General features: G+C 46.7%; 1 protein-coding gene across 3 annotated transcripts; it reads right to left on the minus strand.

The window, feature by feature from the left end:
* Positions 1 to 18,365: 18,365 nt before the first annotated feature.
* On the minus strand, positions 18,366 to 118,051 carry TMEM154 (transmembrane protein 154). Of its 3 annotated transcripts, none has more exons than XM_073576364.1 (6): positions 117,898 to 118,051; positions 92,582 to 92,849; positions 88,421 to 88,448; positions 72,238 to 72,320; positions 50,403 to 50,448; positions 18,366 to 21,786 (listed from the first exon to the last, which is right to left on the minus strand). In XM_073576364.1, the coding sequence occupies exons 2-6, from the start codon at positions 92,847 to 92,849 to the stop codon at positions 21,774 to 21,776; spliced, it is 438 nt and encodes a 145-aa protein (XP_073432465.1). In that variant the 5' UTR covers positions 117,898 to 118,051; the 3' UTR covers positions 18,366 to 21,773. The 3 variants fall into 3 exon arrangements, with proteins under 3 accessions (XP_073432465.1, XP_073432469.1, XP_073432472.1); XM_073576368.1 differs by lacking the exon at positions 117,898 to 118,051 and adding an exon at positions 92,956 to 93,104; XM_073576371.1 differs by lacking the exon at positions 72,238 to 72,320.
* Between the last annotated feature and the right edge of the window lie 26,128 nt (positions 118,052 to 144,179).

Consider the following 144,179-nt stretch of genomic DNA (forward strand, 5'->3'; position numbering starts at 1 on the left):
CAGAATATAATGTGCCCCCCATAGTATAAAACACAGCCTCCTCCATAGAATATAATGTGCCCCCCATATTATACAACACAGCCTCCTCCATAGAATATAATGTGCCTCCATAGTATATAACACAGCCTCCTCCGTAAAATATAATGTAGTGCCCCCAATAGCGCCACAGTCCAGTACTCAAGGATATATTAAAAAAAAACAACACACAATCCTCAACTCTCCTCATGCCCCGCGCTGCTCCCTGCTCCGGTCTCAGTGGCTGCACTGGCTGGGCCAGCACACAGTGGGTGCACAATGGCATAATTTCATCGCGCACCCACAGTGCCAGAGGTAGAGGGGAATGATGGGAGAGGGAGCATCATCTGACACTCTCTCCTCCATCATTGCTTTGAACTGTACCGTCGTCTATGATGGCAGCAGCGGGGGAGTCAGTGCTGGTGGCAGATGGGCCCCATAGCGGCTGTGTGACCCCGGGGGGAGCGGGGGGTCCTAGGTAGCTGCCTGGTCTGCCTGCCGCTAATGCCAGCCCTGCCCAAATGTCAAAGAAATTGTTACACACCTGTCATGAGTATCCTTCACCTGGGTCCTCTGTCCTCTGTTGTGCTCTACATTGAGTTTTGAAAATTTCCCAGGGTGAATCAATGACATCATCTGCCTAGAGTAGACCAACTTAAAGGAAGCCTATCGTGTAAAATAATGCTATTGACAATAGATATGGGGATAATTTGCAGGTTAATAGCTTTCTGACACTGTGCAGTGTCAGCACTGAGAGCCCCGGTACCGGGAGGAAATAAACTTAATTTTCCCCAGCACCATTGGATTGGTCATAGGGGTGGCGCCAGCACAGATTCCGTTACAACTCTGTGTATAGGGAGGGACAACTGGAACCAGGCACCTGACACTGACTGAAAGCTGGTCCTAATGATGAGCCTGCTGTCAGTCAGTGCTAGGAGCGTGGTAACAGTCTCCGCTCTCTATACACAGAGCAGTGACTGAAACCGTGCTGGCACCTCCCCTATGACAGAAAGCCGGATCTCTCTGACCTTTCCCGGTGCCTGCGCACTGCAGTACTCTTCTCTGCCTTCAACAGGGCAGAGCAGTATGCCTGCGCCTGCGTCGCGACGGGAAGCAAAGAAGAGGACATGATCGCATGAAGATGGGAGGCGCCGGACCCAGACCGTGACACCCACCAGACTCGGACCGCCCCCCCCCGGTAAGTATAATATAACTTGTTTTTCTTATCTTTCAGGTTACAGCAGGACCTGAGCACATGACTCCCAATTTCCAATGGGAGATCGTCCCATGAGCATGCTCAGTAAGAGGACAGAAGGACTTAGCCTCAGGAGAGATTTGCTGCAAGGCAATCTCCTCTGCAGTCTCTTCTGCAGTGGATAAAGAGCAAGAGACTGCAGAATGTGAGGGTCTGGATTCCTGCATAGCGACCGCAGAAACCTGACTCCTAACATTACCCCCCCTCCTAGGGCCCCCCTCCTTGAGACTTCCGACCCGCCAACTTGTGCCTATTAGTGGCGTAGGCCTCAGACTCGTCCGAAGGCAAGTCTGATGTCCGTGTAGGTGACAAGTAAACCTGGGACACGCGGAAGGCATCAGGGATGGCAAGATCGCCAGGTTTGAGAAGGGACACATGGGAGACAACGGGAGCGGAAGTTAAAGTGGGACGCCGCTGTGTGTCAGCGGGCGTCGTCACTCTCCGTTTGGAGAGGCTATCCCGTGAACAAAAGGCACAGGCCCGAATATATTTTTTTACATCCCGAGCCCTGTGCGGCCACCAATAAGACCTCGCCAGGAGTTTAGTGGTCTGCATATAGCCGCAGTGACCACCCCTCCTGGAAGCGTGTGCCCACGCGAGAACCCTCGGCCGAAGGTAATGAGGGACAACGGTCTTACCCGGCGGCACATAGTTTGGCAATTGCGGGGTACTGTTGTCAGGAGCAACAGCATGTTGAAAACGGTAACCGCAAATGGAGTCTTGTGCCGGGCACGCCTCGAGAAGGCCACGAGACACCTCCATGGGCTCAGGGGGTGGCATCTCTGGCTCGGGTGGTTCCAGAGGCTCAAAAAAGTTGGGATCAGAGGTAACCTTCCGCTTGGATTAAGCACGCTCCATACTGCGCTCCGAAAAATGGAGGTCAATGCGGGTGGAGATGGCAATCAGCTCCTCCAAAGTTGCGGGTACCTCTCTGGTAGAGAAAGCATCTTTGACGTGCTCCACCAAACCTCTCCAAAACACAGGGATAAGGGCTTTGTCGGACCACTCCAGCTCGGAAGCCACTGTCCGAAAACGAACGTCATACTGACTAACCGAGAGGGATCCCCGGGTCAAAGCCAGAAGCTGAAGAGAAGTGTCGTGCATGACCCATGGACCAAGGAAGACCTGCTTAATAGCTGTTAAAAACTGAGCAGCAGTCCAAACCTCTGGGTCACCACGCTCCCATAGTGGCGTAGCCCACTCCAACGCCTTGCCCGACAGAAGAGAGACAATAAACCCCACCTTGGCCCACTCCGTAGGGAATCGCGCAGCCAGTAGCTCCAGCTGGATAGAGCACTGGCTGATGAAACCCCTACAGGAGGCGCCATCGCCAGAAAATTTATCGGGCAACGGGAGGCGGGTAACTGTCGGCGCGTGGGAGTGTTATGGACGGCGGAACGCACCAAATATAAATAATAGAAAAAAGGGAAGAAAGTTCCAGCGCAAGGAATGGAAAATTAAAAATCCATTTTATTGTGCCAATGCATATTAAAATTCCAGCAGGTACAGGTACAGGTACAACGCGTTTCGACGCCTCAGGTCTTAATCATGTTCATGTTCAGAACATGATTAAGACCTGAGGCGTCGAAACGCGTTGTTCTGCAGTCATCCGACTGATATGCTGTACCTGCTGGAATTTTAATATGCATTGGCACAATAAAATGGATTTTTAATTTTCCATTCCTTGCGCTGGAACTTTCTTCCCTTTTTTCTACTATTGATTGACTGCCTAGTCAAATCCGTGCGCAGGATTTGGATCCTACCAGCAAGGCAGTGCGGTGAGCTGGATTATTCTGTTCTTTTACTTCAAATATAAATAATAGTAGGTGCGTTCGCCGCCCAGGGTCCACCGTGCGGTTGGTGACAAGACCGCTGCTGGACAATGGCAGATGCACCTAGTAGGTGCGGTACTGCGCTCGGGTTAACGTCACCCGAACGCTAAGAGCGGCTCCGTAAAAACACAGAGTCGCTTGGCGAACCCTAAAGCAAAGGCGCGGGCCCTGTTAGCGTCACAGAGGCCTGCGTGTGGCGTCACAGCCGCGAACACCAATAGCTGCTGTTACTACAGCGCAGCGGCAGAGAAAGCCGCAAGCATCGGCGCCGAGGACCGGGCGCCGACGGACGCTAGTGTAGGCGTGGAGCAAGTGGCTTGTAGCTTGCCACAACCCTGGAGCTGACTATACACACTCAGTCACCATTCGTAATATCAGAGGGTAGGGGTTTCATAATGAGTCAGACACCAGTCCATGCATCCATCACCATACACACACAGAATAATATGCTACACTAGCGCATGGCCGAGCCGCCATGCGGGCTTTTTATAGCCATGCGCTTCCGGGACCTTCCAGTACTTTGGGAAGGACCAATCAGATCCGACATAGGACCTGCACATGTGACCCCTGCTCTCCACCGAGAGGACAAGTTGCGGGCATGCCCAGTAGCACGGCACGAGGACTTAGCCTCTGGAGCAGTTCCCTGCAAAGCAGGTTGCGCTACCATTGCTGCACCAGAGGTGGCAACAACATCCAGGCTCACAGAACGATTCTGAGGGAAATGCCTGGCTCGCTGTGATTGCTGAGCAGGAGTCTGAGCGGTCAGAGGAGAATGAGAGACCGCAGGATGTCTGGCTCTGGATTCCCGCTGTGAAGTGCCAGGAATCCGACGCCTAACATTACCCCCCCCTCCTAGGGCCCTCCCCCTCTAAGCCTCACTGCGCTCAATGGCCGCGATCAGGAGTGGTGCATGAATGTTTTCCACCGGCTCCCAGGTCCGAGCCTCGGGCCCATGACCCTTCCAGTCCACCAAATAAAATTTTTTGCCACGGACAAACCTGCGCCCCACGATGGCGTTAACCTCAAACTCATCAGACAATAAGTCTGATGACCCGGCAGATGACTCAGAAAACCGGACCATGTGAACTGGTTTGAGGAGGGACACATGGAACACGTCCGAAATGGCCAAATGTGGAGGAAGAGCCAGGCGGTAGACCACCGAGCTAAGTCGCTCGAGGACCTTGAATGGTCCAATGTATCGCGGTGCGAACTTGGGAGACTCGACCCGCAGTTTAATGTTTCGGGTGGAGAGCCATACCATGTCGCCAGGGGAGAAGCTTGGCGCGGGCCGCCGATGCGTGTCGGCGGACGCCCTCATCCTTTCTTTAGATGCTCGGATAGCATCCTGAGTGCGATCCCAAATGTCCCGGGCCTCCACTGCCCAGTCTGCCACCCTGGAGTCGGTGGAGGACACTGGCATCGGGACAGGGACGCGTGGATGTTGACCATAGTTTAGGAGAAAGGGCGTCTGACCAGTGGAATCAACCACCGCATTGTTTAGGGCAAATTCGGCCCAAGGTAGCAAGGATGCCCAGTCATCCTGCCTGGCAGAGACAAAATGCCGTAAATAGGTGACCAAGGTCTGATTGGCTCTTTCGACCAAGCCATTCGTCTCGGGGTGGTAAGCGGAGGATAGATTTAGCTCGATGCTAAGTAAACTGCAGAGCTCCCTCCAAAACCGAGACGCAAACTGGGGACCGCGGTCACTCACTATTTTGTCCGGCATGCCATGTAGATGGAATATGTGCTTAATGAACAAGGTGGCCAGACCTCGAGCGGAAGGCAGGCGTGCGAGTGGCACCAGATGCACCATTTTGGAAAAATGGTCGGTGACCACCCAGATGACCGTACTGCCACCAGACTTGGGCAGGCCAACTATGAAATCCATGCCAACCATCTCCCAAGGTCTATCCGCCACTGGCAGGGGAAACAACAGCCCCGCCGACCTCTGTCTAGAGGGTATGTTCCGAGCACACGAAACACATGCTTGCACGTATTCCTTGACATCTCGAGCCATATGTTGCCACCAATATGACCTTGCCAGGAGTTCGGTGGTCCGTTTAATACCAAAATGGCCACCCACCCTGGAGGCATGTGCCCAGGCGAGGACCTCCGGCCGTAGCTGAGGAGGCACCAAGGTCTTGCCCGGTGGTACCGACTCGAAAGCAACTGGAGCCACGGTCGTAAAACTCTCCGGCGGGAGAATTAACCAAGGCTCAGCTTCTCCTTGCTCCGCTGAGACCACTGAACGTGAGAGAGCATCCGCACGGACGTTCTTTTCTCCAGAGAGGTAGTGGAGGGTGAAGCGGAATCGGGAAAAGAAGAGCGACCACCTGGCCTGACGGGAATTCAGGCGTTGGGCCGTCTGTAGATAGACCAGGTTTTTATGGTCCGTATATACCTGAAAGGGAAACCGGGCTCCCTCCAGGAGATATCTCCACTCAGAAAAAGCCAACTTCATGGCTAGCAGCTCCCTGTCGCCGATGGAGTAATTTTTCTCCGCCGGTGAGAAGGTCTTGGAATAGAAGAAGCAGGGATGCTTCCGACCTTGAGCATCCTTTTGATAAAGGACTGCTCCTGCACCGACGGAAGAAGCGTCTACCTCAAGGATAAACGGCTTATCCACATCGGGACGATGTAATATGGAAGCGCCAGCAAAATGTGATTTTATAGCCGAGAAGGCCTTGGAGACCTGTTCTGACCAAGCATTGGGGTTAGCTGCTTTCTTGGTGAGAGCAACCAAAGGAGCCACCAGTGTGGAAAAGTGTGGTATGAACTGGCGGTAGTAATTCACGAACCCAAAAAGCGCTGCACCGCTTTGAGGGAATGGGGTTCCTGCCAGTCCATTACCGCTTGTAGTTTGGCAGGATCCATGGCCAGTCCCTGGGCCGAGATGATATAGCCCAGGAACGGCAAGGACTCCTGCTCAAACTGGCACTTCTCCAGCTTGGCAAATAGTGAGTTCGCCCGCAGACGGTCGAAGACCCTGCAGACGTCTCTCCGGTGGGTGGTCAAATCTGGCGAAAAGATGAGTATGTCATCCAGATAGACCACCACCGAGGTAGAGAGCATGTCGCGGAAGACGTCGTTGACAAAATCTTGGAAGACAGCTGGCGCATTACAAAGGCCAAAGGGCATAACCAGGTATTCATAATGGCCATCCCTGGTATTAAAAGCTGTCTTCCATTCGTCTCCTTCGCGAATGCGGTTTCAGGTTGTATGCACCCCGCAGATCTAATTTAGTAAAGATCCGGGCCCCCCGCAACCTGTCAAATAACTCCGAGATCAACGGTAGGGGGTATTTGTTTTTAACCGTGATAGCATTGAGACCTCGGTAGTCAATGCAGGGGCGTAACTCTCCGTTCTTCTTCTGTACGAAGAAGAACCCTGCACCAGCCGGTGACACAGATTTTCTGATGAAACCCCTAGCCAGGTTCTCCCGGATATATTGGGACATAGCCTCCGTCTCAGGGAGTGATAACGGGTAAACACAGCCTCGAGGAGGCTCTGTGCCTGGCAGGAGATCAATCGGGCAATCATAGGAACGGTGCGGCGGGAGCGTCTCCGCAGACTTCTTAGAGAAGACGTCCGCGTATTGGTGGTAGGGTTTGGGGAGCGCGGAGAGATCCGCAGGCACTTCAGTGGAAGCAACCTGAACGCTGCCCCTCAGGCACCTTCCCTCACAGTCCTTGCCCCAGCCCAGTATCCTCCCCGAAGCCCAGTCAATATGAGGGGAGTGGCAACGAAGCCAGGGAACTCCGAGGAGCACCTGATCGATGCCATTGGGCATAATAAGCAGGGACAGAGTCTCCTGATGTGAGGGTGAAATAGAGAGTCCGAGTGGGGCTGTCTGATGGGTCACCTGAGACGGTAACGGTGCCCCATTTACTACCCTAATGGTCAGAGGTTGGGAGAGTAACACCAGAGGGATAGCGTGTCTCTGGGCAAAGGTCGAGGATATAAAGTTCCCCTCGGCCCCAAAATCCAGGGTGACCTCTGCCTCCCAGGTGGAGGACCCACTATCTAAAGTACCCCGGATCACCGGTTTGGGTGAAAAGGGTCCCACCTTGGATTGACCACCACCTACGGCCACTGAACGTGGTCGTCTTTTCGGCCGCTGAGGGCATGTGCCAGCCGAGTGGCCAAACTGTCGGCACTGATAACAGCGCACAGAGCTACGCATCGGACGCGACTTAATGCCGGTGCGAGACACCTCCATAGGCTCAGAGGAAGGGAGCTCCTGTGCGGGATATATCAGCGGCTCGGTAAAGGTGGGAGCCAAATTAACCCTACGTCTGGATTGCGCTCGTTCCAACCCGCGCTCCGTGAAGCAGAGATCAATGCGGGTGGAAACGGCAATTAACTCCTCCAGACTTGTGGGAATTTCCCTAGTAGCTAGAGCATCTTTTACATGCTCGGCCAGGCCTCTCCAAAACACCGGGACCAACACTTTGTCCGGCCACTCTAACTCGGAAGCCAGTGTCCGAAACTGGACAGCATGATGGCTAACCGAAAGTGACCCTTGTGTTAAGGATAACAGTTGGAGGGCCGTATCGTGTGTGACCCGTGGTCCCAAGAAGACTTGCTTCAGAGCCGCGAGGAACTGAGCAGCTCCCTGTACCACGGGATCATCACGTTCCCACAATGGCATGGCCCACTGTAATGCCCGGCCAGACAACAGGGAGACAATAAATGCCACCTTAGCCCACTCTGTAGGAAACCGTGCAGCCAGCAACTCCAGCTGAATGGAGCACTGACTAACGAATCCCCTACAGGAGGCACTATCACCCGAAAACTTATCGGGGAGCGGGAGGCGAGACATTGTCGGCAAGGGCAAAAGTGTGGGCACACGTGAGACAGCCTCAGCGACTGTCTGAGCAGCAGCTAGCGCAGCATTCGCAGCTGAGTTGGTGCTCTCAATAGCCGCCAACCTGCTCTCCAGCTGCCGAATGTAGCGCTGCAGCTGCTGCACGTCCGCCATTGCCAGCCAGACCCTGGCGCTAGTGTAATGTTATGGACGGTGGAACGCACCAAATATAAATAATAGTAGGTGCGTTCGCTGCCCGGGGTCCACCGTGCGGTAGGTGACAAGACCGCTGCTGGACAATGGCAGATGCACCTAGTAGGTGCGGTACTGCGCTCGGGTTAACGTCATCCGAACGCTAAGAGCGGCTCCGTAAAAACACAGAGTCGCTTGGCGAACCCTAAAGCAAAGGCGCGGGCCCTGTTAGCGTCACAGAGGCCTGCGTGTGGCGTCACAGCCGCGAACACCAATAGCTGCTGTTACTACAGCGCAGCGGCAGAGAAAGCCGCAAGCGTCGGCGCCGAGGACCGGGCGCCGACGGACGCTAGTGTAGGCGTGGAGCAAGTGGCTTGTAGCTTGCCACAAACCTGGAGCTGACTATACACACTCAGTCACCACTCGTAATATCAGAGGGTAGGGGTTTCATAATGAGTCAGACACCAGTCCATGCATCCATCACCATACACACACAGAATAATATGCTACACTAGCGCATGGCCGAGCCGCCATGCGGGCTTTTTATAGCCATGCGCTTCCGGGACCTTCCAGTACTTTGGGAAGGACCAATCAGAGCCGACATAGGACCTGCACATGTGACCCCTGCTCTCCACCGAGAGGACAAGTTGCGGGCATGCCCAGTAGCACGGCACGAGGACTTAGCCTCTGGAGCAGTTCCCTGCAAAGCAGGTTGCGCTACCATTGCTGCACCAGAGGTGGCAGCAACATCCAGGCTCACAGAACGAGTTTGAGGGAAATCCCTGGCTTGCCGTGATTGCTGAGCAGGAGTCTGAGCGGTCGGAGGAGAATGAGAGACCGCAGGATGTCTGGCTCTGGATTCCCGCTGTGCAGTGCCAGGAATCCGACGCCTAACAGGGAGGACGTGGACATATGCGTAACCGCGTCAGTGATTGTTTGCCCAGCGGCTTCAGTGGATTGCGCAGCTGAGAGAGCCCTCTCAAGAGTGGCCAACCGGTCCTCAAGCTGCTGAATGCACTGCAAGAGTTGCTGCTGTTCGGCCATCACTAGCCAGACCCGGGTGCTAGTATAATGTTAGGAATGGCAGAACGCACTAAAATAAAAAACTAATGAAGTGCGTTTGCCGCTTGGGGTCCACCGTGCAGTAGGTGACATAACCGCTGCTAAGTGGTGGTGGTAGAAGCAATATGGCGGTATTGTGCACAGGGTTAACCGTCACCCAAGTGCACAGAGCAATCTCTGTTAAATCACAGAGATGCCTATGAACATAAACAAAAGAGCTGAGCCTGTTAAGGTCACAAGTACTCAGAGGAGTTACACACACGGTATAAGGTCAAAGGAATAGCCAAAGATGGCGGTACTAAGTACTTCTAGACCTACCGTGTGTGAAGCGTCGCAGCCGCGAACGCTTAAGTGGGCTGCTACTGCAGCGTGGCGTAGGACACTGACGCAAGCGAAATGTCGGACGCCAGCAGCTGTGGACAATGAAGCAGGGGCGTTCTGGTACTGAACTCAATCCCTCACACAAGCGTAATATCAAAGGGTAGGGGTTTTAAATGAGTCATTCAGCAGAATCATGCATTCATCGTCATTCCCACAGCAGCAAGTATGGTCTATACTAGCGCATGGCGAAACAGCCATGCGCGCCTTTTATAGCAGCCGGGACCTTCCGCACGCCTCCAGATCTCTGAGCTGGACAAATGAGATATTGAGCAGGACCTGAGCACACGACTCCCAATCTCCAAAGGGGAGATCGTCCCATGAGCAAGCTCAGTAAGAGGACAGAAGGACTTAGCCTCAGGAGAGATTTGCTGCAAGGCAATCTTCTCTGCAATCTCTTCTGCAGTGGATAAAGAGCAGGAGACTGCAGAATGCGAGGGTCTGGATTCCTGCATAGCGACCGCAGAAACTTGACTCCTAACAGGGGGCACATTATATTCTATGGAGGAGGCTGTTCTATATACTATGGGGGGCACATTATATTCTATGGGGGAGGCTGTGTTATATAACATTGGGGGTACATTATATTCTATGGAGGAGGCTGTGTTACATACTATGGGGCACATTATATTCTATGGGGTAGGCTGTATTATATTCTATGGGGGTGCATTATATTCTATGGGGGGCTGTATTATATTCTATGGGTGAGCTGTATTATATTCTATGGGGGGCTGTATTATATTCTATGGGTGGTGTGAGAATCATGTGGGAATAGTGGATGAGGGCAGGTATATCTCGCCCCGATTCCTTTCCTATGTGGCCTAGTCTGGTCAGTATCGCACCTGCTTGCTAATGAATAATGGGAGGTGGATATAAAAGGATGCCAGGTGGTTGTGTGAGTGTCTCAGCCTGGGAACACAGAGAGCCTGTCTGTGTGAGAGACACACGTGAGTGGAAGCAGTGCCCACTGCAACTGTGGTTTGGCTGGATGGGAGAAGCCCGCCAGTTGGTAGTTAGGTTGTCCATTGTTTAGTTAGTGCCAGACAGGCAAGGATTTGTTTTATGTTTTATTTCCTTTTTGCATTGCTTTCACCGTTAATAAACCTGACTCAGGGTCAGTTACACCCGAATCCCAGCTCTGCGCCTGAGTTTCATACTGAACGCACGTGACCTTTGACCCCAGCAAAGGCGAACCCGGAGTGTTTTATCACATTGTGGTGGAAAACGCGGGCATCACGTTGCAAGCATGAGCATGGAGGACGTGGTGAAAGCGCTGGTACAGTCCACCGCCGTCCAGCAAGAAGCTAATCGGGTGATGATGGCCCAGCTGAAGGAGTTGGTGGACATGACAGCTACCTATCGTTCGCTTCTCCAGCAGGTGGCGCAGCGCCTGGCAAGCCTACATGAGGTTAACCTGGAAGCCGAGTCAAGAGTGATTCACGTGAGTCGGTACTGGCAGAAGATGACGACCGAAGATGACGTCGAGGCATACCTGACCACGTTTGAACGGACGGCGGTGCGAGAAAAATGGCCGAAGGCACGATGGGCCGGCCTGATTGCCCCGTTTCTTTCCGGTGAGGCCCAAAAGGCTTATTATGACTTAGAGCCTGAAGCCGCGCAGGACTTTGACAAACTGAAAGCCGAGATCTTGGCCCGGCTGGGAGTGACGACCGCTGTCCGTGCACAGAGATTGCATCAATGGACTTATCAGCCGGATAAACCACCGCGGTCACAGATGTTCGACCTGATCCACATGACGAAGAAGTGGCTAGAACCCGAGGTGTTGACAGCGCCAGAGATAATCCAGACAGTTGTCATGGACAAGTACTTGAGAGCTCTACCGCCAGCCCTGAGGAAGTGGGTAAGCCATGGAAGTCCTACGACGGCAGATCAACTGGTGGATCTGGTTGAACGTTACTCCGTGGCGGAAGGACTCCGAGACGATGCTACCCCACCTCGTTCTTCATCATCTCCACGTGGAACCGGTAAGACTGTTCCAGGGAGTAGGGGAGATGGAAAAATCCCTAAGACAGTGGGGGATGAAAACGGGACTGCCCGCACTGCGAGGCCGAGAGTAACGAACTATGGTCTAAGCAAGGGGCCCGTTAGGTGTTTCCGCTGCCAAGAGATGGGACATATTGCTACGAACTGTCCGGTCACTACTGAACCCATGCAGTGCGACGTCACAGACTCTAAAAACCGCATGTCTATGGTTGCACGGGTAGTGAGTGTGAATGCCGGTCAAAAGGATGTGGAAAAACACTTGTGTGATTTAACTGTTGATGGCAAAAATGTGGTGGCATTGTTAGACTCGGGAAGTGTGGTGACTATGGTGAAGGCCAGTCTGGTGTCAGCCCCGACTGGACCATCAGACAAATTTTCTGTAACGTGTGGGCATGGAGACACCTGTTCGTACCTCACCACGGTCATATGCATTACTACTTCCTATGGGTCTGTGCAACATAAAGTGGGACTCGTCCCGGCGTTATTGCATGATGTTATCCTGGACCGGGATTTTCCCCACTTCTGGCAATTGTGGGAGAATCAGTTGATGCCCTCGGGTAATAGTGTACATGGTTCTTCTCCCAGGGCGCATGTGGGTCCCGAATCCCTGGGAGAGGTCTCCCCGGAAGACTCAGCGGAAGAGTCTGCGGTGAATGACCTGCAGTTCCCGTTTTCAGTCATGGTGGGTGATACGGAAGAGACCGGGGAAGAGGAGGAGGCTGACAGCCGTCCACCTCCCCGTTTGCCGGATTTACAAGTTCAGAAAGATGACTTCCAAAGCGAGCAAATAAAGGATCCTACCCTTTCTCAGGCTAGGACGAATGTAAAAGTGATAAATGGGGTACCCGTAGAACCTGGCTCTAGGCTGGCATATCCTTACATGGTTCTGGAGAATGATTTACTCTATCAGATAGAGAAAAAGGGGGAAGATACGGTGCAACTATTAGTCGTGCCAAAACCCTACCGGCGGCAGGTGCTGGACCTGGCCCACGGACATGTGATGGGAGGTCACCTGGGAGTCCAGAAAACCACCGAAAGGATATTACACTGTTTTGTTTGGCCAGGCATGCATCACGATATTCGTGTATATTGTGAGTCTTGTCCTGACTGCCAAGCCTCTGCACCTAAGCCCCGGTTCTGTAGCCCTTTGGTACCCCTACCTATTATTGAAGTCCCGTTTGAGAGGATTGGGATGGATTTAGTTGGGCCCCTTCCACGGTCTGCACGTGGACACCAACATATCCTGGTCATCTTGGATTATGCCACTCGTTACCCGGAGGCCATCCCTTTGCGTAACACGGCCACCAAGACGATTGCCAAGGAACTGGTGCATGTGTTTAGTCGGGTCGGTATACCAAAACAGATACCGACCAGGGGACCCCCTTTATGTCCAGGGTAATGAAGGAGCTCTGCCGATTGTTACAAATCGAACCGTTACGCACATCCGTGTATCACCCTCAAACAGACGGGTTGGTCAAACGGTTCAATAAAACTCTGAAGCAGATGCTGAGAAAGGTGATAGACAAGGATGGGAAGAACTGGGACTATTTACTTCCATATTTGCTTTTTGCCGTCAGGGAAGTACCCCAGACTTCCACGGGATTCTCGCCTTTCGAGTTATTATACGCCCGACGTCCTCGCGGACTGTTAGACGTTGCAAAAGAAACCTGGGAGGGTCAGGTCACTCTGTTTAAAACAGTGATAGATCACGTCACACAAATGCAGGACCGTATTGCGGCTGTTATGCCTATCGTCAAAGAACACATGATACAGGCTCAAGGAGCCCAAAAAAGAATCTATGATAGGGGCGCCAAGATCCGTACATTTGCACCCGGAGATAGGGTGTTGATCCTGGTCCCCACGGTGGACAGTAAGTTCCTTGCAAAGTGGCAGGGCCCCTTTGAGATTAAGGAAAGAGTTGGTGAAGTAAACTACAAAGTATATCAGGCAGGTAAACGGAAACCTGAACAGATTTATCATGTAAATCTGATAAAACCCTGGAAAGATCGGTCTGTCTTGTCAGCGGAGCTGGCCCGTCCCGTCTGCTCGCATACAGTACCGGAGGTACGGGTGGCAGAGACTCTCTCGGAGCGGCAAAAGACTGAGGTCAGGCAGTGTCTACTTCACAACCAAAAGTTTTTCTCAGAAAAACCTGGGCAGACTACGCTCATGGAACATGACATCGTAACGGAACCTGGTGTCACAGTTCACGTAAAGCCCTACAGAATCCCGGAAGCGCGCCGTGAAGCCGTTTCCCGAGAAGTGAAGGCAATGTTAGAGTTAGGCGTCATTGAGGAATCGCACAGTGCTTGGTCCAGCCCGATTGTGCTAATTCCTAAACTGGACGGCACCATTCCGTTCTGCAATGACTTCAGGAAACTGAATGCGGTCTCAAAATTTGATGCCTACCCTATGCCCCGGGTCGACGAGTTAATAGATCGGTTAGGAAAAGCCCGGTATATTACGACTCTAGACCTAACAAAGGGGTATTGGCAGATCCCTCTGGCGGAGGCTGCCAGAGAGAAGACGGCATTTGCTACCCCAGAAGGTCTATTTCAGTATGTGTATATGCCGTTTGGACTGCACGGAGCACCGGCGACCTTCCAGAGACTGATGGATCGAGGCAGTACGCTTCGGCCTATTTGGACGACATTGTCATTTACAGTTTGGACTGGGAGACTCATCTCCAGAAAGTACAAGCTGTGATTGACGACCTGTGGGAGGCAGGTCTAACCGCGAACCCCAAGAAATGTCACATCGGGCTAGAAGAAGCCCGGTATTTGGGGTATGTAATTGGGAGGGGTGTTGTTAAACCCCAGGTTGATAAGATTCAGGTGGTTCAGGACTGGCCACAACCTGTCAACAAGGAGCAGGTGCAAGCCTTCCCGAGGATCGCCGGCTATTATCGCCGGTTCATACCCAATTTTGCAGCCATCGCTACCCCCCTGACAGATCTTACAAAAGAGAAAGACTCCGTCATGATTAAATGGAGTTTAGCGGCTGAAGAAGCCTTCCATAGCCTAAAACAGGCACTTTGCTCTCAGCCCGTACTGGTGACTCCGGACTTCTGCAGCGAGTTTGTGGTACAAACAGATGCCTCTGATACCGGTATCGGGGCCGTACTTTCACAAGTGAGGGACGGAGTGGAACACCCAGTCCTCTATCTCAGCAGGAAGCTGAATAAACACGAGCAAAGGTATGCAGTCGTAGAAAAAGAGTGCCTCGCCATTAAGTGGGCTCTAGAGGCCCTCAAATATTACCTGGTGGGCCGAAAGTTCAGGCTGATCACTGACCATGCCCATCTCAAGTGGATGCACTTGAACAAGGAACGGAATAGCTGGGTGACCCGGTGGTTCCTTGCCCTGCAGGCCTACACTTTTACGGTGGAGCACCGCCCAGGGGTACAGATGGGAAATGCAGATGCCCTGTCCCGAGTGCACTGTTTGGCGGGTGTCATTGCTCGACCGGAGTGGTCTGAGCAGAGGGGGGGATATGTGAGAATCATGTGGGAATAGTGGATGAGGGCAGGTATATCTCGCCCAGATTCCTTTCCTATGTGGCCTAGTCTGGTCAGTATCGCACCTGCTTGCTAATGAATAATGGGAGGTGGATATAAAAGGATGCCAGGTGGTTGTGTGAGTGTCTCAGCCTGGGAACACAGAGAGCCTGTCTGTGTGAGAGACACACGTGAGTGGAAGCAGTGCCCACTGCAACTGTGGTTTGGCTGGACGGGAGAAGCCCGCCAGTTGGTAGTTAGGTTGTCCATTGTTTAGTTAGTGCCGGACAGGCAAGGATTTGTTTTATGTTTTATTTCCTTTTTGCATTTGCTTTCACCGTTAATAAACCTGACTCAGGGTCAGTTACACCCGAATCCCAGCTCTGCGCCTGAGTTTCATACTGAACGCACGTGACCTTTGACCCCAGCAAAGGCGAACCCGGAGTGTTTTATCACAGTGGGCTGTATTATATTCCATGGGGGGTACATTATATTCTATGGGTGGCTGTATTATATTGTATGGGTGGCTGTATTATATTCTGTGGGTGGGCTGTATTATATTCTATGGGGGGCTGTATTATATTCTATGGGTGGGCTGAATTATATTCCATGGGGGGTACATTATATTCTTTGGGGGGCTGTATTATATTCTATGGGGGGCTGTATTATATTCTATGGGTGGGCTGTATTATATTCCATGGGGGGGTACATTATATTCTATGGGGGGGCTGTATTATATTCTACTATGGGGCACATTATATTCTATGGGGTAGGCTGTATTATATTCTATGGGGGGTGCATTATATTCTATGGGGGGCTGTATTATATTCTATGGGTGAGCTGTATTATATTCTATGGGTGAGCTGTATTATATTCTATGGGCGGCTGTATTATATTCTATGGGTGGGCTGTATTATATTCTATGGGTGGGCTGTATTATATTCCATGGGGGGTACATTATATTCAATGGGTGGCTGTATTATATTCAATGGGGGGCTGTAATATTTTCTATGGGTGGGCTGAATTATATTCCATGGGGGGTACATTATATTCTTTGGGGGGCTGTATTATATTCTATGGGGGGCTGTATTATATTCTATGGGTGGGCTGTATTATATTCCATGGGGGGTACATTATATTCTTTGGGGGGCTGTATTATATTCTATGGGGGCTGTATTATATTCTATGGGTGGGCTGTATTATTTTCTATGGGGGGTACATTATATTCTATGGGGGGCTGTATTATATTCTATGGGGGGCTGTATTAATGTAATGAACACCAGGGAGAATATGGAGGGTGGCAGCAATCTCGAGTTAGAGCGTGCGGCCACTGCCGAGTGCGAGCTGCACGAGAGCAGGACCTGAGACAAGTAACCACCAGGGGAGTGGCCGGAGGGGGAGCTAACTCCCGTATGGGAGAGAAAATGAAAGCAGGAGCCAGCGGCGCTGGGAGCAAGGTCAGACTAGCTGAGTTCAGTAACCAGAGAGTAGCGCAGTGTCCTAGGGATCAGGCAGAAGAATGGTGCGATATAAGCCAAAGTCAGAAACCAAACAGGAATGCAGTAACCAGGGGCGCAGACAGGAGGGAAGTCAGAGAACTTGGCCAAAGGTCAGAACCGGAGATATATCAGAAGTACAGAATCACATAGCAGACACAAAGCGAGGGACAAGCCGAATCATATACAGTACAAGCACACAGAGGAACAAGCGGTATACACTAGAGTCACTTAGTTCAGCTGCTCAGCCGAGACCGGAAGTATCACTGACAAAGAGCCCAGCACCAGAGCGGGTTAAAATAGTCCTCCCCAAACCAAAGGGAGGCCATGCAGAGTTAACCCCAACAGGCCCAGGACGGAGAAGGAAATCCTGTCCTGAGCCATGACAATTATATTCTATGGGGGGTACATTATATTCTAAGGGGGGCTGTATTATATTCTATGGGGGTACATTATATTCTATGGGGGGCTGTATTATAGTCTATGGGTGGACTGTATTATATTCTATGGGGGCTACATTATATTCTATGGAGCGGCTGCATTATATTCTATGGGGGGCTAGATTATATTGTATGGGGGTTTCATTATATTCTATGGGGGTGGCATTATACTCTATGAGGAGGGCTACATTATATTCTATGGAAGGGCTACATTATGCTATATAAGGGGGCTGCATTATATTCTATGGAGTGGCTGCATTATATTCTGTGGGGGGTGCATTATACTCTATGAGGGAGCTACCATATATTCTATGGAGGGGTTTCATTATACTATCTGATGGGGTCTGCATTATGTTCTATGGGGGGTTACATTATATTGTTTGTCGGGGCTGCATTATACTCTGGGGTGGCTGCATTATACTCTGGGGTGGCTGCATTATGCTATATGTGGGCTGCATTATACTGTATCGAGGACTATGGGGAATACATTGTACTATATGAAGAACTATGGGGTGCATTATACTGTGGGAAGTGAATTGTACTACATGGATGACTACGGCGGTGCATTATACTATATGGAGCACTACGAGGAGTGTATTATACTAAATGGAGGACTGAGTGCATTTTAATATATGGAGGGTTATGAGGAATGTATTATACTATATGGAGGACTGAGTGTATTTTAATATATGGAGAGTTATGAGGAGTGTATTATACTATATGGAGGACTGAGGAGTGTATTATACTATATGGACGATGAAGGAGTGTATTATACTTTATGGAGGACTGAGGAGTGTATTATACTATATGGAGGACGGAGGAGTGTATTATACTATATGGAGGACTGAGTAGTGTATTATACTATATGAAGGACTATGGGAAGTGTATAATACTATATGGCGGAATGATGAGTGTATTTTAATGTATGGAGGACTATAGGGAGTGTATTATGCTATATGAAGGACTATATGGAGTATATTATACTATATGGAGGACCATGGGGAGTGTACTATACTATATGAAGGACCATGGGGAGTGTATTATGCTATATGGAGGACCATGGGGAGTGTATTATACTATATGGAGGACTATGGGAAGTGTATTATACTATATGGAGGACTATGGGGCACATTATATTACATTGAGGCCTATGGGGTGTGCATTTTACAATATGGAGGACTATGGGGCACATTATAATATATGGAGGACTATGAGGTGTATTATGCTAAACATGCAAAATGCAAAAACATGCAAAAAACATGGGCAATTGTTTTTTTTTCTTCTCATTTGATGCTACTGTTAAAGCTTATATTATAGTTGATTAACCTATTGCACAGCAATTTATATTGCTACATTAACTTATATAGAAAAAATTATATATAGAATGGTTTCTTTTTTAGTTGAATCAACATTTATTACTTTGTTTTGTTGGATTGTACACTTTACATGTTTTTGTAGTCCTAAAAATGTTAATATAAACATTCTTTAAAAAAATAATTCTTTGATAGTTAACATTTTTTACAGACACACTTCCCAACTTTAAGGAACAATAAAGATTATAAGTGATGCATATCTAGAGCTCACACAAGTCATATTAATATATTCTTAGAATTTGCTGTAAACTGTATGATAATAAATACAATCCCAATAACCTGTACACGTTTCTCTATCTTCCAAAATATCACACACGTTTTCAATTTGTTTTATGGATACCGGAAAAAGGTGACCTATTTTTACAGATTGCTCAGGAATTTGCAGACGGCTGGCAAGCTGGGGTTGTTCTTTCAGAACAGGATAAGTCGCCCAAATTCCTCAATAGGGAAAATGAAATTGGGTTTTCTAACATGCCAATTAACCATAATGAAGCTATGACCAACTCTCATCCACCAAATAAACTGTTTCCATTACAATTATTTGTTGGTAAATCCATTGATGGAGAAAATAATTTTGTTGGGCCCTCAGTAGTTGACTTCAAGTTCTCCATCATACTTAACCTAATACGGTGATTAGGGTCTTTTCTTATCAAATGTATCTTATAACCCCTTGCCTAACCCTTTCTGTTATCAGAAGCTCCATTTAGGACCTAAGCACCATCAAAACCTGATAAAATAGATCTAGTTTATCACATCGCCATTTATTATAATATTGTTCTCATTCTATGTGCGACGAGACGAAATGTTTTGTGGAAGACATTGTGACATCTTCATGATGACTCGAATGGAAGCATGGCGGTGAATCTGACAAAGACATTTATCAGATAATACTTTTTTTTCCCTGTTATAAACAAGCACATTATCAACATCCGGGAACAGGGAAATTCATGTACTGCATCAAAGGAGCAATGGATCATACCATAAGTGGATGACGTGTGTAGGCCTGTAGCATATGGGATGTCATTTATCTCTGCCAGCCTGGAAGGAATGAGCCAAACAAATTTTCGACCTAATTTGTCAACCCATAATTCTGTAATGAGATAGATCCTTGTTGCAGTGTCAGCTCAAGCTTCAGAACAGCAGCTTTCAGATTTTCTTTTTGTGTCACATCATATAGTTTTTCTCTCTCTTGTTGAAAGGTCTACATTTTTTTTAGCTAGTATTAATTGCAAATGAAAACTATATAATAATATGTTAAAATAAACATCACTGTACACTATAAAAGGTAAAAATGATAAAACTTTTCCATCAATTTTCCAACACTTACAAACTGGGCTGTTTTTTTTTACAGAACTAAAAAAAAAAAAAACTTTGTCCCACAGGTTTATTAAAGCTGCATACAATAATCATAAGTTATGTAAAAAGTTTATCAATTACTTTTCGCTGGTTGTAATCAAATATCTTTATTTTTATTTATTACTCTTATTATGTCGCAAAAACTTTTTGGCTATATGTCACAACTCGCCATACACATTAACTTTCAGCTTGGCAGAGAAAGACGCTGCCAAGGGACTCTAGCTGCAGCTTATGTCATGACAAAAGGATCAAGCATTAATATTCAAAATGAACATCCCTTTTCTCTCTTGACATCATGTGTCGGATGAGATTTGGGAGGCTGCTATAAACATTAGGCCATCTAACCCTGCCAATATAGGCTTGTTTGTCTAACTTTAGTTTAATGTGTAGGGGGATGGTTTCAGTTACCATTCTGTGTATAGGGAGCGGCTGTAACCGCACCACCAGCATTGACTGACAGCCAGGCCTAATGATGAGCTGCTGTCACTCAGTGCTGGGAGCACGGTTACAGCTGGCGCTCCCTATGAACAGAATGGTGACTGAAACCGTGCCGGCAAAATCACTATGACAGAAAGAGCGAGCCTGCCGGGAGGAATAATGTTATTTCCTCCTGGCAGTGGGGCTCTCAGTGCCGGCGCCGCACAGTGTCAGAACGCTTTTAACATGCAGATTAGCCCTATATCTGTAGATGAATCAAATTATTTTACAAGACAAGATCCCTTTAAGCTCAGTGTTTTTCAGTAATTTTAATCCTACTTTAATATTTTACACTATAATGGCAGTGTCCATGATCAGCTATTGAAGAACCTATATATATTGTCTTTGCATGGGGGTCCTCTGACTATCCCATGTGCCAGTCACCTCCTGTTCTACCCTCGCAGCTTTGGTGGCAGCAAACAGGGGGGATCAAAACGGTAATCGTAGAATTTAGGTGCATGAGGGTGGGGAAGGTATAAAAGGACATGTTGTAGTTGCTTCACAGGAAATAATGATAGTCCTAACAAATAATGTTCTATTAAATATTCCTGGTTGACAATGACATTGTAAGTATAAGCATGTCATCACTTCACCAGGATATGCAGCGGTGAACATTGGCATAAGACTACAGAGTAGATTATATGGGTAGTACTTGGCACTGGAATGTCGGTGACCACGTACATGACTACTGAAGTGTGTTGTCTTGTAAGTACATTGGTTTGACATATTACAGAATGGATAGATATACTGGTAGGTGAGACTGGAAGTCAGTGAATGATAGCTTTACCAAATGTGCACATGGAATGTTCTCCAGACATGTAGAAGCTTTCCTTTACCTGGGGAAAAGATTCAGTTTGCTGCCCTAACATCTAAATTATCTTCACATTGGCTCGTTTGTAGCCCCTTGGCACTGGGCACTTCGGACAACTAATACATCTTTACAGCTCCATAACTTCATTGTAAAGTTTGTGAGAGTCCAGAGTGGGTTGAAAGATAAGTAAATTGTGACAGAGAACGCTGTACAGTCTAGAAAATCATTGTACAGTATTTATATACAGGGGACAAGAGACTCAATTATTATTGTATGTGGCCTGTGGTCAGAGTAGACAACTCCAAGCAGAAGTCGTCACCCGCTGAGAAATGGATTTATGATCTGTAGGCTGTAGCTGAAAGTAAAGGTATAGCTCTGACTATTAAACACTATTTATCATTTCCTGTCACTCATATAATTCCTACAAGATTATTGTCCACAGTGATTACTTAGCTCTTTCCCCTTTTATACTTTCTTGTTCATTTTTCATAAAGTGATGATGTACGACAGCTCATGATATATGAATTGTTTCTAGAGACATTCCTTGATAGTTCTAGCTGGAGCGGAGTCAGGTTTCCATGAAGAACTGTATTTTTCTTTTCTTTCATACATCTGTTTTGGAAATTATCAGTCTTTTCTCTGAATTGTTGCAATTCATGTGGCATGATTTGTAAAAAAAAAATCTAAAACGTTTTACTGATATTTTCTGAGTTTTCATATTGTGAGATAATATCCACTTGCAGGATGGAGAGATGAAGGATAGGTTCTATAAATAAGCATCATGTATCTGTTCTGCAAAACAAATAGACATACATTGATTGGTAATGGTAATGCAAATGTTTGCTAGATGTGGTCAGATCTATTGCAAAGGCACAACACAGGTATATGAAAACTAGTAAATTGTCGGTCCAAACTATGTAACATGGAACTGCAATATTTACATCAATCCTAAATGTTACAAACAGTTGTGTGAAAAAGTGTTTGCCCCCTTCCTGATTTTCTATTCTTTTGCATGTTTGTCACACTTTCAGATCACATTCAGATCCCATGGCTACAGATTCCAGTTAAAAACCCTGCAGTAAAGGGTTTGGGTGTGTCAGGGTCAGTGTCAGTTTTGTTTTTTGCAAGAGTGCAGAGTAGAAGGTGCTGCAGACATCCACCTGTGTGAGGCAACATAGGAAAGTGGAGCCAAATAGCCAAGGGAATGGAAGGGCCTGGCACCCACAGCGTACACGGCGGTGCAGTCACCGATGGCAGTGGTCTCGGAGGTGGATTGGCGTGTTTATTGGCTGCAATCTGGAAGATATGTTTCCCGGCTGCGATCCGGAGGTTATCGTGTGCCGTGTATTTTATGTGAGTTGCACATTAAAACAAGTTTTGTATTGGAATTGTCCTGGGTCACGCCTCATCACTGCACAGCATGGATACCGCTGCACTACATATGGTTGGAGAATGCGGGCAGTATTAATTGATACATACCCCAAAGCATGAGGCATGTCAGTGAGCAAGACTGCAATGCAACAGATCAAGCCTGCTGGAAAAATGGAGGAACTTTTGAAACAGGTGATCTTCATTCAACAGCAGCAGGAGCTACTGGGCCAGCAGCAGCAAGAGGCATTGCAGTTGCAGCAGCAAGAGGCACTGCAGATCCAGCAGGAGCAGCAAGAGGTGCTGCAGTTCCAGTGGCAGCAGCAGGAGCATCAGCGGTGTAAAGAAGAGAACCCTAAGGTGAGGGACTATCAGCAGGTGTACCAGTGGTCCTTTGCAGAGTCTCGTCCCACCAGGTCTCAGGCATATGGAATCATAGTATCAGAGGGTAAATTGGCAAGAGACCAATTCAAAGAGCTCACAGTTATCTCTTGTAACACTACTAAAATTATCAAACTTTATTAAAAAAAAAATGCAAAAAACAATGTTGAACTATAAAACCACACTGCATCATACCTTAAAGAAATGAACACCGTAGGGAGGTGCCTATCCCTACGCTGGCCTGTGTATCCCTACCTGACAGCAGAGGTTGGTACCCTATAACCTGCGCAGTGGCGCCCCCGCTCCACGACCGCTCTCCCTGCTTACCCTACAGGGCCATATAGTGGCAGGAGTGTGATAAGGTGTTAAACAAATAGATGAGAAAGAAGAGAGGTGTTTCTCACACTATATGTTATTACAATATATTTTTGCACCATCTATTAAGTGCCTCCAACCTTGTTGGTCCCAGGGGGGCTTTCTAAATACATACCTGTTATGGGATTAAGAAAAGATTTAGATTAGATTATCAAGACATGGTAGTGATTAGTAAGAAGAAGATCCAATAGAAGAATTATTCCGATAGAAAGATTAGATAATGGGTCGCCGTCTCTCGCCCAGGTCAGCGGGGTACTAGGTACCGGGCCGGTGTCAGTGGGGTACTAGGTACCGGGCCGGTGTCAGTGGGGAAAGCTTCATGGCAGCTGTGACCCGGTCCGTGGCCCTGGGCGCCCAATATCAATGGCGGTGATGTTAATGGTGCTAAAGTTTATATGAATAGTTCGTGACGCCACCCGTGGTGTTTGGCAAGGGAGATGGTAAGCCAACGCTGCATACAGATCCGGTGGGACTGATGGTGTGGTGCAGCAGAGATGGTATAGCTCCGCACAGGTGGAGCTGTAGTCAAAGGGCAGTGTAGGTGCAATGGATGAGGAGAGGCGCAGAATGGTATGGATGCTGGTACCCAGGTGTAGTGGTGCGGGAATAACTGGAGGACACCAGAGTATGCGGTTCCAAAGCTTTACTCACTGTTTGCAGTTCACACAACTGCCTGCCTCCGTACTGTGTTCTCCAGGTCAGGGCTCCAGCCAACCTCCAGGCAGGATAGGATTCTCCCTTCCACACTCCGCCAACATGTACCTTACTGAACGACTCCTCCAATGGGCCTTTAGGTGCGAAGCACTCCAATACTTAGTTACCCTGGAATGCCTCTCTCTAGGTGTTTCTAGTCTTTACTTGTATGACAGACAGCTGTAGCCTGCTTCGGGGACTCCACTCTGCGTCCCGGCTCTCTATTCAGTTGCTGTTGTGTCCCAAGTCTATGATGGGAGCAAGGCGTTAGTGGCTCACTACTCCTCCGGTGTCTGTTGCCGGACATAAAGATCCAATTAACTTCGGGGACCGGGCCCCGGTCTTTGCGCTCTCTAGACTGGAAGGGTTCTCTATCTTTCTTCAACCAGCTTCCCACCGTCCTTCTATTCTCCTTCGTTCCGATCTGTTCTCTCTCTCTTATGGAAGGTTAGGTTATCAATCTTATCAGTCTCTTTCTCTGTCTTTCTCGTGCCAGCAGCCCAGATTACTGGGACCTGCTGCAGCATGTCCCTCAGACATCCATCATCTCTCTTCTCTCTCCTCTAACCAACTAACTAACTCACTCTCACTCTTCCCACTCTTTTGTATCATCTCACTCCACCCGCCTCCCAGCACATCTCGTGTTACGAAGCGGGGTTTCACGAGGGGTGCTCTGCTATCCCCCAGCCTGAAGCTGTTAGGTGGCCCCACTGAACTATTCTGTGTGTGGAATGCAGGTGTGGAGCGTGGTCAGGAGTTCCCACCTTACCTGGATGGTGGGGCACTACACCTTAGGAGAAGGTGCAGTACCTCTGTGGCGACTGAAGCCTCAGGGGCGCCACAATAATCTAGATTTAGATAGCCCATTGTAGGTTATCACAAGAAGAAATTTTGTCAAAAGAAGCAGCTATTTTTCATTAACAAGCCAAGAAGATCCTATTTAAACACCTCTCTTCTTTCTCACCTACCTGTTTAACACCTTATCACACCCTGCCACTATAGGGCCCTATAGGGTGAGCAGGGAGAGCCATCGTGGAGCGGGGGTGTTACTGCGCAGGTTATAGGGTGCCAACCTCCGTTGTCAGGAAGGGATACACAGGCCAGCGTAGTGATAGGAACCTCCCTATGGTGTTCATTTCTTTAAGGTATGATGCAGTGTGGTTTTATAGTTTAACATTGTTTTTCATATTTTTTGTAATAAAGTTTGATAATTTTAGTAGTGTTACAAGAGATAACTGTGAGCTCTCAAGCATATGAGATATTGCAGTTAGTAAAGGAATGGTTCCAGCCTGAGACCTTGACCCCGGCCCAGATGGTAGAGAGGATGTTAGTCGACCAGTTGGTGAGAGCCCTGCCAGCAGCCATACAGCTTGGGTGGGACAAGGGGACCCAGGCACTCTGGACCAACTGGTGAGATTGATTGAGCGGTATACAGCCACTCAGGACTTTGTACCGGAGCATGGGAAAAGTCCACAAACCTCTGTTGAGGCAAACCAGGACCGAGCCCGTGATGAGGAGGTAACCTGAAGTGAGGGTGACAAAGGTCCCTTTTCCCCTAAAGCAGCCCCAAGGTCTAGTCGTGCTGCAGTTATTAAGTGTGGGCGGTGTCAAAGGTCCGGACATGTGTCTGTCAACTGCCCTCTTATGTCTGAACCCATGGACTGCAGGGTTACTTACCGTGTGCCTATGTATGGCCAACCAGTCTGTACCGCCACTACGGGCACTGCCAGTGCTGAACCACAGCAGTGCCGGGTTCTCGTCAAGGGGTGTCAAACAGAAACCCTCCTGGACTCTGGAAGCATAGTGACTTTGGTCCATTAGTCCCTTGTTGCCAGAGACAATCCCAAAGGATGGAGAGTGGAGTTGATGGGTATCCATGGGGAAATCCGGGATTACAAGAACGTGGAGGTTAATTTTTCCACACCATGTGGGGACATTAAACATGTGGTGGGAGTGGTAAAGACCCTTCCATATGGGACTGTGTTGGGAAGAGACTTGCCCCTGTTCTGGTCCCTGTGGAAGACCAGGGTTAACCCTCCCAAGGTAATTGTTGTTCCAGGCACAGAACCCGAAGATCCTGAGTCAGGGATATCTGCAATAGGGGTTGCCAACCTAGGGACAGAGTGTAACCCCGATACACTACCCCTAGAAGTATTGGCAGGAAAGGTCGTGGAGACCCCACCGAACTCCGAGCTGGAAATGTCCCCTGGTAAGTTCGGGACAGTCCAGTTCCAGGGACCCATGCAAAAACACGCAAATAAAAAGAAAGCCTGGATGAACTGTGAATATGTGGTCGCAAAGTCGACTAGGGATGTACACACGAAGAACCCTCTGGCACCGGCCAAGAATGTGGCTGGGGTAAAATGGATAGAGCTCTTGCTAGACAGCAGCGTCGGGAGGTTTGGGTGCGACGTGGTACGGATGTATGCCTGGAGTTGCCGGGGCAGACCTCGGCGTTTCAGCAGGACGTAGTCCCCGAGTCACGGGTAAGGGTACTTAGGTTACAGGATGAGCTGCGGATTTAGTGAACCCCAAATAAACAAGGTCGAGACCACCCAAAACTGGCCCAAATCTACTGTTAGTCAGGAAAGTGGGCTTGTCTTCTGCAACAGACAACGGTGAGGTGAGTGGTCACGTAGCGAAGTATGGAGGAGAAACACGAAGGGGATGGATGCTTGCGTCAGCACCGTGGTGGTTACATGGTGGTTCTCTTGGTTACACAGCTTAGCAATCTGATATGCAGCTCACTGTCTATAGACATTGTATATAGGGAGCCATATGTGGGCAGCTTTCTCAGCTCTGCTACATGTTACATCTAAGAACTCTGTGTCAGAACGGCTGCACCCAGTAAACTAAGTGATAACATTGTGGGATTCAGGGTCTCTTTGTCTACATCATACTGTTCTCAGATGAGGTAATAAGAACCTGCAGACAGATTTCCCTTCCCTTTCTTGTAATATTCATGCCAATATGTTTTTTTATTTAAAGACAATCTTTAAATCCATGGTCTGCTATGCACCACTATAATTTATCTTGCCTTTGCTCAAACTCCAATACTGTAGAAAATACATCTGTGCTATTCTAATCTGTTCCTTGGCTTTCTTGAAAGCTAATCTATTTCCATCAGCACAATGACCTTGCGGCTAGACAACAAGGTTATATATGTATATCCTTTTAATGGGCAAGTTTGAAGTTGATGTTCCTGCCTGTGTTTGCATCCTGTGTAATACATGTGTCGATCACTCTGGAGAGAGAAGCAAGTACATCAGAATTGCTGAACTAATAGTGCAAGTAAAACAAATTGTGTTACTGACTCATGTTTGAGACTGAGACTTGCTGTTTACGGTTACTTTTTTACAACAGAGTATTTTTATACGTTTGTTATACTGTGTTTCAGTCTTTTGGTGGTGTGAACACTGTCCTACAGACTTGTTCACTGTGTGCATGGCCCATATATTTATATTTGTTTCTTGTTTCTGCAAGATTAGGGACATCTCCACCCTTCCCTTGTGGGCCGTGCACATATAAGCCGCTTCCGTATCGTGTCCACATCGGACATTACCTTTCTGAATCCTGCTCATATAGGTACCATACACATGGTCAGGTTTTTAAATCCATCGGTTAGGTACTGCTTTGAGATGGGTATACCTTGACGTTTGGTAGAGCGTCTTAGTATACATTTTTTGCAAAAAACGTATCAACAAGATATCCTGTTTTATTATCATCTTTTTACTAGCACTTGCGGTTTACTGTTACTTTTTTACAACAGAGTATTTTTATACATTTTTATACTGTGTTTTTCTGTGTTTCAGTCTTTTGGTGGTGTGAACACTGTTCTACAGACTTGTTCATTGTGTCACTGTGTGCAATCAGTATTATGGGGAGGTAGACTCAATGCTCACCTAGTGCACCATTGAGGGAAGGCATAATTTAGGATTTTATTCAGCCACTTTTTGTCAATGTGGCATCGGGTCATACTGCAGATAAATAGAGTTAAAATTATGCTGCATGACTACCTTACTGAAAGTGTGGTTACTAGGAGAAAATGAGCCGGCTTTCAGTCATGTAGCGGTGCAGGAGTGATTACAGTAATGTCTTACAGCACTGATCACTATACTGTGAGCTGCAGATGTAAGTTGGTCTGGTTGGTCTGCTCCTGTAATCAAAATGTACCTTTCAGGTTATCCTTCAAGTACCCTCACTTGTCTTTCCTACTTTTGAGGTCCATGCCGTCAGACTCTACATCCCCTTCTCCATGCGAGTGGCAGTGGTATATCGTTCTCCCGGCCCCTCCCATCAGTTCCTGGATCATTTTGCCACTTGGCTTCCACATTTTCTCTCCTGTGACATCCCTACCATCATCATGGGCGATTTCAACATCCCCATCGCTCTTCCCTTTCCCCATCTGCTACTCACCTTTTATCTCTAACCTCCTCATTTGGCCTTTTGCAGCTTACTAATTCTCCAACGCATGAAGACGGAAACTCCCTCGACTTGGTCTTCTCTTGGCTTTGTGCAGTGGATGATTTTGCAAACTCCCCTCTCCCGCTCTCTGACCACAACCTTCTTTCATTCTCTATCAAGAACTGCCAGGCTGCTCAGGTCACTCCCACTGTCCATATTTATAGAAACATACAGGCCATTAACACCCAGAAACTTATGAAGAACTTGCAGTCTACATTGGCCCCTATCTCCTCCCTTTCATGTTCTGATTCTGCATTGAAGCATTACAATGAAACACTTCAAAGTGCCCTGGATGTATTTGCTCCTCCTATACATAGAACACCACAACACAGACTGCGACAACCCTGGCACACCCTGCAAACACGTTTCCTGCAGCGGTGCGCCAGGTGCACCGAACGTCTGTGGAGAAAATCCAACCTACCCGAAGATTTCATCCATTATAAGTCTATGCTTTGAACATACAATACTGCCCTTTACCTCTCAAAACAAACCTATTTCAACACCCTCATCATTTCATTGTCCAATAACCCTAAACGTCTCTTTGACACTTTTCATTCTCTACTCAACCCAAGAGTACAGGCCCCAACCACAGAGCTTCGAGCTGACGATCTGGCCAATTACTTCAAAGAAAAAATTGACCAGATCCGACAGGAAATTATCTCCCAATCACCTCATACCATGCACTGTCCTCCCTCCCCCACTGCATCTAGCTCACTCTCTGATTTTGAACCAGTCACAGAAGAAGAAGTAAGCAGGCTCCTTGCATCTTCTCGCCCAACCACTTGCACCAGTGACCCATTTCTGTCACATCTACTCCAGCCCCTTTCCCCTGCTGTCACCCCTCACCTAACTAAAATATTTAACCTCTCTCTCTCTTCTGGTATCTTTCCCTCCTCATTTAAGCATGCCATCATACATCCACTACTTGAAAAACCATCCCTCGACCAAAACTGTGCCACTAACTATAGACGTGTCTCTAATCTTCCCTTCATCTCTAAATTCCTGGAACGCCTGGTCCACTCCCGTCTTATCCGCTATCTCTCTGATAACTCTCTTCTCGACCCTCTCCAATCCAGTTTCCGCTCTTTACACTCTACTGAAACTGCCCTCACTAAAGTCTCTAATGATCTACTAACAGCTAAATCAAATGGTCATTACTCCATGCTAATTCTCTTGGATCTCTCTGCAGCATTCGACACTGTGGATCATCAGCTCCTCCTCACTATGCTCCGTTCCATTGGCCTCAAGGACACCGTTCTCTCCTGGTTCTCCTCCTATCTCTCTGACCGCTCCTTTACTGTATCTTTTGCTGGCTCCTCCTCCTCTCATCTTCCCCTTACTGTTGGGGTTCCTCAAGGATCAGTCCTAGGCCCCCTCCTCTTCTCTTTGTATACTGCCCCTATTGGTCAAACAATCAGTAGATTTGGCTTCCAGCCTTTCTAGAAAACACCGGCAATTGTCTAAACGCTGTGTCTAACATCATGTCATCACTATATCTGAAACTTAACCTGTCAAAGACTGAACTACTTGTGTCTCCTCCCGCTACTAATGTACCTATACCCGACATTGCCATTTCCGTGTGTGGTTCTACTATTACTCCCCAGCAAAATGCCCGCTGTCTTGGGGTCATACTTGACTCCGAGCTTTCTTTTGTCCCCCACATCCAATCACTGGCTCGCTCTTGTTATCTGCACCTCAAAAACATTTCTAGAATTCGATCTTTTCTTACTTTTGACTCTGCAAAAACTCTTACTGTTTCTCTTATTCATTCTCGTCTCGACTATTGTAACTCTCTTCTAATTGGTCTCCCTCTTACCAAACTCTCCCCTCTCCAATCTGTCTTGAATGCTGCAGCCAGGATCATATTCCTCACCAATCGTTATACCGATGCCTCTACCTTGTGCCAGTCATTAAACTAGCTACCCATCCACTCCAGAATTCAGCATAAACTAACTTATTACCCTCACCCACAAAGCCCTCCATGGCTCAGCACCACCCTACATCTCCTCCCTTGTTTCAGTATACCACCCTACCCGCGCCCTCCGTTCTGCTGACGACCTGAGGTTAGCATCCTCAATAATCAGAATCTCCCACTCCCATCTCAAAGACTTTACACGTGCTGCGCCAATTCTTTGGAATGCACTTCCAGGTCAATACGATTAGTCCCCAATCCCCACAATTTTAAGTGTGCCCTGAAAATGCATTTATTCAGACTGGCCTATCGCCTCAACACATTATTAACCTAATCAATCCCTGTGTGGCACAGCCAAAAGTTTTGACATAACCAGGTTCCCCGCATCATTTTCCCACATGCTTTATGCATCCATTAGCCCTCTGTGTCTGTACTGTTACACACTTAACATTATGGCTGGTCCATACAATCAGGGCAACAGTTACCACCCACCTTTCGTGTCTACCTCTTTCCTCATAGACTGTAAGCTTGCGAGCAGGGCCCTCATTCCTCTTGGTATTTGTTATAATCTCTGTGATTATTGCTATGCTGTAATGTCTATTGTCTGTACAAATCCCCTCCGAAATGTAAAGTGCTGCGGAATATGTCGGCGCTATAGGAATAAAATTTATTTTTATTATGACATCGAATCGGATGGAGTTCCGTGCACCTGATGGTCTGGTTGGTGAGCTGGCTTTGGTTTTATACCATTTTTTTTTTATAAGTTTGAGGGCAGACATGGAGTTGTCGGGTATGCAGTGTTAAAAGTTGAAAGACCTCTGTAAAGTCCTTAATTTTTTTGCGGAATGCACACGGCTGGTAAGCGCAGACGACGCCATCATAAGCATGAGCATACCACTTATGCATCTGCTCATGCAAACTTTGATGCACATTAAGGATCAGGCATCTGCAGCGGAGAAGGAAGAGGAGGAGCGAAGCCTTGATGACAGTCAGCCATTGTTTGCTCAGGGAACTGTCGTAGATGAGGTGGAGGAAGAGGAGGATGAGGGGGATGATTATTTTGGGGAAGAGGATGCTTCTCGGGGGGGCGTGAGAAAATGTTGGCTTGCCAAGGTCAGGTACAGGGTTTGTGCGTGACTGGAGGGATGTGGATTTGGCAGAAAGTGCTCCTCCACCCACCACTGTCAGTGCATCATTGACACCTGGAACATTGGCCCACATGTGTGATTATCTCTTGCGGATCCAAAAAGGGACCCCCGCATTGTCAAAATTATGAAGGCTGATGACTACTGGTTGGCCAGCATCCTCGATCCATGCTATAAAGGCAAATTACAGAACTTCATGCCACAGGAGAACCTAGAGCTAATATTAGCGAACAAACAAGCAACTCTGGTAAACCGTTTGTTAGAGGCATTCCCAGCACACAGCAGCGGTGCTGGTTCTACCACGAGCAGTACTGGGCCAAATAGAAGAGGTGTTCGTGGTGCACACAGCCAAACTGGTGTTGGAGACAGGGGTTTCATGACCATGTTGTGGACTGATTTCTCGAGGACCGCTCACACGACTGTTAATACTAAATCGATTACAACAGACAGGAGACAGCATTTGTCAACTATGGTTCAAAATTACCTCTCTTCCCCTATCGATGTTCTCCCTCACAGTTCATTCTCCTTTGGCTACTGGGCCTGTAAACTGGACACCTGGACTGAATTGGCACAATATGCCTTACAGGAGCTCGCTTGCCCTGCTGGTAGTGTGCTATCAGAAAGAGACTTCAGTGCTGCTGGATCAATCTTGACAGAAAGAAGGACCTGGCTGTCTACTCACCTCACCTTCATTAAAATGAACCATGCCTGGGTTTCAAAGGATTTTGTACAACCTTCCCCTGATGACACATAGGTTGCGAGCAAAATGGCTCACTTTGTCCTCCTCTTCCTCCGACTTCTCCAATTCCTCCATTTGCAGCTGCTGAATGTCCAGCCTACACCTCAACATATGCCAGTTTTTCCACCTCCCTAACTGGGCTGTCCCCCCAGGGCCGTCGTCAGCACCTGGCGTTCCGGGGCAAGTGGCGGTGCCCTGAACAGGTCGGGGGGCCCACTCCTGGGCAACGGCACTGGCACAGGGCCCCTCACAGTACGCCGGTGTCTCGGACGGTGGGGGGGCCCACTCGCCGTCTCAGCCACCATCATACTATGAGGGGCCCTGTGCCAGTGCCGTCACCCACGAGTTGGCCCCCCTGCTTGCTCAGGGCACCAGCACTTGCAATACTTACCTCTCCCTGCTCCACCGTTGTGACTTCTTCCGCGTTTCCTGACAGTGACATTCAGGTCAGAGAGCACGATGATGTCACGTCTGTACGCCCTCTGCCTGAAAAGTCTAAGTGCAGAGAGCTGGAAGATGGCAACGCTGAGGAGTCTAGAGTAGAGCAGTGCCCAGCGAGGAGAGGCATTTCTTTTTTTAATGTTTGGAGCAATATATGGGGAGCATTATACACTGGAGAATTATATATGGGGCCCATCATACACTTGAGCATCATAGAAAGGGCCCATCATACACTGGAGCGTCATATGGGGCCCATTATACACTCGAGCATTATAAATGGGGCCCATTATATATGGAGCATTATACACTGTTTGCATAATTATTATTAGGCAAGTTGTGTTTGAGAGGATTCTTTTTATTACTGAACAACAATCATGTTCTCAATCAACCGAAAAGACTCATAAATATCAAAGCTTAATATTTTTGGAAGTTGGAGTGGGTTTTTTTTAGATTTGCCTATCTTAGGAGGATATCTGTTTGTGCAGGTAACTGTTACTGTGCAGAATTATTAGGCAACTTAATAAAAACCAAATATTTACCCATCTCATTTATTTACTTTCACCAGGTAAACCAATATAACAACAAAAAATTTATAAATAAACATTTCTGACATTCAAAACAAAAAAAAAAAAAAAGGGATCAACATAGCCACCTTTCTTTACGATGACACTCAAGAACCTTCCATCCATAGATTCTGTCAGTTGCTTGATCTGTTTACGATCAACATTGCATGCAGCAGCCATCACAGCCTCCCTGACACTGTTTCGAGAGGTGTAATGTTTGCACTCCCTGTAGAACTCACATTTTATGAGGGACCACAGGTTCTCTATGGGGTTCAGATCAGCTGAACAAGGGGGCCATGTCATTATTTTTTCTTCTTTTAGACCTTTACTGGGCAGCCACACTGTGGAGTATTTGGATGCATGTGATGGAGCATTGTCCTGCATGAAAATCATGTTTTTCTTGAACGATACCGACTTCTTCCTGTACCACTGCTTGAAGAAGGTGTCTTCCAGAAACTGGCAGTAGGTCTGGGAGCTGAGCTTCACTCCTTCCTCAACCCAAAAAGGTCCCACAAGTTCATCTTTGATGATACCAGCCCATACAAGTACCTCACCTCCACCTTGCTGGCGTCTGAGTCAGAGTGGAGCTCTCTGGCCTTTACTGATCCAGCCTCGGGCCCATCTATCTGGCCCATCAAGAGTCACTCTCATTTCATCAGTCCATAAAACCTTACAAAAATCTGTCTTAACATATTTCTTGGCCCAGTCTTGATGTTTTATCTTATGTTTCTTGTTCAAAGGTGGTCGTTTTCCAGCCCTCCTTACCTTGCCCATGTCCCTGAATATGGCACAGCTTGTGCTTTTTGATACTCCAGTAACGTTGCAGCTCTGAAATATGGCAAAACTGGTGTCAAATGGCATCTTGCCAGCTTCACGCTTGATTTTCCTCAATTCATGGGCAGTTATTTTGAGCCTTTTTTTATCAACACGCTTCTTGCGACCCTGTTGGCTATTTTCCATGAAAAGCTTGATTGTTCAGTGATCACGCTTCCAAAGTTTGGCAATTTTAAGACTGCTGCATCCCTCTGCAAGACATCTCATAATTTTTGACTTTTCAGAGTCCGTTAAATCTTTCTTCTGACCCATTTTGCCAAAGGAAAGGAAGTTACCTAATATTTAAGCTCACCTTATATAGGGTGTTGATGTCATTAGACCACACCCCTCCTCATTACAGAGATGCAAATCACCAGATTTACATAATTGGCAGTTGGCTTTCAAGCCTATACAGCTTGGAGTAGGACAATATGCATAAAAAGGATGATGTAATCAAAATACTCATTTGCCTTATAATTCTGCACACAGTGTATAGGCCCATCATACACTGGAGCATCATCCATGGGGCCCATCATATACTGCAGCATCATATGGGGCCCATTATATATGGAGCATTATATAGGACCATCATACAATGGAGCATCATCCATGGGGCCCATCATATACTGGAGAATCATATGGGGTTCATTATTTATGGGGCATCATATAGGGTATGGAGCATTATATGGAGCACATATGGGGCCTATTCTGTATGGAGCATTATATGGAGCCCATTCTGTATGGGAGTGTGGTACAGTAAAGGGTGTTTTACTGGATGGGAGATATAATTCTCCCAGCAGGTTAATGTTTGGCCGGGTTTTTCCCTAAAGACAGGACCTGCGATGATGTCATAGTCATGTGATCAGCCCATGTGATGTTTACCTCACTTGTAGGAGGGGTTATGGGCTATGTAATGGAGGTTGGTGTTTGGCACAGGGTGAGTGTGTGTCTGGAAGTTACAGGAATTGGCTGGATGTAGTCTGAACTTGTATACAGGATCCCCGTGCTGCAGGACTATAGCAACAAGACTCTCAACAACCCTGGGAAGGACAGCTGGCGGATGCCGCGGACCTGGCAGCCGCTTAGTTAAGCCTGTCCCGTGCAAGGGGTGAGTCTGGGACCAGTGGTTCTCCTAGCTGGAGTATATTTATGTTTTTCCTTACTTTCTGTTAATCTGCTGTTTGCAACGTGACATTAAACCACTGAAATTGGACTTTGCGAATGTGTGCTGCCTCGTTACTGCAGCCCTGCCATTACCTACCAGAGTGAATCCCTACAATAGCAATATATGGGGCCCATCATATACTGTATGGAGCTTTATATGCGACTCATTATACTGTATGGAGCAATACGTGGGGCTCATTCTACTCTGTGGGGACCGTCCTATACTGTATGGCACATTATATGGGGACCATCATATACTGTAGCATTATGTGGAGCTTATTATATACTGTATGAACATTATATGGGACCAATTATTCTGTATGGAGCAATATATGGGGCTCATTATTCTGTATGGTGCACTATGTGATGGCCATAATACTGTATGGAGGAATATACTGTCCGGTTTTTGAGCTATTGTAAAATTTAAAATAGATATCAGTCATGTTATGTAAGCAGTGAAGTATTTTTCATTGTACTATACCTATATTTCTCTGCCGTATTGGAGCATCATAAATTGTATGTGTTAAAGGGGCCCATGGACACTCTTTGGCCCGGGGTACACGAAAACCTGGAGCCAGCCCTACCCCCCCCCCCCACAACTTTAGCAAAATAACCCCCAGTTTTCAATACGTAACTATTATTATAAAGTAAATTAAGGTTGACAAGCTTAAGTAATAAGAATTGATGTCGTTGGCATTGAAATGGGCACTGTAGGTGTGTTTACAGTCCTCCACTCCCTGACGACTTTGCTTCCCCATTGACTTGCATTGGGTTTCGTGTTTCAGTCGGACCTTCGACTTCTCCCGATAGTCGGACGATTTCGTTCGACTCGACTTTTGAGAAAGTCGGATTTCATGAAACCTGACTCGACCCTAAAAAAGGCAAAGTCGCTCATCTCTATGCATTAGTATATATTAATATATTTCACTTATGACATTAATTTTAGATATTATATTTTTTTTATATATATGAAATTGCATCTTTGCTGATTTGTCTGCCGTTCAATGCCCCTTACATCACACGCACAGTACAGTATATGAGATTTGGTTTTACATATTATTTTATTAATACAATTTTTTAAATTATAAACATATATCTTATGTACATCATGTTTTGGTATATTTTTGTGTAATCATGTTTTAATCTAATATATAAAGCTCAAGTATGTGCATGTATGTATGTACGTACGTATGCATGTATGTATGTGTATGTCCGGGATTGTCATCCGCACTGTCGCAGCTACAGCCACAAAATTTGGCACAGTCACACGTCTGGACCCCAAGAGTGTCCTAGGCTATGTTGTGAGGTGAAATTTTAACCCCGTGCGTTCCAATTCACCAAACAATTTTGCCCCTATCTACATAATGGGGAAAAAGTGTGTGTGTGTATCAAGCCCCGCCCCTCATTATGATGTCATAATGGTTGCCATGGCGACGCTGATATCATCATAGGTTGCAAGCCCCGACGCTCATTATGATGTCATAATGGTTGACTATGGGATGGAGGATGTGTGATGGGCATATGAGCACTGGACTATGGGATGGAGGATATGTATGATGGGTATATGGGCACGGGACTATGGGATGGAGGATGTGTGATGGGTATATGGGCACTGGACTATGGGATGGAGGATATGTATGACAGGTATATGGGCACTCGACTATGGGATGGCGAATATGTATGATGGGTATATGGGCATGGGACTATGGGATGGAGGATGTGTGATGGGTATATGGGCACTCGACTATGGGATGGAGGATATGAATGATGGGTATATGGGCACAGGCCTATGGTATCGTGGATATGTATGATGGGTATATGTGCACGGGACTATGGGATGGAGGATAATTATAATTTGCTATAACTAACCACAGTTAGTTACTATGCCCGGGCAGCGTCGGGCTCTTCAGCTAGTTATTAATAAAGCTATATCCTGTGTTCTTAATATAGTAGGACTTTGAATATCTTTTTTGGGGGGTTACTATTTGCTTTGGTATTCTTAGTTTGTTATTATCAATATATTTATGGTATTTCTTTTCAATGTAGGTGGGGTTTTTTAATAGTGCTATTAACCTGTTCGGTGCCTGTATTTAGCCGATCGTTCTGGAGAGCATTCTGGTTTCAGTCACAGGGGCGGTGCCAGCGCTGGTTAAGTCAGCACTCTGAATATGAAGAGCCGCAGTTGAGTATAAAGAGCCCTGAGTGACAGCCGGCCGCAATGCAGAGCCAGTGTCAGTCAAGGCCGAGGGTGCAGTTATAGCCGGCCGCAATGCACAGCCAGTGTCATTCATGGCTGGGGTGCAGTTATAGCCGGCCGCATTGCACAGCCAGTGTCAGTCATGGCCAGGGGTGTGGTTATAGCCGGCCACAATGCAGAGCCAGTGTCAGCCAGGGCTGGGGGTGCGGTTATAGCCAGCAACAATACAGAGCCAGTGTCAGTAAGGGCTGGGGGTGCGGTTATAGCCGGCTGCAATGCATAGCCAGTGTCAGTCACGGCCGGGGGTGCGGTTATAGCCAGCCGCAATGCAGAGCCAGTGTCAGTCAGGGCTGGGGGGGGTGCGGTTATAGCCGCCGCTAGGTATACTAAGAGCTTTGACTGAACCAATGCCTCCACAGTGACTGAAACTGGAATGCTGCCTGGTGAAGTAAAGTTTATTTTCTCCCCACAGTGTTTGGCTAAGTGCAAATGCCGGTCCGGTTAATAACTCTATTATCCTGCAGATTAACCCCATAGTTCATAGAATCATAGAATCGTAGAGTTGGAAGGGACCTCCTGGGCCATCTGGTCCAACCCCCTGCTCAAAGCAGGATTCGCTAAATCATCCCAGTCAGATGTCTGTCCAGCCTCTGTTTGAAGACTTCCATTGAAGGAGAACTCACCAATTCTCGTGGCAGCCTGTTCCACTCATTGATCACTCTATCTGTCAAAAAGTTTTTCTAATATCTAATCTGTGTCTCCTCCCATTCTGTTTCATCCCATTGCTTCTGGTCTTTCCTTGTGCAAATGAGAATAAAGAGGATCCTTCTACAATGTGACAGCCCTTTAGATATTTGTAGACAGCTATTAAGTCTCCTCTCAGTCTTCTCTTTTGCAAACTAAACATTCCCAAATCCTGCAACCTTTCCTCATAAGACAGGGTTTGCAGACCAGTCACCATTCTGGTCGCTCTTTTCTGAACTTGCTCCAGTTTGTTGATGTCTTTTTTAAAATGTGGTGCCCAAAACTGGACACAATATTCCAGATGAGGTCTGACCAAAGAGGAGTAGAGGGAAATAATGACTTCACGTGATCTAGACTGTATGCTTCTGTTAATACATCCTAGAATTGCATTTGCCTTTTTTGCTGCTGCATCACACTGTTGACTCATATTCAGTCTGTGATCTATTAGTATACCCAAGTCTTTTTCACATGTGCTGTTGCTTAGCCCTATTCCTCCCATTCTGTATATGCTTTTTTCATTTTTATTGCCCAGATGTAGTACTTTGCATTTTTCCCTGTTAAAAACCATTCTGTCAGTTGCTGCCCACTGCTCCAGTTTATTTATATCTTTTTGAATCCTCTCTCTCTCTTCTCTAGCATTAGCTATCCCTCCTAGCTTTGTGTCATCAGCAAATTTAATCAGTTTACCCTCAATTCCTTCATCTAAATCGTTGATAAAGATGTTGAACAATACAGGGCCCAGGACAGAGCCCTGTGGTACCCCACTTGAGACATTCTTCCAACTGGATGTGCAGCCATTTACGACCACTCTTTGGGTCCGATCACTAAGCCAGTTAATGAATCCACCTTACAGTTGCCTTGTCCATTCCATACTTAGTCATTTTTTCAATAAGGATTGTATGAGATACTTTGTCAAATGCTTTGCTGAAGTCAAGATATACTATATCTACAGCATTTCCTTGATCCACCCAATCAGTGATTCCGTCATAGAAGGAAATTAAGTTAGTCTGACATGACTTATTAGTTACAAACCCATGCTGACTCTGTTTAATCACTTCATTCTTATCCAGGTATTGACATACATGTTGTTTAATTTGTTCAAAGATCTTTCCTGGTATAGTTGCAAGTTAATAGCGGTTTTCCTGATGACAGTTTCCCTTAAAAAGAAACCCATCACTTGCCATAACTATGACATGAACCCTCTTTCTGTTTGCATATTGTATGTAAATGACATTTTTTTTAAGTAGGTGTGGTCATCAACTCTTCACCATGAAAATCGTTTTAGCCAACACCCATTTGGCAAAAAAATACATGGATTTTTTTTATACAGGGAAGAATATGTCACATCTTAGGAACAAATAATAATGTCATATTCAGGAGAACAGTGACAATTACTGTAGATTTTAAATATGGCAAGTGATAGCCAAGCTTGCTACTAAGGTGTAATGACCTTCTTTAGTTATTAATCTGTAAGATGACTTTAATTCACCATATCACATGAGAGATGAGCACATTTTTGTGGAGGTTTCACCAATTTGCGAGTTGCCAGGATGTGCTGGATAAATCAGATTGCCAGGCGTGGGATTCAAATGGGTGAACACATCTGCTTACTAAGCCTTTTTGGTGGGAGGAATCGGCTAAAATTCTGCCAAGCCGATGTGCAAGATTAATCAACAATGACCAGAAATGTTTAGATGCAATTATTGCTGCACAATGGGGTCACACCAGATACTGGAAGCAAAGGTTCACATATTTTTGCTATTCACAGATGTGTGATTTTTTTTTGTTTAGTATAATGATCCAATATAATAAAGTGTAACATTTTTGACTCGTTTGTGACATTTTGTTCTCTTTCAACTTTTAGGACTTCTGTGAAAGTCTGATCTAATTTTAGGTCAGATTTATATAGAATTGTGAAAAATGGTGACAGTTTCACATACTTCAAAGCACTATTGTATGTTTGCACAATTGTTTTGCAATAACTTTTAATGATTTAGTTTATTTTATTTTTTTCCATACTTCTCTTATTATAAATGAGCATGAAGGTTCTAGATAAAAATGGAAATTTAAGGACACCGACATGCAGGTAGGGCAGCATTCGTGACAGATGACCTTCATGCCCTAGATGGATCATGTACAATATTCCCTATGTAACACATCAATCAGGAGTTCCTATTAATGTATTGATTTGAGAGAACCAAACCGTAGAATAGACTAGAGATCTATTTGGGCCATTAAACTGTCCTAACAAAACTGCCGAGTGTGGATTGCATCTCCTGCGTAAGATATATCGCCGAGGAGGCTGCCAGGACGGGAGATTTTACTATAGAAATATTCTGTGTCTGCAGCCTGTTGTGACTTACGTGGAAAACAAACCTAAACGCTGCATGTATGGGGGACGCTGTGCTCTTATTGGCATCTCTGGCCGGACCAGAGACAGCCGCACAATGCTAATGGAAGGATGCTATACAGGATGCAATTGACTCTGCGCCAGCAATCTTTATAAAATAATTGCCTAGCAACAGGGGTGCGCACTAGATGGAAGGATTGATTTTGCCTTTAATGAATCCCATGGAGGAGGCAGGAGGTTTGAAAATTGGCTGGAAATACATTGTGGGTGCCAGTCTCTGGCTACTGTCTTTCACACACATAATAAGGCCTTTTAACGGCACTTTCGAAAGCGGCTTTAAAAATATTGGCCGAGACATTGCTTTCCTTCACACTTTACTGGGAGATTAAACATTTGGAAGGATACTAAAGATATTATCATCCGTCCTCACTTTTTGCTCACACCAGAGATAATAAAGGACATTCATGAGCAGAAAGAATACGGGTTCAAGCGGGCAAACGTGCATGCATGCAGAAATGTCGAAGAGATCAGCAGTGCTGAAGCAATTAGCTTATCTATAGCCGGGAGTGGATTGATGGTGTGGCCATAAGGAGCCCAGAAGAAATCCATAGTCTATAATCATCCTTTTTTACTTAGGCAGTAAGACTGGAAGGGTGTAAATACATTGATATATTTTAGACACATGTTCCAGGCAAAAAGAATGAGTTTTTCCAATCGGAGAAGTCATGATGTGATAAAGGGGGCATTAAAAGTTTTCTGCTAATAACACTTCCATCTGAAGATTGTTATTGCTCTGGATTATAATATAGAGTTAATAAAGTTACCAGTTTGTCACTTTATTTTGCAATATAACAGGAATTAGAGCGGATCTGTCACTTGTCATAAATATGTCATTTTTGTTTACTTTGATTAAATGCCTGAAAGGGGCATTGATTACTTTTTTGTTCCTGCACCTCTCTGTTCCTCACATATGGACCCCTCTTCCCTGTACTGTATGTGTAACCTGGCACTGTAGATGTGTAACACTATGGCCAGCGACACTGCATGGTTCCCCTTCACCCTACATGCAGGGATGTCGGCATACTCACCACGCTAGCCATGTAGCGTGGTCCACTACGTGCTTCCTCTCTCCTGGTGTAGTGCATTCTGCACTTCCTGGCAGCTCCCCTGCAAGTCCCCCTGCTCTTAAAAGTTACAGCGTGCACACATAGTTAAATGCCACCAGCCAGTGGTTGGAAGGCATTTAGCATAGCGTACACCTGCAAGATGGCTCCCAGGCAATTGCTGGGCGGTATCTTGTTTAAAATGCACCCTCCCCAAAAGGCAGATGCTAATCATCACATTAAAGCGAAGCTGTTACCAGAATTTTGCTAAGTAAACTACAGTCATTGTCTGGTTGGCGCTGTTACACTGATTAAAATGATATCTTGGATGAAGAAATCCGTCTTGTGGTTCTTGAGCAATCAGTGTTAGACATTTTCAGTTAATGAGATGCCCATGCTCCGAGGCAGGACTGTACGCAGTCTTATCTTGGTGCTCTAGGCCGGAGAAACCAAGAAGAGACCTGCCCACAGGTCGCCCCAAAGCACAATCAGTCTGTCCCTCTCGCTCTCTGTCTCTATGATGAGGAAGATGTTTGTGCTTCGGGACAGGCCTGTAGGTAGGTCTCTTCTTGGTTTCTCAAACTTAGCTACGCCCCTCCTAGGTTAGTCCAACACTGTGGTACTACTGTGGGTCCACAAACAACGTTCCCCACCTGCGTGCGTAACAAGATGGTAGCATGGATAGGCTTTGCACAAGACACTCAGCTTAGCAGGTCCTCCAAAGAGTGGCTGTAGGACGGTGGAGATGGCTGGCAAAGAATTGTCCTGATGCCATTTCTAAACCAGGAGGTCAAAGTTAAGGGCACAATAGTAAGAGAGTTAGGTTGTCAGAGACTAAGAAGGTCAGAAACTAAACAACAGGAAATTTGTGACTATAACTGAAGTGTAAAACAGGATCGTGCCTACGTCAATGTCATCTGCAGTGCAAGTGCGGCACCACTCAGCAGCAGAAGCAGTTCTTGTCTTATTAGCCAACTGGGTGTGCTCCTCAAGAAGATGTCTGCAGAGACAAGTCGAGTACCATGCCCATTTGGCTAAAAAGATTAGATTTACTTAGAGGGAAGAAGGGTGCACATCTCAGGAATCAGAAAGGTGCAGTAAAAAAACAAAAATAACTAGATTTTGAAAAACAGCAGCATTTACACTAGGTAAAAAATGATATGTTTATGGAACATGATAGGCCTTCTTTAAAGGGAATCTGTCCCCCCTTTTTTCGAATATGAGCTGCCGGCACCGACATTAGGGGCTTATCTACAGCATTCTGTAATGCTGTAGATAAGCCCCCGATGTAACCTGAAAGATAAGAAAAAAGAGTTAGATTATACTCACCCCGGCGTCTGGTCCAGTCTGATGGGTGTCGCCATCCGGTCCGGCGCCTCCCATCTTCATATGATGCCGTCCTCTTCTTTCCTTCCTGTTGTGGCTCCTGTGCAGACGCACTGCTCTGCCCTATTGAGGGCAGAGCAGAGTCCTGCAGTGCGCAGGCGCCAGGAGAGGTCCGGCGCCTGCGCACTCCAGTATTCTGTCCTGCCCTCAACAGGGCAGAGCAGTGCGCCTGTGCTGGAGCCATGACAGGAAGGAAAGAAGAGGACGGCATCGTATGAAGATGGGAGGCGCCGGACCGCAACACCCATCGGACCAAGACCGGACTGCCCCCCGGGTGAGTATAATATAACTCTTTTTTCTTATCTTTCAGGTTACATCGGGGGCTTATCTACAGCTTTACAGAATGCTGTAGATAAGCCCCTGATGTCGGTGCCGGCAGCTCATATTCGAAAAAAGGGGTGACAGATTCCCTTTAACTACTTGTGGGCTGCCCATAGAATTTAACTCTCCAGGCAGTCTGCATTTTACTGTGCAATGCATTCTAAAACATTATTGCACAACAAGCAGCGATTAGGCTTTAGCGGGGTGCCAGAAAGGAGCAAGAACTGCTAGGATCTAGCAAACCCAGTGTCATGATCCAGACCGGGTTTTTCCTGGTCTGGTCATGTCAGGGGTTAACTTTTTTCTGCATTGTTCTGGTGTCAGGTCAGCTATTTCTCTGCGCTGCATCCTGCAGGCAGTGTCAGTTATATTTTCTGCCTACGGCGTGAGTAGCTGATTCTGGTTATACCCTGATTTGTCCTGCTGTGTTTTGCTGACTGTGCCCGTGTCTGTTCATTCCCCTCTTCCCGTCCCGACTCAGTGTTTCCCTTCGTATTTGGACTCCCCAGTACCCGACTCTGCTTTGACTCTGACCTGCTCTTGTCTCTTACTTCGGGATTTCTGCTTGTGACCGGTACTGACCTTTTTGGAGCTCGTCTGACTCTGTGTTTGGTATTTCCCTTGGTAATGCGCTACTCTCTGTTATCGACCCGGCTTGTTTGACTATCCTGCTGCCACCTGATGGTAGCCTCGCTGCAGTGCTGCTGGACTGTTCTGAGCAGTATTTCAGGCTTCCTTCCTCTCTGCTGCCATCTTGTGGAGTTTGCATTTACCTGCAGAGCTGCAGCGTGACACCCAGATTAGCTGTTCAAGCAGGAGGTTGAATTTACCCTGTAAGGGGGGCTAATATACCAGCCCAAGTTACACATAAAATCAACAGCGCAAGAATGTATTTCAATATTAAAAGTCCATTCAAAGGCCTTTTACGACTTTATGGGTGGGGGTTAGTGTTGAGTAGTGTTGAGCGATACCATCTGATACCCTAAAATATCGGATCAGATGGTATCGGCCCGATACGAAAAAAGTATCGGGTATCGCCGATTCTGATACCGGAAGTCCCTTTCAAGTCTATGGGACTTCCGGTATCGGAATAAGAAAAACCCTTTTCTGTCCTTGTACAGCCTCTCGGGGGTGTGTACGGACCTTCCGGGGGTCTGTACCGGCCTGCTGGGGGTCTGTGCCGACTGTCTGGGGGTCTGTGCGGACTGCCGGGGGGTCTGTGCAGGCTGCGGGGGTCTGTACCGGCCTGCCGGGGGGCTGTGCCGGCCTGCCGGTGGTCTGTGCCGACTGTCCGGGGGTCTGTGCAGGCTGCGGGGGTCTGTGCAGGCATCGTCCGATGGGACTACAAGTCCCATCAGGCGATGCCTGCTACCATGACGGTGATTGACACATTAGCCAATGATGGGACAGTAGTAGTCCCATCATCCGGCTAATGTGTTGAATGTAAAAAAAAAAAAAAAAAATACATACTACATAAATACTACATGCTACATACATACTACATACATGCAACATACATACTACATATATACCACATGCATGCAACATGCATACTACATATATACCACATATATACTACATGCATGCAACATACAAATATACTACATATATACTACATGCAACATGCATACTACATATATACTACATGCATGAAACATACATATATACTACATATATACTACATGCATGCAACATGCATACTACATATATACCACATATATACTACATGCATGCAACATACATATATACTACATATATACTGCATATATACTACATGCATGCAACATGCATACTACATATATACTACATGCATGCAACATACATATATACAACATATATACTACATGCATGCAACATACATATATACAACATATATATTACGTGCATACTACATATATACCACATATATACTACATGCATGCAACATACATATATACTACATATATACTACATGCAACATACATACTACATATATACCACATGCATGCAACATGCATACTACATATATACAACATGCATGCAACATACTACATATATACCACATGCATGCAACATGCATACTACATATACACTACATATACATGCATGCAACATACATACATACTACATATATACTACATGCATGCAACATGCATACTACATATATACTACATGCATGCAACATACATACTACATATATACCACATGCATGCAACATGCATACTACATATATACCACATGCATGCAACATGCATACTACATATATACTACATGCATGCAACATACATACAACATATATACTACATGCATGCAATATGCATACTACATATATACTACATGCATGCAACATACATACTACATGCATGCAACATACATACTACATATATACCACATGCATGCATCATGCATACTACATATATACTACATATATACTACATGCATGCAACATACATACATACTACATATATACCACATGCTTGCAACATGCATACTACATATATACTACATATATACTACATGCATGCAACATACATACATACAACATATATACTACATGCATGCAATATGCATACTACAGATATACTACATGCATGCAACATACATACATACTACATATATACCACATGCATGCAACATGCATACTACATATATACTACACGCATGCAACATACATACAATACATACATATAGACATACAGTACATATAACAGAGTACATACTCACCATCACTTGTCACTTTGATCCCCGAAGCCAGTGTCATCTGTGGAATAAATATTAAAATAACAAACCACCAATATATTTACCCCTGATCCGCAGAAGTCCACGAGTGTCCCACGACGATCTTGCATGGAGAACAGCAGCATCAGCTGATGCTACCGTTCTCTACGGGCTCCAGGAATCCAATGATGGGAGGTAGGTATCCTTCCGCACTGTATTCCTCCGCCACTGTAAAAAAAAAAAGTCCCTAGCCTCACTTTATGGCAAAAGCTGCGTGGGAAATTTCTCACACAGCAATGCTATAAAGTGAGACTAGGGACTTTTTTTTTTTACATTCAACACATTAGCCGGATGATGGGACTACTACTGTCCCATTATTGGCTAATGTGTCAATCACCGTCATGGTAGCAGGCATCGCCCAATGGGACTTGTAGTCCCATCGGACGATGCCTGCACAGACCCCCGCAGCCTGCACAGACCCCCGGACAGTCGGCACAGACCACCGGCAGGCCGGCACAGCCCCCGGCAGGCCGGTAGAGACCCCCGCAGCCTGCACAGACCCCCGGACAGTCAGCACAGACCACCGGCAGGCCGGTACAGACCCCCGCAGCCTGCACAGACCCCCGGACAGTCGGCACAGACCACCGGCAGGCCGGCACAGCCCCCCGGCAGGCCGGTACAGATCCCTGCAGCCTGCGCAGACCCCCGGACAGTCGGCACAGACCCCCGGACAGTCGGCACAGACCCCCGGCAGGCCGGTACAGACCCCCGGAAGGTCCGTACACACACCCGAGAGGCTATACAAGGACAGAAAAGGTTTTTTCTTATTCCGATACCGGAAGTCCCATAGACTTGAATGGGACTTCCGGTATCGGAATCGGCGATACCCGATACTTTTTTCGTATCGGGCCGATACCATCCGACCCAATATTTTAGGGTATCGGATGGTATCGCTCAACACTAGTGGGGGTATAACGCGCAAAATAAATAAAAAGAAATAAATAAAACAAAATTGAGAAACCAAAGCCACAGCCAATTCAAATCTCTATTTCTATTTAACTGATTGCATTTTATACAATTAAATCTGCATTTATGAAACAAACAAATCTGAAAATGTGTCCGGTCAGTAAAAGGGAGAAATGGCCAAGTCCTGAACTGGTAAAAAATATATATCTTTATGACAGGAGTAGTAAATTAAAGCAACCTATAATATGACCTATACAAAAATACCCAGACTCATATTCTAAACTTTGCAAAGTGATAAATCACTTAGCTACTAATATATACTCCATAGCAGATACATTCATAAAAAGTAGAACCAAATGAGTTCTTTGCTAAAAAGTACAAACAATTCTATATTGAAACAATACACAAGTTTATGGTTGACCAAAAAGTATACAAGAGTTAAAAGATGTGCTATACAGAACACCAAAAATAGGTCACACTCAGACTAGTACAAGGTTAAATTTAAATTCTAGTACCATATAACATTATTGGGAGAGAAAAAACCCAAAAAGGATCAAACAAGTCCAACCGTGCCAATTACCATCATTCACTAGTAAAGTCTAAACCCCATAGACCTCATGACATCCGTGTGAGAATGGTTAGCTTGAAAGATATTTCCCATATAACAACAAATTTCTAAGTTTGGTCATCATAGGCCTACTAGATATGGAAAGGTAAAGGGGGGAAAAAAATCTCACCCAAATACTGAGGTACACCATGGGGTGTGTTTCTACCATGTACCTCAGTATTTGGGTGAGGTTTTTTTCCCCTCTAGACTTTACTTGTGAATGATGGTAATTGGCACGGTTAGACTTGCTAGATCCTTTGTTTTTTTTTTCTTTCCCAATAATGTTATACGTTACTAGAATTTAAATTTAACCTTGTACTGAGTGTGACCTACTTTTGGTGTCCTGTGTAGCACATCTTTTTACTCCTGTACATCTTTTTGCTAACCATAAACTTGTGTATTGTTTCACTAAGGAATTGTTTGCACTTTTTTTTTAACAAAAAACTCCTTTGGTTATCCTTTGGCTGTGGAGTCGGTAAGCCAAACCTGCGACTCCAACTCCGACTCCGACTCCTCAATTTCCCTTACACCGACTCCGACTCCAACTCCGACTCCACGACTCCGACTCCGACTCCCACACATATTGCTTATATTTAAGTGAAAAATGTATTGTAGTACAATGTGAACCTCAGACATTTAATCATTTTTATGATCCAATAATCAAGATATTTAGATAGAACAGAATATATATTGGTGTACTACCCGGTTTTCATTCTTTTTGGTACAGATACGATATGGATAGACAGATATGGATAAATGGATATATAGATAGAGCAGATTTCTAATCTGCTTTTGCTATTGAAAACATTATCTATGAGCTCAAAAACCTTTCAGGTGATGCAGTTTTTTAAAAAGATGATCAGCTTTTGCAGCTGAAAAACGTATCCTCAAAAAACACAGGAAAAACGCTGTGCGTGAATGTAGCCTTAGATCAGGAATAGAACAGTCATTTATAGGACATTTCATAACTTTCCCAAACTCCTATAAAAAAATATTCAGCACATCCTGCATTGAATTACTGTACCCAATTTATTATATATTTTAGGAGTCGGAGTCGGTCCATTTTATACCGACTCCAACTCCGACTCCGACTCCACCAAAATGAGCTCCGACTCCGACTCCACGACTCCGACTCCGACTCCACAGCCCTGCTTTCTATATTGTGACCCAATAGATTAGTAAGCTGCAGCTTGCAGGTAACCAAAGAGCAAGAAGGTGGAATTCATGTATGAAAAAAGTACCCAAATTAGTTCTCCTGCTTTGCACTGAGGAAAGGCAAATATCCCAAAACAAGTCTGCAAATTGAGCTTCTGATTCGACTTTTTATCATAAGTCACATGGTAAGGCTCATTAAAGGGTCGATATTTAATTTTAGGGTGCTACCTCCAATAGTGGCACAAGAGTTCCAGTTCTCTCCCATTCTGAATTATAGAATCATAGAATCGTAGAGTTGGAAGGGACCTCCTGGGCCATCTGGTTCAACCCCCTGCTCAAAGCAGGATTCGCTAAATCATCCCAGTCAGATGTCTGTCCAGCCTCTGTTTGAAGACTTCCATTGAAGGAGAACTCACCACTTCTCGTGGCAGCTTGTTCCACTCATTGATCACTCTAACCGTCAAAAAGTTTTTTCTAATATCTAATCTGTGTCTCCTCCCATTCAGTTTCATCCCATTGCTTCTAGTCTTTCCTTGTGCAAATGAGAATAAAGATGATCCTTCTACAATGTGACAGCCCTTTAGATATTTGTAGACAGCTATTAAGTCTCCTCTCAGTCTTCTCTTTTGCAAACTAAACAATCCCAAATCCTGCAACCATTCCTCATAAGACAGGGTTTGCAGATCGGTCACCATTCTGGTTGCTCTTTTCTGAACTTGCTCCAGTTTGTTGATGTCTTTTTTAAAATGTGGTGCCCAAAACTGGACACAATATTCCAGATGAGGTCTGACCAAAGAGGAGCAGAAGGCAATAATGACTTCACGTGATCTAGACTGTATGCTTCTGTTAATACATACTAGAATTGCATTTGCCTTTTTTGCTGCTGCATCACACTGTTGACTCATATTCAGTCTGTGATCTATTAGTATACCCAAGTCTTTTTCACATGTGCTGTTGCTTAGGCCTATTCCTCCCATTCTGTATATGCTTTTTTCATTTTTATTGCCCAGATGTAGTACTTTGCATTTTTCCCTGTTAAAAACCATTCTGTTAGTTGCTGCCCACTTCTCCAGTTTATTTATATCTTTTTGAATCCTCTCTCTCTCTTCTCTAGTATTAGCTGAAGAGGCGATTTGCATATTTAAATCCCCAAGGAAGCATTGCACGGCCTGTAATTATGCCAACTTGATCAATATCCATATTTCAATTGCTAGTAAAACAGCAAAAAAATATTTTAGCTCATGTAAAAGAGAGAAGAGGGCATGTTCACATGTTCTCCTGCTATCAGTTAGTTTCATGCATTTGTGAGTCAAACACATAAAAAAAAGTGAGATGAAGGAACAAGAGGAGATGTAGGTGTTAGGTGGACGCCAATGGAAAAACCTGGGGTAAGGTAAAGCCGAAACCGAGAGCAGTCACCGGAATGATTGTCTAGTTGACAGATATCATACTAAGGAGAGGAGTGCATTGTGAAACCCCTGCCCCAAGCAGCAAGAGGTTTAATTCTGTTATTCACAACCACTTAAAAATCAGTGCATTGTCTGACAATATTTGCTTTAATATTAAATGTCAAGAAAAAGAACTATTACAGATTGGATGTGTATTCTTAATTTCCTGTTTCAGCAATAGGAGGCTTAGTAATTATAAAATGTAGCACTATTTGCCCTTCTCCATAGTGTCCACAATCTAACCACACTAATCTCGGAATATGATCGCTGCGGCCAGTAATTATCATCACACTTTATCCTGGCTGGATTGCTTGCTATCTGAATTCTTCTTTCAGTTGGAGCCACCTAGTGGCTACATGATGAAAGTGTCTCTTACCTTGTGTGAAATTTGTTCTCTTCTTCCAGGGTTGACAAGCGACAACCTACAAATGCAGAGCAATGTATAAAGAAATTCAGTAAAGTCTTTATGTGGAAACACAATAAGGAGTATATATTACACATCACAATGCAAGCAGATAGCGGATACATTCATATAACAGTTTCTTCTACAGTTGAAATGCGTGTCTTGTAGGCCTCTTATACACCATGTTTTTGTGGTGTACTAAACAATTCCTTTAGTACGGTGAAAAAAGGTGCTTATATGGAAATGTTTGTATTTGCATAAAATGCAGTAGGAAAAACATATTTCAAATGATTATCAGATTGACATACAATTTTTGCACATATCTATTTCAATTTGCTTTTTTACAGCATACAAAAAATGCAGTGTGCTGCGCTTCTCTATGCTTTAGACGGAATCTGTCACCACATTTCAGTGATCTAAACTATTACTATGGACATACAGGATGTAGATTCCTGAAAAAAGTCAACCCTATATGTCTCATATCAGATGCCTTGTTGTTGAGAAATCCGCTTTTATTCAATTATGTAAATGACCTCTTCCAGGCAATGGGACAGATGTTTCTCCACCTCTGCACTTTATAATGCTATGTATCGCCTCCCACAGAGTCACTCTGCTTCTGTGACGTTGGGCTCTCAGCTGGAAATCTCATACCTACACATTTCCAGTGCTGTCGTTCCTCTTTAGTGTTCCGCCCTCTTATGGGCAAGGATATAACAATCGCAGAGGTTGCGACCAGGCGCATGCGGGTGAGCAGTCCGCAGACCAAAAGAAACTTCAACTGGAATGTGTTCCCAAGCACACATCCAGATGAGGTGTACTGCAACGCAGAGACCGATCGCGTCCTTGGGTGGCAATATATGCTGTCGGCCAATCCAATTCCAACAGCTGACATGTACAGGTAACTGGGGGAGCATGGCAGTAACATCAGACGCTCTCATCACTTACACGCTGAAGTCAGCTGCCAGCTTCAGCGGGGGAGCGAAGGGAAGGTGAGTATAATTGTTTTTTTTTCCATGCATTAATAAACAGCGGCACAATGGGGACAATATTACCAGGATGGAGGTTATACACAGCTCTGGAAAAAAATTATGAGACCACCACTTCAAAACCCTGTCATGGGCAGCCCATTCTCCAGACCTGAACCCCACTGAAAACCTCTGGAATGTAATCAAGAGGATGATGGATAGTCACAAGCCATCAAACAAAGAAGAAATGCTTACATTTTTGAGCCAAAAAGCAGTGTGAAAGACTGGTGGCAAGCATGCCAAGACGCATGAAATCTGTGATTAAAAATCATGGTTATTCCACAAAATATTGATTTCAGAATTCTTCCCGAGTAAAACATTAGTATTGTTGTTTCTAAATGATTACGAACTTGTTTTCTTTGCATTATTTGAGGTCTGAAAGCACTGTTTAGTTTTTTTTATTTTGACCATTCTTCTTTGTCAGGAAAAAAATACAAAATTTATTGTTCGGAAATTCGGAGACATGTTGTCAGAAGTTTATAGACTAAAAGAACAATTTACATTTTACTCAAATATACCCATAAAGAGATAAATCAGACAATTTGCACATTTGAAAGTGGTCTCTTAATTTTTGCCAGAGCTGTATATACCAGGATGGGGCCCAGGATAAGGAACATTTACCAGTAAAAAGGACATATTACCAGCATGGGTGCCAGGGTAAGGGGCATATACCAGGATAAGGGACATTACCAGGATGGGGCCCAGGATAAAGGACATATACCAGTATAAAGGACATATTACCAGCATGGGGGCCAGGATAACGGACATATACCAGGGTTAGGAACATATTACCAGGATAGGCGCTATATATACCAGGATGGGGTCCAGGTAGGATAAGGGCGCCTGCACAGAGTGAACTTGAACCCTTTGCCCATAGGAAGATGGAATATTGAAGAGGACCGCTGGGAGATGGAATGCGTATTCATGAGATTTGTGGCTGAGCACCCAATTTCCCATGGACAGTGTTGCTGTGGGAGGTGATGCATAGCATAATGAACCAAGGAGGCAGCATTATTTTGGCCACTGTCCTCCACAGAGCCTGTAACACGTCATTTACATGAACGGATAAAAGATGAGTTCTCTACAACAAGTCATCTAATATGAGACATACAAGTAAGACTTTTTTCAGCCGTCTATAACCTGTATGCCCATGTTAATAGGATAGATAGCTCAAATGTGGTGACAAATTTCCTTTAATAAAGGAAGAAAAATTGTATCCAATTTTATAACACTGCAGACAATGGATGATGTACTGTTATACATTTGAATGTGTTCCTGAGACTCCTACCTAGACTGTGTGCACAATTATTAGATAAATCAGTATTTGACAAAAACCATAATTTCTTGCAGATTTTCTAAATCCAAGCTGTTTAAATTTGAATCCTTATTGGATGAAGCAGATCAGGTGATGTGTATTTGTCTATTGAGAGATAGTTTTTTAACCTGTGCAGAATTATTAGCCACGTTGTTTCCCTTAGGTAAAATAAGCCAAAAAAGCTATTTATTTGACTCTGAGGCCGTGTACTCACGATCCGGAACTGTCAGCACTCTGGATGCAGTGCCTGTTTGCTGCATCCAAAGCGCTGTCGTCTATTGAACGCAGGTGACTCTACATGTGTTCACTGAACCGTGCTGATTTACCGCGTCCAATACATTCTATTGATGTCATTTCTGTTGTGGAGATTAGCATCTCCACAAGAGAAATTGGCATGCTGCGGTCTGGAAAGACACGCCGCATGTCCTTCTTCACAGATGAGCCGTGGGCATCTTTGGACGTATAGTGGACATGGGATTTCTTGAAATCCCATCCATTATGCTGTAACATCTGGCCGATTCGGGTTTGATGCTGAATAAGTACGCAGTGTCAAACCCACAGCAACTTCGAATCGTGGGCACATATCCTGAAAAGTAAAAAATAGTGTAATGTTTTACAGAGCAATGCAGCACTCTTGAAATTACTAAGATATTGGGGCATGATCACAGAGCCATCAAAAGTTTTGTTGCAAATAGTCTATAGAGTCACAAAAAACATGTTGAGAAAAAAGATGCACATTATCAGTCAAACATTTGAGAAGAATCAAACATGAATCGACCAGGAATACATTATCCTCCAGTGTTGTTGTAATAACCTGCAGGTACGGAAGATGTCGCCACGTATCCGAGACAGATGAAGAGTTTAAGGTTTATTTTACAAGGATTTTTCTCTCCATGCAGGGAGGAGCAGTAGGGGGTTAAATGTGACAGCGCAAAACAGTAAAGCAGAACAATGGAGCTGAAGGAAACAGATAAACGGTTATGCGGCATTAAAATGGTTAATCTAGAATAATTATCACTTATCAGTCTGGGGATAGCTTGATTGAAGGGTCTACTTCTCCCACGTAGGCACCGACAAAAGCGGCGCTTGTAGTCTCTACAGTCTCTGCTCAAGTTGAAGTTAGGACCTCCAGGGGTCAAAACAGGAAGCTAGGAGATGATGAGGAACCTGGGTCTCCTGGCTCTGAGTCTCAGTGCAATACCCCGCCCGTCTCACCGCAGGAGCGATGCTGCGCACGCTGTTAAGTCTCTTCACCACAATCAGGGGCTCTGGCTCGTCACTGCGGTCTCCGGGACTGCGCGCTCGCATCACTGTCTCAATACTGTCAGGGGGAAGTCTCCTCTGGTCACGGAGGCTAACGTATCCACGTACTCACATACGACACTCACAACGCCTTGTCCTTCAGTCTCACTCCTCAGATCGGGAATTCTCTCTGGGTGCGTGGTGTAGCAGCCTGCTCTATGTCCTGCGCGCGCTTCTTTCCCGCCCTGACACTGCACAGTTTCCTGTCCGTCCTCTCTTCTTCCCGTTCACTGCCCCCACCCACAGTCACATGGTACGGTCGATCCAGGTCGGAAAGTCTTCCCCCCGGCAACCCTGCTTTCTGACTAGGTGGTTCCGTACATGGAGCAGGAGAGGTAACCCCTTTTGTGCTCTCCTTCCTCTTCACCCCCTTACATTCACCCACTCTTTTCGCTTGCCATTCCACAGGCGAGATTTTCTGTAGTTCCCGTTGACAGTGTTCCAATCCCTGAACAATTTGTTGCAAAATGAATTAGTTCTGGTTATAGCGAACGGGGGGGTACACCAGCAGTTAAACACTCAGAGCGTCGCAAATCAGAAGGAGCGGTCGTGTCAGCTGTTACGGGAGGAACGGTGACCTGAGTCTCTCCCGCTGGGTTGGCAGTTACAGGCACTAGCCTCCCTTCCGTGTCCCCTGGGGGAAATTGAGTGTTCCTCATCTTCAAAATCAACATCAGTCAATGGAGCTGCCTGTGGGGCAGCAGGTGCTTCTTGTTCTCAGTCAGGATCCTGAGACAAACATGGTCGTAACATATTTCGGTGCAGCATACGAGTGAGGGCACCCTCTCTTGTTTCTGATTGGATCTCATAGACGGGGCCTTTGGCATTGACTTGACGTTTCACCCTGTATGGGTCCTTCTCCCAACGGTACTCCAATTTATTATGAGGGCGCTTTTATCTCACTAAAATTTAGTCTCCAGCCCGTAGGGCTGTCCCCCGTAGGAGTGACTTGAGGATGTTCCAGCTCCTGTAGTCTGGTCCGTACCAGTCGATGGACAGTCTGTAGCCGATGACGGTGTTCTCGAACCCAGGAGTACACTCTCGTCTGTGGGTAGTCCTCCACGGGCTCTAACTCCAATTCTGTCATCTCTTTTCCGGGCCGTCCGAAAAGCAGAGAGTAGAGTGTGAAGCTGATGGTGGTATGCTTATGATTATTATACACCCATACCAATTCAGGGACGTATTCAAGCCATCATGCCTTCTTCTCCTCCTCCAGGGTTCGTAGCATTTGGATCAGGGTGCAGTTAAATCTCTCACAAGCTCCGCTCCCCGTGGATGATAAGGTGTTGTCCGTGATTTCCCGATCTTATACAACTGGTGCAACTCCTCCATTACTCTTCCAAGGAAACAGGCTCCCTGATCGGAGTGGATACGCTTAGGACACCCATACACCTGGATGAAGTACTTGCAGATGGCATGAGCAGCGGACTCAGCAATCTGATCTCGTGTTGGAGTGACGAAGGCAAACTTCGTGACGTGATCCACCATCACCAAGCAGTGTTCGTAGCCCTGATGAGCTGGCCCGATCGTCAGATAATCTATCGCCAGCCGGTCTAATGGGCCAGACGACTTCACCGTCTGTGTGGGAGCCCGATGTTCAGGAGGTTTGGCCAGTTCGCAGCTCTGGCATTGCTGACAGACTTTCTCCACCACACTTCTCAGATTTCGATGGTAAAACAGGCGCTGCAGCCATTGGAAGGTCTTTTCAGGGACAAAGTGGGCTCCTTTCTCATGAGCCTCTGTAGCCACCTGGAACACAAAGGATGAGGGAATCACTGTCAGGTGACACTGAGTTCTGACTGCAGAAACATCTTCCGAAAAAGGATGCCGTCCCGCAGCTGAAGCCTTTCCCATTGCCGTAACATTCGCAGTACTCCTCTCATGATGGCTGGGCATCTGTTTAGACGCAACCCACCGCCTCAACCGGGCTATTTCCTGATCCTCCTGCTGCACCTGGACCCACTCTTCGTGGGGTTGTTCCATTAAACTTGCACGAGTCTCCTCCTGTTCTGTCTCCCACGTAGCTGCCACCGTCCTGGCAGTTCCTCCAATTTCCGGGACTTCCACAATCTCCAGCTCTTCATCCCGATTAGGCGCTGGCCTGCGATAATTTACTCGGGAAAGGGCATCAGCATGGGTATTCTCTGCTCCTCTTTTATAGGTGATCTTGTACCGAAATTTCGCCATCTGAGCTACCCAGCGTTGTTCTAGCACCCTGAGCTTCGCTTTCTCCAGATGAGCTAACGGATTTTTATCCGTGTGCACCTGAACTTCAGAGCCAGCCAGGTACTCCGCAAATTTCTCCCTCATTGCCCACACTAACGCAAACAACTCCAGCTTGAAGTAACTGTAGTTATCTGGGTTCTTCTCGTAGTCATGCAAAGACCGACTAGCGTTCGCTATGACGCCTTCTTTCCCGTCCTGTGTCTGCGACAGTACTGCTCCAAGCCCCTGCAGACTCTCATCGGTGTGCAAGATGAACAGTTGAGTGAAGTCAGCGTAGGCTAGCACACGGGCCTCTGTCAAAGCTTTCTTCAAGGCTAGGAACGCTTCTTCCTGGCTGTCTCCCCACTGTACGTTCTTGTTTTTAGCACAGGAGGCCACCCCTTTCAGTAGCTCGAGAAGAGGATTTGGGATGCGTGTAAAGTCTTTTACGAAGTGTCAGAAGTATCCTGTGAGTCCCAGGAATGCGCACACATCCTTCACGGTTTTTGGGGTAGGCCACTCCTGTACCACGGCAATCTTTTCTCGAGAAGGCCTCACTCCTTCGGTTGAAACAGTGAGTTCCAAATACTCGATCTGAGTATGGAAGAGATGACACTTTTGAGGCTTTACTTTCAGCCCATGCTTTTGTAGCCGACTCAGGACCTGCTCCAGGCTCCGTAGATGTTCTTCGAATGTGAGGGCAAAGATAATGATGTCATCCAGATAGATCAGGGTAGCTTCAAAGTTCAAATCCCCTAAATATCTTTCCATGAGACATTGAAACGTTCCTGGGGCATTGGCCAGACCGAATGGCATGCGGTCGAACTCATATATTCCCATCGGAAGAATGAAAGCTGTCTTGGCTCGGTCTTGCTCGGACATTGGAACCTGCCAATAACCGCTGGCCAGGTCTAGTGTAGAAAGTAAAAAAAGGGAAGAAGCCAGCTCTGCTTGTGGTCAGAACGCAATACATAAAGTGCATATGCACATATTGATTTCTAACTGTATTTCAAATTGAGACTTTTAGCAAAAAATTGATCAATTATTTGAGCCACCCCGCCACACCAAGGCATTCTCATATGGGGCAGTCCTACTCTACGTTTTTTATATTCACTGTGCCATACGGCCTCCTAAATGTATTAAAATCAACACCATATTAAATGCAAACTGTGTTTCTGAATCACTCCCATGGAGCCAGAAAAGGTGAGCGCAGATAAAGGTTGAAAGGTCTGGACACAGACATTTCAGGTTTAACCTCAACACTGCCTGACTACCACCACAGATGAAGGGTGATACAGGCCCAGACACAGGTGCACAATCAAACAGAGCCAGGGGCAGGGCTGCTGTGTGCATACACAGCAGCCTAGATCAATCACAATGAACACAGAAAGAACGGCGAACATAACCCAGCGCGCACGACAACAGTGGTGGTCAGCCACAAACCAATATCAAATAAAAAGTGTAGAAAAGTATCTGGCATTTCCTAACGTGGACAGGGACTCCTCTATTCTCGGCAACCAATACGAATCCTGCACGGTACAGGTGTTGAGCCGACGGTAGTCCACACAGAAGCGTAAAGACCCGTTCTTCTTCCGCACCAGGACAATGGGGTCAGCCCACGGACTCTGGCTCTCATGTATTACCCCCTTCTTCAACATTTGTGACAGCATCTCCTTCACCTCCTAGTGTGGGGTATCTGACGGTATCGTTCTCTGATAGGCGCCGCATCCCCGGTGGGTATCTTGTGTGTTATTGCGGTGGTGCTCCCAAAATCGTCCTCATGTTTTGCACATACATCCTGGTATTTCCCTAGCAGGGACTCCACCCGGGGAACCTGTTGGGGGGTCAGTTCCGAGAGTTCTGCCCGCATGTGTTCCAGTAATCCGTCGCCCCTCCTTCAGCAATCGGGGGTTTGGGGGTCACTTCAGCACCGACAGTCACCATCCATGTATCTTCTGGCTTCACAGTCAGCTGTACTGCTTCAGATGGAACTAATTCATCAGGCATGCCTAGGATATGGGTCACATCACTCCAAGTGAGCAAGGTCACGTCATTCTCTCCCAAATTTACACAGCGCACAAGGACAGTTCCATTCCGCACCGTAGCCAGTGTCCGTGCAACTAATATTCCCATCGGTAGTTGATTGGCCTTGCTAGGTTCAACTTGTACTTCAACCCCCTCCAGAGGGATACCAGACAGGATGGGCAAGGGAAGCATGGTCTGTCCAGGGGGCAACACTCGGTTGACAGAGGCGGGCACGATTATTTTGCCGAGCGGCTTCCAATTACTGTATGTTTCCTGGGCCTGAGCTGTCCGTATCAGTTGCTGGAAGACCCTCCTTTGAGGGGTATGGATGCTCCATTGTCGCAGGAACTGGTCTAGGGACTCATTGATGAGAAGTCTCCCGAGATCTTTAAGCACATTCATGCCCATGGTTACGTATGGTCTTTGACTGCTTCTCCATGCACCAGCACTACTCCTCTTCTCAGTACATCCATACCGCAGACCACTATGTTCATCCATACCACCCCTGCGACTGGGATGGGTAAGTGATTAGCCGCTGTGAGCTTAATCACCAGCCCCCATTCCGGCCGTATCGCCTCCATGAAGTGTTGGCGGAAATATCCTTCAGGCATGGTGGTGACCTGAGAGCCAGTGTCTACTAGGCAACGTACTGCTCGTCCATTCATCTCGCCCCAGACCAAGGGACACGTGGAAACGAGGCTGGTGGGACTTTCGATACTCCTTCTCAAATATTCAGGCTCCGGGCGGCGCCACCCATGCTCGGAGCCGTCTAGTTTAATGGCTGACGCTGGGAAGGTCGTTGGGTGCACCACCAAACAATATGGACAAGTTTTCCGCAGTTATAACATGTGGGTGGTCCTCTTCGCTGAGTGACATTAGTCTCACCGGGGACCTGGACTCTACGACAGGGGTTTTTTTGGATTCAGCCAATTCTTCACAGATCTGTTTAATCTCCTTCCTCAAGTCTTCGACCCATTGGGGGGCAGCGGCCGTGGTGGCGGCTACCTCCCCGCTCCGTACCTTCTCCACCGGCACTATCACCCCTTGCTCCTGCTCACACGTGCGCGCCTCACTCCTGACCTCAGAGAAAGTCATGCTTGGTTTTACCCGCATGCGCTCTCGCAGGGCCTGCTTCATCATCACGTCTCTCAAGCCCGTCACCAGCTGGTCTTGCAGCACGTCAATCGGCCCTACGCCTATGCCATCCTTCCGGACTATGGCAGAATGTAGTTCCTGCAGTGCATTCATAAACTGCATCACGGTCTCCCCCTCTCTTTGAACCCGGTGGAACAGTCACATGCGCAGCTCCCCTACATCAGTGGGGTCCCAATGTGTGTCTTCCAGTATAAGTCAAACTTTATCCAGGGTATCTCTCGCCTGGGGGTCTAAATGTGGTAGGGGGCCGGATTGGAGGGTGGTCCACTGCTTACCGCGACCAGACGATGCAAAGACGAGACGGAGGCAGATTCCAATTGTGACAGGTCCGAGTTTATTGGCCGTCCTCCTGACGACCGTAGCCACACACCGCAGCACCTTTACAGCTCTCCGTATCCAGGCCCGGGTACCTTCACCTTTCCTTCAGTCGTGGTGACGTTCCTCGCGGATCTTTCGCTGGGGCTGTCCTAGACCAATCTACCGCCAGCGCTTCACCTGCCCGAGGTCGTCATCCAATCGGTACCCACGGGGCCTCGTCTGTCCTGCGGTACATCGTGTCAGGGCCACCCCCCTGACTGTCTTCTCCTGTCAGTCCATTGGTTGAGCTCTCCACTGTTGTCAGTCTTCTGTAGTGAGTCTCTCCACCTGAGCTCCTCCCAGAACTAACCTAACCTGGAACCCTGTCCTGTCCTATTTATCCCCTCTCTCACTGGGAATTTCCCTCCTGGGTTCCTATCTCCCTGCCCCCCATGACTAAGCAGTTTCTATAGCCGTAAGCTGATGTCAAGTCCTGAACTACACTCCCCCCTGCCATCTTGTGGTCAAATTTCGGTACTGCACTCCCTTTTCTGTCTTTCCCTGCTGTTACCTTTCTGTCATTGCCAATCTCCGTCTATAGTGCACAAACCGTCCCCTCCTACTTCCAGTCAAGTCTGTCCATCAAGTCTCCTTCCCCACACAAGCATAACAGAATCCCGTGCCTCACTCTCTAGGGCCATCACTGCTATCTCTGCCTACAGGTCGGCGTCATGGGATGCATCCACATCATCTCTCGGATGTGCTCCGTTCAACTCCACAACATAACATTGTTCCCAGAGAATTTTGGCAAATTATTTAACATGGCTCCCAGGGAGATGCTAGACCTGGGGCCTCCCCCAACTGCTTGGTCTGCCGCCTCCGCGTGGTTGTGCGACATCCTGCCGACTACGCCACTTGTAATAACCTGCAGGTACAGAGGATGTCGCCACGGATCCAAGACAGACCAAAAGTTAAAGGTTTATTTTACAAGGATTTTTCTCTCCACGCTGGGAGGAGCAGTAGGGGGTTAAATGTGACAGAGTAAAACCGTAAAGCAGAACAATGGAGCTGAAGGAAACAGATAAACGGTTATGCAGCGTTAAAACAGTTAAACTAGGATAATTATCACTTATCAGTCTGGGGAAAGCTTGATTGAAGGGTCTATTTCTCTCACGTAGGCACCGACAACAGCGGCGCTTGCAGTCTCTACAGTCTCTGCTCAAGTTGAAGTTAGGACCTCCAGGGGTTAAAGCAGGAAGCTGGGAACTGATGAGGAACCTGGGTCTCCCTGCTCTGAGTCTCTGTATGATACCTCGCCTGTCTCACCTCAGGAGTGATGCAGCGCACGCTGTTAAGCCTCTTCACCACAGTCAGGGGCTCCAGCTCATCACTACGGTCCCCAGGACTGCGCGCTCCCGTCACTGTCTCAATACTGTCAGGGGGAAAGTCTCCTCTGGTCACGGAGGCTAACGCATCCACGTACTCACATATGGCACTCACAATGCCTTGTCCTTCAGTCTCAGTCCTCAGACGGGGAACTCTCTCTCTCTGGGTGCGTGGTGTAGCAGCCTGCTCTCTGTCCTGCGCACACTCCTTTACTGCCCTGACACTGCACAGTTTCCTGCCCGTCCTTTCTTCTTCCCGGTCACTGCCCCCCACGGTCACATGGTACGGTCGGTCCAGGTCGGAAAGTCTTCTCCTCCTGGCAACCCTGCTGTCTGACTAGGTGGTTCCGAACATGGAGCAGGAGAGGTAACCTCTTTTGCGCTCTCCTTCCTCTTCACCCCTTACATTGTCAAATTCCAGCCCTACGGCCTCAAAAGTGCAAGGTGTTCAGTGCTGAGAGACATGGCTAAGGTAAGGAGGGCTAAAACCCGACCACCATGGAGCAAAGACACATAAGTTCCTACATCAAGACTGGGCCAAGATATACAGTTGTAGAACCAACATTGTGTATGGGATTTTACAGCAAAAAACAGAAATGTAGAAATTTTTGCAAATTTATTAAAAAAGAAAAACAAATATCACATGGTCATAAGTATTCAGACCTTTTGCTCAGTATTGAGTAGGAGCACCCTTTTGAGCTAGTACTGCCCTGAGTCTTCTTGGGAATGATACAAGTTTTTACACCTGGATTTCTACATTTCTGTTTTTTTTTCAATCAAGATGGGGTGCAGAGTGTACATTAATGAGAAAAAAATTAACTTTTTTGAATTTACCAAATGGCTGCAATGAAACAAAGAGTGAAAAATTTAAAGGGGTCTGAATACTTTCCGTACTGTAAAGCAGCGGTGTCCACGCTGTGCAGTTATGAGGCAGTGACCTAAGCAAGTTCATAAACAAAAAGGCTTTTAATGTCCAACAAAACTCACTCAGTGCACAGCACGCTGTATCTTCCGGATTGCAGCCGGGAAGCAACAAAACAGTCCGTGGCCAGTTGCCGTGAGCGTCCGCGCTGCCCGGGTATGCAAGGGGCGCCAGACCTTGGCTCAGCTTGGCCCTGTGTTGCCTCACACAGGGAGCTCTGCAGACCACTGCTCTGTCTCGGTGCAAGTCAGAACTGACACACCCAAAACCCTTTCTGCAGGGTTTTGTTTCCTCTCTCCAATCAGTGGCCATAGGCCACTTATAAGACCTGGGCTGGAGGAAACCTTCCTGCAGTCCGTTTCAAAAATAAAAGTCCATAATGGGCTTTCCAGAATAAACTCCTTGGTCCAAATAACCTGACCAGGCTCAAACTCACTTTTATTCTGCCCTGTGAGCCACAGGCACACTTGTTGTGATTGGGTCACCGAGGAGGAAAGCAAGACCAAGCTAAGCCACAGAAAACCAGAGAGGTTGGTAACTAAGCGGATTGCAGACCCCTGATCTTATCCACACAACTAGCAGTAGCCATGGAGCGTACCTACGATGATTCTAGATGCCTCGACACAGCCAGAGAACTAAATAAGCCTAAAGCAAGAAAGGGGAAATCTAAATTGCCCCAGAGCAGACCCCAAAGGAATAGATAGCCCCCAAACATATATTGTCGGTGAGACAAGATGAAAACACAAACGCAGGTAGGAAAATAGGCTGAGCAAACGATGGGGCCCAAACTAAGTAGACAGGACAGGAAAGGAAAGACACTGTCTGCAATCACGCAAAAAACCCTGCAAAAAATGCCCAACACGTCTGATAGAAAAAATACTGAAGTCACTAGATTTCGTCCACTATATCAGCACTCTGGTATATTCTGAAAACAGAGCAAAGAGAGGCCAATCTAATAAGGGACAAAAACAAACTGGGACAAACAGTAACATACGGATGGAAATGACCACACAAAACTGAAATAGACAAGACCAAATCAAATGTGAACAATAGCAAAAGCTTGAGCATGCAGGGACTGAGCAGGAAACTAAGATCTCAGGAGGCAGGAAAAAAACACCAGCAGGGATAGAGGGAGTCGGCTGTCTTAAATCCAGTCAGAAACTCCCAATGTCCAATCGTCCTCCTCATTATCAGGTGGCAGGCCTCTGTTAATTGGATCAGCTCCAATACCTCCTGTAACCACCAGAGGGAGCCCGGAAAGAGAACTCGCGACCCCTCTGTCAATACAACCATCTCCACTACCTTCACCAGCAACCAGAGGTAGGCCAGAAAGTGAATTCACAACACACTGCTGCGACAACAGGGCACTCCAGCGGATTTAATTCGCTTCTGAGCGCATTCTGGGGGACACATAGCGACCCTCACATATGACTCCGGTCGCTGCCTCACATACCCCCCCTCTGTTCAAGCTTGTGGGGTTGAACATTTGTCACCATACAGGGGGCCCGTGACAGGGCATCCGCATTTCCCTGTGTCTTCCTCGCCCTATGTTCCACTGAGAAACTGAAGTTTTATAGGGACAGGAACCATCTGGTGACTCGGGCATTCCTCTCTTTTGCGTTTCTCATCCAGACAAGGGGGGAATGGTCTGTTACCAAACGAAACTGACGCCCAAGCAAATAATATCATAGGGACTCCAAGGCCCATTTAATCGCCAAGCACTCCTTCTCCACTACGCTATAATTTTTCTCTGCCGGGGTCAGTTTCCTGCTCAAGTAGGTGACTGGATGCTCATCCCCATTCACCTCTTGTGACAGCACCACTCCTAGACCTACCTCCGAGGCATCGGTTTGTACAATGAAGGTCTTTTTGAAGTAGGGGCTGATGAGGACCAGCTGTCCACACAACGCCGACTTCAGGGACTCAAATGCTTTTTCCGCCTGGGGATTCCATCGGACCATCACTGTCCTTTTACCTTTTAAGAGGTCCATTAGGGGTGCTGATTCCCCCGCAAAATTGGGTATAAACCGGCAGTAGTAACCAATGATGCCAAGGAATGCCCTCACCTGCTTAGTACTTAAGGGCTTGGGCCAGTTTTGGATGGCCTCAAACTTGTTTACTTGGGGTTTGATCACCCGACGACCGATCACGTAACCCAAGTACCGAGCTTCTGTGAGCCCTATCGCACATTTCTTTGGGTTTGCTGTTAACCCCGCAACTCGGAGGGAGTCTAAAACTGCTTGTACCTGGGACAGGTGGGTCTCCCAAATGGTAATAAAGATGACTATGTCATCTAAATAGGCCGATGCGTATTTCCGATGAGGTTCTAATACTATGTCCATCAGCCTCTGGAATGTGGCCGGAGCTCCATGTAACCCAAAGGGTAAGACAACATAGTGAAACAGACCCTCTGGCATGATAAATGCGGTCTTCTCTAGCTGATTCTGTCAGGGGAACCTGCCAGTACCCTTTAGTGAGGTCGAGCATGGTGAAGTACTGGGCCTTTCCCAGTCTTTCAATTAGCTCGTCCACCCGAGGCATTGGGTAGAGGTCAAATTTTGACACCTTATTTAACTTCCTGAAGTCATTACAGAAGCGTAACGACCCGTCCAGTTTCGGTATTAGCACAATGGGGCTAGCCCACTCACTCCGGGACACTTCAATGACTTCCAACTGGAGCATTTGCTTCACCTCGGCTGCGATGGCTTGCCTTCGGGCTTCTGGTACTCAGTACGGTTTCATCCGCACCCTTACCTGGGGCTCAGTGATAATGTCATGTTGTATCACCAAGGTCCGACCTGGCAGCTCTGAGAATACATCCGTATTCCTCTGCACAAGGGCCCGAGCCTCCCGCCGCTGCTGCTTGGTGAGCGAGTCATTTTTTTTAGCCTGTCCCCCGGCTGTGTCCTTGGTCAGTGCCAGAGGACCCTCTGCTGGTACGACCGGAGTCACCTCCGTGACTAAACATTCCCGGTCCTTCCAGGCTTTAAGCAGGTTTACATGTTACAGCTGCTCGGGTGTCCTTTTTCTGAGTTGGTAAACTTTATAGTTCACTTCCCCCACTTTCCCCCGTATCTCATAAGGCCCTTGCCACTTGGCCATGAGTTTACTTTCTGGGGTGGGTACTAGTACCAACACCCGGTCCCCTTCTTTAAAGATCCTGACCATGGACCTTTTATTATACGTGCGGCTCTGAGCGGCCTGGGCATCCAACAGATGCTCCTTTACTATGGGCCGCACGATGGCAATCTGATCCTGCATTTTTGCCACATACTCGATGACACCACTCTTATGGGGAGTGGGCTCCTGTTCCCACATCTCTTTGGCTACATCCAGCAGTCCCCTTGGGTGCCTGCCATACAGTAGCTCAAATGGGAAGAACCCCGTGGACGCCTGCAGTACCTTGCGGATGGCGAACATGAGATAGGGCAGTAACACTGTTACACCCGGTCCCTGCCCTGGCTCTGGGCCTCGGTCTGCCGCTGCTCCCCGTTCAGGGCATTCACCTCGTGCCTTGCACGCTGTGCCTGTGCAGCAGCCGGCTCCGTGTGTGTCCCATCCTGCTTCTCAGCGTTCAGTTCTCTCCCCTTCCCCCACCTCCTGGCGTCCTGTCGGCAGGTCTTCAGCTAGAGCTATTAGGACACGCGCGCATGCCCCCTGGCTTCTTAAAGGGACAGCGTGCATTTTTCAAAATAAGCAATTATCCAATGGCAGCGCATTGGCTGCTCTTTCTGGCCTCTCCTCCATAGGGAGAGCGCCGGATCAACGAGTATCAATCATTGCCAACTCCGGTTCTGTTGCTAACCTGTCTGCGCTGCATAGCAGTCTCTGTGCATTTTCTTATGCTGTCTGTCTCCACAAAAATATCTGAATCCTGATAACCCTGGTTATATCTGCAAGCATCTGGGAAAAAGTCATCCCATTTCACCAACAGCCATCCGAGTCCGAGAACTGAGTCAAGGTTACCGGAGCCAGCTACACACCATCTACCCGGATCCAGGACCCATCTCATTACGAACTCTGCTGTCATTTCTGCTATCCCTTTTGGTCCCGCTGGGACAGCTGCCACGTGTCCGGGGTCTAACTGGAGGTAGCACCTGTGTCCTCCGGGTATTCCTTTCTGGTCCAGTCTGAGGGTCTTTACTACGGGTACCCGGGGCTCACTAGTTACGCCCCCTTCGAAACCCCCGGACCGTGGTCCCGAGGTTCCACTTTAAAAATAAAAAACGAATGTGAACTTCACCATCTCTGCCTCCGCTTCCATTCGTTACAAACATGTCCCAATCCCTTCCTTCCTTGGCGACCACCTTTTTTAGCATGGCTTTGAGGGTCTTATTAAACTTCTCCACCAACCCATCGGTTTGTGGATGATACACCGATGTACGTAGCTGTTTAATTTGGAGCAACTTGCACAGCTCCTTGGTCACCTTAGACATAAAAGGGGTTCCCTCATCTGTCTAGATCTCCTTGGGTAGCCTAAGGCGACAAAACATGGCAAACAGATCGCTAGCTATTAATTTAGCCGAGGTGTGGCAGAGCGGTATCGCCTCTGGATACCGGGTGGCTTAGTCTACGACTACCAATATGTGTTGGTGACCCCGGCCGGATTTTACTACTGGCCCTACCAGATCCATCGCAATCTGCTCAAAAGGTACCTCTATACTGGGCAGAGGCACCAATGGGCTCCGGTAGTTCGTGGTTGGTGAGGTCAGTTGGCACTCCGGACACCGCTCACAATACCTTTGTACCTCACCATAGACACCTGGCCAGAAGAACCACTGCAGTATGCGCTCCTGAGTCTTTTTGGCTCCCAAATGCCCTCCTAGCATGTGAGTGTGAGCCATGTTGAGCACCACCCGGTGGTAGGGCTGGGGCACTACCAGCTGTTCTACCACCTCACCCCTGATTTTCTCCACCCTGTACAGTAGCTCCTGGTTGATTACCATCCATGGGAACTCCATCTCCGCACCCGGTGGCTGAGCCACCCCATTTATCTCAATTACTCTTTCCCGTGCCCGTGCCAAAGTGGGATCCTGGAGCTGAGCTGTCCCAAACTTACCAGAGGACAACTCTAGTTCAGGGATCGGTGGGGAAACCTACCAGGGAAACATCATGTCCCTAGGTTGGAGACCCCTACGGCAGGTATCCCAGACTCGGCATCTTTAGGTTCAGCGCATGGAATACCATTGTCCCTGAGAGGGTTAACTCTGGTCTCCCAAAGGGACCAGAACAGGAGCAAGTCTCTTCCCAATATAGTTCCATATGGAAGAGTCTTTACTACTCCCACCACATGTTTTACTTCCCCACACGGGGTGGAGAACGTGACCTCCGCGGTCAGGTACTCTCGGTGGTCCTCATGTATGCACACCACCCCCACCTTATGCCCATCAGGACTGTCCCCAGCAACCAGGGACCTATGCACCATAGTTACCAAACTCCCCGAGTCCAAGAGAGCGTCCGTCTGGTACCCATTAACGAGCACCTGGCACAGATGACGTTCAGTACCAGCAGGCAGTGCAGACTGGCTGGGCATACATAGATACCCGGCGGGTATACCCGCAATCCATGGGTTCGGTTGTTAGGGGGCAGTTAGCAACCACATGTCCAGGCTCTTGGCATCGCCAACACTTAAGAACTGGGCATGAGGGAACCTTGGGGCCACGTAAGGGGACACGGGGCGGTTGACACACTCCTTCCATGATATCCCCTCAGTTTGGGCACGATCCGTATTGCCCTTGGTGGAGGGTTGTGGACATTTCCCAGGCTCCTGAGCTGATGGGGCCTTATGCGACAGCCGAGGTGGGGCAGTGTCCCGTATAAAGTCTTGTGTGGCTGTATACCTCTCAACCAGTCCTACCACCTGGTCCAGAGTGCCCGGGTCCCCTTGCCCCACCCAATGCTGTATGGCGGCTGGCAGGGCCCTCACCAGCCGGTCGACCACCACCCTCTCTACCATCTGGATCGGGGATAAAGTCTCAGGCTGTAGCCATTTTTTTACCCATTGCAGTAAGTCATAAGCTTGAGACCGAGCCGGGAAAGTCTCAAAAAAGGACCACTGGAAGACCCGTTGGGCCCGCACATATGTATTAACCCCCAGTCGAGCAAGGATCTCACCTTTCAGCTTCCCACAGTTCAGAGTATCGTCCCGACTGAGGTCCAGGTAGGCTGTTTATGCATCTCCCGTCAAGAAGTTGGAGACCACCTCAGCCCACTGAGCCACCGGCAAGTTCGCCCGCTCCGCAGTGCGTTCAAAAATGGTGAGAAAAACCTCCATGTCGTCCTCAGGTGCCATTTTCCTCAGTGCTGAACGGACCTTGTACCGGGCTTCCGATCGGTATGTGGTAGCTGGGGATCCTGCCTCTTGCAGAGCCGCAATCTGCTGCAGAATTAAATTGTTGGTTTGCTGCTGTTCCTCTTGCAGCATTTGCGAGGCGGCCAACTGTCTCAGTATTTCCTCCATCTAATCAGTCGACTTAAGCTGCAGCTTTGCAGGCCTAATATATGACATACCGCATGCTTTGGGTATGCCTCAATTCACACTGCCCGCATTCTCCAACCATATGTAAAGCAGTGGTTTCCACGCTGTGCAGTTATGAGGCAGTGACCTAAGCAAGTTCAAAAACAAAAAGGTTTTTAATGTCCAACAAAACTCACTCAGTGCACAGCATGCTGTATCTTCCGGATCGCAGCCGGGAAGCAACAAAACAGTCCGTGGCCAGTTGCCGTGAGCGACCGCGCTGCCCTTGGCTCAGCTTCGCTTTGTGTTGCCTCACACAGGGAGCTCTGCAGACCACTGCTCTGTCTCTGTGCAAGTCAGAACTGACACACCCAAAACCTTTTCTGCAGGGTTTTTTTTCCTCTCTCCAATCTGTGGCCATAGGCCACTTATAAGACCTGGGCTGGAGGAAACGGACCGGATCCCACTACCTTCCTGCAGTCCGTTTCAAAAATAAAAGCCCATACCAGGTTTTCCTGAATAAACTCCTTGGTCCAAATAACTTGACCAGGCTCAAACTCACTTTTATTCTGCCCTGTGAGCCACAGGCACACTGCTGGGACGACAGGGCACTCCAGCGGATCTAATACGCTTCTGAGCGCATTCTGGGGGACACATAGCGACCCTCACATATGACTTCAGTCGCTGCTTCACAGTACCCACTGTATATTGTAAAAATCACGGTCTCCTTTGAAGTCCGACCACAGGCTACAAGCTTATAGGTCTTCAACAGACGCCCGACTGTCATTGCAGCCATTTGGTAAATTCAAAAAAGTTCATTTTTTTTCTCATTAATGTACAAATACCAAACACTTAAAAACATGAAAAATAACAGGGAATTCATTGATAAAATAAATCATCATGCTATTTCAAACCTACCCACCAGAGAAATTCCTCCAACCAATGGACTATTGTAAATACAGGATTTGGATTTTGGATTTATCAAACATAAAATATGAGTACTAGTCATCATAGACGACCCATAACAACCCACATGCACAGAGATAAACTTCCTCCCGCTACTAATGTAGCTATACCCGACATTGCCATTTCAGTGTGTGGTTCCACTATTACTCCCCAGCAACATGCCCGCTGTCTTGGGGTCATACTTGACTCCGATCTTTCCTTTGTCCCCCACATACCATCACTGGCTCGCTCTTATTATCTGCACCTCAAAAACATTTCTAGAATCCGACCTTTTTTTTACTTTTGACGCTGCAAAAACTCTTACTGTTTCTCTTATTCATTCTCGTCTTGACTATTGTAACGCTCTTCTAATCGGTCTCCCTCTTACCAAACTCTCCCCCCTCCAATCTGTCTTGAATGCTGCAGCTAGTATCACAATCCTCGCCAATCGTTATACGATGCCTCTACCTTGTGCAAGTCATTACACTGGCTACCCATCCACTCCAGAATCCAGTACAAACTTATTACCCTCACCCACAAAGCTCTCCATGGCTCAGCACCACCCTACATCTCCTCCCTTGTTTCAGTATACCATCATACCCGCGCCCTCCGTTCTGCTGATGACCTGAGGTTAGCATCCTCAATAATCAGAACCTCCCACTCCCGTCTCCAAGACTATACATGTGCTGCACCAATTCTTTGGAATGCACTTCCCAGGTCAATACGATTAGTCCCCAATCCCCACAATTTTAAGCGTGCCTTGAAAATGCATTTATTCAGACTGGCCTACCGCCTCAACACATTAACCTAATCTATCCCTGTGTGGCACAGCCAAAAGTTTTACCATAACCAGGTTCCCCGCATCATGTTCCCACATGCTTTATGCATCCATTAGCCCTCTGTGTCTGTACTGTTACACACTTAACATTATAGCTGGTCCATACAATCAGGGCAACTGTTACCATCCACCTTTCGTGTCTCCCTTTTTCCTCATAGATTGTAAGCTTGCGAGCAGGGCCCTCATTCCTCTTGGTATCTGTTATGATCTATGTGATTATTTTTATGCTGTAATGTCTATCATCTGTACATGTCCCCTCTGAAATGTAAAGTGCTGCGGAATATGTCGGCGCTATAGAAATAAAATGTATTATTATTATAATGGCATACTGTCAGGGCTCTGCAGGCTTCCTTAAGAGTGGGTACTTCACAAGGAAGCCTGCAGAAGGTGGATGATAAGTGTGGAGTCCTTCCTGCTAAGCTCCACTTGACCACTTCTACCAGAGTTCTCCTTTGTGATCATACTTCTGGACAACATATGCATTGTTTGGTATAACTTTTTTCTTCCTTTCCTTACTCACCCACTCACAAGACTATATACTATATTTTTCACTTAATTTATTTCTCGTTTATATTTTAGCTGTATATATGGGTTCTTATGGGATATCTCTATTGACTACTAATGTCCATATTTTATGCTTGATATACTCAGTAACCATTTGGGGAGAAATTTCTCTTGTTTTATGTGGGTGGGTTTGACACAGCATGGAAGGTTTAACTTTTTATGGATTTCCCCTTTTTTCATGCTTTCTCGTGTTTTTCATTGTTTGGTATATTGGGGCATTTGGTATAAATAAAAGTATTTATTCACCCCATATATGCTCCCACTGTTTTTTGCTTTTTTTCTACATGTGTATTTCATGCATATATGAGCATGTGGTGGCCTAATCCTTCAACTTTGGTAATGCCCACTCCTCCATTTTTCTTGACACATTCATAGCCACAACGAATAGATTTTAATCTTATATTTTGTACTGAAACATCTAATGGTTATTGTGAAGGGAGCGGGAACAGGGTCAACTGTAACATTGCCTGTTAAACTTGGATCAGTTTTTTTTAGCAGTGTATAGAGCTGTTACCTATCTTTTGTGATCCTGCCTCTGCTGATAAGGAGCCTGCTGAAAACTCTTCCTAAAAGGACAGGCAGTATGAGGCTAAAATAGCCCCAGTGGTCAATGTTGAAATTGTGAGATTACCAATTTAGTTTTTAATAGATATCTTTTTAAATACATGTAACACAAAAACATGATTTAAAATAACAAGTAATTTTCAGATGATAGCTTCCCTTTAACTGTACATTGAATAAACAATCTGCAGCATAAACCTACCTGCAATATGGATATAATATCTGCAGATAGTCAGTTTATGTTGCGGATTCCCTTTGTAGATTCCACCTGTCACAATGCAAGAATGAGAGCCGTAGCGCATCTGCAACCGTTCCACAACAAAATCTGCTAGATATGGTGCGGATAGTGTCATTTTGGATTTTGCTGCAGATTAACCCTGTGTGGTTGTAACTAAAAAGTGACGATATATTGTAAAAAAAAAAAAGGGAAAAGCTTGAGATAATAGATCCTGATAGACTGATCAATATCAGTGTTGGAGGCTTTTGTCTATTTCGTTATTAATATCACATTTGTGTGAATGTGAACTAGTCATTTATATGCTGTCTCCAGTAAGAGGATACATTTATATTTTTAGCTTACAGGGTATGAGTCAGAATTATACTTCAATAAGTGATCATTTGCGAACACAATAAAGCAGAGTACCTTCTCACAGCATAGTAATCTGCTATCTAACAAAAGCAAAATTACCGGCCCCTATAGAGATAAGTGATATAAAAACATGACATAATGTATAAATGGGTATCTGCTGGAGCTGCAGAGATAAACCCTGCAATACCATAGTATTATACAGAAATGTGTATGAAGTGCTTACTGTTCTTCATGTCGTTCATCCATTTGTCAAGATCATCCATCTCAATCTCCATTACTGATGGAGTGTCCTCTTCAAAGATAGGACTGGAAAAGATGGAGAAAACAGCTGCTCATTAATAGTAAAAGATGAACTGAGAATTAGGAAGTCAGATCTTATCGGCTTGTATTCTCTAGGAATGGGAATATGATAGAGAGCCTCATGCACACATCTGTGTTTAAACACGTGTGTGAAAAAAATGGTACCAGTGTCATCAATGTTTTGCATCAGTGTTTGGTCCATGTGTGTCCTGAGGGTGTTAGATCTACGGTTAGACAATCAAATCAGGTGATGAATCGCCGTCTTTTTAGAGATGGTGTGATTTGAGTCCATATTAATTGGATTTAGTTTCCTCTAAAGAGGTTAATGACCCTTTCTAGGCAGCTCCATTTCAGCTGCTTCTGATTTGGTGATTACCATTTTCTATAAAAACTGGTCAGACCTTCTTGTCAATGCCAGTGAAAGATTTGTCTTCCTGTACTGTGTGCTAAAGCGAAGTGGTTGGAATAGAATTGCTGTAGTAGCGTTATGTGGTTTGCTGTAGAACGTGTGGGCTTATCTCCTGGTCCCTGATCCCATTTAGTTTATTCCTCCCTGTCGCTATCCTACTCCTTATTGTTGGTTAGTGCTTTTGTATGATAGAAATTTTCTGTTATCACTGTTTTGTCTTTCTGTCTTGTTTACCTTACATTTCTGTCCCATTCCTCATGTGGTGGGGGAGGGAACAGATCAAGGTCCCCGTTCCAGAGACAGTTTGAGGCCTCCCTTCCTTACCAAATACCGTCAGAGCATGTGTGTCCATTTTTACTGTCAGTGTCATCAGTGTTTTTCACGGATGGATATATTAAAAAATGATAAAGCTTCTTCTATACTATGCAATGTTAAACACGTACAGAACAAGGAAGACTCACAGATGCCATTCATGTGTGGTAACATTTTTCATGGACCTATAGATTTGTATTGACCCTTTACATCCATGATACTGGAAACATATGGACATAACTTTTTTGCACTGACTGTAAAAAAATCCCAGACATATAATCAGCACCATAGACTATAATAGGTACATATTATATCTATTAAAAAAAATGGATACAACGGTTTGTCAAAAAGGGACATGGTCTAACATATCGTACCCTGGCTCTGATTTAGGACTGGATTCTTTCACACCAGTCTTTATGTTGAGGCAGGGTAGAGTGCAAGGCGCCTGATTCACTAATGTGGCACAAACCACTTAATAAATCAGGTCAGGGTTGTCTGGCACCTCCATGTGTGCTTCCCAACAAATCTTACTCCAGTCAGGGACTGAACTAAGATATGTGATGTAGGGAACGTCACTGCTCGTCATGAACTTGACCTAAGGGGGGGGGGTCAATTTGCCCTGTCACACCCCAGATCCTTACACTTTTTAGGAGCTTGGCAAAAATGGCGTGAACACTGTCAATCAAGGCCAATGCTCATTGGAAGCATTCCCACAACAATATGATTGACAACCTGGTGTGTATGTGGCGCCCCTGAGGGTTCAGTTGCCACAGAGGTACAGCACCTCCTCCTGAGGTGTGGTACCCCACCATTCAGGTAAGGTGGAGACACCTGACCACACTCCAACACCTGCATCCCACACAACACAGTAGTGTAGCAAAGCACCCTTTGGTGGCTCCCTGCTTGGAAAACGAAGCATGCTGGGAGGTGGGTGGAGTTTAGTCTGCACTAAAAGAGCGGGAAGGGTTTAGGATTCAGGCAGTTTGTCACAGGAGTCTGACGAGGTCAGTCTGTGAGTGAAGGTCCCCTGAGTGGGATGGATTGAAGGAAGTGCTGCAGCCGACCTCAGTGACCTGGGTCCACTGGCACAGGAAAGGGACTTTGATAGAAAGCCTGACTCTCCATAAGAAGGAAAGGATTAGTACGGAACGTGAGGAGAAGAAGAGATTAGGGTTAGAGCAGAACCCTTCCCAAGTTCTAAGCGCAAGGCCGGGGTCCGGTCCCCGAGGTTGTATTGATACTAATGGTCCTGCAGCAGACACCGGAGGAATAGAAGTTGTCACCACTTTATTCCCACACCAGACTTGGGGGCACAACAGCAACGATAGTGAGCTGGAACTAGGTAGTAAGGAGTCCCCGAAGCAGGCTACAGCTGTCTGCCGTACAAGTAGAGTTCGTAGGAACATCTGACAGGAGGAACTCCAGTGTAACTCAGTACTGTGAGTACTTCACTAAAGGCGCTAAGAGGGAGACATTCAGAAAAGGCACATAAGTTGGCGGAGTGTTGGAAAGGAGTACTTCATCTTGCCTGGAAGTTGGCTGAGCTCCTGACCCGGAGGACACAGCACGGACGCGGGCTCTTGTGCCACAACCGACTGTGAGTAAAGCTTTGGAACTACATGCCCTGGAGTCCTCCACTTATTCCAGCGTCAACCTGCCCAGCACTGCTACCTCCCCTGCGCCCGACACTACACCATCTACGTGTCACTTCATCTCACTGCCCTGGGACTACAGCCCTGCCTGTGAAGGGCTATAACATCATTGCTGCACCACACCATCTGTCCCAGAGGATCTGTCTGCAGCGTCGGCTTAACATCTTCATTGCCCTACACCACAGGTGGCGTCACGACTCATTCATTCATAAACTCTAATCATCATAAGCACACTGAACTTTCCCCCCTTTTTACAATGGGCGCCCAGGGCCACGGGCCGGGTCCCAGCTGCCATGACAACTCCCATTGAAGCTCATTGGGCCCGGTACCGAGTACCCCACGGCCCTGGGAGGGCGACCCAACTTGGCGTCACGAACAGGATGACGAAGCCCGGTGCCACCAGATTCTGTGTGCCTAAGATTTATTGGACTTAAACATTGCTGAAAATGTGCAGAATAACCAAATTAATAGACTGTAAAATGGACTCTAAAAATGGCCGCCGGCGCGGAGAAGAAGGGCGTGACAGTATGGGTGGTCCTAAGAAAAGACCGCGAACTGTCCTGGGCCTCCCCTGCCTGAACTTCTATGCAACTGCAACATGGCCCACCCCCCCCGAGGTGTTCGTATACTGGCCTGGCATGGAGGAGTAGGAAGAAGACGCCGCCCTCAGAAGGAGGAGCGAGGGCCGGTGGCGGGAAAAGAGTCCAGACAGGAAGAAGAAGAGAGAGAGAACGCCATGATGGAAGAAGGAGAGAGGCCCAAAGAGCACAAGGAGGTTGAGCGACTTCCACAATGGACCGCCAGCAGCTGGAGGCCGAGATAGCCCAGCTGACACACCGTGTACGACTGAGGCAGGAGACGCTCTGGATATTGAACTGGCAGCACGCCTGGGAGGGGCCCACACCATCGGTACCTCCATGTCCGGTACCCTCACCATTGGTACCCGCTATCGCTGCTGTCATGCCGGTACCTTCACCCGTGGTACCTGCCGCCGCTGCACAAGACTTCTTGCCGGCAGCACCTGTGAAGCCTGCAGCCGCTGCTGTGCCATTGGCAGCGCCTGTCCCCACCTGCACGCTGCCATCACCGCAGAGCGCGGGCAGTCGGGAGGAGCTCTCAGAGGACCTGGGAGCCAGGGCGGAGGAAGCTGAGCCCCTACCTGGACCTGACACGGCTGCACAGGTCCCACCGGAGACCCCTGCGGACCCGGAGCCGCCATCTGCTCCACCGCCGCCTCCGACAGCCAAATGGACTATTCTGGTGGATGTTCCTGCCAATGATTGCCGTTCTAACCCTGCACCGGAGCCGGAGCAACGCCAGAAGGCCCCAGGTACGTCCACTGTCCCTACACCTGGGAAGGCCTCGGGGTATGTAACTGCTGCAGCGTCCGGACAGGTCGTGCTGGACCTTGTCTGGGACTGGGACTCTGAGCCCTTGGGGGGAAACACCTGAAGCCCCAGCGGTAGTACCCTTGTCCACGGTGGGTAAAAGCAAGATCCCGGGAAGAGGAGACGGAGTCATTTTGTCAGCAGACCCTACGCCAGCTGGAAGCCGAGCAGAGAGAGCGGGAACAGCGGAGGTTGGCTGTGCAGGGCCCTGATCTGGACCGGAAAGAAAAGGTCCATGCCGGTCACTACGGTCCCCGGACTCAGTCGGATGGGAACAGGTCCTCAATGTGAACCATGAGCGGGGGTTTGGTTTTATCGCGGAACCCAAGCGGATCAGTGACCTATTCTTCAGTAGGAGGGATGTGGAGTCACACTTCCGGAAGGGACATCCTGCAAGAGACTTGCAACCGGAGGAATACGTTACTTTTACCCGGCATGAGGGGTTGCGTGGCTGGTACGCCATGAACATACGCTGAATCCCCGAAGATTTTATTGCGGCCTACAAGAAAGAGAAGGCCTATGTCCCACCGGCAGGAATACCTCCCACTGTCATGATCACACCTGCCAAGGTCAGACAGACTACATCCACACTTGTTAGCCACCCTATGGTACAGGTAGTTGCACCCGCTGTACCTAAGGCAGCAATCCACCCAGCTGCCACCACCTCCTATGGGTGTGGAACCCACAATGTGAACCCACAAGCAGGAAGAGGATGCTCACAAGTTCTTCCCTGGAAGCAGCCCAAGTCTTCAACTTCCAGTACCCCAGGAGGGGACCACCAACACTAAAGATAACTAACTAACTTTGTTACCCAGGAGGGTATTTGCACCATTGTGCCTGTTTTTCTATTTTTCTATTTTTGTTATCATGCTGTTTCCCTGTTGATTGCAGTTTTGTTGCCCAGTTTTATTGGCAGCGTTTTTCTTACTGAACTGAGGAGATTATGGACACTGAATGATCCAGAACTTTAATGTATATAGTTGCACCTCCTTAGGTGCCTTCTCTTGGTTTTACGTAGCCCTTTTTGGAATAAGGACTACCTCACCTGGAGCATGGCTCCCACCAAAAGGACAATGCAAGAGATCCCGTCTGGGAGCGGTGTCCAGCACTTACAAGAATTATTGAAGTTTTGATGTGAAGTATTTTATAATGTGCCTTATGAAAGTATTATTAGTTAGAGAACAGCTTTATATAGAATCTAGTAATAGCAATGACTAGTAGGAATGTTTTAATAAAGAGATGAAGGATTTGAATTAAGATAAAGATTTGAAAAAATGCAGGTGACGAACCAGGCATCAGCGGTTGTCACTTAAGGTTAATAATAGGAAGTAGAAAATGTGAAAGAAGAGATGATGAAGAAATATGTTAATGATACTTGAAATAGCACTTTTGAATTAGGAACTGTAGTAAAATATAGATAGTTAGTTAAAATGTTTGTAACGTTCAAGACTCAGTGCCTCCCACATTGAGAAGTTTAGATAAGAACTGTTTATTTAGCATGACAAAATGTTGTATGTTCCTGTATTTGCCCATCTTTGCTTCTTTTACAGCCCGCGGATGTGCTGTGTTTAACGGGGTGTATGTGGCGCCCCTGAGGGTTCAGTCGCCACAGAGGTACTGCACCTCCTCCTGAGGTGTGGTACCCCACCATTCAGGTAAGGTGGAGACACCTGACCACACTCCAACACCTGCATCCCACACAACACAGTAGTGTAGCAAAACACCCTTTGGTGGCTCCCTGCTTGGAACACGAAGCGTGCTGGGAGGCGGGTGGAGTTTAGTCTGCACTAAATGAGCGGGAAGGGTTTAGGATTCAGGCAGTTTGTCAAAGGAGTCTGACGAGGTCAGTCTGTGAGTGAAGATCCCCTGAGTGGGATGGATTGAAGGAAGTGCTGCAGCCGACCTCAGTGACCTGGGTCCGCTGGCACAGGAAAGGGACTTTGATAGAAAGCTTGACTCTCCATAAGAAGGAAAGGATTAGTACGGAACGTGAGGAGAAGAAGAGAACTAAGGATTAGGGTTAGAGTAGAACCCTTCCCAAGTTCTAAGCGCAAGGCCGGGGTCCGGTCCCCGAGGTTGTATTGATACTAATGGTCCTGCAGCAGACACCGGAGGAATAGAAATTGTCACCACTTTATTCCCACACCAGATTTGGGGGCACAACAGCAACGATAGTGAGTTCAAGTCCTCTTATTCTCTGAAGAGGTAATTTGCATATTATTTTCCCAGAGGAGCATTGCACGGCGAATAAGCCTCCTTACCTTGACAAGCCAGAGCTGGCATGTCACTCTCCACAAGGATAAACCTTACCCCTTAGACCTCAGTCCAGAGCCTCTCACCTAGCCAAATCAGTTCTCACACTTTGCATTGACGAGGGGCAAAGTTTCCTGAATACCTTGAGTGCTCTCTCTTGGCCTTCTAGCATCGCCACTTCGGTGGCTTAAGCCGGTCACTGCTTTTGGGAGATAGCCAGGAGGATTCGGGGAGGAGATCCTTGGAGCTGTCGACGATGGGAGTCCAACTTCAGTTCTCTGGGACCGGTGATAGCCGGGTCAAAAATGGATTCAGGATTGACATCGCTGAAGATAAGAAGTTGCATTTTTCACTGGGATATTTGGTCAACATGGTGTTTTATGACATCCTGAAGATTCGGAAGTCTGATATAATATGCCTGCAGGAGTTTAGGAGGGAAGGCAGGTATGTACTGGTGCTATCTTCTATGGCGGCTTGCCAGAATTTGCTTACTGCCCTGAAAAATGGAGTTGCAAATCCTTTGCTGGAGGGTCTTACTTTTACTGTCCTGTACTCTAAGGGAGATATCCCACTTGTAGTTTTCATGCACAACCCTTTTGTTTCCCTGGAGGACATTGCTTTATTTTTGAAAAGACACTGCATTTATGTTCAGTACTCCCACAGTGTCCTGAATGGAGAAGGGCTCTGGACCGGGAAGTACAAATTTTTTGTGAGATTTGGGATGGATCCCCAAGGTCCAGGAGGCATCCATTACCCCCCTCTTAATTTTTCAATTGGGAAAAATAGTGGATTTTTTTTCTTTCCAGATGCCCTGATGTATTGCAGGAGGTGTAAAAATTTTGGGCATACGCAGGATAGTTGCAAGGAGATGCCAACTTGCAGGAATTGCAATGCTTCTGGCCATATGGCAAAAGTTTGCACAAATCCTGTTATGTGTAATGCTTGTGGTGAGGAGGGCCATAAGTATCGGGACTGTAAGGGCCCCGTCACACATAGCGATCTCGCTAGCGAGATCGCTGCTGAGTCACAAGTTTTGTGACACAACAGCAATCTCACCAGCGAGATTGCTGTGTGTGACAGCGATCAGCCCCCCTGCCGGTATTGCTGATCGCTGTAGGAAAGCCCTGGACTTTTCTTTGGTCGCTGGTCTCCCACTGGCCAGCACGCATCGCTGCATGTGACAGGCGGGAGACCAGCGATCAGCTGGTAACTAACGTACACAACGGGTATCCAAGGGACGAACGTTAGTTACCAGCGCGCTGATGCAGGGAGCTGGTAACTAACGTACACATCAGGTATCTAAGGGACGCATGTCTAAGGGATACCCGATGTGTACTTTAGTTACCAGCTCCCTGCATCAGCACGCTGCTTACTAACGAACACAGTGACGCCGCGCGCTCGGCGTTGCTGTGCTGATCACTGGTGAAGCTGTCTGTTTGACAGCTCACCAGCGATCATGTAGTGACTCACCAGTGATCCTGACACGTTGATATCGTTGTCGGGATCGCTGGTGAGTCGTTATGTGTGACGGGGCCTTAAGGCCAGGATCGGTCCTAGGTCTTACGCTGAGGTCTCAGGAGGGGCAGCTGCACCCCCTGCTGCTGTTGTTGACATTCCACAGGTTCTTATTGAGGAACCTGAAATCATGGATGCACATGAGGAGGCCCTGCCCCAAACGGAGTCTCCCAGCCCAGAGGTGGCAGTTTTGGAAGCTGCTGATTTTGAATGTGAGCTCCCTCATCAGACTGATGTCTGTGGGGGGGGGGGAGTTGGAGAGTACTCTTGGCAATACCCCCAGTGTATCTTGGTTTGCTACTGAGGAGGAGTTGGCCAGTTGTGGAGATCAAGGTGACTTCACTCTTGCGAGGTCCTCTGAGGAGCCTGGAACTTTCTGTAAGAAGCCCAGAACGGATTGGGCAGACCCCGGTGAAGTTGATTTAAGTCCGGTGAGTGAACGTAGTTACCCTCAGAATATCTTCTCTCCTGACCCCAATGCTTTTTTAGGCATTCCCGCAGACGTAAACAGTTTCAAGGAGTTGCAGTTCCAGATGGAAGGCGAAAACGGCTGAAGAGGAAGTGGCGTGTTTGTCGTCATGTAAATAACACAGTCATGTTATGACTCCCCAAGCTGGTTGGGGGATTGCGTCCCTGAATGTCAGGCAAATTAGATCCAAGTTCAGGAGGGCAATCGTTCTAGATTATATTAAACAGATGAACGCTCACATCTTTTGTCTTCAGGAATGTGGGATTGTGGATGCTCCACGCGATAAGGACTGGCCTTATGGACAGCATGTATGGTCTGGCTCATGTGTTAATAGGAATGATGGTGTAGGGATATTAATGAGTAACAGGGAGATTAGTTTAGATAGCTACACAGTGGTAGAGGTGGGTAGATGTATAATTGCACATGTTAGCTAGAGGGGGTGGAGGGCTAGAATTATTAATATGTACTGTCCATCAGGACACGACAGGAAAAAGGAGCATTTGGCTCTTTTGGAAAAATTAAGTTTGTTTCTTCCGGGCAAAATGCCTACAGTTTTAGTTGGAGACTTTAATTGGAAATTGTGACATAACTGGTAACCTTATCCAATCTCATTTCTGATTTTTCCCTTCTAGATGCTGCTGCTCTGAAATTTGGCATCCCACCACTGCCAATGTACCATGCTGATAGGGGTGGTATTGCATCCAGGATAGATAAAATGTTGTTTTCCAAAAATATGTTGTGTATGAATTTTGAACAAAATGCTGTACCTTTTTCTGATCATGAGTGTTTGAGAGGTGTGTTTAGTGCCATTGATGACCGTGTGTATGGGGGTGGGGTTTGGAAGCTGAATGTAAGATGTAAGATTATTAGAAGATGAGGATGTGATGAATGAATTAAAAATAAAGTATAAGGAGTGGAGAGTATGTAAGAGGGATTTTGCGTGTGTGCTGGAATGTCGGAACTGGGTTAAGGTGTGCTGCAAAAAATTCTTAAAAAAATGGGGCTATAAAAAAGCTGCTGTTTATCGGAGTAGATTTAATGATTTAAACAGGTGCTTAGACTGGTTATGGAAGTGTGGAGAAAGTGGGATGGATGTGTCTGATCTACTGGCTGAGACAAAGAGTGAATTAAAGCGTGTTATGGATGAAAAAGGGAAAGAAATCATCTATCGCACCAAAATAGAACATCTTGAGAAAGATGAAAAGTGCACGAGGTTCTTTTTTAAGAAAATGAATGGGAGAAAGGTTGATATGGATAAAATCCTGGATAGGAACGGTTTGTGTGTGTCAGGTGAGAATGTGATAAAGGAGGTGAATATGTTCCATAGCAAGTTATATGATAAAAAATGGATTGATTCTGGTCTTGTTTCAGAAGTGCTGAATGGGTTAGAGAACAAGTTGGATAGTGGAGAATGTGATATTTTGAATGAGGATGTGATTATGGATGAAGTGGAAAACGTGATGAAGAGTGCTAAAAAGAATCAGACACCAGGTAAAGACGGATTGCCGGTAGAATTCTATGTGAAGGCGTGGGATTTTCTGGGTGCTGATTTGACTGAGATATGTAAGTATATATGGGAGAATGGTAAGTTGTGTGAATCAATGAAAGAGGGGGTGTTTGTGCTTGTGTATAAGAAAGGTGAGAGAAAGTGTTTAGAGAATTGGAGACCTATAACATTGCTGAACGCAGATTACAAAATCTACAGCAAATTGTTGGCGAATCGTATGCGTGAGGTGATTGGTAGTGTTGTGGATGAGGATCACATGTGTGCTGTGCCTGGAAGAAGTATGAGTGATAACTTATTGTTATTAAGGGATTTGATTGGAGACTGCATGGGAAGGAAACGGAAGTGTATGGCTCTGTCAATTGATTTTGAGAAAGCGTTTGATAGGGTCTCGCATGTGTTTCTGTTTAAAGTTCTGGAGAGAATGGAATTTCCTCAAAAAATTGTGAATGGGATAATGTCTTTGTATGATTGTGTGTCAATTGAGTTCCTTGTTAATGGGTGGTTAAGTGAGAAAGTGAATATTAAGTCTGGTGTAAGGCAGTATGTGTGATTGAACCTTTGTTGTGCTTGGTGAGACGTGATAAAATGATACGAGGTTTGTTGGTACCTGGGAGTGGTGGGAAGCATGTGAAAGTTCTTGGATATATGGATGATGTTGTGGCTGTGAGTGAAAGTGTTGCGTCTATGAGTAGGGTTAAGTTGCTTTTGGAGTTTTTCTGTGGTGCGTCTGGCTTTAGAGTGAATTGGAATAAATGTAGTTTTACATGTTTTGGGGATGACGGGGTTAAAATGGAGGGGGTAAAGTGTGAGGAGGGTGCTATCAAAGTGCTGGGAGTATTATTTAATAAGGCTTGGAAGGTAAGGAGAGCTGGGAGGGGTGTGGATTGCGCATAGAGCGTAAGATAAATTTTTGGCGACTGAGAGACTTGACCTTGAGTGGTAAGATTTTGGTCATAAAAGCGGTGATTCTTCCGATTTTGCTTTTTATTGCAACAGTTTTTCCACCGTCGTGTAAGAAAATAAAAAGAGTGGAAAAGTTAGTTTTTACTTTTTTCTGGAGCAGTAAAATAGAGAAACTTAAGAGAGAGAGTCTTTTCAAGGCGTGTCACCATGGTGGCATGGCCTTTCCAAACATTGAGATTTTTCTGGGGCTTCAGTATATCAAAACTGTTGTTATTTTGCTGAATAAAGGAAATAAGGGAGCGTATATGGCAAGTTATTCTGCTGGTTGAATGTTATATGGCTTATGTTGGAGAAAGAGGGATGCTAGAGTGCCTGTTGCTTTCAAGTGTCTGGTCTGGTATGAGGTGATTGAGAAGTTTGTGAGGAAGCATGATTTACTGAGTGTGCCAATGAATGATTTTAGAATAGCTAAGAATGTGATGAAAATAATACGTAAGAATGATGTGGAATGTAATATTGTGGGGTTGAGAGGGAATGAAGTTTCGGTTGCATGGAAGAGTTTGGGAACGCACGGGATGTCTAATAGACAAAGGGATATTGTATGGATGTCCTTGCACAATATTTTGCCTGTGCGACAGGTTCAGAAGAGACGAGGTCTGACCAGAACTGATGTGTGCCCGAGGGAAGGATGTGGTGGATGTGAGACTGTGTGGCATACTATGTGGGACTGTGATTATGCGTGCAGTGTGTGGAAGTGTGTAGGTGGGTTGTGTAAGGAGTTAGCGGGTGTGAGTTTTATTGACTGGCGTGTTGCAGTGTTTGGAATTGGTGCATCGTGTGAAAAATAGAATCCTATGGTTAATTATGACTTGTGTAATGCAGAGTTTGTGGGATATGAGGAATTTAGGAATTTTCAAAGAGAAGCATGTTTCTGTGAATAAGTGAGTCAGGATGATCCTTTCTAGATTATACTTGATTTATAAATTAGACAGCGAAGGCGGTAGTGGTTCTGATGCAGAGGGTGTCTGGAAATTTAAAAAATGGCAGCACCTGATCAAATATCAGTGAATTTTAGTGATGTTTATTGATGTTCAGGATGTCTTTTGTGTATACCCTTGGTTTGTTATACTAAAATAAATATGAACCATGATGATGAGAGTTGAAACAACGACGTTTAAGTTGATCAGCTTATATTGAGTTGTTTATAACTAACCTGAATGGTTTAAAAAAAAAAAGAAACACCGTGTCTGCAAATTGAGATTCTGATTTGGCTTTTATCCTAAGTCATATCACAAGTCTCGTTAAAGGGTTGATTGTGACTTGTAGGATCGCTACTACCAACAGGTGGCGCTATGAAGTTCAAGTCCTCTTTTACTCTGAAGAGGCAATTTGCATATTATTTTCCCAGAGGAGCATTGCACGGCGAATAATCCTCTTTACCTTGACAAGCCAGAGCTGGTATGTCACTCTCCACAAGGAGAAACCTTACCCCTTAGACCTCAGACAAAAATGTAGTGGTTCTTATTCCTACCATATTATCTAAGGAACAATATGAGGTGCTTTCCAAAGGACTACATTTTGTTCCAAATCAAACTTTTTACTTATTTCAGACATTAATTGATTGTTAACAGATTTTCTAGAAATTTTACTATCAATCGACTTTTTTTTCAGAGAACATTTGTGCTACAAGAATTAGAAGAGGAAAATAATGATGAAGAAAATAAAATCACTAAGCATTTAATTAGTGTCAATTTAAAAAATCCCTATTATTACCCCCCAAAAAAATTGAGGGTTACTGCGATTGATACAATCCAAATGATAGTTGAAAAAGAATGTATTAATTTACACAATAAAGTTAATAAAAAAACAAAACTAGTAGTGATCATCAATAACGAAATGTATGCAACACAGTAAAATTCTTGATAATAACTAGATATACAAGAAATTAATTTAAAATCCTACAGAGATGTGACAAAACAAAACTCTCAACAACCTAATAGAAGGAGTGAAATTAAATATCTTTATTATACAAGATAAAGAATTGATTTCATGGACAATATCTTGCATGGACAACCCACAAAGAAATTTTTCCTCCACCATTATAACAGGGATAGGGTCCATTAATGAAGGGTTAAGCTCGTGGGTAGATGAACACTTGCGTTTGTTGGTACAAAGAACTCTCAATTTCATAAAAGATACAACTGTATTGAGAACTATGAACCACATAAAGTGGGATAAAGAATATCCGCTCCGCTCCATTCAAAGCGCTGCTATTGAACGCAGGTGAATCCTTTGTTTTCATTGAAAAATGTGGAATCACCGCATCCAATACATTGTATGGGTGAAATTTATCTTGCGGAGACAGATAAAGATAAATTGACTTGCTGTGTTCTGGAGAGACACGCCACATGTCCGTCTCCGCGGGTGAGCTGCGGGCGTTGGTGCACGCATAGTGGGCATAGAATTTCTTAAAATCACATCCACTATGCTGTAACATCTGGACGTTGTACAAGTACGCAACGTCCAACCGGCATCATTTACTGACCATGTGCACACACCCTTACTCCAGCTGAGGAAGAATGATTGGTAAAGATAGTCCTCGATACAGTATAATGCAGGTCCCATATAATGCATATAGTAAAATGCACTCCCCATGGTCCTTAATAGTGTATACTGCAGCCCCCCTCATAGAGTATAATGTAGTCCCCTCATAGAGCATAATGCGGCCCCCTAAGAGTATAATGCAGCCCCACACACAGTATAATGCAGGCCCCACCCCCACACAGGATAATTCAGCCACCCACAATCACACAGTATAATGCAGCTCCCTACAAACGCACACACAGTATAGTGCAGACCCCCACACACAGTATAATGTAGCCCCCCTCACACACAGTATAATGCAGCCCCACACACACAGCATAATGCAGCCCCACACACACAGTATAGTGCAGTCCCCCACACAGAGTATAGTACAGTCCCCCCACACACAGTATAATGCAGGCCCCACCCCCACACAGTATAATTCAGCCACCCACAATCACACAGTATAATGCAGCTCCCTACAAACACACACACGGTATAGTTCAGATCCCCACACACAGTATAATGTAGCCCCCCTCACACACAGTATAATTCAGCCCCACACACACAGTATAATGCAGCCCCACACACACAGTATAGTTCAGTCTCCCCACACAGTATAGTGCAGTCCCCCCACACACAGTATAGTGCAGCCCCCACACACAGTACAATGCAGCCCCCACATACACAGTATAATGCAGCCCCCACACACACACTAGTGCACTTGCAAGTGCAATGCGTGAAACTTGCATGAGTCTCTTGCATCAATACCCGGCGCTGCCACCGGCACTCGGGACCGGAATGTGCAGCTGCATGTCTTTCTATGCAGCTAAATGCTCCAGTCCGAATCGCCGGCGGCAGTGCCAGGTATTGATGCAAGAGACTCACGCAAGTTTCTCGCATTGCATTTGCAAGTGTGACCCCGGCCTAACAAGAACACTCAATCCTTCTTCTGTTCTGTAGTCCTAAGAATTCTGGAATTCCATTCCGTGGGAAAATCGCATTTTAAATTCCCGCGATTTTCCCTCGGAAAAACTAGCGATTTGCAAGCGTAATTAGCTTGCAGAATGCTAGCGTTTTCCAAGCGATCTGGAGCATTGCTTGGCAAACTGATTGACAGGTTGGTCACACTCATCAAACATAGTGTTTGACGAGTGTGACCAACTTTTTACTATTGAGGCCGCCTATGCAGCATCAGTAGTAAAAAGATCTAATATTAAAAATAATTAAAAAAAACAAAAATCGTGTTATATTCACCTTCCGATGTCATGTGCAGCGTCCCCAGGCCTCCGCGATGCTCCGGCAGGTCCCGTTCCCAGTGATGCATTGCGGCAATGACCTTTGATGACGTCGCGGTCTCATGAGACCGCTACAGTATCGCGAGACAGCGACCTCAGCAAAGGTCATTATCGCAATGCATCAACTGGGAACGGGACCTGCCGCGTGTATCGCTGGAGCCTGGGGACGCTGCGCGGGACATCAGAAGGTGAATATAACCTGATTTTTTTTATTTTAATTCTATTTTTACAGGGATATGGTACCCACAGCCCAGAGGACAGTCTCCTCTCCTCCGGACCGTGGGTACCATCCGCAAATGTTCTGCTTACTTTTCGCATGGTGGGTACAGCTACATGCGGAAAGTAAGCAGAACAATGCATTCCTATGTGGGCAGAATTGTCGCGATTTCGCAAAATAATGAGCATGCTGCGGATTTTTCCACGATGCGATTCCACCGTGAGAAAATCCGCAGCATTAGCACAGCATTGCGGAATCCCATAGGATTGCATGGGATGCTGCTTATTTTGCGGCAAAATCGCAAGTTAAAAACCGCCGCGAAAACGTGAAAAAACCGCGACGTGTGAACACAGCCTTAGACTCCATAGTTTTGTGTCATCAGCAAACACTGACACATCAATCTCAGCCCATCCACCAGGTCATTAATAAAGAGATCAAAAAGAATTAGTCCCAGCACAGGTCACTGACGTCTTGTCGACAGCCCTGCAGACAATGACAGACACTGTGAGCAGAGGCGGAGACTCAGGCAGTGACAGAGAAGCCATACCAGTGCCATAAAGCCAATGGAGGCAGACCACGCATGTGCTATGGGGCCTGAGATCTGAGGGGCCTAGCTTTTGCTTTGTTCTACACCATTGATTACATATTTTTAGGTTTATTCGCTTGCTTTCACTTACAGCACACATTTATGATTTATTTTCTGATTATATTAGTTACAATCATCTATTGTATTATTTCTAAACACTGTTTTTCTGGTGATTTCTTTGTATTCCCGTTCATACTGCACCCACACACACAAATGACACACCATTTGAAAGGTAAACTTGCCCCCTTCAGCAAGAAAATAGCCAAACAAACCACACATCCACGATTTGATCATAAAATACAGTTTAAACATTAATTTTCATAAACCTGCAGTAAGGAAAAATGGCCTGCAGGTGGCACCACAGTACTCCAAAGCACACTACCAACACATTTGTAAACATGCACTGCTTTTTCGCTGATTACTTCACCCCACACACACAAATGATACACCATTTGAAAGGTAAACTTGCTCCCTTAAGCAAGAAAATAGCCAAACAAACCACACGTCCACGATTTTATCACTAAATACAGCTTAAACATTCATTTTCATAAACCTGCAGAAAGACACAATGACCTGCAGGTGGCACCTCAACCGGAAAACATTTTTTGGCCTCTACTTATCAAAACAATTTATTGTATTACCAATCTACATATATAAATACCTGTCTGTGTTCATCAGCTCATGAAATACATTTACATTTGACCAGCTTGCTTTTGCTGAAATTGCCTGCGCCCCCGACGACCAATGTGCGAATATTTCACACAGGCCAAGCTAGTTGTTTTTATTTTTTTTGGGGGGGGTTACACTTCAATCTTTTGCAATGGGACCCCATGATCTCTGTGTATGCCCCTTTAGCAATACTACTACTAACAATGTGAACTCTGTAACCCAGCATTAAACTCCTGGCCAAGGGAACAATTCCAGTTCTGTCTTGCAGAATATATGCGGGTGGATTACACAATGCGGCACTGCAGACAATCACTACATCCGCCGGAGTTTTATATAAAAGCTTACCTTTTCACATCTTCGTCTCCTGGCAAATCTAAAAATGTTATGGCAGAAAATGTAGAATTAAAAGGAGACCGAAAAGAAACTTATGAAAATGTACATATTTATATTTAGTATAAATACCTTAATTGAACTTATATAGAAAAGCAACAGGAGAAAAAAATAAACTTAGAATGAAACAATGAAGCAAATGACAACAGTGAGCACTATGGCCAGGCTGACACTTTGTGGCTGCCACGAATTTGGTGCATTTTTTCTTTTCATTTACAAAATGTGAAATAAAAAATGTAGAAAGTTTTTCCATCTTAAAATTCATCCTGCAATGCAGAGAGGAGGAGTTGTTACAGATCTCCAGAGTTGGGACAAATGTCTGCCGTCTCTTAATGTGACTGCTGACACACTCTTACAATTTGAGGCAGTCAAATGTATGCGCTTTACATACTTTTGGTCATGGGGCGACTAGACTGATCTGACTTCTCTCAATTCTCTTCTATTGAACACATATTGTAGTTGTCACATGGCCGCCCTCTCACATGGGAAACACCGTAGAATCATGACTGTCAAATATAGTGACTGCAGACTTTTGTCCAATGTCTGGATAACGACTCCAAGGGCTCACTCACATTAGCATATAACACGGCCGAGTGCAATCCAATGTATTATAGGATAGCAATCGGCCCAATTTGGCATTGGGAAAAAAAACGCAGAATGCTCTGAGTGCGTCCGACAATAGGACCATGCACACCCATACAAGTCTATGGGCATGTGTAAATCATTGGACTGCACTTGGATGTCATCTGAGTGCAGTCCAAAAATTGTGCACCTGTGCTCCCATTCTCCCATGCAAGAGAATTGGATCATTGTAAGATGACACTCGGATCAAACTCTGGCAGAGTATGAGAGAATATATGGCCGTCTGGCTGCTGCCTTGTTCCTCACCAGTATCTCCCCTTTTTGCAGTTTCACAACTATCGCCCTGTAATCAGCTGGTGTGGGTGGATTGCCCGCCAGGGTAGTGGGGTACTCGGTACCGGGCCGGTATTTCACTGGGAAGTGTCACAGTAGCGGTGACCTGGTCCGTGGCACTGGGCGTCCATGTAAGGGAGTGAAGTGATGGAATAAAGTTTATGAATAGATGATTCGTGACGCCACCTGTGGTGTTCGGCAAATGTTAAGCCGACGCTGCAGACAGATCCTCTGGGACAGATGGTGTAGTGCAGCAATGATGTTATAGCCCTCCACAGGCAGGGCTGTAGTCCCAGGGCAGTGTAGGTGGGTGTTGGGAAGGAAGGTGCAGTGTCAGGCACAGAGATGTAGCAGTGCCGGGGAGGTTGCAGCAAGAAGGCAAGGACACAATAGGTTGCAGTTTCTTTACCTTACTTGACAAATGCAGTCCAGGGTCCTGAGTACAGATGGCACAGGAGCTGGTTAGCCTGGAAGCAAATCAGGAATCACTCTGGCAGATGGGTTGTGCAGTCTCCTTACTAGCGCTCTCTATGAAGTACTCCCAGTACTGAGTTACAATGCAGTTTCTCCTTTCTGATGTTATCCACACTCCACTCGCATGGCAGACAGCCATAGCCTTCTATCTCTCTTGGCTCACCCGTCGCTGTTGTGCCTCCGAGGATTATGTGGGAATAGGGCATTTACAGCTTCCTATTCCTCTGGTTTCTGGTGCAGGACCGTTAGTATCCATACACCCTTGGAGACCAGGCTCCAGATCATGCGCTATCACTGGGACTGAGCTCTCCACTTTCCTCAGTCTCCCCAGCTCTTCTCCTCCACGTCTGCACACGACGCCCTCCTCACACTAACTGACTAATTTCCCCCTCTGGCCCCCAGAGAGAAGCTCTTCCCCTTAGTATTGGTTCAGAGCTCCCTCTGTTGGCCCGGAGTGGGAACTGTGTTGCATGTTATGGTTAACTGCCAGAGAGACCCTTCTGGCTTCCAGGCATGACATCACCCTCCCTAGGAGGAAGGCAATGCCACTGTGGCGACCATACTCCTGGGGGCGCTACATGGGCTTAAAACAACCTCTGCTTTGGAGAGATCTTACTTCTTAGGAGAGTCTTTTGACAATAAGTTGATCAAAAAGTGTCCCCTGTTGGGACCACTAGGAATCAAATGTAATCTGTTGTAATTTTTCAGAAAGAGATCAATTTTTCCTAAGTTTCACCAGAAGGATATTGAAACATTACATGATACTCATTCAAAATATTGAGGGTATCCCAAAATATACTATTTTTTTTCAACCTCCATGCAGTCTAATAACCGCTCTGACGTACCCTAACTATGTCTTCAGATGGTCTCAGCTCCATGATGCCCATATCACCACTGTAATATCCATGGACAATTAATTAGTTACTCTTCACCTGCTCGGTGATCTACTGGAGGCCTCCGGGACAGAGTTGACAAGGGGAGACACATCTGGTCTCACTTCAAAGTAAGGTGAGGATAACCATTTTGAAGGATTAGCAGTAGTGATGAGCGAGTATACTCGTTACTCTAGATTTCCTGAGCATGCTCGGGTGATTTCATTTCTGTCGCCGTTTTGCGGCTGCTAGACAGCCTGAATACATGTGGGGATTTCCTAACAAACAGGCAACCCCCACATGTATTCAGGCTGTCTAGCAGCCACAAATCACGCAGCTACAGCAACAAAAACTAATTCTTCGAGCACATCCAAATACTCGGAGATCACTCGAGCATGCTCGGGAAATCTCGAGTAACGAGTATACTCGTTCATCACTAATTAGCAGGCATCTACTGAGCATGTGCAGCTTGCATTGAAAAAACTGCCCTGGCAGCGAGGCAGGCAGCAGCCTCTGACATGCGTGTTGTCAGAGAACGATAGCAGGGGTGTGCAATTTTTGAAACTGATTGTATTTTTCTATTTTATTTCTTGTAGGATTTTAAGACACTGACCTCTGATTAATATCCTCTAATTAATATTGTGGGAATAATTCATGAGCTGTGTCAGACTGAAGAACATTGGGCCCACCAGAGGATTTGATTCTGAAGGCCCACCTTTCTTATCCACTCAAGAGCCCAATTTCAGAGGTAAGGTTTGCACTATGTAATCTCCTGAAGGAGAAGTGAGGGCCCACTGGAGGATTCTCTGGTAGTCTGGTGGGCCAGTCCAACCCTGCTTACCCGGGAGGAGATTCTGTTTGCCACCACTCTCTACCATGGTGGATGATGAGGATCCAGAAAGGGAGACCCAGTCTATTAAAGGTGTTTTCCACTTTTAGAAAATTGGACCCATTACATATTATGTAAAATAACAAAATCAGATCATACGTTCCCTCCCCAAATCCCCACATCGACCGCTCACATCATCACTGTGGTTCACAACATCTACGTCAGCATGACCTGCTGAGTTCAGCGACTGGCTGCAGAGGTGATGTGAACAGTCGATATGACTATGAAAACACGGAAGCCAAAGCTGTGGTGGAGACTCAGACAGTACTGGACACAGGGAGGGGGAATACTGTTTGAATGTGTTATTTTAAATAATAGGCTACATTTGAGGTCCACTTTTCTAAACACATATCTCCTAAAAGGGCCCAGAATTTAGAAAATGGACAGTCACCGCTGAATGTTATTTTTAACCTTCTTTTCTGATTGTATTGCTCTTTTACATGGACAGTAAACAGTTAGTCTTGTTTCATTACTCCTCCTGAAAATGCAGTTTTATACAGATAATAAAGAAAGAATACATATACTTCAAATACTGCCATCTGCATAAATAATTAGCTATAACGGTAAAATATTCCCGTTAGGGTGTGTGCACACGTAAGCGGTTTTTTTTGCGTTTTTACTGGCAAAAATGCTTAAAAAATGCTTACAAGAAGCATCCCATTCATTTGAATGAATTCCGCACTTTTTGTGCATATTGATGCGCTTTTTTCTGCAAAAAAAAACGCATCGCGGTAAAAAAATGCAGCATGCTCATTAATTTCGTGGAAAAATCTGCATTTCCAATTATATTCTATGAGACTGGGGATGCTCCGGAGAAAATCACGGCAAAAACCGCGGCAAAAACGCGTGTTTTCTGGGAAGGAGTCCGGGTACTTTTGTCAGGAATTTTCTGCATACGTGGGTACATAGCCTTAATGTCCCAGAAGACAGGTTCAGAAAATCATTTAAAAAAATGACATATTTTACCTTCTTGAAGTTTTTTTCGTCTTTTACGCTTTACGATGAAAATAACGATGGGTATCAGCAGCAGCACTAGAATGATGGCAGGGGCAGCATATGTCAGGATAGCCATCACTTCTGAATCCGAGCCATCCGATGCTTCAGTGACTTCAGGGTTTGAGTCACTGGTTACATCAGATGTGATTGTGGACAGGGTCTGGTCTCCATCGGCTGTAACTACAGTGTATGTCTGGCTGGTTGGTGCGAGCTCTTCTTCTGTGCTGGTCTCCTCCATCTGTAAGTAAGCACTAAGACTGAATACATATACAACAACCAACCTAATACACCCATAAAGGGAGTTTTATTTAATCACAACAATTTTGGTGGTCTCGTGACTTTACCCCTTTTAATCCTGTACTGGCTCAGTGCGGTTTTATATATGGAATTAGCTGCATGGCTTTAGAGGTGCTTACACCTTTTTGTAGAGATCTGATGTGCCAATAATTAGAAATCTAGTGCAGAAATGTGTTAAAGAGGTTGTCCAGTTTGGGATGAAAGTCTGCAGCCACACCATGTAATTGCAGACTTCTGAATCATCACTCGCATGTTCCACACGCGTCAGCATATTCCGGTGCCAGCGTCAGGAGTGGGGGGCAAAGTTCCGATATGTATACATGCGGCCACGTGTTGACTAGACTTGCTCATCCTCTTTCAGTTCACTTGTATTCAGGAAGGCAGCGGACGCCTAGTTGGAATGTGGCCAGAAGTAAGCAAAACACATACTTGCAGTTAAGTGACTGCACAATCTTGCTGTCGGCACCGGAGAACCCGGTCTGATGCGCGTGCGGTGAGGATTCAGAAGTCTTCAGTCTGGAGTTTTCTTATGTACAGTGGGGCAAAAAAGTATTTAGTCAGTCAGCAATAGTGCAAGTTCCACCACTTAAAAAGATGAGAGGCGTCTGTAATTTACATCATAGGTAGACCTCAACTATGGGAGACAAACTGATAAAAAAAAATCCAGAAAATCACATTGTCTGTTTTTTTTTCATTTTATTTGCATATTATGGTGGAAAATAAGTATTTGGTCAGAAACAAACAATCAAGATTTCTGGCTCTCACAGACCTGTAACTTCTTCTTTAAGAGTCTCCTCTTTCCTCCACTCATTACCTGTAGTAATGGCACCTGTTTAAACTTGTTATCAGTATAAAAAGACACCTGTGCACACCCTCAAACAGTCTGACTCCAAACTCCACTATGGTGAAGACCAAAGAGCTGTCAAAGGACACCAGAAACAAAATTGTAGCCCTGCACCAGGCTGGGAAGACTGAATCTGCAATAGCCAACCAGCTTGGAGTGAAGAAATCAACTGTGGGAGCAATAATTAGAAAATGGAAGACATACAAGACCACTGATAATCTCCCTCGATCTGGTGCTCCACGCAAAATCCCACCCCGTGGGGTCAGAATGATCACAAGAACGGTGAGCAAAAATCCCAGAACCACGCGTGGGGACCTAGTGAATGAACTGCAGAGAGCTGGGACCAATGTAACAAGGCCTACCATAAGTAACACACTACGCCACCATGGACTCAGATCCTGCAGTGCCAGACATGTCCCACTGCTTAAACCTGTACATGTCCGGGCCCGTCTGAAGTTTGCTAGAGAGCATTTGGATGATCCAGAGGAGTTTTGGGAGAATGTCCTATGGTCTGATGAAACCAAACTGGAACTGTTTGGTAGAAACACAACTTGTCGTGTTTGGAGGAAAAAGAATACTGAGTTGCATCCATCAAACACCATACCTACTGTAAAGCATGGTGGTGGAAACATCATGCTTTGGGGCTGATTCTCTGCAAAGGGGCCAGGACGACTGATCCGGGTACATGAAAGAATGAATGGGGCCATGTATCGTGAGATTTTGAGTGCAAACCTCCTTCCATCAGCAAGGGCATTGATGATGAAACGTGGCTGGGTCTTTCAACATGACAATGATCCAAAGCACACCGCCAGGGCAACGAAGGAGTGGCTTCGTAAGAAGCATTTCAAGGTCCTGGAGTGGCCTAGCCAGTCTCCAGATCTCAACCCTATAGAAAACCTTTGGAGGGAGTTGAAAATCCGTGTTGCCAAGCGAAAAGCCAAAAACATCACTGCTCTAGAGGAGATCTGCATGGAGGAATGGGCCAACATACCAACAACAGTGTGTGGCAACCTTGTGAAGACTTACAGAAAACGTTTGACCTCTGTCATTGCCAACAAAGGATATATCACAAAGTATTGAGATGAAATTTTGTTTCTGACCAAATACTTATTTTCCACCATAATATGCAAATAAAATGAAAAAAAAACAGACAATGTGATTTTCTGGATTTTTTTTTCTCAGTTTGTCTCCCATAGTTGAGGTCTACCTATGATGTAAATTACAGACGCCTCTCATCTTTTTAAGTGGTGGAACTTGCACTATTGCTGACTGACTAAATACTTTTTTGCCCCACTGTACATGAGGAATAACAATACCGTATTTCTATTCACAGTAGCGGCTGCAGCACTTTCTTGGCGTCTTTGTTCCTGTCTTCCTGTGATTCGAGCTCCTCCCCTCTCAATATAAGCTGCGGCTGTAATCTGATCCCTCAGCAAAAACAGATTTGAATATCAGTGAACGATCACTGCAGGAAACAGGAATGAGGAGTGTCATGATCTCAGTGCGGGTTTGACTCGCACACGTGGGGTTAATGTTTGGAACCAGTGCTGATGACTGGCATTTCTGGGGTTAAAGGTTGTGATCCCGATGCAGGCTTACCTGCACACCTGGGGCTATGATTGTGGCCTCTCCCTGGTTCTGGGGGAGGCTTCTTATAGCCTCAGGACGCTCCCATCCCTGTCAGTTAGACTTTCGCCCTTGGCATTGTGTGGTGACCCCTGAGTGTGTTAGTGCTGTGTTCTGGTTGCTTGATTCTCTGTGTATGACTTGGTCTGTTCCCTGGATATCGCTTTGGATTCTGCCTGGTACCTCCTATGTCTGTTTGGTTTTGATCTCTGCTTGGCCCTGATTATCCGCTCTGTCTCCTCCCTGGTACTGTACTGTGATCATGTGTATGACCTTTGGCTTTGTCTGACCGTCTGTTTATCCCTCCTGTACCTCGCTGGTCTGTACTGTGCATTAGAGTTGAGCGAAACGGGTCGAAAAAATTCAAAAGTCGCCGACTTTTGGCAAAGTCGGGTTTCATGAAACGAAACCCGACCCTAGGATGAGGTCGGCCACGAGGTCGGCGACTTACGCGCCAAAGTCGCGTTTCAAAAGTTTGTTTTGCGCTCTTTTTCAGCCAATCAGGATCCACGGACACTGTGGGCAACGTGATGACCTAGGCACGGGTCACCACCATCTTTCAGAAGGGCATGCAAGTGATTGGCTTGCTTTGGTGGGCGTCACAGGGGGTATAAAAGGGCGTGCACGCCGACCGCCATCTTACTTCTGCCGATCTTAGTATAGGGAGAGGTTGCTGCTGATTCTGTAGGGAGAGCGTTAGGCAGGGAAGAAGACAAAAAAACTGCTTCTGCTGCTAGCGATTTGGCCTGCACAACACACAAGTCACTGTGTGTGCAGTGCAAGGGGAGGCTATATAGTGGTGTATCAGTGGTGTTGGTTGTTGGGCTGCCTTCTGAGGCTTCCTGACACGCTGGCATTGCTGTTTACCCACTGCTCCACAAACTGCTTTTTTAAAAGCAATCCAATCTCCCTTATCCTCTAGTCACTTTTGTTACAGCTGTGCCATCGAGCATGTCACATAGCGCTCAGATATCAGTGGGCCTCACACAATCCACAAGTGTCCAGTGTCCAAAAGTGTGCGCAGAGATTCAAAATCTCCATTATCCTCTCGTCACTTTGGTCACAGGCAGCTGTGCCATCGAGCGTGTCACATAGCGCTCAGATATCAGTGGGCCTCACACAATCCACAAGTGTCCAGTGTCCAAAAGTGTGCGCAGAGATTCAAAATCTCCATTATCCTCTCGTCACTTTGGTCACAGGCAGCTGTGCCATCGAGCGTGTCACATAGCGCTCAGATATCAGTGGGCCTCACACAATCCACAAGTGTCCAGTGTCCAAAAGTGTGCGCAGAGATTCAAAATCTCCATTATCCTCTCGTCACTTTGGTCACAGGCAGCTGTGCCATCGAGCGTGTCACATAGCGCTCAGATATCAGTGGGCCTCACACAATCCACAAGTGTCCAGTGTCCAAAAGTGTGCGCAGAGATTCAAAATCTCCATTATCCTCTCGTCACTTTGGTCACAGGCAGCTGTGCCATCGAGCGTGTCACATAGCGCTCAGATATCAGTGGGCCTCACACAATCCACAAGTGTCCAGTGTCCAAAAGTGTGCGCAGAGATTCAAAATCTCCATTATCCTCTCGTCACTTTGGTCACAGGCAGCTGTGCCATCGAGCGTGTCACATAGCGCTCAGATATCAGTGGGCCTCACACAATCCACAAGTGTCCAGTGTCCAAAAGTGTGCGCAGAGATTCAAAATCTCTATTATCCTCTCGTCACTTTGGTCACAGGCAGCTGTGCCATCGAGCGTGTCACATAGCGCTCAGATATCAGTGGGCCTCACACAATCCAAAAGTGTCCACTGTCCACAAGTGTGTGCAGAAATTCTAAATCTCCCCTGTCCTATAGACACCTTGTACCTTGTTTTACATTACTATATAGTTTGTTGGATTTTGTCTACATTTCTACCAAAAATGAGGAAGGCTGGTGGAAGAGGCCGTGGAATTGGGCGGGGGTTGGCAGCTGGTAATGATGGTGTTGGTGGTGGATCTGATGGTAGTGGCAAGAGCAAAATAGGACCGAATGCAGGAGGTGCTGACCCTGCGTCATCGTCTGTCTACATAAGGCCTCGAACGCTTAGTTTTCTAGGAGTTGGCAAACCGCTTTTAAAGGCAGAGCATCAGGAAAAAGTTTTGTCTTACATTGCTGACTCAGCCTCCAGCTCTATCGCCTCCTCTTCTTCAGTTGTAAAAAGTAAAAGCACTGAGTCGTCATTGGAGGCTCATGTTCATGAACCACACCTTTCCTTGTGTCCTTCACCCCAACCAAGATTGAAGGATGACGCAGGCCATACTACTGATTACTCCATGGAGCTGTTTTCACATACCATGCCTGGATTATCAAGTCAAATGGTGAATTACCCAGGCCAAGATGAATCTGACATGGAGTGCACTGATGCACAGCCGCTGATGGATGATTCTGCTGGTACATTCACTCAGAGCACTACATTGTCCTCGTAGTGTACAGAGCCAGATTTTGACCCTGATTAGACTTAGGTGCCCCTTCCCGCACACTATACCACCATACACGGTGACACATAGAAAGGTGCACATGACATAGAAGAGGAGGTGATGGATGACCCAGTTGTTGACCCAGATTGGCATCCATTGGGGGAAGAGGGTGCTGCTTCCAATAGCTCAGATGAGGAGCATCCACAGCAGACATCGACATCGCAACAGCTGTTATCTGGCAGGCCCGGAGCACTCCAAAGACAGGTTCCAAACATCAAAAGAGTTGCTGGACAGCTTGTCCAGAGGGTCAAAAGATCACAGCGTGCTATGCCGCAAAATGTCTGCCAAAGTAGGAAGAGTGCAGTGTGGCACTTTTTTGAACAAAATCCTCATGATCAGGCCAAGGTTATCTGTAAGAAGTGCGCAAAGACCTTTAGCCGAGGGAAAAATCTGAAAAATTTGAATACCAGTTGCATGCTTAGACATTTAACCAGCATGCACTTGCAAGCGTGGACACAACACCAAACCTCAAGTGCCACATGTGCAACTGATCACAACGAAGGTAGTCAGCAACGCTACATTGTTTCCCCCACTGTAAGCCCACTGGTTAGCACAGCAGCAAATGTTGAGGTGTCGTTGCAAGGCCACAGCAGTCAGGGAATCCCACTGTTATATCAACGAAAGACTGATTCTAGGCCATCAGAAAGAACACCAACTCCATCACCATCATCAACCCTCTCTCAGTCCGCCCTGTCCACCGCTACTTCCACCATATGCAGCTCTCAAGTTCAGCTCACCCTCCCAGACACTATGAGTAGGTCAAGAAAGTACTCAGTCTCTCATCCGCGTACACTGGGTTTGAACGCCCACATTGCCAAACTAATCTCGTTTGAGATGATGCCCTTTCTGTTGGTGGAAAGCACAGCTTTCCGCGAACTCATGGCCTATGCAGTACCACGCTATGACCTACCCAGTCGCCACTTCTTCTCTCGCAAAGCCATCCCAGCCCTCCACCATCATGTGAAAGACCGCATTGTCCATGCACTCAAGCAGTCAGTGCGCGGAAAGGTGCACCTCACAACTGATGCATGGTCCAGTCGGCATGGCCAGGGCCGTTACGTGTCCATCACTGCGCACTGGGTTAATGTGGTGGATGCAGGGTCCACAGGGGACAGCGGTGGTGGGACAGTGCTGCCTAGCCCACGGTATAGGAAACAGTTGGCTGTAGGCGTTCGACCCTCCTCCTCCTCCTCCAGAAGCGAAAGCTCGTCCACAGAGCGCAGTCGTACGAGCACTCCATCTGCAGCTGCCACTGTTGCACACGATGTGTCCCCCTATCGAGCAGCTAGTGGAAAGCGTCAGCAGGCTGTGTTGCAAATGATGTGTTTGGGCGACAGACACACCGCCGAGGTGCTGGCCGAGTACTTGAAGCGACAAACTGAGTCATGGCTGGGCAGTGTACATCTTGAGGCAGGCAAGGTAGTTAGTGATAACGGGCGTAATTTTGTGGCAGCCATAGCCCTTTCAAATCTCAGCCACATACCTTGCTTGGCTCACACCTTGAACCTGGTGGTGCAGTGCTTCCTCAAAAATTATCCGGAGTTAACAGCCCTGCTCCAGAAGGTGCGAAGACTGTGCGCTCACATCCGCCGGTCGCCTGTACACTCCGTTCGTATGCAGAAGCTGCAGCGATTGCTCCACCTTCCCAACCACCGCCTCATTATCGACATTGCAACAAGGTGGAACTCCACCCTGCACATGGTGGAGCGGCTGTGCGAGCAGAGGCGGGCCATAATGCATTTGTGGGAGGATACACGGCCAGGCACTTTGAGAGCAGACATGGAGTTGACAGGCGTGCAGTGGTCGAAGCTGAAAGACCTTTGTAAAGTCCTTCAGTGTTTTGAGGAATGCACACGGCTGGTAAGCGCAGACAACGCCATCCTAAGCATGAGCATCCCACTTATGCGTCTGCTCATGCAAACTTTGACGCACCTTAAGGAGCAGGCGTCTGCAGCCAATGTTGATGAGGAGGAAGAGGAGGAGGGAATCCTTGATGACATTCAGCCATTGTCTGCTCAGGGACCTCTCCTGGACGAGGTGGAGGAAGAAGAGGAGGAGGAGGAGGATGATGGGGATGATTACTTAGGGGAGGAGGATGCATCTCGTGGGGCAAGTGAAAATGTTGGCGTGGCAAGGTCTGGTACAGGGTTTGTGCGTGACTGGAGGGATGTGGATTTGCCAGAAAGTGCTCCTCCACCCAGCACTCGCAGTGCATCATTGACACCGGGAACATTGGCCCACATGTCAGATTATGCCTTGCGGATCCTAAAAAGGGACCCCCGCATTGCCAAAATGATGAACGATGACGACTACTGGTTGGCCAGTATCCTGGATCCATGCTATAAAGGCAAATTACAAAACATCATGCCACAGGAGAACCTTGACCTAATATTGGCTAATAAACAAGCAACTCTGGTAAATCGGTTGCTTGAGGCATTCCCAGCACACAGCAGCGGTGATGGTTCTCACACGAGCCGTACGGGCCGGGGGCAGCTTGGCAGAGGTGTTCGTGGTGCACACAGCAGATGTGGCGTTGGAGACAGGGGTTTCATGACAATGTTGTGGACTGATTTTTCAAATACCGCTCACACAACTGGTAATACTGCATCGATGGAAAGTGACAGGAGACAGCAGTTGTCAACTATGGTTACAAACTACTTTTCCTCCCATATCGATGTTCTCCCACACAGGTCATTCCCCTTTGACTATTGGGCCGCTAAACTGGACACCTGGCCTGAATTGGCCCAATATGCCTTACAGGAGCTCGCTTGCCCAGCTGCAAGTGTGCTATCGGAAAGAGTCTTCAGTGCAGCTGGATCAATCCTGACAGAAAAAAGGACCCGTCTGTCAACCCAAAATGTGGATGATCTAACCTTCATTAAAATGAACCACGCATGGGTTTCCAAGGATTTTGTCCCACCTTCCCCTGATGACACATAGGGTGACAGAAAAATGGCTTGCTTTGGTCCACCTCTTCCTGGTACTTCACCTATTTCGCCTTTTGCATCAGCTGAATGTCCAACATCAACATATGCCACTTTCTAAAACTCCTTAACTGTGCTGCCTCCCCCCCCATGGCCGGGGTCACCACCTAGCGCACGACACCGTGCGAGTGCCGTTGCCCTGGACAGGTGGGTAGGCCGACTCTTGGGCGCGGGCACTGGCACAGGGTCCCTCATAGTGCAATCAAGTGTCTCTGACGGTGGTGGTGCACACCCGCCGTCAGACACACCGCTGTACTATGAGGGGCCCAGTGCCAGTACCGACGCCCACGAGTGGGCCCCCCTTGCTTGGGCAGGGCCCCAGCATTTGCAATCTTTACCTCTCCCTGCTCCTCCGCTGTGTAATCTGGGCCGTCAAATCCATACTGTGCCTGACACCGTCTGAGCCTGCCTCCTGAGACATATATTTTGAATGTGTACGCTATCCATACATGTTATCCGGGGATACGGTACCCTTTCTAACCTTTGTGCAATCACGTGCAATCCATACTGGGCCTAACACCGTCTGAGCCTGCCTCCTGAGACATATATTTTGAATGTGTACGCTATCCATACATGTTATCCGGGGATACGGTACCCTTTCTAACCTTTGTGCAATCACGTGCAATCTATACTGGGCCTAACACCGTCTGAGCCTGCCTCCTGAGACATATATTTTGAATGTGTACGCTATCCATACATGTTATCCGGGGATACGGTACCCTTTCTAACATTTGTGCAATCACGTGCAATCCATACTGGGCCTAACACCGTCTGAGCCTGCCTCCTGAGACATATATTTTGAAAGTGTACGCTATCCATACATGTTATCCGGGGATACGGTACCCTTTCTAACCTTTGTGCAATCACGTGCAATCCATACTGGGCCTAACACCGTCTGAGCCTGCCTCCTGAGACATATATTTTGAATGTGTACGCTATCCATACATGTTATCCGGGGATACGGTACCCTTTCTAACCTTTGTGCAATCACGTGCAATCCATACTGGGCCTAACACCGTCTGAGCCTGCCTCCTGAGACATATATTTTGAATGTGTACGCTATCCATACATGTTATCCGGGGATACGGTACCCTTTCTAACCTTTGTACAATCACGTGCAATCCATACTGGGCCTAACACCGTCTGAGCCTGCCTCCTGAGACATATTTTGAATGTGTACGCTATCCATACATGTTATCCGGGGATACGGTACCCTTTCTAACCTTTGTGCAATCACGTGCAATCCATACTGGGCCTAACACCGTCTGAGCCTGCCTCCTGAGACATATATTTTGAATGTGTACGCTATCCATACATGTTATCCGGGGATACGGTACCCTTTCTAACCTTTGTGCAATCACGTGCAATCCATACTGGGCCTAACACCGTCTGAGCCTGCCTCCTGAGACATATATTTTGAATGTGTACGCTATCCATACATGTTATCCGGGGATACGGTACCCTTTCTAACCTTTGTGCAATCACGTGCAATCCATACTGGGCCTAACACCGTCTGAGCCTGCCTCCTGAGACATATATTTTGAATGTGTACGCAATCCATACATGTTATCCGGGGATACGGTACCCTTTCTAACCTTTGTGCAATCACGTGCAATCCATACTGGGCCTAACACCGTCTGAGCCTGCCTCCTGAGACATATATTTTGAATGTGTACGCTATCCATGCATGTTATCCGGGGATACGGTACCCTTTCTAACCTTTGTGCAATCACGTGCAATCCATACTGGGCCTAACACCGTCTGAGCCTGCCTCCTGAGACATATATTTTGAATGTGTACGCTATCCATACATGTTATCCGGGGATACGGTACCCTTTCTAACCTTTGTGCAATCACGTGCAATCCATACTGTGCCTGACACCGTCTGAGCCTGCCTCCTGAGACATATATTTTGAATGTGTACGCTATCCATACATGTTATCCAGGGATACGGTACCCTTTCTAACCTTTGTGCAATCACGTGCAATCCATACTGGGCCTGACACCGTCTGAGCCTGCCTCCTGAGACATATATTTTGAATGTGTACGCTATCCATACATGTTATCCAGGGATACGGTACCCTTTCTAACCTTTGTGCAATCACGTGCAATCCATACTGGGCGTGAGAACGGCTGGCGAGCTGTTAAGCAAGCTACAGCACCTGTCCAGACAAGTACAGGGATTCCCTAGCGAGGAGACTTATTTGATTGTTTTCAATGTTGGGACAGCAATTTTTGGGGAGCACTATACTCTGGAGAATGATAGATGGGGCCCACCATACACTGGAACATTCCAAAGGTGGACATCAGACACTGGAGCAGCATTTACAGGGCCCATTATACACTAGAGCATTAGAAATGGGGCCCATTATGTTTGGAGCATTATTTGGGCCCATAAGACAGTGGAGCTTCATCCATGGGGACCAACATATACTGTAGCATTATGTGGAGCTCATCATATACTGTTTCAAACATTATATGGGACCAATGATTCTGTATGGCGAAATAGATGGGCCTCGTCATGAGATGTAAAAAGTGAGGTATTTTTCATTGTACTATACCGCTATTTATCTGCCGTATCGGAGCATGATGAGTTGTGGTATGTGTTAAAGGGGCGCTCTTTCGCCCAGGGCACATGAAAACCTGCAGCCAGCCCTCCCCCCCCCACAACTTTAGCCAAATAACCCCCATTTTTCAGTGCGTAGCTTATATTATGAAGTTAATTAAGGTTGACAAGCTTAAGTAAGAAGAATTGATGCTTTTGGCATTCAAATGGGCACTGTAGGTGTGTTTCCTGTCCTCCTCTCACTGCCGACTTTTATTCCCCATTGACTTACATTGGGTTTCGTGTTTCGGGACGACCCCGACTTTTCCCTATAATCGGACGATCTTGCTCGACCCGACTTTTGGAAAAGTCGGGTTTCACGAAACGAAACGCGACCCTAAAAAACCAAAAGTCGCTCAACTCTACTGTGCATGACTTCTGCTTTGCCATAATCTGAGTTCTCTGGCTTCTCTGACACTATTAGTTGAAGCACGCTTTGTCACCTCTGCTGCCCTGCTCCCCAGGTAACTCTTAGCACTGCTTCTGTACTCAGGACACGTGCACTGGCTCTATGAGCAAGTGTAGTGCGGTGTCTCTGACAAGGAGAAGTGCTGATGTGAATGTTGTGAAATTACTGCAGAACTTTTATTTCTATGCTGCAAACTTTCTTTTACATAATATGTATTGGTAATCATTCTGCAGTATCATCACCCTTGGCTTTCGATATTACAACATCTGGCTGTCTTCTGCCACTACTATTGTGTTTTGATTAGAAGTATACTTCTAAACCGCTATGTACATTTATCTCAGACATCTTACTTTCCCTTTATGAAAACGGTACAAAAAAGATTAAGAGTTTAATTTACAGTATAGCTACTGCCAATATCACAGCTATAGCTACTATGCTTTTATTTCAACAGTTAAAACTTCTCCATTTTGCTATGTGTCATTTTATGTTTTATCTATTTCCTGGCAACAGCATTGTATTTTCTGATTTTATCTTCACATACTGTACTGCTCGTGCGGCACTTTTTGCTGCGACAATTTGTACAATATTGAAAAACCTAAAAAAGACTGAATCATAAGTCCATGTTTATGTGAGGAGGACTCCCATTGGGTGACTGGGCCGGAACTAAGGGGACCGTCATCAGGGTTCCTGAAGAAACGACATTGGGGGGGCAACAAAGGGAGAGAGATGACTGAAGGTTGCCGGGCGACTGAGGGTGGGGCAAGGATAAAAGGAGCAGGGGGCGCGCTCAGGAGGCAGTTGGCAGAGAGGCTGACAAGAGACAAGACTCCGTGCTTGACAGAGGAAAACGGCGTAACGGGCGTAGTGGTGTCGAGAGACCAGGAGGGGTGTTTGAAGGATAGGCGACTGACTGACCGTCAAGTTACGTGTGCCTGACCCCCACCGGGAGCCGCCCACGATTCACGTCCAGAAACAGCCGGGCCCACTCTCCCTCGTCACGTCGCGGCTGGTCCGCGACCCCCAGCCGCTACTGTAACTGCAAACCGACAGGCATCGGCGGCCTGGACACTACCTCCCTGTCTCCGTCCACGGCTGCGGCCCTTTCATCACCGGCCTCAGTGGACACCTTTCCACCGTCGGCAACAGCAGAGGCCCACGCCCCATCAACAAAGGGACCCTGAGCAAAGGTTGGTCAACGGTCACCTGAGAGACTGCGACATTCCTGCGCACTGGGGACTGGAGCCGACTCAGATTCCTTCAGGGCCTGTTGCGCCCCAACAGCACAGATCCTTCATGGCCTGTTGAGCCCCAACAGCACAGATCCTTCATGGCCTGTTGAGCCCCAACAGCACAGATCCTTCATGGCCTGTTGAGCCCCAACGGCACAGATCCCCCAGGGCCTGCTGCGCCCAAACAGCACAGATTCTTCAGGGCCTGTTGCGCCCCAACAGCACAGATTCTTCAGGGCCTGTTGCGCCCCAACAGCACAGATTCTTCAGGGCCTGTTGTGCCCCAACAGCACAGATTCTTCCGGGCCTGTTGCGCCCCAACGGCACAGATTCTTCAGGGCCTGTTGAGCCCCGACGGCACAGATCCCTCCGGGCCTGTTGTGCCCCAACAGCAAAGATCCTTCAAGGCCTGTCGAGCCCAATCATCCCTGGATATCGAGGCGCCAGGGCAGCCGCATCAACGACCTCTACGCGGCCACGATTGTGTTCCTGAAGGACCCCTGGAAGGAAAAGTTTACTATAGGAAATAGGAAAGATGTATATCTTTGTACCATGTTAAGGGCATGTCACACTAAGAGATATCGCTAGCAATATCACTATAACTAGTGACGTTATAGCGATATTGCTAGCGATATCTCTGTGTCTGATACTTACCAGCGACCAGCTCCCCCGCTGGTTATCGCTGATCGCGCGAGAACGTTCAGGACTGTTTCTCGTCGTCAGCTTCCTGTGGCGCTTCCTGCTGTGAGGACGAGCGACGCGTGGAGCCGGGCGGGAGGACGCAGGATCGCCTGGTGTGACAGGTAAGTAGCGATCCCCGTCCCCAGCGATGTCGCTAGTGAGATCTGCCTGTGTGGCAGCTCACTAGCGACCACTTAGCGATGTACCAGCGATCCTGACCGCGTCATATCGCTGGTTGGGATCGCTGGTACATCGCTAAGTGTGACAGTACCTTTAGACAGTAGATAGAAAAATAATCAGAATTGAGAGTCATAGAATCATAGAATCGTAGAGTTGGAAGGGACCTCCTGGGCCATCTGGTCCAACCCCCTGCTCAAAGCAGGATTCGCTAAATCATCCCAGTCAGATGTCTGTCCAGCCTCTGTTTGAAGACTTCCATTGAAGGAGAACTCACCACTTCTCGTGGCAGCCTGTTCCACTCATTGATCGCTCTAACTGTCAAAAAGTTTTTTCTAATATCTAATCTGTGTCTCTTCCCATTCAGTTTCATCCCATTGCTTCTAGTCTTTCCTTGTGCAAATGAGAATAAAGTTGATCCTTCTACAATGTGACAGCCCTTTAGATATTTGTAGACAGCTATTAAGTCTCCTCTCAGTCTTCTCTTTTGCAAACTAAACATTCCCAAATCCTGCAACCTTTCCTCAAAAGACAGGGTTTGCAGACCGGTCACCATTCTGGTCGCTCTTTTCTGAACTTGCTCCAGTTTGTTGATGTCTTTTTTAAAATGTGGTGCCCAAAACTGGACACAATATTCCAGATGAGGTCTGACCAAAGAGGAGTAGAGGGAAATAATGACTTCACGTGATCTAGACTGTATGCTTCTGTTAATACATCCTAGAATTGCATTTGCCTTTTTTGCTGCTGCATCACACTGTTGACTCATATTCAGTCTGTGATCTATTAGTATACCCAAGTCTTTTTCACATGTGCTGTCACTTAGCCCTATTCCTCCCATTCTATATATGCTTTTTTCATTTTTATTGCCCAGATGTAGTACTTTGCATTTCTCCCTGTTAAAAACCATTCTGTTAGTTGCTGCCCACTTCTCCAGTTTATTTAAATCTTTTTGAATCCTCTCTCTCTCTTCTCTAGTATTAGCTATCCCTCCTAGCTTTGTGTCATCAGCAAATTTAATCAGTTTACCCTCAATTCCTTCATCTAAATCGTTGATAAAGATGTTGAACAATACAGGGCCCAGGACAGAGCCCTGTGGTACCCCACTTGAGACATTCTTCCAACTGGATGTGCAGCCATTTACGACCACTCTTTGGGTCCGATCACTAAGCCAGTTATGAATCCACCTAACAGTTGCCTTGTCCATTCCATACTTAGTCATTTTTTCAATAAGGATTGTATGAGAGACTTTGTCAAATGCTTTGCTGAAGTCAAGATATACTATATCTACAGCATTTCCTTGATCCACCCAATCAGTGATACCGTCATAGAAGGAAATTAAGTTAGTCTGACATGACTTATTAGTTACAAACCCATGCTGACTCTGTTTAATCACTTCATTCTTATCCAGGTATTGACATACATGTTGTTTAATAATTTGTTCAAAGATCTTTCCTGGTATAGAAGTCAGACTCACCGGCCTATAGTTGCCTGGGTCCACCTTCTTCCCCTTTTTGAAGATAGGAACAACATTTGCTCTTCTCCAGTCTTCTGGCACTTCTCCTGTTCTCCAAGAATTTTCAAAGATTATGGAGAGGGGTTCAAAAATTTCTTCTGCTATCTCCTTCAGTACTCTGGGGTGTAATTCATCTGGACCTGGAGACTTGAATTCATTTAGGTTAGCTAAGTGTTTCCTCACTATCTTTCTGTTTATAGATATCCTGGATTCTTCTATTCCCTTAATAGGACAGTGAATAACAGTTGATGTTGCATTTCCTTTCTCAGAGAAAACAGATGCAAAATAGGAATTTAAAAGTTCAGCCTTCTCAACATCCTGTCTTACCATTTCATCATTTTCATCCTGTAAAAATCCTATAGCATCTTTGACTTTTCTTTTACTTTTGACATATCCCCAAAATCCTTTATTATTGCTTTTGACATCTCTTGCAAGCCTCAGTTCATTTTCAGCTTTAGCTAATCTGATTTGTGCCCTGCAGGTTCTGCAGACAGCATTATATTCTTCTTTAGATATGCCTCCCTCTTTCCATTTTATAAACATTTTTTTCTTCCTTTTTAGCATGTGCTTAAGTTCTGTGTTCATCCATCCTGGTTTCCTTAAATGCTTCCTATTCTTCCCTCTTTTCGGAATTGTTAACAACTGTGCTTTGAGAATTTCATTTTTCAAGATTTCCCATCCTTCCTGGACATTTTTGTCTTTAAGGATATCCAGCCATTGGATCCCTCCAATTCTCTTTCTGAATCCCTTAAAATCTGCCTTTCTGAAATCTAACCTTGACGTCTGAGTCTTCACAGGTCTTCCACCTCTAGTAATCCAAAATTCTAAAATAGCATGGTCGCTACCTCCTAGGGTCCCAGCCACTTTTACCTCCTCAACCATTTCCTCCCTGTTTATAAGGATTAGATCCAAGGTAGCAGTTCCCCTTGTTTTCTCCCTTACCTTTTGGAAGATAAAGTTGTCAGCAAGAGAGGATAAGAATTTCCTTGACCTGTTAGTTTTGCCTGAGAGAGATTCCCAACAAATGTCTGGATAGTTGAAATCTCCCATGACAACTATGTCATATTTTTTGGAGAACTTGGCCATCTGATGCATGAAGAGTTCATCTATATCTTCGGCTTGCACAGGCGGCCTGTAGTAAATGCCTACAATGGTGTCCTTTCCATTGTTCTGTCCTTGTATTCTTACCCACACAGTTTCCACAGAACTCCCAGTCTCTGAAGCTTCAATCTCTGTGCAGATATACGCGTTTCGAAAATACAATGCGACACCCCCTCCTCGTTTATCAAGTCTGTTTCTTGCAAATAAGTTGTATCCTTCTAGTCTTGTATTCCAATCATGTGTATTGTCCCACCAAGTTTCAGTGATTCCAATTACATCATATTTCTGTTCCTGTGTTAGTAGTTCCAATTCTCCTTGTTTGTTGCCCATGCTTTGTGCATTAGTATAGAAACATTTTAGTTTGTGATTGGTTTCTCTTTCTCCAATATTTTTATTAATTAGATTCTTTCATCTTTGTTCTTCCTTTCCACTTCTAATAGCAGAGTTCTCAATAGCATTTGTCAGGTGTATGGCTTTTTCTGGTCTTTTGCTTCCCTTCCCATGTTGTTCTAGTTTAAAGCTCTCCTTACAAGTGTAGCAAGGCGACTTCCAAATACATGCTTTCCAGTCTTCATAAGGTGCACCCCATCTCTAGCAAGTAGTCCATCGTATAAGTAGTTCACTCCGTGATCCAGAAATCCAAATCGTTGCTGACGGCACCATCGACGTAGCCAGTTGTTCACCTGCAGAATCTTATTCCACCTCCTTGTTCCATGGCCATCCACTGGGAGGATGGAAGAGAAGACCACCTGCGCTCCCAGTTCTTTCACTTTCTTGCCTAAGTCTTCAAAGTCTCTGCAGATGGTTTCCAGGTCGTTTCTTGCGGTGTCATTTGTCCCCACATGTAGTAGCAGGAATGGGTAGTCATCTGTAGGTCTGAAGAGTCCTGATATCCTGTCAGACACATCTTTAATTTTTGCACCTGGAAGACAGCACATTTCTCTTGTAGTTATATCCGGTCTGCAGATAGCGGCCTCTGTTCCTCTCAGCAGGGAATCCCCCATGACCACCACTCTCCGTTTCTTCTTCACAACATTTTTCTTTCTCCATCCAGGAGGACTCTGAGGGCGTACAAGGTTGCTGTTTGTTGGCAAAGTCTTATCCTGATGTATTTCTTCATCGTTTTCCTGCGTGAGAGCCTGGTACTGGTTCCTGAGCAGTATGGGTGCTGACTGCCTCCTGATCCTCCTGCTTCTCTGGGTCACATGTCTCCATTCCTCTGTTTCTTCAGGTGCACTTCGAATTTCTTCTCTTTCTGTAACATGAAGAGATAATTGTGCTCTGTCCAAGAACTCTTCACCTTCCTTAATGATCTTCAACGTAGCTAACCTCTCTTCGAGATTTTGCAACTTTTCCTCCAACAGGGACACAAGCTTGCATTTGTGGCATGTGAAGTTTGGCTTTTCCACTGGTAAATCTGTGAACATGTAGCAAGAAATGCAGCTCACCAAATGGCTCCTGGCCTCTTCCATCTTGAGATTTCTTAAAAACGATGAAAGATGAGCCAAATTCGGTTTTTCCGATTTCCTCTTTTCAGCTGCAACGGCCAAAACCCAGTGATCGTTGAGCTCGCGGAGACTCTTCACTTATCCCAGAAGGCACTGGGAATATGCAAATGATCTCCTCAAGACTCTTCCCCTGGTTTTCCGATTTCCTCTTTTCAGCTGCAACGGCCAAAACCCAGTGATCGTTGAGCTCGCGGAGACTCTTCACTTATCCCAGAAGGCACTGGGAATATGCAAATGATCTCCTCAAGACTCTTCCCCTGGTTTTCCGATTTCCTCTTTTCAGCTGCAACGGCCAAAACCCAGTGATCGTTGAGCTCGCGGAGACTCTTCACTTATCCCAGAAGGCACTGGGAATATGCAAATGATCTCCTCAAGACTCTTCCCCTGGTTTTCCGATTTCCTCTTTTCAGCTGCAACGGCCAAAACCCAGTGATCGTTGAGCTCGCGGAGACTCTTCACTTATCCCAGAAGGCACTGGGAATATGCAAATGATCTCCTCAAGACTCTTCCCCTGGTTTTCCGATTTCCTCTTTTCAGCTGCAACGGCCAAAACCCAGTGATCGTTGAGCTCGCGGAGACTCTTCACTTATCCCAGAAGGCACTGGGAATATGCAAATGATCTCCTCAAGACTCTTCCCCAGGCTAGATTTTGTATTAGTCTAGCCTGAAGAAGAGACCTGAGTAGTCTCGAAAGCTTGCAATGTGTTACCATCTTTTCAGTTAGCCATTAAAAGGTATCAACCACAGAGGACTCTCAATTCTGAATATTTTTCTATAGGAAATAAGGAACCATAGTTTGGCCATACGTGGCCTATATCACCCAGGGAAACCGGGTTAGTTGCATTTATAATAGGAAAAGTGTTGTTAATATTGTTGTGTCCCTGCGTGGACTGGTTGTTGTTAACCCCTTTTGTTTGCTCAATATAGTCAGCGGCTACAATTTATAAAAGTTAATTTTACAAACCACACTCAGTCTCGTGTCTCGTTACTGCATCCTTGAACCTGCTGCACCCCTACATTTACATGATAAACTTTTTTGCCACAACTTTCCTTTAACGTGAAGCATATTTACCATTTTTTTTTAAATTGAGGCAAAATGTCTATCGCTAATTTGTTGTGTGAACATGGCCCAAAAACAGTATAGTCCTATACCCATATATTGACCAAATAAAACTGACACATTGTTCAAATACTAGAACTTTCAAGCTATAACATATTTAAAAAAATCCTAAAAGTGTATGTTTGCTGCTAAAAGTTGTACCTAAGCAAAGCCATTTGTTAAATTCAAAAAAGTTCATTTTTTTCTCATTAATGAAATCTCTGCACCCCATTTTGACTGAAAAAAAAACAGAAAAGTAGAAATTTTTGCAAATTTATTAAAAAAGAAAAACTGAAATCTCACATGGTCATAAGTATTCAGACCCTTTGCTCAGACACTCATATTTAAGTCACATGTTGTTGATTTCCTTGTGGTTCTCCTTGAGATGGTTCTACTCCTTCATTGGAGTCCAGATGTGTTTAATTAAACTGATAGGACTTGATTTGTAAAGGCACACACCTGTCTATATAAAGGGCCTGTCACACTAAGAGATATCGCTAGCAATATCGCTATAACTAGTGACGTTATAGCGATATTGCTAGCGATATCTGTGTGTGTGATACTTACCTACTACCGGCTCCCCCGCTGGTTATCGCTGATCGCGCGAGAACGCTCAGGACTGTTTCTCGTCGTCAGCTTCCTGCGGCGCTTCCTGTGGAGAGACGAGCGACGAGCGTGGAGCCGGGCGGGAGGATGCAGGATCGCCTAGTGTGACAGGTAAGTAGCGACCCCCGACCCCTGCGATGTCGCTGGTGAGATCTGCCTGTGTGGCAGCTCACTAGCGACCACTTAGTGATGTACCAGCGATCCTGACCGCGTCATATCGCTGGTCGGGATCGCTGGTACATCGCTAAGTGTGACAGTACCTTAAGACCTCACAGCTCACAGTGCATTTCAGGCCAAATGAGAATCATGAGGTCAAAGGAACTGGCCAAGAGGCTCAGAGACAGAAACGTGGCAAGGCACAGATCTGGCCAAGGTTACAAAAGAATTTCTGCAGTACTCAAGGTTCCTAAGAGCACAGTGGCCTCCATAATCCTTAAATGGAAGAAGTTTGGGACCACCAGAAGTCTTCCCAGACCTGGCCATCCAGTCAAATTGAGCAATCGTGGGAGAAGAGCCTTTGTGAGAGAGGTAAAGAAGAACCCCAAGATCACTGTGGCTGAACTCCACAGATGCAGTAGGGAGATGGGAGAAAGTTACACAAAGTCAACTATCACTGCAGCCCTCCACCAGTCGGGCGTTTATGGCAGAGTTGCCCGACGGAAGCCTCTCCTCAGTGCCAGATATATGAAAGCCCACATAGAGTTTGCTGAAAAAACAATGAAGGACTCCCAGACTATGAGAAATAAGATTCTCTGGTCTGATGAGATGAAGATAGAACTTTTTGGTGATAATTCTAAGCGGTATGTGTACAGAAAACTAAGCATTGCTCACCACCTGCGCAATACAATCTCAACATTGAAACATGCTATGGGGGTGTTTTTCAGCTGCAGGGACAGGACGACTGGTTGCAGTTGAAGTACAGAGAAACAGTATCCTGATTGAAAACCTCTTCCAGAGTGTTCTGGACCTCAGACTTGGCCGAAGGTTCACCTTCCAACAAGACAATGACCCTAAGCACACAGCTAAACTAACAAAGGAGTGGCTTCAGAACAACTCTGTGACCTTTCTTGACTGGCCCAGCCAGAGCCGTGACCTAAATCCAATTGAGCATCTCTGGAGAGACCTGAAAATGGCTGTCCACCAATGTTCACCATCCAACCTGATGGAACTGGAGAGGATCTGTAAGGAAGAATGGAGGAGGATCCCCTAATCCAGGTGTGAAAAACTTGTTGCATAATTTCCAAGAAGACTCATGGCTGTACTAGCTCAATAGGGTGCTTCTACTCAATACTGAACAAAGGGTCTGAATACTTATGACCATGTTATATTTCAGTTTTTCTTTTTTAATAAATTTGCAAAAATGTCTACATTTCTGTTTTTTTTCAGTCAATATGGGGTGCAGAGTGTACATTAATGAGGAAAAAACTGAACTGTTTTGAATTTACCAAATGGCTGCAATGAAACAAATAGTGACAAATATAAAGGGCTCAATTAAATTCCAAATAAATATTCATCAAGATACATGTATTGTGACAGAGTCACTGGCAATGTAATAGAGCAGAGATATGTTTCACTAAGACTAATGGCATCAGTGATGTAAAATCCAGAGTTTTATTTTCTGCAACACAGTAAGTACACAACTCTGCACGTTGGTGTACCATCCGCAGACGGACAGCCTGGTGGAGAGATTCAACAAGAAGTTGAAGTCCTTGCATAGGAAGGTCTTGGAGAGAGTAGGCCAAGACTGGGATTGCCTACTACCATGCCTGTTGTTCTATATCAGGGAAGATCCTCAGTCCTCTACTGGATTCTCACCGTTCGAGCTGTTGTATGGACGACACCCCCATGGACTTCTAGATATTGCAAAGGAGACCTGGGAGGCAGAGGTTACACCCCAATGGATCATTATTGAACAGGTGGCCGAAATAAATGCAGGACCGGATCGTAAGGAAGGAAGGAGAAGGATAGCCTCCTTCAAGCACAAGAAGCCCAGGCAAGGGTCTATAACTGAGCCACAAGGCTGAGACAGTTTAGCCCTGGAGACCGGGTGTTGGTGTTGATTCCCACCGTGAACAGTAAATTCCTGGCCAAGTGACAAGGGCTATACAAGGTGGTCGACAAGTTGAGTGACGTTAACTACAAGGTTTACCAACCAGCGAGACGAAAGCCATACCAAGTATACCACATCAACCTGGTCAAATCGTGGCGAGTCCAGGAACCGGGGGAGGCTGCATGCCTTGGAGCCAGTCCTGAAGCCAGGGTCGAGAGACACTGTCACCGACCCAGAAACAATAGTGCTGTGAGTTGCTTAAGTGGAATCGGGACCTGTTTACAGAGCTACCAGGTTGTACGCAGGTTGTGGAGAATGAGATCCTGACTGAACCACATGTGAGGGTGAATCAGAGGCCGTATCGAGTTCCCGAAGCACGTCGCAAGGTGATCTTCAAGGAGGTGAGGAGAGTGTTGAGCCTGGGCGTCATCAAGGAGTCAAAGAGCGGTTGATCCAGCCCTATTGTCCTTGTGCCGAAGCCCGATGGAGAGTGGCGCTTCTGTAATGATTACAGAAAGCTAAATGAGGTGTCCAAGTTTGACGCGTATCCAATGCCTCGCGTTGATGAGCTCATTGAGAGGCTAAGGTCAGCCAGTTACATCACCACCCTGGACCTAACAAAAGGGTACTGGCAGATTCTCCTGTCCCAAGTGCCAAGGAGAAAACTGACTTCTCTTTAACTGATGGATGCTTCCAGTATACCAGAATGCCATTCTGTCAAAAAGGAGCCCCAGCTACCCTCCTGAGGACTATGGACCGGATCCTATCACCTCACAAGAAGTACGCCGCCGCTTATTTGGACGACATTGTGATCTTCAGCCCGGAGTGGGGAAGTCACCTGCAGAAGGTCCAGGTGACTTCCCCACTCCGGGCTGAAGATCACCTGGACCTTCAGCCTGTCCAAGCCTAATCCTGCCTGCACTCTCTGACTCTGATCCAGTTGGCCTTGCCTGAACCTGATCCTGCCTACCCTGTCTGAAAGGGTTCCTGCATAGCCTGCTGTTTCCTGCTTTCAAGTCCATTCTGCATATACCAAGTCCAGAACCTAACCTGCTTTGTCGGCTCTTTTACCGCTACCCTCTCCAGTTCAGTTTGAACCTGCACCTGAGATCCTGTACCAGAGGCCTTCTCGTGTTCCTGTCTGTTCCATTTCCTGTACCTCATTTGTCTACCTACTGCACATCCTCTTGTGTTCCAGTCCCTGGCTGGTCCTGCTTTCTGTCCCTTAGGGGGTCAGCTGCCATGACACTGGGATCTGTTCTGCAGTAGCACCTGGCATCCACCTGGATTCAAGTCTAATCACACCATCAGGGGCTCTAGTGAAAAACCATGTGTTTGCTTAGAGCCCTCCAGGCTCTTACCGAACCGGGGCAAAGTGGTTCCACAACCACGTGCGTAACAGTGTCATTATGGTAAGCGCTCTAAAGGAGCTGAAGAAACTGGAGTTTTAATGTCATGCTGAATCTTTTGAGGGAACAGTTTTGAGGGGGGGGGGAGTATAAGGAGACTGTATGGGTAGGGGAAATGTGTGTAGAGACAGTATGGGAAAGGGAAATGTGTGAGGAAGATGGAGCTGGGTGCAATGTGTGAAGAAACAGTATGAGTAGCAGAGCTGGGGAATATGTAAGAAGGCAGTATGGGGAAGAGGAGGTGTGTGAGTAGTGGAGGAATGTGTTATGAGACAGTTTGGGAAGTGGGGTGGTGAAATATGTGAGGAGACAGTATGAGGAGGGAGAAAAGTGTGAAGAGACAGTACTGGAAAGTGGAAATGTGTGAGGAGAGAGTATGCAGTGTGTGCACTGTGAGAATTAAGAAGTCTGCAGTCACAAACCTGGGCAACGCCTTTAAATATAAACTTCAGGATTGTAGCATGTCCAATCCTGTGTGTAATACAGTATACTCACTGTCAGTGTTCGGCCCTGCTTACTATTTCCAGTGGACATTACATGACCACATACCGTATATACTCGAATATAAGCCGAGATTTTCAGCCCTTTTTTTGGGCTGAAAGTCCCCCTCTCAGCTTATATTCGAGTCATATACAGCGGGGGGTCGGAGGGGGAGAGTGGGTGGGGGTGTCAGATCATACTTACCCGTCCTGACGCTGTCTCTTGAGCCCCCAGCTTCTCCGCGCTCTCTGTTCCTGCCTTCAGCGGTCACGTGGTACCGCTCATTAAAACTCATGAATATGCGCATATTCATGAGTTTTAATGAGCGGTATCACGTGACCGCTGAACGCAGGAAGAGAGAGCGCGGAGAAGCTTGGGGCTCAAGCGACAGCGTCAGGACGGGTAAGTGTAGCGATACTCACCTGTCCTGCGTCCATGGCTGCTTGCTGCTGTCTGTCATCGGTCAGTGACTTCAGACAGCAGAGGGCGTGGTGACGTGATTAGTGCGCGCCGCGCCCCCTGCAGTCTGAACGTCACTGACTGATGACGTGGCAGATAGTGGTGAGCAGCCATGGACGCAGGACAGGTGAGTATCTGACACCCAGCGACGGAGAGGTGAGTTTGTCATTTTTTTTATTTTTACATGCTGCAGCAGCATGGGGGCAGCATATGGGGGAACAATCTATGGAGCTTCTTATGGGGGCAGTATATGGGGGAATAATCTATGGAGCTGCTTATGGGGGCAGTATATGGGGGAACAATATGGAGCTTCTAATGGGGGTAGCATATGGGGGAACAATCTATGGAGCTTCTTATGGGGTCAGTATATGGGGGAACAATCTATGGAGCTTCTTCTGGGGACACCATATGGGGGAATAATCTATGGAGCATTTACCACCCTAGGCTTATACTCGAGTCAATAAGTTTTCCCTTTTTTTTTTTTTGTGGCAAAATTAGGGGGGTCGGCTTATACTCGGGTCGGCTTATACTCGAGTATATACGGTATATGCGATTTTTATACGTTCAGTCAATGGCCTACTAGCTTCTTTCCTGCTTCCCTCAATGAAGAAGAGGTTGTAGTTTTTCACTGAACATTGAGAGAATTCGGAAGAGCAGCTTTATGGCATGTGACTGTAAGCGTGCAAATCTCATATGAGCAGTCACATTACATTTTCCTGTAACTCCAATGACTGCACAGAGTTTCATGCATCTCTATTTTTGCATGTTTACATTTATTTTCTAAGAGTGTTTTGGAGTCCTGTAAAATTACTAAAGAAGGCATATGGAGATGGCCACACTGTCCTAAGGAGGTGGTGATTACAGGAAATCCGATTACTGGTGAGCATAATTATCTTTCCCTATTATGGATCCCAGCTGTTCTCGGAATATGTCATCACTTGCTTGTGTTGAAGAAAAATACTTCAATATTACATTTTGTTTAAAGGTCAGAGACCATTTTGTGACTAATTAGCAAAAATAGAGGAAATATATGGGTTATGCATAACCTGTGATATTAGCAATTCATATACAGTTTTCATATTATCAGCATTAGTTTGAGAAACATTCTTCTTTGTTACCCATAAATCCTTTTAACCAAAATATTGCCCTACTCTGGAATGAGTGGATTCACAACAAACCGTGTCCCGCGGTTGGATGATCTATTTGTTCCTTGCAAGAAATAAATGGGCGGCAGCTGATTGCACTGCTCATATCATCAGAAAAGTCATTTTAGGACGTAATGTACATTTAGTAATGTGGTCCAGAAATTGCTCTTCTGTTCTAGTAGTTAAAATTGAGAATGTCAGAAGATTATAATAAAGTGAGGTCTTTCCTTGTTATAAAGTGTAACATAGTAAGGTAGCTTTACTCTCCCCTTCTTCAAGTACCTCCCAGTATCCGCTGTCTGTCTGATCAGAGACATATCCTGAAAATGTGAAATGTCAAACAGATAGAATTGTAGTAACAATGCGGCTGCTGTGCACAAGAAACATTCATTCTAGATGTGAATGCACCGCCTGAAGGTCGAGTCACTGTACATATAGGATCGTACATTGTACACAAGTCACCAGTGTAATCCATGAGAATATACAAAAACTTACCGTAATACAGGACTGTGCGAATAACCATCTGCCAATGTTTATATATCACTTTTCTTACCTGGTCTCTGATCTTCTTGACTTTTTTCTATTTTTCTTTACTCTTTTTTCAAAGGAACTTCAACATTTCCTGTTTCCTTTACATTTATCTGTGAACTTTTTCTCATCAGAGCTAAGGAGATATATTCAAGTGTGTACTTAGGAAGTGATGTAACTCAGCCTGGGCTTGTTGAAACAGCTACTTGCTAGAGAAAAAGTTTCATACCAGCACCTGGATGACACCCACTGGTTATGAATACTTGTGGACTTTTATGGCATGTTTTCCTTTGTTTTGGTGACACACCGGGAGATTTAACATTTTGCAGCACCCTTCATGATTTACAGTCCTTTTCACAGAGGGAATATATACTGACATGGACAAAATTGTTGGTACCCTTCTGTTAAGCCGGTGTCACACTTGCGAGTGCAATGCGAGAAACTCGTCCGAGTCTCTCGCCTCAGTACCCGGCACCGCTGAACGCTCCGGTCCGAACTGTCGGCGGCAGTGCCGGGTATTGAGGCGAGAGACTCGCACGAGTTTCTCGCATTGCACTCGCAAGTGAGACCCCGGCCTTAAAGTAAACCTGACAGCTGATACATTCTGCCCAATCCACAGGCAGCATGCTGCCCAATCCACAGGCAGCATGCTGCTCAATCCACAGGCAGCATGCTGCCCAATCCACAAGCAGTATGCTGCTCAATCCACAGGCAGCATGCTGCTCAATCCACAGGCAGCATGCTGCCCAATCCACAGGTAGCATGCTGCCCAATCCACAAGCAGTATGCTGCCCAATCCACAAGCAGTATGCTGCTCAATCCACAGGCAGCATGCTGCTCAATCCACAGGCAGCATGCTGCTCAATCCACAGGCAGCATGCTGCTCAATCCACAGGCAGCATGCTGCCCAATCCACAGGCAGTATGCTGCTCAATCCACAGGCAGCATGCTGCTCAATCCACAGGCAGCATGCTGCCCAATCCACAGGTAGCATGCTGCCCAATCCACAGGCAGCATGCTGCTCAATCCACAGGCAGCATGCTGCCCAATCCACAGGCAGTATGCTGCTCAATCCACAGGCAGCATGCTGCTCAATCCACAGGCAGCATGCTGCCCAATCCACAGGTAGCATGCTGCCCAATCCACAGGCAGCATGCTGCCCAATCCACAAGCAGTATGCTGCTCAATCCACAGGCAGCATGCTGCCCAATCCACAGGTAGCATGCTGCCCAATCCACAGGCAGCATGCTGCCCAATCCACAGGCAGCATGCTGCCCAATCCACAGGCACTATGAATAAGGCACTGGCTGTATTATCTCAGCCAGTTGTTTGTCTTTGTGCGTGTACACAGAGAACTAGGCCGCAAGAGGAAAATTGATGACAAATTGAAGACACAGATAATATGAATGGTAGCCAAAGTGCCCAAAACAACTTCCAAAGAGATTAGAGGTGAACTCTAAGGTCAAGGTACATCAGTTTTAGATCACACCTGTCACGGTCCAATTCTTGGATCCGTGTCAGAGTCTGGGTTCCCTCATGAAAACCTTTATTTTCAGGCTTCTGGGGGCTTGATATGGGTTTTTGCCTCCGGTGGCCACAAGTGTCATTACATCTGATACTTTCTTTTGTTTACCTTTTGCCCCCGGTGGTCAGTGGGGTTATAGCAGCTTTTGGCCCCTGATCATTTGACCATTCCCTTTTCCTATATAGGGTCACATGGTCTATGAGCAGGGGGTGGTAATAGCAGCATTTTGCTTTTGGATGCGAACCACAGTGAAGTGAGCAGCGGGCTCTGAGGTGAAGAGCCACTGCTGAAACTGGTGTGAACTCTGACTGCCCCAGCAGAGTTAGATGGTGAAGGTGGCAGCTGGCTCTTAGGTGTTGAGCCACTGCGAAAAGTTTATCCGGTGATTCACTCTGCTGCCTGATGACTGCAGCAGTGCAAGATTAGTGTTTTGATGTTTTTCCCTTTTTCCTTTGGGTGTTGTGCAGTACACTTTATTCCCTTTCTCACCTCCTGGGGAGGGGGTTGGTGGTTTAGCTCAGGGCTAAACAGGAGATAGGGACAGGTCGGGGAATTGGGCCTCACTACCTTCAAGTGTACCCCCAAGTTAAGGAAAGTCAGGGCACCTCCTTAGCCTGAGGGGAACTTCAGGGGCCCAGGTTCCACGTCTCCTGCTTTGTCCCAACTGCCCCGTGACATTATTACCAACCATCACAATTTTTCCTGGTGAGCCATGGCCCTAATGCAGACCTGTCTCCAATTGCTGCAGACCCTCACTGAGGAGCGTGGGGTGCTGCGTGGTGTGGTGGAGCTGCAGCAGTGGGAGGGGTACACGGCCTCAGCTCAGATGCAGGCTCAACCAGAGCCCAAGTTACCTCTCCCAGACAGATTTTCTGGAGGGAGAGAGAATTTTTTGTTTTTTCTGGAGGCCTGCAAGCTACACTTCAGGCTCCACCCTCGTTCATTAGGGAGTGAGGAACAGCGGGTGGGATTCATTATAGCCCTCCTTAAAGGTGATCCCCAATCCTGGGCCTTCTCCCTGCCGGCCGATTCACCATCTCTACCGTCGGTGGACGAGTTTTTTGCGGCTTTGGCGAATAAGCCCCCTGTGGTCTCTGCCAGGGAGAAGGACTTGCTCATAGACGCGGACGCACCCAGGCAGGTGGGAGGAGTTGGTGTCCCCGTGGTGCTGTTTGGGGTTCCCCGAGGTGAAGGGGTACGTCCCTGTAGTGAGCACACTGGTGATATTGATATTGTCCGCGGGGCTCACGCCGAAAATTCTTTACCATCTATGAAGCCGCCCCCTCCTGGTCGTGTGGAGGAAGACGACCTAGGAGTGTATATTTCCTCCATATCCCCGTCCACTTCTCCTCCAGTAATGGCAGCAGGGGTGCTGCCAGGGAGTAGGGGTAAGTCGCAACCCTCACCACAAGCTGCCCCTCTGAGTCGGAGTCCTCTTAGGAGGGGGGGCAGAGAGGAGAATTTGCCTCTGAGCCTTGTGGGGGTGTGAGTGTTACGACACAGGGGGACGCCTCTGTTGTCGATGCTGTGAGGAGTTCACCATCTAGTGGCAAGAGAGTGAATGGCAATAAACTTTCAGGTCCGGACCTGGGTGCGTACGTGTTTGCATGGGTGTCTGAGTTATCCTTTGTAATACCCAGGCCTAGCTCGTTCCCCAGGTCGGCTCTCTGGAGATTTGTGGTGCCTCCAGAGTATACGTCTTCGCCTCCATCTACCCTCTCTTGCCATGACCCGGAGTGTCAGATGATGGTTGAAGTGAACGCTCATGGAACAAGGCGTCCGCACTGTAGGTGTTATGCAGCGTAATACGGTGTTGCGGGTCCAGAGCCACCTCATTGAAGGAGTACTGTCACGGTCCAATTCTTGGATCCGTGTCAGAGTCTGGGTTCCCTCATGAAAACCTTTATTTTCAGGCTTCTGGGGGCTTGATATGGGTTTTTGCCCCCGGTGGCCACAAGTGTCATTACATCTGATACTTTCTTTTGTTTACCTTTTGCCCCCGGTGGTCAGTGGGGTTATAGCAGCTTTTGGCCCCTGATCATTTGACCATTATCTTTTCCATATATGGTCTATGAGCAGGGGGTGGTAATAGCAGCATTTTCCTTTTGGATGCGAACCACAGTGAAGTGAGCAGCGGGCTCTGAGGTGAAGAGCCACTGCTGAAACTGGTGTGAACTCTGACTTCCCGGTGTCCGCAGCAGAGTTAGATGGTGAAGGTGGCAGCTGGCTCTTAGGTGTTGAGCCACTGCGAAAAGTTTATCCGGTGATTCACTCTGATGACTGCAGCAGAGCAAGATAAGTGTTTTGGTGTTTTTCCCTTTTTCCTTTGGGTGTTGTGCAGTACACTTTATTCCCTGTCTCACCTTCTGGGGAGGGGGTTGGTGGTTTAGCTCAGGGCTAAACAGGAGATAGGGACAGGACGGGGACTTGGGCCTCAGTACCTTCAAGTGTACCCCCAAGTTAAGGAATGTCAGGATATCCCCTTAGTGTTAGGGGCAGTTCAGGGGCCCAGGTTCCACGTCTCCTGCTTTTGTCCCAACTGCCCCGTGACAACACCATTTGTCGCTGTCTTGGCCAAAGTGGACTTCATGGAAGACGACTGATGACCACTGCTGAAGTTAAATCCTAAAAAAGAGAGACTGGAATTTGTTAAAATGAATATTGATAAGCCACATATTGGCAAATCACATCAGTTCATACATGCAAGAATGAAGCATTCAAAGACACGAACATTATACTTACTGTGAAACATAGAGGAATCTCGGGTCATGTTTTAGGGCTGCTTGCTACATATGGCGCACGGTGTCTGTGATGAAACAGCATTTTATCTTAATTAAACAGATGTCTATCTTCAACAAGCCAGGAGGAATAGACTGTTATTTATATGTTGACTTTTGAATGAATGTGTTTATTTCTTGTTGGTACAGAGTTTGAAATGTTGACTCTTCTTGTAGGTTAAATTGATATTTCTAAATGGATGAATGGCTAATGTTTTGCATTTTATATCAGCTCCTACAACTTATTGTCTGCTGTCTTTGCAAGACAGTGATACAGACTCATTGAATAATGATGTTTGCTGACATGTTGATTACAGAATGTCCAGACCAGCTAGTTTGTTGACTTTCAAAACAGAGGAGGAAAAACTATGCAAATAAATTACAGAATCAAACAGTGAGAGTTGATCTTGTCTCACGCCGTTCCGACATACTCACCCGGCCTCCGCTCCCACTCCGTCTCTGCAAACTCACCCGGCCTCCGCTCCCATGCCGTCTCTGCATACTCACCCGGTCATCGCTCCCATGCCGCAGCCCCTCCCCGCCCGACAGCCACGGCGGTCACCTCTGACAGGTGCGCGGCCGACGGCATCTCTGCATGCAATGCGCCATAGGCCGCGCCTCCCTTCTGCTTCTTGTGCTCCGGCTATGCCCTGACCCGGAAGCACCCCGACCAATGGCAGGCCAGACAGGGGCATATCAGGCCGCTTCCCCCTGACGGAGGCGCCTGATCGTTGTTTCCTAGCACACTGTGCCCAGCTTCTTGCGTGCTCTCTGCAGTCTCACAGTCCCGTTCTCGTCTGCTCTCTGCAGCAGCCTCGCAGTCCTGCTATCCGTGTCTCCTGCTGTACTCCAGTCCTGCCTCCGGTGTTCCTGTTCCATCCTGCCTCCGGTGTTCCTGTTCCGTCCTGCCTCCGGTGTTCCTGTTCCGTCCTACTGCATTCCTGCCTCCGGTGTTCCAGTTCCATCCTGCTCCAGTCCTTCTGTCCTCCTTTATTTCTGTCTCCTGTGTTCCAACTCTATCCTGTCATCTACACTTCAGTCCCTCCACGTTCCAGTCTACTGTCTTACTACACTCCTGTCTCCTGTGTTCCAGCTCTGTCCTGTCATCTACACTTCAGTCCCACACTCCTACTCCAGTCCATCCTGAGCCGCCCCTCTCGGTACCGGCTACCGTGGTACTCGAACCCCTGGGCCTGCTCCTAATGGTCCCTGTATAGGGGGTCGATTCCACCTGGCAGCTCGCCCGGGGCCCCTCGGTGCCTCGGCCCAGAGGGTCCACTCCTGGAGATTCCGGCTCCAGACCAGCCACGCTAACATCTTGTCACCATTCTTCTCATTTACCTGTGAATACTTGCTGAAAGACAACAGCTATTTGAGGTGAAATATATGCAATTGTAGGGTTGGTGGGCCGGGCTGGGGGGTGGTCCCTCTGTATACCGTGCAGTGACATACAGACACAAGCTGGAGGCAAGTTTCGGGTTCAACAGGTCTAAGTTTATTCTCTCGCTGTCCGCCAGACGTCCTCACAGCACTCCGGTTACATTACACAAGGGGACAACGTGCTTTCTCCAGGGATGTCTATATACGTACCGTCCCCTTCTTCACTCTGTGACGCTTCTGACAGCTCCATCGCTGTGGCTGCCGTAGGCCTGTACACCAACAGTAATGTTACTGGTCGCACGTCGTTCCAAACTCAGTGTCGTACACCCGGAGCCTCGTCTATACTGCAGTACTTTGTGTCAAGACCACCCCCTTGACTTTCTCTCTCCTCAGTCCCCCTGGTTGGGTTTTCCTCACAGTGCCACAACTGTCACAGTCTCCTCGTCACTTGAGCTCCCCCTGGGGACTGGAACTTTCTGGAACCCTCCTGTCAAATTTATAGCTTTCCCCGTTCCCTATAACTCCGCCCCCCATGACCAACGGTTTCTTAGCCATAAGCTGATGTCAAGTCCTATGCTCACACTCCTCCCTGCCCTCTAATGTCAGTTCAAGGTACTGCACATCACCTACACTTTTCTAGCTGTTTTCCCCTTTTAAATCTGACCAGTCCGTCCGTCCGTCAGGTCACCTTCCCTCCACAATCATACAGAGTTTCAGCCAAAACAAGCAGACATCCAAACATCCAAAGAAGCAGAGACTCTCTACAGGACAGCAGCCAAGACATCATGGCTCCATCACGAGGGACACAGATTTATCATTCTACAGGATGCCAGCATAGGGCACCATGACCCCGGCTGAAAGAATACAGATCTGCTCCATTGAACATTGCTGAACTGTAAATACATTTGGGGTAGTCAGGATTTGGACCCATCAGTCACCTGAGTACCAAGAATACGTTTGTGAAAGCCAGGAATGGTACCCACTGGTCACCTGGCTCCATGGAGATGCTCAGAGAAGCCAGGTTGTGACCCTTAAGTCAACTGATCTTGAACCTCTATGGACTGTCATCTCCCTAAGCTTGTTGTTACCTCCTCTCTGTGCATGCAACAGGTGGGGTAGTTGGCCCTGGAAGCACTGAAGTCACAGCAGCTCTTATCCCGGCGAGTCAGCGGATTGGTGAGACTGTAATTTGCACCATCTTGGGTATTTTGCTGGGGCTGTTCTATGTGTTATTTGCCCGTTTTGTGGTTCAATAAAATACTGCCACACTGTTTTACCCTCACCCTGTGTTGTCCGAGTAGTAGTATACTCACGGTAAAAGGAGAACAAGCATTCAATGGGATGATCACTGGTTCATGCAGGTTCAGTTAGCAGACTAGGGGATTCGCTGACCCCCCACCCCCACCCCCAAGTGTCTCCAGTGTTTTTTATCTGTGCAGGGCGCAATGAAATATCAAAACAATCAAGTAAATTCTGGAGCCAAATGTGCTGAAAGGTCGGTCTGAGTTTCAGGTCTAACAGGATAATGACCCAAAACACAACACTAAAAACATGCAAGATGGCTAAGAGCAAAGCATAGGAATAGTCTCAAGTGGCCTTCTAAGAGCCCTGATCTACATCCTATTGAACATCTGTGAAAGGAGGTGAAACATGCAGTCTGGAGAAGGCAACTTGTTGGTAACCTGTTTGTTAGGTAATCCCTCCATGTGTTGTGGCTGTCCAACAGCCACGACACATGCAGCCGTGGCGCCTAAAGCATAGTATTGAAGCATACTGAAAGATACTCTGTTAGCACACGAGCATGCTCGGATAACACCTTATCCAAGCACGTTCGCTCATGACTACTTACCTTGAGTTTTGTAAAGGCCATTTTTTTTAATGTTTTTATTTTTAATTTTTCTGTTGAACCACAATTCAAAAACTGTCTTTTGTTTGGTTTTGACTATGTGTGCATATACCCTAATGAAAACAAATAAGAAAAAAAGCAAGTGTATTGAATAATTAACATAGGCTACTTAGTGAACACTGTGCTTGATCAAAAACAGCATAAAGCTGTCGCACCGTGACAAGGTGTATGTTAGCGCAGATGGTCAGGAGCCGGAATCTCCAGGAGTGGACCCTCTGGACCGTGGCACTGAGGGGCCCCGGATGAGCTGCCAGGTGGAACCGACCCCTATACAGGGACCGTTAGGAGCAGGCCCAGGGGTTCGAGTACCACGGTAGCCGGTACAGAGAGGGGTGGCTCAGGATGGACTGGAGTAGGACAGTAGGACTGAAGTGTAGATGACAGAACAGGGCTGGCACACAGGAGACAGGAATGGAGTAAGACTATAGACTGGAACGTGGAGGAACTGAAGTGTAGATGACAGGACAGAGTTGGAACACAGAAGACAGGAATAAAGGAGGACGGAAGGACTGGAGCAGGATGGAACTGGAACACCAGAGGCAGGACTGGAGTAGGACAGCAGGACTGGAACAGGATGGAACAGGAACATCGGAGGCAGGACTGGAGTAGGATGGCAGGACTGGAATAGGAAGACCGGAGGCAGGACTGGAGTAGGACGGCAGGACTGGAACAGGAATACCGGAGGCAGGACTGGAGGACGGCAGGAGTAGGACGGCAGGACTGGAACAGGAACACCGGAGGCAGGAGACAGAGGAAACAGGAACACTGGAGCAGGACTGAGAATAACTGTTAGCGAACACGGAAGACAGGCTGCGAGGCTGCTGCAGGGAACACTGAGGACGGCACCGAGAGACTGTAGAGAGCACAGGAGGAAGCAGGACCCAGCGTGCAAGGTAACACAACGATCAGGCACCTCCCTCAGGGGGAAGCGGCCTGATATACCCCGTCTGGTCTGCCATTGGTCTGAAGGAACTTCTAGGTCAGGGCACAGCCGGAGCACAAGAAGCAGCAGGGAGGCGCGGCCGCGGCCTATGGCGCATGCGCATTGCATGCAGGGATGGTGTCGGCCGCAAGCCCGTCAGAGGTGGCCGTCGGGTGGAGAGAGGCTGCAGCGTGGGAGCAGAGGCCGGGTGAGTATGATGGAGCGGTGTAACAGTGTACCCCATTGGGACAGTAACTACACACTCTAAGGGTATGTGCACACGTTGCGGATTTGCCTGCGGATTTTTCCGCAGCTCTTATCAGAAAATGCAGGTGCGTTTTTGGTGCATTTTTTGTGCATTTTCCATTGCCGATTTGTCTGCGTTTTTTACAGCAGTGATGAAGACATATAAAGTTGTACAAACTTGACTGAAGAAAAAAAGAAAATGATGTAATTTCCTTGTCCAACCCCTTCTTCTGTCATTCTCCATTTTGCTATTTCCTTGTCCAACCCCTTCTGTCATTCTCCATTTTGCTATAACAAAGCAAGGATGAGTGGCAGGTTAAACGAGCAACAGAGCGCCCAGCGGACCAAGGAGTGCGCAGTGCTTATGGCTCCGTAGGCCACACAGAATTATGTTGCTGAGGTTTCTGCTGCAAATCATCAATTGCCACAGAGAGGAGGTAAGATAAATTTTATTAGGGAATGTTGGGATTAGGGTTAGGGTTGGGATTATGTTTATGGTTGGGATTAGGGTTGTAATTAGGGTTGGGATTATGTTTATGGTTGGATTAGGGTTGTGATTAGGCTTGGCATTATGTTTATGGTAGGAATTAGGGTTGGGTTTAGGGTTGGGATTGGGATTAGGGTTGTGATTAGGGTTAGTGTTGGATTTCCAAAATTCTTGACAGCTTTGTTTTTTTCACTGTTGTGAACTAAAACAATTTTTTTTTTTTTTTGGTGCAGCAGCACAGAAGGAGAAAGCGAGCTCGAAGAATGTGGGTGCACCCACTGTTAGCCGAGCGCACGGAGAAGGGGCACTTTTATGTTCTTTACACCGATTGGAGGAGGTAAGTTGCCAAATCTTTAAAGATATTTTTCTACTTAACACGTGTCCGAAAAAATCTAATCATTAACTAACCATTTTTTCATGTCAATTTTTCAGATTTCCAGAAAAATTTGTGTCCTTCTGCAGACTATACATCACAGGATTTGACAGACTTCTTGACATATTGGCACCCCATCTGAAAACGGCAGATACAGTCATGAGGAAGGCCATCACTGCTGAGGAAAGACTGCTCATCACCTTGTGATAAGGAAATAATTTTTTGTTTGTATGTCATTAGGCCTCTTTCACACGGCAGTGTGTCCGGTACATGTGGTGAAAGTTTTCACATGTCCCGGAGACACTGACACATGTACACCCACTCAAATTAATGTTGCTATGCACATGTCAGCGTGTTTTCGCGGGCCAGTGTGTCTGTGGGCAAAACACGTTGACATGTCAGATTTTTAACAGTTGCATGGTCCACAAAGTGTCACACACACTTGCATACACAGAACACACATTGGTGTCCTCTGTGTGACACGCATAGGCATTGGTGAATAAGCGCTACAGGAAGCGCTGTTCCCTGGCGGCAGGTGATGACGATGCTGGCATCATTCTCCCCTGCTCTGCCGGATTTCTGCGCGATCAGGGAAGAATGGGATTCGTCTTCATCACCTGCTACCGTGTAACTGCACTTACAGTAGCACTTTTTCCCTGCCATCCGTGTGGGAATGATGCAGCACATGGGCGGCACACGGTTGCCACATGTGTGCCACACACACACAGACACATTGCCAGTGATATCTTTGGTACAGTCTTACTTTACCATAAATATCATGTGTAAAACCCGCCTGGAACCTGTCTGTATTTTTTACTGCTATAAGATGCCGCCACTGGCTTTCAGGGCTTATGCTAAGCATTCTATAATTAACCCCCCTCCCCTGGTTAATGCGATACCACTCTCCTGCTTGCTTCATTCCTGTACTGCGCAGGCGTACTTTAGTGTCCTGATGAGGATGGTGTGCATGCGCTTGGCCTCTCAGTCCTTTCCTGGGGCTTGCTCACTGCCGGAATTTGTTCTGCCCTCAACAGTGCAGATAAGTATGACTGAGCAGTAGAGCGTGGAATCAAACTGGAGTGCGGCGGCGGTGCAAATAGCAGAGAGTGGCAGGACAAGGACCTGCAACGCCCACCTGACGTTACTGCCCCACGCAGCTGTCTAATTTTTTTACTCTTGTGTTTATTTAGAGCTTTTGTGTCGGACCGTGGTGTTAGCGACAGCATTATAGAATGCTTTAGATAACACCTGAAAGTCGGTGGCCGCATCTTATAGCGGTCATAAATGCAGACAGGTTCCCTTACATTTTTGTGGGACATTTCTAATAATCTTTTCTTTTTCTTTGCAGATTATTGGCCACAGGAGAGAGCTACACATCCCTACACCTCCAATTTAGAGTTGGTAAATCCACCATCTCTAAAATTGTGAGGTGCACATGTAACGTGATCTGGCAGAAGTTTCAGCCCATCATGATGCCTTCTCCAATCGAGGAGACTTGGCTGCAGGTTGCAGCAGGCTTTCAGTCTGTGGCCAATTTCCCAAACTGCATCGGTGCAGTTGATGGTAAAACACATGTAAGAGTTCAGCAGCCATCACAATCAGGATCATGCTTCATTAGTTATAAGAAGTATTTTTCTGTGGTCCTGATGGCGGTGGCTGATGCACACTACAAATTTATTGCCATTGATGTTGGTGCCTATGGCAGTACTGGAGACTCTCGGGTGGTGCGAACATCACAGATTGGTCAGCAAATTCTATGAGAATTATGAATTGAGAAGCTTATGGGGGGGGCGACTTCCTTGGTACTCCGGGGCTCGTGCTTGTTGTCCGGGCCTGAAGAGTCCAAAAAGCCCCATCCAAATTTGCTCATAAGTATAAATTGGAGCAGGGTCCTCCAGAACAGTTAGTGTCATCTGCATCATAGTCATAAACAGTAACTGCCTATCCGGTGGCAGTGAGCGTGTCTTGCTGGCAATTTGCAGCGCAAATAAATCAAACTGATCCTCTGAAGTTGATTTTTGGATCAACTCCAAAGTATCGGTTGCCGCCTTGAAGATTTTATCGTCCTGTTTTTTCCTATTTTTTTTTTTTTTGGTGGGCTCTACTGACACCGGATAGGCAGCTCGTTCTCGAACCTCAGGTTCTGCCGAACCAGATGTTCCAGCAGCTGCTGAACATGTGGCACCGGCAGAAGCTGGTTCAAGTCATGGTGAAAAGATGCCACCAGCTCCAGAGAAATCTCCATCTTCAGACTCTTCTTCACCGGTAGGGTCAGGAGGCACAATGTTCCCTTGAGTGCTGTAAAAACAAAAAATCAATAGATTATTATGGTATGTTTCCATGCTGCATCGAAGCAACGCTTCGGACACAGCAAAAAGACCACTCAGCCAAAAGCGCTGCCCCCTTTTTATTTTCCCATGGTGATAACGCATGTTTTAATTAAACACATGCGGAATCACCGCATTCTATATTTATACTGTGATAGTTATCTTGCGGAGACCTAGTGCCAACGCAAGATAAATAGACATGGGGTGTCCAAAGACATGCCACATGTCCTGTGATGTAGGTCTGCCACCTCCATCTTTGTACGCATAGAGGAGAGGGGATTTATTCAAATCCCCTCCACTATGCTGTAACATCTGGACCTTGCCAATTGACAGCTGCCACAGGATGCAGCATTCAATACGCAGCCAATTGTGTTACGACACGTGGAAACAGAGGATAGATGAAATTACAATTTATTTATTTTTTTTGGGGGGGGGGGGGGCTGCAAAAAATTACCTCCGCAATGTCCTGCTTGTTACCAGCAACTTCAGTTCCTCGTAAAATGGGAAGTTTTGCCTGGTCGTCGAGGATCCGCTTTTTGAACAGCTTGTTACACATTTGTGAAATTGGTCCCTTACCGACCGCCAACGCTGCTTCACATCTTTCTCTAAAAATCAAGATTAAAAACAATATTACTCAAATTTTTAAGAAACTATAATATAAAAAAATTTAATAACAGTATAATTACCAATTTGCAATTGTATGCCATTTGTAAATGTATCCCATTCGGGGTACATCTGCCTAAAAATCTTGGTCCAGCAGAGGTCCCTGTAGGTCTTTATAGGTGTCGTCGGCGGGGTCCCAGTTGGCTGGATAATCACGTACCTACAATGTATACACAGTAATCTCATTAGATACTATATCCAACACATAATTCAAACATATTTTTTTTTAATTAGAACTATAGGCCTAATCCTAACCTTAACACTAATCCCAACCCTAACCCCAACCGTAATCACAACCCTAATCCCAACCCTAACTTTAAATTTTGTCAAAATTGTTAAATTTACTTTACAACTTCTACCTAATGGGGTGACAGAATGGATTTTTTATAATAAAATTTGATATCAGTGGTAATTTGTTTGGGTTAACCCTTTTTTGGGGGGTTAACAAAAGTGGTTTGCAAAAAAATTTGCAAGGGCTCCCGTGCAAATTTCATAGCCAGAGTGGGAAAGCCAACGGCCGGGGGCCAATATTTGTAGCCTGGGAAGGAGGTAATAACCATGGCCCCTTCCCAGGCTATGAATATCAGCCTGCAGCTGTCTGCATAGCCTTTACTGGCTATTAAAATAGGGGGACCCCCCAAAAAAGTGGGGGCCCCCTATATTTTATAGCCAGAAAGGTTACGCAGACAGCTGCAGGCTGATATTCATAGCCTAGGAAGGGGCCATGGACATTGCCCCCCCCCAACTACAAATACCAGCTCACAGCCGCCCCAGAAATGGCACATCTTGAAGATGCACCAATTTTGGCACTTACCCTCTCGCTTTCCAATCCCGTGTAGCGGTGGGATATGGGGTAATAAAGGGGTTAATGTCACCTTCGATTGTAAGGTGATATTAAGTCCGGTTAATAAAGGAGCGGCGTCAAAGTAAAAAATGATTAAAAAAAAAAAAACAGACATAAGAAAAAATAATTTTAATGAAATAAACACTGTTTTTGGCAAATCTTTTTTTCACGCCCATTCCATGCGAAACCCTTGTAGTCCTAGAAAAAACAAAAAATAACAAACCAAATTTATACTCCCTGTCCCGACCTAGCTCAATCGAGTGTCCCACAACGATCTGCCGTGGAGAACAGTCACATCAGGAGATGTAAAACAGAAGCCGCGGAGACACCATCACATGTTTCTCAACGCAAGCAATGACTAGCCAGGTCTTTCACCGGGAAGGAACAACCACGGGAAGGGCAGTCTCCAATGAAGGAAACCACCTATGCCAAAACATGGTATCCATCCACAGACAGCTGTTTCGGGGTATTTGCCCCTCATCAGTGTGGAGTAGGAAACTGGCTAGTAGGAGCAATGCCTAGTGGAAGACTGTGAAAAATGAGGATGATTGACCTCATGGAGATCAACATCCAACACTGCGGAGACACCATCACGTGATTCTAGAGCATTGCCCCCATCCCTTATGAGAAATATGTAAAACATGCAAAACAGAAGCCGCGGAGACACCATCACATGTTTCTCAACGCAAGCAATGACCAACCAGGTCTTTCCCCGGGAAGGAACAACCACGGGAAGGGCAGTCTCCAATGAAGGAAACCACCTATGCCAAAACATGGTATCCATCCACAGACAGGTTTCCTTCATTGGAGACTGCCCTTCCCGTGGTTGTTCCTTCCTGGTGAAAGACCTGGCTAGTCATTGCTTGCATTGAGAAACATGTGATGGTGTCTCCGCGGCTTCTGTTTTGCATGTTTTACATATTTCCCATAAGGGATGGGGGCAATGCTCTAGAATCACTGCGTTGAGAAACACGTGATGGTGTCTCCGCAGTGTTGGATGTTGATCTCCATGAGGTCAATCATCCTCATTTTTCATAGTCTTCCACTAGGCATTGCTCCTACTAGCCAGTTTCCTACTCCACACTGATGAGGGGCAAATACCCCGAAACAGCTGTCTGTGGATGGATACCATGTTTTGGCATAGGTGGTTTCCTTCATTGGAGACTGCCCTTCCCGTGGTTGTTCCTTGCCGGTGAAAGACCTGGCTAGTCATTGCTTGCGTTGAGAAACATGTGATGGTGTCTCCGCGGCTTCTGTTTTGCATGTTTTACATATTTCCCATAAGGCCGGTTTCACACTAGCGCATTTTCAACGCGCGCACGGCCGGGGGTAGCTCCGCCCCCGATCCGGCTCTCTGCCCGGCGTGCCCGCCCCTTCCTTGTAGCGCCGCCTCCTAGCGGACAGCGGCGCCTGCGATCGGCGTACCCTATCTTTAGCATAGGGTGCGCCGATCGTGCGCAGGCCGTGCGCTAGTTGCGCTTTGACCTGCGCTGCGCACTTTTGACGGTGCGCCGTGCGCGCCAAAATCAAACTTTTCGGATTTTGGCGCGCACGGCGCACCGTCAAAAGTGCGCAGCGCAGGTCAAAGCGCAACTAGCGCACGGCCTGCGCACGATCGGCGCACCCTATGCTAAAGATAGGGTTGCGCCGATCGCAGGCGCCGCTGTCCGCTAGGAGGCGGCGCTACAAGGAAGGGGCGGGCACGCCGGGCAGAGAGCCGGATCGGGGGCGGAGCTACCCCCGGCCGTGCGCGCGTTGAAAATGCGCTAGTGTGAAACCGGCCTAAGGGATGGGGGCAATGCTCTAGAATCACTGGGAAGAGAAACACGTGATGGTGTCTCCGCAGTGTTGGATGTTGATCTCCATGAGGTCAATCATCCTCATTTTTCACATCAGGAGATGTGACTGCTCTCCACGGCTGCAGAAACACACTGACAGGAGCTAAGCTCCTGCAGTGTGTTACAGCGCATACGCGAGTTTACCGGAGTTCATTGACTCCGGTACTCTCACTTTACGGCAGTGCTGCGTGGGAAAATTCTCACGCAGCTCTAGTGCAGTAAAGTGAGATCACGGATCTGCAGAACACCGGGAAACTCCGCGATATACTGCCAGGAGCATCGCTCCTGGTAGTGTATCGCTGGAGGACAGAAGAGATCGTTGTGGGACAATCGATTTGGGATTTCTGTGGGCAGGGAGTATTTATTGGCTTATTTTTTTTTTTTTATTATTTTCCTAGGGGACCAAGGGCTTCAGGGAAAGGAGTGGTGCATGTGGTGAGTATATACTATATGTTGTATGTCATGTATGTTACATGTATTGTATGTTTAGTTTGTGATACGTGTTTTTTACACTCACAATTGTGCTTAGTTGCCGGACACAGGGACTACTCTCCCATCCTATAGCCGCATGGGAGTAGCAGGCCCATACGGCCACTGAGCACAAGTGATGCACTATCGTCGCATGGGTACTGACACACACAGACACACACACCAAATCTATCAGACGCCCGACATCGATCTCCATGCGACGGTAGCCCTCCATGCCGCTTTCAATATGGCGACTGGACACTACACTCCGCCCACACACTTCCTCTTCCTCCCACCTGACATCACTTCCCTTTGCAGCATTTTTGACACCCCAATCTGCAACCAAACCGCAGATCTTTTTTCCATCTGTGGTTTTGCTGTGGATTTCACGGACTCAGTGAAAGTCAATTGGTGCAGAAACGCTGCAGAACTGCACAAAGAATTGACATGCTGCGGATATGAACCCGCAGCAAAACCGTCCACAGCTTTTTTTTTACGTTAACTTTAACCCCTTTCTGACATCAGACGGGCCCCTATGCCCATGGACGGGATAGTACGTCTAGCGCAATCAGCTGCGCTCACGGGGGGATTATCACAGCTGACACCTGGCACTATGTGTCAGGGGTGGTCACGGACCGCCCCCGACACGTTAACCCCTTGCACACCACGATCAAACCCGATTGTGGTCTACCGGGGGTTAAAGGGAAGCATCGGCAGGGAGGGGGCTCCCTCCATGCTTCCCTGAGCCCCCCACAGCAGCGCAATGTGCAGCGCTGCTGCGGGGGGCTCCTTCCCTGCAGGTCACCGGATCCAAGATGGCGACTGGGACCTTTGGGGGCCTGCAGTGAGCTGCCTTCCTCAGTGCCTGCAAAGCGCAGGCATGAGGAAGTCTGATTCTATGCCTGTGACAGATCGCTGATCTGTCACAGTGATCAGTGATGTGACAGATCAGCGATCTGTCACAGGACAGTGATGTCCCCCCTGGGACAATATAGTAAAGTTAAAGAAAATAATTTAAAAAAAAAACAAACAAAAAAAAACCCGCTAAATAAAAAAATATTCCCTAATTCATTTTTTTGGAAATATAAAAAACAAAACAATAAAAGTACACATTTGGTATTGCCGCATCCGTAACGACCCGCCCTATAAAACTGTCCCATTAGTTAACCCCTTTAGCGAACCCCTTAAAAAATAAAAAAAGCAAAAAATGATTTATCATACCGGCGAACAAAAAGTGCAATAACACGCGATCAAAAAGACGCATATAAATATCCATTGTACTGCTGAAAACGTCATCTTGTCCCGCAAAAAACGAGCCGCCATACAGCGTCATCAGCAAAAAAATAAAGTTATAGCTCGCAGAATAAAACGATGCAAAATGATTTTTTATATAAAATTGTTTTCATTGCATAAAAGCGCCAAAACATAAAAAAAAGACAAATGAGGTATCGCTGTAATCGTACTGACCCGGAGAATAAAACCGCCTTATCAATTTTACTGCACGCGGAACGGTGTAAACGCATCCCCCAAAAGAAATTCTTGAAATGCTGGTTTTTGTTCATTCTGCGTCCCAAAATTCGGAATAAAAAGCGATTAAAAAATGTCACGTGCCCGAAAATGGTACCAATAAAAATGTCAACTTGTCCCGCAAAAAATAAGACCTCACATGACTCGGTGGGTCAAAATACGGAAAAATTATAGGTCTCAAAATGTGGTGATGCAAAAACTATTTTTACAATAAAAAGTGTAGCGTGCGACAGCTGCCAAAAATAAAAACCCGCCATAAATAGTAAATCAAACCCACTCGTTATCACCCCCTTAGTTGGGGAAAAAAAAAAAAAATGTATTTCCATTTTCCCGTTAGGGCTGAGATTAGGGGTGTGTTGGAGTTAGAATTGGGGGGTTTCCACTGTTTGGGCACATCAGGTGCTCTCCAAACGCAACATGGCGTCTGATCTCAATTCAGCCAATTCTGCGTTGAAAAAGTCAAACGGTGCTCCTTCCCTTACAACCGCTGCCATGCGCCCAAACAGTGGTTTACCCCCACATATGGGGTATCAGCCTACTCAGGACAAATTGCAAAACAACTTTTGGGGTCCAATTTCTCCTGTTACCCTTAGGAAAATAAAAAATTGGGGGCAAAAATATCATTTTTGTGGAAAAAAAATATGATTTTTTTATTTTCACGCCCGGACGATATAAAGTTCTGTGAAGCCCTTGGGGGTTCAAAGTGCTCACCACACATCTCGATAATTTCCGTTGGGGGTTGTCTAGTTTCCAAAATGGGATCACTTGTGGGGAGTTTCAACAGTTTAGGCACATCAGAGGCTCTCCAAACGCGACATGACACCCGCAAACCATTCCATCAAAGTCTGCATTCCAAAACGTCACTACTTCCCTTCCGAGCCCCGATGTGTGCCAATACAGTTGTTTTCTCCCACATATGGGGTATCAGGGTACTCAGGACAAATTGGACAACTTTTGGGGTCCAATTTCTCCTGTTACCCTTGGGAAAATAAAATTGGGGACTAAAAGATCATGTTTGTGGAAAAAATATGATTTTTTTATGCCTGGGCGTTATAAGCTTCTATGAAGCAATAGGGGGTTCAAAGTGCTCACCACACATCTAGAAAAGTTCCGTAGGGGGTCTAGTTTCCAAAATGGTGTCATTTGTGGGGGGTTCCACTGTTTTGGCACATCAGGGGCTTTCCAAACGCGACATGGTGTCCGATCTCAATTCCAGCCAAAATGTCAAATGGCGGTGCTTCCCTTCCGAGCTCCGCCATGCGCCCAAATAGTCGTTTACACCCACATATGGGGTATCAACGTACTCAGGACAAATTGCACAATAACTTTTAGGGTCCTGTCACCCTTGGAAAAATAAAAATTGAGGGTGATAAGCTCATTTTTGTGGAAAAAATATGATTTTTTAATTGTACGGCTGTACGTTATAAACTTCTGTGAAGCCCTTGGGGGTTCAAAGTGCTCACCACATATCTAGATAACTTCCTTGGGGGGTCTAGTTTCCAAAATGGGGTCACTAATGGGGGTTTTCCACTGCTTAGGTACATCAGGGGCTCTCGAAAAAGTCAAACGGCGCTCCTTCCCTTCTGAGCTCTGTCATGCGCCGAAACAGTGGTTCACCCCGACATATCAGGTATCAGCGTACTCAGGACAAATTGCACAATAACTTTTGCAGTCTAATTTCTCCTGTTACCCTTGGTAAAATAAAAAAAAAAAATTGGACCTGAAGTAATTTTTTGTGAAAAAGATAAATGTTCATTTTTTTTTTAAACATTCAAAAAATTCCTGTGAAGCACCTGAAGGGTTAATAAACTTCTTGAGGCTGTGTGCCCACGATGCGATTTGTAAGCGTTTTTGCCGCGATTTTCAGCGCGAAAACGTTTAGAAATCGTGTACAGAACGCCCCCCATGCATTCCTATGGCATTCCGCACATGCTGTGCTAATGCTGCGCTTTTTTCCGCGGCGGAATCGTATCGCGGACAAAAAATTGCAACATGATCATTCTTTTGTGCGGAATCGCAATGATTTGCCGCGATTCCGCACCCATAGGAATGCATGAGAATCGCTTACTTCCCGCATGTGGCTATGCCCACCATGCGCGAAGTTAAGCGTTTCATGTGCAGTTGGTACCCACGGTGTGGAGGTGAGGAGACAGTTCTCCAGGCCCTGGGCACCATACCCCTGTAAGAAAAAAAAAAAAGAATAAAAAAAAAATAAATAAAAAATCGGGGTATATTTACCATCCGATGTCCCGCGCTGCCATCCCGGGCCTCAGCGTTCCCAGTAATGCCTTGCGGCAAGGTCCTGTGATGACGTGGTCTCGCGAGATCGCTATAATAACGCGAGACCAACGTCATCACAGGTTTCGCAAGGCATCGCTGGGAACGCTGAGGCCCGGGATGGCAGCGTGGGACGTCGGAAGGTAAATATACCCCGATTTTTTTTTTATCATTTTTAACATTTTATCTTTTACTATTGAGGCCACATAGGCGGCCCCAATAGTTAAAAGCTGGTCACACTTGTCAAACACTATGTTTGACGAGTGCGACCAACCTGTCAATCACTTTCCAAGCGATGCTTCAAATCGCTTGGAAAGTGCTTGAGAAAATCGCGGCAAAATCGCGAACAGAATCGCGGTGAAATCGCACGGAAAAAAAAGCGTCCGGTTTTCATTGTGCGTTTTAAAACGCTACGTGGGCCCATAGCCTGAATGTGGTTTTGAGCACCTTGAGGGGTGCATTTTTTAGAATGGTGTCACTTCAAAGTGACTCCAAATGTGATGTGGTCCGTAAAAATAAAATGGTGTTGCAAAAATGAGATCGCTGGTTAACTTTTAACCCTTATAACTTCCTAACAAAAAAAAAAATTTTGGTTCCAAAATTGTGCTGATGTAAAGTAAACATGTGGGAAATGTTACTAAAGTTTTTTGTCTGCTATATCTCTGTGATTTTAGGGCATAAAAATTCAAAGTTGGAAAATTGCGAAATTATCGCCAAATTTCCGTTTTTTTTCACAAATAAACGCAAGTTATTTGAATTAAATTTTATCACTAGCATGAAGTACAATATGTCACAAGAAAACAGTGTCAGAATCACCGGGATCCATGGAAGCGTTCCAGAGTTATGACCTCATACAGGGACAGTGGTCAGAATTGTAAAAAATTGGCCGGGTCATGAACGTGCAAACCACCCTTGGGGGTTAAGGGGTTAATGGTACTGTACAACGCAGGAGATTCTGCTGCGGATCCACAGCAAAATCCGCAATGTGTGCATATACCCTAATATTAAATCCTACCTAGTGTGAATAGTGGCAGAGAGTCACCAGATCCCAACCGGACACCCAGCTTTGGAGGGACTATATATGAACTGCCCAGCTCAGTGAAAAGGGGGCCACACCCTATTTGTACTGAATACAAAAATACTGAAGAAAAACAGAAAACTGAGCCGGAGTATATGGGCAGAGACACACTCGCGTAATTTTCATCCGAGAATAGGCTGAATTCACACGTGGCGTTTTTTTTGCGTTTCCGCGGCGGTTTTAACTGCGCGATTTTGCCGCGAAAATTAAGCATCCCATGCATTCCTATGGGATTCCGCAATGCTGTGCTAATGCTGCGGTTTTTACCGCGGCGGAATCGCTTCGCGGTAAAAAACGCAGCATGCTCATTAATTTGCGGAATCGCGGCAATCCCGCACCCATAGGAATGCATTGTTCCGCTTACTTCCCGCATGTGGCTGTGCACAACATGCGGAAAGTAAGCAGAACAATTGCAGATGGTACCCACGGTCCGGAAGAGAGGAGACTGTCCTCCGGGCTTTTAGTACCATATCCCTGTAAAAAATAGAATTTAAAATAAAAAATATTGTTATTCTTACCTTCCGGCGTCCCGCGCAGCATTCCCGCCTCTCTCCACGCTCCCGTTCCCAGTAAGCCTTTGCGAAAATGCCGCGGTCATTCGCGCGACGTCATCACGAATTACCGCGAGACATCGCGACCCCGCGAGAACGGACGTCATCGCGGGCATTTTCGCAAAGGATTACTGGGAACGGATGCGCGGGACGTCGGAAGGTAAGAATAACACCATTTTTTTATTTTTTTTTTACATTCTATCTTTTACTACTGATGCCGCATAGGCAGCCTCAGTAGTAAAAAGTTGGTCACATTCGTCAAACACTATGTTTGACGAGTGTGACCAACCTGTCAATCAGTTCTCCAAGCGATGCTACAGATCGCTTGGAAAACGCTAGCATTTTGCAAGCTAATTACGCTTGCAAAATGCTAGTTTTTCCACGGGAAAATCGCGGGAATTTAAAATGCGATTTTCCCGCGGAATGGAATTCTCGCGGTAATTTCCGCGAGAGTTCCGGTACGTGTGCACTTAGCCTCAAACTCGCACTGGCTGTCTGCTCTCCTGACCTGAGCTTGACAGCTGCATAGTAATCTATCATGCTGTCATGCTCAGGTCAGGAGAGGTGCCGGCCAGTCTGTTCAGTGCGATGCGATTATCGCAGGAGAAATACGCCAGTGCGTCTCTGCCCTAACTTGAGTAACATGCATGATGTAAAAGCATGTTCACGCTGGCGATATAAACAAACAAAACCAAAGAAAGGACAATGTGTGCATATACACTAATAAAATAGATATATAGATATAGCTATGGATATATCCATGTGTGTGTGTGTGTGTGTATATATATATATATAAGGGGAAGAAGGTGGACCCAGGCAACTATAGGCCGGTGAGTCTGACTTCTATACCAGGAAAGATCTTTGAACAAATTATTAAACAACATGTATGTCAATACCTGGATAAGAATGAAGTGATTAAACAGAGTCAGCATGGGTTTGTAACTAATAAGTCATGTCAGACTAATTTAATTTCCTTCTATGATGGTATTACTGATTGGGTGGATCAAGGAAATGCTGTAGATATAGTATATCTTGACTTCAGCAAAGCATTTGACAAAGTCTCTCATACAATCCTTATTGAAAAAATGACTAAGTATGGAATGGACAAGGCAACTGTTAGGTGGATTCATAACTGGCTTAGTGATCGGACCCAAAGAGTGGTCGTAAATGGCTGCACATCCAGTTGGAAGAATGTCTCAAGTGGGGTACCACAGGGCTCTGTCCTGGGCCCTGTATTGTTCAACATCTTTATCAACGATTTAGATGAAGGAATTGAGGGTAAACTGATTAAATTTGCTGATGACACAAAGCTAGGAGGGATAGCTAATACTAGAGAAGAGAGAGAGAGGATTCAAAAAGATTTAAATAAACTGGAGAAGTGGGCAGCAACTAACAGAATGGTTTTTAACAGGGAGAAATGCAAAGTACTACATCTGGGCAATAAAAATGAAAAAAGCATATACAGAATGGGAGGAATAGGGCTAAGTGACAGCACATGTGAAAAAGACTTGGGTATACTAATAGATCACAGACTGAATATGAGTCAACAGTGTGATGCAGCAGCAAAAAAGGCAAATGCAATTCTAGGATGTATTAACAGAAGCATACAGTCTAGATCACGTGAAGTAATTATTTCCCTCTACTCCTCTTTGGTCAGACCTCATCTGGAATATTGTGTCCAATTTTGGGCACCACATTTTAAAAAAGACATCAACAAACTGGAGCAAGTTCAGAAAAGAGCGACCAGAATGGTGACCGGTCTGCAAACCCTGTCTTATGAGGAAAGGTTGCAGGATTTGGGAATGTTTAGTTTGCAAAAGAGAAGACTGAGAGGAGACTTAATAGCTGTCTACAAATATCTAAAGGGCTGTCACATTGTAGAAGGATCAACTTTATTCTCATTTGCACAAGGAAAGACTAGAAGCAATGGGATGAAGCTGAATGGGAGGAGACACAGATTAGATATTAGAAAAAACTTTTTGACAGTTAGAGTGATCAATGAGTGGAACAGGCTGCCACGAGAAGTGGTGAGTTCTCATTCAATGGAAGTCTTCAAACAAAGGCTGGACAGACATCTAACTGGGATGATTTAGTGAATCCTGCTTTGAGCAGGGGGTTGGACCAGATGGCCCAGGAGGTCCCTTCCAACTCTACGATTCTATGATTCTATGATATATATATATATATACACACACTGTATATATCTATCTTTTGATGTATCTATGGATAGATATAGATAAATAGCAATGCCGATGTTTATTAATGAACAATATTTTTTATTTAAAAAAAAAAAAAACACGGAAAAAAAATGGCATGGGCTCCCGCGCAATTTTCTGCGCCAGAGGGGGAAAGCCGACAGCCAGGGGCCAATATTTGTAGCCTGTGAAGGGGCTAATACCCATGGCCCCTTACCAGGCTATGAATATCAGCCCGCAGCTGTCTGCATAGCCTTTACTGGCTATTAAAATAGGGGGACCCTCCCAAAAAAGGACGTAGGGTCCCCCTATATTTTATAGACAGGCTACGCAGACAGCTGCGGGCTTATATTCATAGCCTAGGAAGGGGCCATGGATATTGCCCCCCCCCCGGCTACAAATACCAGCCTTCAGCCACCCCAGAAATGGCGCATCTCTAAGGCTACTTTCACATTTGCGCTTTTTTGCGCTGCGCGCGCAGTGCAAATGCATCATGCGTTTTCTTGCGCATGGTTTATGAAAAAAAAAAAGCATGCGTTTTTTGCGCTGACGTGCGCATGACTATGCGCACGTCAGCGCTCCCATAGACTTTAATGGGTTTTGGGTGAATTTCGTGCGCATGCATTTTTTTGAGACAGGTCGGACGCATAAAAAATGCATTTTGTGCACCCGGGCGCACACTTCAAAATAACGCATGCGCATACAAACGTATGACTATGCGCACCCATGTTAAGTATAGGAAAAAAACGCATGCACGTTTGGGCAAAAACTCAGAGCAAAAAAAACGCAAGTGTGAAACCAGCCTAAGATGCACCAATTCTGGCACTTAGCCCCTCTCTTCCCACTGCCGTGTAGCGGTAGAATATGGGGTAATAAGGGTTTGTCACCTTGCTATGATATTAAGCCCGGTTAATAATGGAGAGGCGTCAATAAGATGCCTATCCATTATTAATCTTATATTAATAAAGTGTTAAAAAAAAAAACACACATAAGAATAAACTATTTTAATTAAATAAAACACGACACATTTTTTCAAAATTTGTATTTTACTATCCAGCAAAAGCCCTAGATCACCTGCAAAAAAAAAAACTCCCTGTCTGACGTAATCTCATTAATAACGATTGTCCCACGACGATCTCCCCTATAGAGCTGTCACATCAGCAGATGTGACCTCTCTATAAAGCCCCCTTTACACACTGCGATATCGCTAGCAATATTGCTGTAAAGTCACCGATCTTGTGACGTTGCAGCGATATTACTAGCGATATTGCTGCATGTGATACCTCCGACCGGCTCCCCCGCTGATTATCGCTGATCACGCGAGAAGCTGCTGGATCATTCCTCGTCTGTCACTTCCTGCGGCACTTCCTGTGGCGCCGACGAGTGACGCGTGGAGCCGGGCGGGAGGACGCAGGATCGCCTCGTCTGACAGGTAAGTAGCGATCCCCGTCCCCTGCGATGTCGCTAGTGAGATCTGCCTGTGTGGCAACTCACTAGCGACCACCTAGCGATGCACCAGCGATCCTGACCGCGTCATATCGCTGGTCGGGATCGCTGGTGAGTCGCTAGGTGTAACGGTACCTAGCCTCCGATGACACACTGACCGGAGGTATCTCCAATGACACACTGCTGGAGGGTTAAGCCTCTCGCTTTACGGCACTACAGCATGAGAAAATTCTCACGCTGTAGTGCCGCAAAGTGCCAGGTGAACTCAGGTGACCTGTCGGCGGCAGAGTGATACAATGACGGAGATAATCCTCCGCATTGTATCACTGGAGACCCTGGAGAGCGGTCGGATCAGCTGATGTGACAGCTCTCCACGGGAGATCGTCGTGGGACAATCGTATTATTTGGATTGCGTCGGACAGGGAGTGTTTGTTTATTATTTTAATATTTTTTCAGGTAATCGATGGCTTCGGGGATTAGCAGAATATCGTGAGCATGAACTATGTGTGTGTGTGTGTGTGTGTGTGTGTGTGTGTGTGTGTTTTTTTGTTTGTTTTTTTTTTTTACATTCAACACATTTGCCGGATGATAGGACTACTACTGTCCCATCATTGGCTAATGTGTCAATCACTGTGACTGTAGCAGGCATAGTCCGATGGGACTTGTAGTCCCATTGGATGATGCCTGTATACACAAACACACACGCAGACCCCCGAATAACCCCGCACAGACCCGCAGACCCCCACATACCCCCGCACAGGCCCACCTCACACGCACATAGCCCGCACACACCAGTGGTTTACCCCCACATATGGGTTATCGCTGTGACGACCAAGGAAGGTAACGTTCGAGAGTGGACCCTCAGGATCGCGGAACTGGAGCTCCCGGGGGCGAGCGCGCCAGGTGGAGCCGACCCCTATACAGGGACCGTTAGGGGAAGACCCTCGGAAGACAGAAACTGCGACAGCTAGAACCAAGAGGGGCGGCTCAAGGGACCAGAGAGGAACTGGTGGAACTAGAGCACAAGACGAACCGGAGACACAGGATGGGTCAGGAACACGGGGCTGAGTACAGGACTGAGTGAGGAGTACAGGACGGAGTATGAAGTATAGGACTGAGTACGGAGTACAGGACTGAGTGGGAAGTGCAGGACGGAGGATGGAGTACAGGACTGAGAACAGAGTGCAGGACTGAGGGAAGAATACAAGACGGAATGCGGAGCACAGAACTGAGGCAAGGCAAGGATTAAGAGGAAGTTGTAGGGAAGACCCCCCTACAACTCGGCCAGAATACCGCCAGGTACAGCACACGATAATCAGGCGTCTCCATCTTGGGGAAGGCGTCTCCTACAGGGGAAGGAGGTGATACCGATTAAGAACAACAGGTTTAAGGAGCGAGACATGGAAGGCATTAGGGACCCGTTGTTAATGCGTCCAAGAACCTCAAATGGACCGATGTACCGGGGACCCAGTTTGTA

This window comes from Dendrobates tinctorius, unplaced genomic scaffold (assembly GCF_039654945.1).
Source record: "Dendrobates tinctorius isolate UK_male_01 unplaced genomic scaffold, ASM3965494v1 ptg000008l, whole genome shotgun sequence".
NCBI lineage: Eukaryota > Metazoa > Chordata > Amphibia > Anura > Dendrobatidae > Dendrobates > Dendrobates tinctorius.

What these genes read in the sequence shown, in the direction of transcription:
- TMEM154 (XM_073576364.1), bottom strand. Translation starts at nt 92,849, where the DNA reads ATGGAGGAGACCAGCACAGAAGAAGAGCTCGCACCAACCAGCCAGACA. An exon ending in ACGAAAAAAACTTCAAGAAG is followed by an intron (nt 88,449 to 92,581) that starts GTAAAATATGTC and finishes TAACATTTTTAG; the next exon opens with ATTTGCCAGGAGACGAAGAT. An exon ending in GATGAACGACATGAAGAACA is followed by an intron (nt 50,449 to 72,237) that starts GTAAGCACTTCA and finishes CTGCATTTGTAG; the next exon opens with GTTGTCGCTTGTCAACCCTG.